General features: G+C 40.4%; 5 protein-coding genes across 10 annotated transcripts; 4 read left to right on the top strand and 1 right to left on the bottom strand.

Annotated features, from left to right (window-relative positions):
• Positions 1-1,538: 1,538 nt before the first annotated feature.
• On the bottom strand, positions 1,539-28,187 carry GANC (glucosidase alpha, neutral C). Of its 2 annotated transcripts, XM_065685404.1 has the most exons (24): positions 27,952-28,187; positions 26,839-26,901; positions 24,150-24,258; positions 22,451-22,578; positions 21,753-21,935; positions 20,841-20,886; positions 19,496-19,562; positions 18,042-18,138; positions 17,296-17,476; positions 16,801-16,954; positions 15,344-15,579; positions 14,302-14,428; positions 13,311-13,390; positions 12,289-12,432; positions 11,794-11,890; positions 11,335-11,436; positions 10,600-10,843; positions 8,923-8,987; positions 7,767-7,843; positions 6,652-6,726; positions 6,107-6,220; positions 5,469-5,581; positions 4,805-4,908; positions 1,539-3,907 (listed from the first exon to the last, which is right to left on the bottom strand). In XM_065685404.1, the coding sequence occupies exons 1-24, from the start codon at positions 27,978-27,980 to the stop codon at positions 3,798-3,800; spliced, it is 2,745 nt and encodes a 914-aa protein (XP_065541476.1). In that variant the 5' UTR covers positions 27,981-28,187; the 3' UTR covers positions 1,539-3,797. The 2 variants fall into 2 exon arrangements, with proteins under 2 accessions (XP_065541476.1, XP_065541477.1); XM_065685405.1 differs by lacking the exons at positions 1,539-3,907; positions 5,469-5,581 and having other exon boundaries at positions 4,819-4,908.
• A 65-nt stretch (positions 28,188-28,252) lies between these two features.
• On the top strand, positions 28,253-53,374 carry TMEM87A (transmembrane protein 87A). Of its 2 annotated transcripts, none has more exons than XM_065683404.1 (20): positions 28,253-28,448; positions 29,422-29,479; positions 33,128-33,225; positions 33,415-33,528; positions 34,559-34,612; positions 34,713-34,769; positions 37,547-37,694; positions 38,408-38,469; positions 40,810-40,993; positions 41,756-41,855; positions 42,096-42,189; positions 42,698-42,773; positions 44,482-44,586; positions 46,916-46,974; positions 47,227-47,330; positions 47,698-47,771; positions 48,652-48,713; positions 49,896-49,951; positions 51,164-51,194; positions 51,531-53,374. In XM_065683404.1, exons 1-20 carry the CDS (start codon positions 28,317-28,319, stop codon positions 51,570-51,572), a joined length of 1,710 nt encoding a protein of 569 aa, XP_065539476.1. In that variant the 5' UTR covers positions 28,253-28,316; the 3' UTR covers positions 51,573-53,374. The 2 variants fall into 2 exon arrangements, with proteins under 2 accessions (XP_065539476.1, XP_065539478.1); XM_065683406.1 differs by lacking the exon at positions 42,698-42,773 and adding an exon at positions 43,332-43,404 and having other exon boundaries at positions 28,254-28,448.
• A 2,415-nt stretch (positions 53,375-55,789) lies between these two features.
• On the top strand, positions 55,790-81,757 carry VPS39 (VPS39 subunit of HOPS complex). The gene is made up of 25 exons (XM_065685271.1): positions 55,790-55,985; positions 57,524-57,589; positions 58,864-58,928; positions 59,702-59,744; positions 60,802-60,896; positions 62,093-62,191; positions 62,878-62,970; positions 64,891-65,074; positions 65,609-65,729; positions 66,062-66,182; positions 66,946-67,075; positions 68,173-68,315; positions 69,119-69,262; positions 69,909-70,050; positions 70,337-70,423; positions 73,374-73,447; positions 74,368-74,466; positions 74,726-74,843; positions 75,309-75,437; positions 75,909-76,011; positions 76,359-76,404; positions 76,991-77,140; positions 77,312-77,446; positions 78,006-78,097; positions 79,278-81,757. The coding sequence occupies exons 1-25, from the start codon at positions 55,913-55,915 to the stop codon at positions 79,351-79,353; spliced, it is 2,628 nt and encodes an 875-aa protein (XP_065541343.1). The 5' UTR covers positions 55,790-55,912; the 3' UTR covers positions 79,354-81,757.
• Positions 81,758-83,652: 1,895 nt separating this feature from the next.
• Positions 83,653-105,696, top strand: PLA2G4F (phospholipase A2 group IVF). Of its 3 annotated transcripts, none has more exons than XM_065685427.1 (20): positions 83,668-84,177; positions 88,203-88,275; positions 90,150-90,286; positions 91,175-91,303; positions 92,707-92,747; positions 93,333-93,375; positions 93,826-93,880; positions 94,177-94,343; positions 95,400-95,510; positions 96,016-96,053; positions 96,957-97,089; positions 97,463-97,599; positions 98,724-98,946; positions 99,137-99,251; positions 100,395-100,532; positions 101,019-101,126; positions 101,999-102,193; positions 102,521-102,687; positions 103,213-103,399; positions 104,186-105,696. In XM_065685427.1, the coding sequence occupies exons 1-20, from the start codon at positions 84,067-84,069 to the stop codon at positions 104,389-104,391; spliced, it is 2,514 nt and encodes an 837-aa protein (XP_065541499.1). In that variant the 5' UTR covers positions 83,668-84,066; the 3' UTR covers positions 104,392-105,696. The 3 variants fall into 3 exon arrangements, with proteins under 3 accessions (XP_065541500.1, XP_065541499.1, XP_065541498.1); XM_065685426.1 differs by having other exon boundaries at positions 96,954-97,089; XM_065685428.1 differs by lacking the exon at positions 104,186-105,696 and having other exon boundaries at positions 83,653-84,177; positions 96,954-97,089; positions 102,511-102,687; positions 103,213-103,300.
• Positions 105,697-116,212: 10,516 nt separating this feature from the next.
• Positions 116,213-138,932, top strand: LOC136017746 (cytosolic phospholipase A2 epsilon-like). Of its 2 annotated transcripts, XM_065686298.1 has the most exons (20): positions 116,213-116,270; positions 120,539-120,611; positions 121,415-121,551; positions 122,816-122,947; positions 125,976-126,016; positions 126,462-126,504; positions 126,635-126,698; positions 127,262-127,428; positions 127,574-127,666; positions 128,027-128,064; positions 128,863-128,998; positions 129,677-129,813; positions 131,397-131,619; positions 132,217-132,331; positions 133,298-133,435; positions 133,943-134,050; positions 134,515-134,706; positions 135,231-135,397; positions 136,309-136,489; positions 137,603-138,932. In XM_065686298.1, exons 2-20 carry the CDS (start codon positions 120,584-120,586, stop codon positions 137,839-137,841), a joined length of 2,379 nt encoding a protein of 792 aa, XP_065542370.1. In that variant the 5' UTR covers positions 116,213-116,270; positions 120,539-120,583; the 3' UTR covers positions 137,842-138,932. The 2 variants fall into 2 exon arrangements, with proteins under 2 accessions (XP_065542370.1, XP_065542371.1); XM_065686299.1 differs by lacking the exons at positions 116,213-116,270; positions 120,539-120,611; positions 121,415-121,551; ... (1 more) ...; positions 125,976-126,016; positions 126,462-126,504 and having other exon boundaries at positions 126,674-126,703.
• The last annotated feature ends 2,244 nt before the right edge of the window (positions 138,933-141,176 follow it).

Raw genomic sequence — 141,176 nt, 5'->3', positions numbered from 1 at the left:
AGTTGTGGCTGCCCCATCCCTGGAAGTGTTCATGGCCAGGTTGGACGGGGCTTTGAGCAACCTGGTCTAGTTGGAGGTGTCCCTGCCTGTCGCAGGGGGTTTGGAACTGGGTGATCTTTATGGTCCCTTCCAACTGAAACCATTCTAGGATTATCTGAAGATAAACTCCTAATTGTGAAAAACGTAAATATTTGATGCTACTTAAGGCAGGTCAGTACCTGCCAGCTGGGCTTGGCTTCTCTAGAGAGCAGCTCACCAGCACTAAGATTCACCTAGTGATAGCTACCTCCCATGTAAAAGGCATCTTTTCATACAGGGGCACAAAAGTTTATACAGGGCCCAGTGTGGAAACTAGGCCATTTTCTGTGTGCTAAGATATCCCAATCTTAGAAGAGATGTCTCACTTTGCACATTTAATCTGTCACGCAACAGTGGGATGAGGGACAGAGTCTCAGTGAAAGAAAAATTAAACACATTGCTCTTCTCTATAACCCAGTTCTTTAAAAGGTGACATTGTTTATGTGTCAAGAAAAGCCTCCTAACAGCTTGATTTCACTTTGATTGGGAAGTTCTTCAATCACATGATGACATCAGTGTTATTTTTGCCTGATGCCACTAGTCTCTGGCTCATGTACACATTGCTGACATTCTGCCCTAGTACTATGGTATTTTCCAAAGCAGTGATTCTCTTTTCTTTCTCAGCTACTTGCTTGGCTTAGGCATTTAAAATCAAGAGCACAATGGAAAATCTCTGCAGCTCATTAAAAAAACTCCACTAGGGGAATTTATAACAATGGTGATATATTTGGCAAATTTGACTAACCTCTAGGAATCCTAATCCTCAATCTTCTAACAATGGCCTAAATCCTTTTCTTTTTATCATGAATGCAAGCCTTCTTGCACCAACAGGGCTATCAGAAGGGATGGATTCAACCGTTTGTGGAAATAAGAAAGCAATCGCTTCAGGGTGGGTTGCCCCGATGCAGGATTGATGACTTCCTCAGTACATTTAGATGCGAGGATTGCAGGTCTCATATTTGACATTACTTTGCAGAACAGCTTGGCAGAGCCATGTGTCACACTTTCCAGGATATTTCAGGAGCAATGCAAGTAGTGAGATCCAAGGACCTCTTGCTGCACAGCTTCAGAAAAAATACTCATTTTGGAGCCTGTGCATATGTTCTTTCTTTCATATTCTTCCTTCTTGCTCAATAAAAAAATTCGTCTATTACTCCTTGTACACAGAGCTCTGTTTTGGGAAGAACAGCAAAACACACCCTTTGCCCTTATGAATTAAACCACCTTTTGCAGCTAAATTTGTTGAAAGCAGAAGTATCCCAATAGCTGACCTGTTCAGACAGAGCAAAAGTGAGCAACATAGATGATAATATTTCTATTACATTTTTTGAAGTTTTATCTCCAGTTGTTTTCACCAATTGAATTAATTTATTTTTTTGGTAAAGGTATTCTATAAATGTATTTCTTGATTTATAGTATAAATATGTGGAAAAGGATATGAGTTGCTACAAATATCAATACAAATTGTATTCTTTGGAATTTATTTCCTTGGATCTCAAGACACAACTACTTGAAAGTTTCAGAACCAATTCCTATTGAAATCTATAGAAGTTGGGCATTTCATACCACTGAAAATTTGACCCACTACTTACTGTACTGCACATATCATACTGAAAGCCAGAGTATAAAAGAATAGTCATTCACTTTAATCAGATACGCTTAGAAGAATACTTAGTAGTTATTCTCAACAGTAGAGAGACATCGGGAAGGAATAAGGCATGTAACTCACTTCATTACTTTATTTCTCTTACTTTCCAATTTCAGAAATACCAGTTAAAACATTTCATTAAAATGCTAAACGTAAGAAGCAATTGTCAATTAATGCTTAGAAGCAGATAGAAAAATAGGATCTGTCACAAAAATAGGGTCTGTCTCTCTTGTTACAGATGTAAAAGATCTATTTGCTACTGGTCTACCTGGATTATTTTGTCTGCATTAAGCACAGCAGCATTTAGGCTGCCAGTTCCTGGAGCAGAGGCTCACACGGTTTGCTAGAAGGGGCTGACAAACAGAGGAACTCTGCAGAGGAACCTAAGGGTCTGGTGGGGAACAAACTGTGCTTGATAGTCAAAGCAGAGTAGTCACAGTTTGCTCTCACACTTGCTATTCCCAGAAATCTGCCCTGCAGAGGACAAACAGCAGCAGGTGGGAATGACTGACCAAGCACAGGGAGAACTCTGTAACAAGAGTAGGGAACAATGTACAAATGGACTGTCACAATACCTTTAGTTAGTAAAAATGGTGACAATCCTTTGTTTCCTAAGAGTTCATCTACTGATGTTTTCAGAACATCATTGATGTTTATCTTGTTAAAAGAATTTAAGTAAATTTTGCCCTTTTATATCCACAAAACTCAACAGATGCCTTGTTTAGGTTTGACTCAAAGCAGAAATGGGTTTAAAATAATATAGTTGACAAGTGTAGCAAATGAAAAGGGCAAACAACTTGAGCTGTGGAGCAACTGTAGCCTGCAAAAAGAGATGTCTGATATGGAAAGGACTGTGGCAATAAGCAGGATGGAAGGGATGTGGCACTTGGGATGCCTCTTACTTTTGAAAGAGAAAGCATCAGGACACACTGGTTCTGTTTACAGAGATTGTGGCAAAAGGAGGCAAGGGAACATTAGCGTGAATAAGCATGAAGTGGGATGGCTAAATGCAGAACTAATCCCATTAAAAATTTGCTTTATAAATACCAAGCTCAATTCTCAGCCAGATAATAAAAACTGACCAAGAAATTACTAAAGTAAGTGCAAAGGAAGCCAGACCTTGGCAAGAGTTGGAAGACGTGGAGAAGAGCTCTCCATAAGCACAGTTGCTTCACTGGGGTGGCTGTAACCAAAGACATAAAATCATCCAAAAATGCCAATTCTTTCCTAACAAAAGGCTTTTTTTAAGCAGTACTTGCAGAGAATGGGTAGCAATAACATGGAAAATGTTTCTGCCTGAGTCTAGCTGCTACCTTAAGTCAGTATTGCACTTGCACATACCCGTGCCTTTTCAAAATCCAAATACCAGTTTCAAAGCCAGCTCTTGGAGAGAACTCCCTGCACTTCCACATCACTGTCTTACTATCACCCAACTGACTGGTACAACCTACTCAAACCTTACCTTCAGTGATTAAACTGTTTAACTAGCCTGTTGTTTATTTTCCTGCAGAATACCTAAATTTGCATTGTCATAAGGACTGGAAAGAGGAAGTGTCTGTAATCACAGTTGGTGGCTCCTGTGCTTGTTTTCACAAGGCAGCTTGCAGGCAGAACTTTGCTGGTAACCTCTGTGTCTGGTATATCTACTGATGCTGCCTGTCAGACTGGCCCAGATCTGCTCAAACACTCCAGTCTCTGAACAATGGGATGTCTAAATATTTACATTAAACCCCATGCCAATGAGCCACAATCTCAGCCCATCTAGTTATGATTTTTTTTGGTGCAAGTGAAGGCTGAACTCAGTCTTAATGCCCAACTGAAGCTAGCCTGGAGCAGACAGTAGTTAGCTTTTTTCCCCAAAGATACAATCCTAGCGCTATAACTTTTGCTTGAATAGAAGAGCTATCCAAGTTTAAACCAGTGCTTTAAAGGAAAATTGTAGGAAATGTTAGTTTGGGCATGTTGGTGGGAAATATGGTCCTTGATTTGACTGGATTCAACTTAACATTTTAAGTCGTACTGACTTCCTCTCAACCTCTCAATGAATTCTCTGCAGAAGTTGTGTCCTCTTTCAGTTGATGCAAATCTTCCAGTCAGCAGCAACACTCAGGGCTAAATTTTCCAGTGTCAGCGCAGAGGTCTTCGTATCATATGTGAAAACCACTTCTTTTTGTTTCCCATCTGAACAGGACAACAGAATTTACTACATGATTTAAGAACCCTTCTGAAACACAGTTAGACATGACCCCCTCCAGTTTTTAATTCAGCCTGTCACTGGTGAACTCCCTGCCACTGGTGAAAAGGACTGAGTAAAAAAGAAATAGTATCTGCCCAGTATTCACATAAGAATGCAATAGACTTAGGGAAAAAGACTTCTTTTTTTCTCACCTTTCAAACTACGGCACTATTCAAGGATTTTTCTGGAGAAAAAAAAAAAAAAAAAAAGCCCTTGTTTCAGCATAGATTTTCCTCCAAGTATCCTAAAAGTCCTCGAGATTGACAAGTGGAGGAATAAAGTCCATGTCCACATAATTCCTAAAGTGAAGGCACATGCTTGGAATGCATCCAGAAATGATAAGCCATTTCTGTAGATGATTGCCTATAGACAGGGGATCCCTCACAACTTCTAGAGATTCCCACGTAGTCAGGAACCCAGACACTTTTGAATCAGCAAGAGGACAGAAAAGTAATTCTGGTTTTGTCTGCAGTTCCCTTTTCTAGACTAGGCAGGCTTACACATCAGAGCATCCTTCATTTGAAATGCTATCTCTGCTCATATTCTGTGCAGGATAAATTTATCTGAACTTGTTAATTCTGAACCACTTTTACTGATGTATCTATTGCCTTACAAAGCAACTGTTCTTCAATTCTGCATGTAATATTATTGGTGTGTAGCTGATGGCTCCTTTTACTAAATTCTGTCCTTGATATCAAAAAGGTAGCAATAAGAACTAACCAAAGATGCTCCCCATGCTGTAACACCTCCTTTATGAAGCTGTCAGCTTGCCACCTCTAGTAAATGGCAGCAGAGCAACAGTATTTGAAAATATTGTAGTAAAATAGAAGTCAGGTCATTACCCTTGGAACAGGCTGTCACGGAAGTGGGTTGCTGTCCAAGTCCCAGAACTATGACCCGTTCAACCACACATGTAGTTTGGTATTGTCCACTTTCATCTCTGCAACTGGAAAATTATTTCATACATTATTTCAAACATTAGTTACCATCCATCAGTAGAAGTTCAACATCATATAATCAAAGTACTACTTCAGTCTCACCCTGAAAGTTCCCTTACTGGTTTCCTTTCCTCTATTTACTTTTCTCCTGAAACAAAACCTGTTCAGCATCTCTTTCCTTACAAGCAGGTATGATATTTTTGGCTTTTAGGTTGTTTCGCTCAGCCTTTGTAGGTTATGTCCTCTTGTGCTTCCTTTCAAGTACTTTTCTTGCATATGCTAACACACATGGTGCATTTGTTGGTGACTTCTGGAGACTACTTGTAATGGTGTCTGTGGTTCCTACACAGAATATCTCAAGTTGGAAGAGACCAATGCTTCATGTGTTGCTGCCCTTAGACTTACACAGAGCATGGTTTACCTCTGCAGTTTTATGACAGATTCTGCATGCGCTGGGACTTTACTGAGCAATTTATGAGACCAGTATGTTTGTAAGAAGGTCTCATAGACTTGAAGAGGCATTTCCAATGACAATGTGTTGGTGGCTTTTGTCCATAATTGCTGTTACCTGGAAGAAAGAATGTTCTTGTGGAAAGTGAATTTCCGATACAGGAACTGCTTCTTGTGGAGATATTGAAATGAATGCCCATCATCTATGTAGAGCTCACCTATTGCACAAGCCTGTGAAACACACCAGATGGATTACAAATCAACAGCAACTTCTAGTGCTGGGCAACAAGACTAAAATTGTTTCAGTATGTTATGCTTCATATTGAAGCATGTGTGTTTATTTTTCTTTAGCTATTTGTATCCCCATAAGGCTCAGGGAGTCCAGCTCTGAGAGTGTTTGAAGACTTGGACATCCTGGTTTTGTAAATTGATGTGGGTGCCAGGTATCACCTCCTTTATTAGAAGAGACAGTTGTGGGAAGTTCTGTGGCCGAGGGGAAGTCTGTGGCCTGCTCATTCTCTGCTTCTTCCTCCAAGGGACTAGAGGAGGGCTGAGAAAGGTCAGAAATATGCCCTGCTTCTGCTATACTCCGATAGTCTCACTTTGAGGGAATGGTGGTGGGGAGGTGGGACCCCTCCAAGCAGAAGTGGAGGAGAACCATTTGGCATACAGAGGTATATATCATTGTGCTGATGAAACAGGCAGCAAGGACCTAAAAAGGTCACATTTTGTAAAAGGAACATCATCTCCAAGTACCTCTGTGTCCAGAGCCACACGGAGTTCATAAGAAGTATCTATCATCCATTCAGTAGATTTTCCAGCTGTGGTCTTCAGAGGTATCACAGTACCCCCCTGCTGGAATACAGGAATCTGCAAGAAACAAAGCCAGGGTAGAATGGTTCTTATTCTGTGATCATAAAATTTTAGCTTGGAACAAGGATAACTGAAGCTGGCTCTTATCAAGGCTCAGAAATGAACTTTTACCACAAGTACATAAAGAAAACTATTCGACTAACAATGGGAATAGTAGTAATCTTCCTGTATGTGTGCAAGTGAAATATCTTTGCTTGGAGAAGTCAACCTTGTATCATCTCACTTTTCTATACCACCAGGCCACATTAGTGTTCCATCTAACAACAAAGGAGATGGGACTTCTCTACAAAAGCTATTTTAGATTACATTCCTACAAGAAAACTGAAAAGGCTTCTCTGATTTTGAATGTTAGCAAAACAAAAGCCTATATGTTTGTTTTGGGTTTTTTTTCTGCTCAGTGAAAGTAGTATGTTAAAATACAAACATACATTCTCCAGTGTTACCGGGATCTTCAGAGTGCCCGGATCTTCCATTCGTTTAAATTTCCTGAAATCATACCAAATCTAGGAAAAATGAAAAAAGAATGAGCATGACATACATGGCAAGATCTGTTCCCTCTGCAGATGCAGTTACTCTTCTGCTTAACCTTACTGCCGCTATTCCTAACAACCAGAATAAGCATATGTATATTGAAGAGGAAATTAACAATAAAGTTGCTGATAACAGGTCACAAAAAGCAGCTACATCTGAAATTTCCTATGCATCACACTTGCTAGCATGTTCAACTGCTTCAAGTGTGCCAGGCAGTCAATTCCCACAGAGATCTTGATAAAAATACTTGTCTTGTTTTAGAGGGCCTAGGCTGTTCTTAAGTTGAGACTAATTCTAAGCGTCCTCTGGTGCATCAGTGGAGTCACAAGGCTCTGCATTGCTGCCGTCTTTCCTCTCATTCCTCCTTAGTCTCAGGCTTTCCCTTAGGAACTATTTTCACAAATTCTTTCCCTTCCACCTCTCAGCTGCTGCAGCCAAACTGATCTTTGTAGCAGTGGATCACAGTGCCATCCTGTGGATAAAACGCAGAGGAACTGATCTCTCTACGTGTCAAAGTCTCTGCTTTGCATGTCCCAGGATACTGAGGCTTGTATTTCCTTGTTATATTTTCCCCCGGTACACCTTCCCTCTGATTGCCTTATGACCGTTTTCCAAAGACCCCTTTTCTTGCACGTAAAAGAGAAGTTTAACCCAAGGAGAAATATGTGAAAAGAAGGAAAGTGAGAATTTACTGAAGCTGTTTTTTTGATGTTCCATGAGAAGAGGCAAGCCTTGAGGGGAGATTTAAATTATAGGAGACATAAGATTTGTGCAGCAGCTCTTAGAAAAGCAAGAAAGTAAATTTACTGTGAGCCAAGCATGCAAGGTATTGAGATGGAAGGTACTGAGATAGAAAGTACTGAGATGGAAATTGCATTGAGATGCAGGGTATTGAGATGCAAGGAAGGTGCAGAGTGACATAGAATGGCCGTCTGGCACTTGGCACAGCAGCAGTGCTCAGGAGTTATCTGATGGGGAGCTGGAAGGTTACTATACACGTATTCATCCTCACCTCCTGTGATCCTGGAAGCAGAACGCTCACTGCTTTGGCCTCTTTCTCTGTGACTGGATGCACCAACAAAGCATTTCCTGGAGAAAAATATAAACATGCTGTGAATCACAAGGCTGCATCTCATCAGAGCAGATGCTGTGGGCTCTGTTGCTGTCAGCCTCCCATAGCCATTTTAGGATCTTACTTGGGCCCACCATATGCTTAGGTTCCCTTTCTACTGGAAAAAAAGTCCTGTAGTGAGCTGATGGCTGCTTGGGTCTTGCTCTATCATGGCACTAGGATGGAGCTGCACTGTATGCCTCCAGCTTGGGGCACTTCTGAGTCCCTCATAGGCTGAGAGATGGCTGCCTGTTTGCTCTTTGGTTGAACAAAAAATACGCTTTTTTAACCAAAAGAGCGGAACACAGGAATGTCTTTGTAAAAAGCCAAAAATAACTCTGTGTAAGCTTACGGAGCTGGGGATGGTGGTTCTTTACTCCGTAACAAAACACATTAATAGACTGTGCAGTTTGAAGAACTTCTTCCCTTCTTGCCCACTGGCAATGCAAGTTGAACTCCCAGAGTCCTCTGAAATGCTCTGCTCCACCACACTTAGCTCTGCTGCCTACCTTGGTCAGACTTTTGCTTAAGAAGTGAATGTCCCTTAATTTGAAAGCCATTAAAAGGCACTCTTGAGCCCAGAGGTAACAAAGGAAACTCAAATGCACCATTCTCCTCCCATTCTCTCTTCCCCTGTAGACTGAATATGCTTCACACAAAACATACTTATCTCTGAAGTTTAATTTCTGAGAAAACTGACTTCAGCAGCCAGCCATATCAGAGTAAAAACCAACCAGCTTTGGGTGGTAGTTGTTTACTACTGTCATTTCTGAAGCAGACTGCGGTTTAGCTGCTACAGGGAACTTCCATGTTTTAGGTCAAAAACAACCATGTTTTTTTCAAAGTCACTAGTGACACTGAACTCAGTTTTTGGATCTCATATGACCCCTATTTTCAAAGGGCTGTTAAAACTGGGTCCCTTAAAGGTCTCAACTTCTATATTCAGTTACAATATAAAAGCATTGGGTGAAGATTTCAAGTCTTCTTTTCATCCTGCAACAGTCTCTCAGCTCAAAATTTAACTCAGATTCCAGAGAATCAGAAGACACCTGCTTACCCAGCATGTACTCATTTTCCACACCAAAAGTTTCTGTGTTCCCTGGAAACTCTACCCAGAGGGGCCTGTAGAAAGGAAGATAGTGGGATTCAGTTAGTTTCTCCACTCCTGCCAAACTGTTCAAGGCCTTCTGGCATTTTCAGACTCCATTTTCTCTCTCTCTTTACAAGGTACAACTATCAAGAACTGAAGATAGGGCAAGATCCTCTTTGGTGCCTTAAAGTATCCCTTTTGGGTCCCTAATGTGAGTTCCCAGTACAACATGGGTTAAGACACTCCAATGTACCTATGTACATTTCCTGTAGCCTCACTTTCTTCCTTCCTACTTTCTTCCTTCTAAACTTGCATTGCACATATCTTCCTTCTAGCAAAGGAGAGACTAATGAACCTTCTGTCAGTGTACCTGCAATGCTGACACCTGATGAGCTAGTCTCTGCAGCTCTTCCTATTCTCAGCAACTCACTGCTGCTTTGATAGCGTGTTTCCTCTTGGTCACAACTGAACAACCTGCACCAGAAGTTTGTTTTCAGTCTTTCTCAAAAAAGGTAGTGCAATAGCCACCTGCTTACAGAACAGGAGTTTTATATTTAAAGTCTGAGAGATTTAACAATAATAGCTCATTCAGAGACAGGATCTGGGTTTCCTTACACAAAAAGCCTGGCTTACTTGCTCAGTCATAAGCATCCACATGTTCACTGCAGCTCTGCTGTCCATGTGCTTGCTAATGAGACACATTTTCCATTCTCCTTCTCTCAGGGAGACAAATACCATGCTTCCTCTCTAATTCTGTACCTACTGCAGCAAATTTAACATTATTGAAGCTTACTCTAACTTTGTGGGCAGTGCAGATGTCATCATATGCTTAATTTCAAGACAGAAACCCACTGTCTTATGCCAGTACATACAACAGGGGCATCTATGCCTAGATAATATGCAGACAGATGCTCACACTATGTCTGTAATGCAAATCATCTTCAAAACTCCAACCACTCGACCTTTATGTTTTTAAAACTCAGGAGATGTATTGTATTTGCATAACGATACATAAAGGCAAACGAGTGCAAAAAGTCAGTTTTAGGACAACCTCAAAGACATAGTGATACAAGAGAGATTAAACTAGAGTTCATTTCTTGCTGAAAAGATTGTTGCATTCAGTTCCACTGAGGCACTACTTTCTTAGAGGTTAAAGAGCAGCAGAACAAAAACTTATTTTCTAATTTAATTTATGTTCTAAATTATTAGATTCTCTACTAAAAGAAAAATTCTAAGAAACACTGCAGAGGTAAACAATCAAATTATCAATATGAAATAAGCTTATATAACAGTATCAATTCAGCTGTAACAAATATTTTCATAAGGCACAAAATGGTCTTTACGTTTTTAGGTCAGCAAGTTCTGATTCCATTAAGCACTTTTTAAAGTGGGGGTTGTAATACCGTATAATGTTCTGTATCATGACAAGATGTTTGGAGTCCACATTTGGGAAAAAACCTAAACCACATCATTTTCCTCTGAGAACCTACCAGAGCTTGCAGAATGTATGAAAATAGAATTTAGTAATTTCTGTGTGTTTCTTCAGTATTTAAATAAGTAAATACACAAGTAAGAGATAGTAATTTCCCTCCACCAAGCAACTTCTTGAAGATAATCACTAAACCTCCTGACTTATGCTCTTACCTCATAACTGGTTCAGCCGCTGTGTGTGCCCGATAGAACAGTGTGTATAAGTATGGCAGAAGGACGTAGCGTGCTCTAATGGCTTCCCTGATGATCTGGGTGTTCTTCTCCCCAAAGAGCCACGGTTCTCGCCGTTTGCTCTCCATGTTAGAATGACCTCTGAAGAAGGGCTGGTAGGCTCCAGCCTGATACCAGCGAACAAGTAATTCTGGTTCTGGATCTCCAATAAACCCTCCCACATCAGCTAGATATTGTGCAGACACATAAAAATACACAGTTTGGGAAATGATTCTATTAAATTTGAAGTTCTCCTCTAACAAACATTCCAAGTGTATAAATCCATGCATTTCACAGGGTGCTTTGCAGTTCTGCTGTTGGGCAGCTGCTTGTCCAAATAAAAGTGAAAAACTGGCGTAAGAATTTATCCTTTAATGAAAATATCAAGAGAGCTTTTGGAGGCTGAGTGCCTTCCCCAGTGACAGAGGACTGATGCTACAGAACACCACCTGAAGACTGCTGCTCCAGATGGAATGCAAACACTACATAAAAGGTATTGGAGAAATGTTGGTGAGTGCCAGGTTATTGGCTTCCAAAACCAGACTAATCTGTAAAACTGCTTGAAAATGCACTGGCCTGTTGAGCTTTCCACCAACTGTGTTGAAGTCTGTCTTGGGGTACAAGCTTGGTGGGACCAGTGATTTATGCATAGTGAGCAGCTCCAGCTAAACGCCTTACCTCCACAGAATGAAATCCCTGCCATGCTGATGGTGAGAAGCATTGGAATGGATATTTTTAAGTAACTCCAATCTGCTGTGTTGTCTCCTGTCCACACTGCCCCTGGAAATATCCAATTTCAGGAAAGTTTGGTGTATGCAGTTAAGGAAAGAAGATAGGAATGGTCATGAACTGCTGGTTAACTGCTGTGGATTGCAACTTCTTTTTCTTTATACATGCATGCTCCTGAAATATGCGATAAAAGGAGGTAGTGGTTTGTCACAGGACACAGGTTGTTATTCTGCCATTAACCTGTACATAATTTGAGAGCCTTTCCTGGTTTTTTTGATTGCTTGAACTTTTATGAGCTCACCATGTCAGTATTTCTTAGACAGTTTTTGTCCTCTCTAGACTTAACTACTACACACAAAATTTATAGAACAAAGCAGCATGGAAGGGGTCCAACTAATTCTTACTTACCATACTTCTGTGATCCAGCAAAGAAAGATCGTGTGAGGACAAATGGTCTCTCTTTCCCTGAAGACCGTTTGATGAGTCCTTCTGCAGTTGCCATTTGCTGAAAATTATGAATATAAAAGTCAGGAAGACAAAGTCTATAATTAGCATATTTGCTACCCTGCCTTATTAGCCTTTCCAAGGTGGGAAAATTAGGAAGTCTGTACTCAGAAATAGCACCTATTATTAAAGCAACACTTTCATATTAGAATATACTTGAAAAAGAATAAATCTTGTGCAGTCACAGCCAATGTAATTTACATTTTTATGGCAGAAAGGCACAGATGTTGTCACATTTTCTTGTGACCAATCACAGAGTTTACTTTAAATATAGCAATATCCAATATGACTGAATTTCAGTCCTTTGTGGAGGTTACAGAACACCTACCACTGTGTAAATTACCACATTAGACATACTTCATGAAAATAACTGCTGTTTTTTGTTTCCAGATACTCTACCTGGTAGAATCCATAGAGGTTGTGTACTTCGCGATGCTCCCACTTGTTGTAGTGCACAGCATCTTTCTGCATGGTTAGTTCTGCACCTTTGAAGACTGAAGGCTCATTCATGTCATTCCATACAAAGAGGATATTAGTGGATCCCTATGACACAGGGTTGCAATTAGTACATAAAAGACTCATTGCTGTAACTTAGTATGTTTGTCTTTAGGGGGTGTCAGACCAGTCTGGGTTATAAGTAGAAACAGCAGCAGCAAAGCAAGACATGGCATTTATATTCCTGTGGTCACATGAAAGCTGCCAGTCATTCATCTCATCTCTCTTGGTAGCCCTTCTGGTCAGGATGGCAGCCTATAAGCCCACTTGATTTCTGCAGTTCTGAGAAAACTCAGTAGATGCTTGCTATTCCTGTCTTCTAGTGAGGGAAAATAGGCAGCGAAAAGAGAAGTATTAAATAGCCATGAGGAAAAAATCAAAAGCCTGAAAAGAAAAACCAAAGAGGAAAAGCAGCAAGGGAAATGTCTACTGTGCATGTCTACTAAGGGAATAGTTTCAACAACCCTACTGCAAAGCAGAACTTCAGGGCAGGACAGGTAGAACTGGAGGTGTCCAGCAGTGTTAACCCAGACACTTTCAGCACTGGGCAGGAGTGCTGGAAGGAAGGTCAGGGTGAAGTGACCATGAGCTATGAAAGAGCACTCCCACATCACTCCTGTGCTATCATGACAGCAAAAGCTGGAAATGCAGCATCTGTGTTAGATTATGAGTTGCTAAAATGCCTGCAGTGTCCATCCTGCTGCTGCAACTAAGGTAGCAGGTTCACTGGAGGCATATGGGTTCCAACTTTCTTAGGGTAGGCAAGTCCATGGTACTTCAGTGTATCAAGATATTTATATGATATATATCTATATGATAATAGAGCTACAAAAGCCAACAACTTGTTTAGCCAGCAGTTTATCTTCTTTCTTTCCCCCATTTTCAGGCATCCTGGGATATGTAGGTCATAGCAAATAAATACAAACCTTGTACGTTTTGAAGGCAAACTGATCTGCGTACCATTTTCGCACTTCAGGATTAGTGAAATCCAGGTAACAAGAGGAACCTGTGGATGTGGGAGATCCCAATTATTTACCTGACTTTCAGAGCAAGCATGAATTGTCTTTGCACCTAAATACAGCAGCCCAAGGCTAGTATGCTTTCAGTAGGCAGCGATAATGTTGCTATTGTTTCTGATACAAAAGCTCAAGAGCAAATTCCAGGCTGATTTGGAACTCAGTACAGCCCTTGCCATGTTCTGCAGACCAACACACAAATTCTGGAGGTCTGAAGCTCAGCACCATGTAAGGGTGACTGACAGCAGTTTGAAATATGTTCAGCTATGAACAAGAAACCAGAGGGAGACAGCATCCCTGGTATTTTAACCTCAAACAGGGAAGTGTTGCTGAGAAGCTGAATAACTACATCCTCCCATGCTGCTAGAAGTTGTAATATGTCCTTGATTTTTCCCATATTCATTCCTTTGCCAGGACTATGGGCTTTCTGACTGTAAAGAAGGACAACCTCCTTTGCCTCCCCACAATGAGATCTCCTCATGAAAATAACACCTCAAATCACTGTCTTATGATTGAATCAAAATCTTCAGTATCGAGGTTCACTTAATTTCATCCAGACTGCTTGAGCTGTGCTCACTGCAGCAGGCTGTGACCAGATTTCTGTTACCCAAGACAAGTAGGGAAGATAGATGGCTCCTCTGATTGACAAATGCAACTTTTTTAGTTCTAGGCACTGGGACTATCTGCAGATCCAACAGATATAATGAAGGAGGTTGCACAGCTGAGGCAATCAAAACACAATTGTACCAAAGAAACCACAAAGTGGATGAAATTATGAGCATTTATAAAAAAATGCATGGAATGTATGAATTAAATTCCACTTCCATGGGTTCCAATTACATTACTCCTCAATATTTTTCAAATAAACAGCTTGAAATGTTGAGACAGAGTGTTTTTTTACCTGGCCAACAGATGCCCTCAAAATCTTTCCCGTTTCTGTCTTTCACAAAATATCCCTTGTCTTTCGCCTGTGAATACAGGGTATACATGGGATCAACTTTAATGTGGGGATCTACAATGACGACAAGCTGCCAGAATGAGAAAATAAAATGCATGATTAGCATCAACTGTACTGAACAAACCACCAAGAGCTCACTTTTGATAAAAGGCAGATACTGATTTCATTTCAGATAAAGAAGACAGCTGTATCACTAATTTTACAAAGCATTTACCAGTTCTTATATATTCTGTACTAGACTTATGTACAATAGCTGAATTTACAATGAGGGCATGAACTCTTCTTGCCCTTCTGAAATAAGATCCCAAAATAAAATATTTTGTATAGCATAAAGCAGCAACAGAAGTTTCTGATGATTTAAACATCAATGCATTGTATTTTGCAGTTACTTTCTGCTGCCATTAACTGCCTTGCTGTAAAGCTGGGACAGTACTGTAGCTCCAACTGAGGGACTATGAAACTTGAATGCTATTTCAACAGTCCGCTGTTCATTGATTTTGGGCAATAAATTCTACAGATTTTAGGTATTAACTGTCTACATTTTAATACCTCTATAATTCCAAGGAAAATATAATTCCAAGGAATAAATTTAAGCTGTAAAAGCAGAAATAAAGACTAACTAAGCTATCAGACTGCACATCATAGCAGGACTACACCAGAAGGAAAAAATATTTAGTTTATGGTATCAACATAAAGGCCAAATCCCAGTTACTATAAGCAGAAAGTAAAAGGTATTATCAATACAAAGAAAAGCTGAAGCAAGGGTAGCAGCTGCCAATGGTGAAAGCTCACGTTAAGTGGAAAAATTTTCTACTGTGCCCATTAAGAACAGCAGTAGGCTGCTTCTGTAGATGGAGCTTCAGTTAGGTCATACTTAGCCTGATGGTCAGGGTAGAGAATAAATTATAAAATAATAAAACAGCATGAGGATCTGAATTAAACAAGACAAAAGAACTATTTTCTTTCTTCCTTCTGTATTATTTACCTTGCGTTTTTTCTTCCTGAGATGTTCTTGCATCTTTCTGGGGTTATGAAATTTCTTTTTGTCCCAAGTAAAATACCTCTTGCCATCTGTGTGCTCTATGTCCAGCCATATCACATCATAAGGAATGTCATGTTCATCAAAGCCAGCATCTACTGCCTTGACATCCTGCTCATCCTCATAATTCCACCGGCACTGATGGTAGCCCAGAGAAAAAAGAGGTGGCAGGGCTTGAGTGCCTAGAAGAGTATATGAATGAAGATAACACTGTTAACGCCCCTCAGGATTTTAACTAGAGACTCTGAAAAAGTTAACATGATTAAGATGTATCTGTCTGGAGTTACGGGACACTGGCCTAGGCTGAGTCTAGAGCACGTTCTCCATACCAAAGTGACCGAACCTGTGAAATAACAAACATGATGAGCTCAAAAGCCAGAAAGAGCAAAGGGCTGTAATGACAATACAAGAGTGAGACAGAACTTGCTGTTCTAGGACACTGAAGTGTTACCCCTGTAATCAACATAGTTCTATTCTTTTTTTTTTTTTTCATGCAAAAATGTTCTAGATTAGATTATCTGTCATTAATGCAAACAATGAAATAGACTTTTAATCAGTAAGAATGCAAATCCTGTGACTGCTTGGACTTGAGTAGTGTAAACAGGACCACAGGTGCTCCAGTACAAGGAGAACCATGGGACTGTAATTGCTGGGATTTTTTTAAATTAGGAAACATGTAGGTATGTACACATACAGCAAAAAGGAGCTGGGAAACTTCCCTGAGCATGCACATCTGCTTAGCTAGATCCTCTTGCCATCTGGCTACCTTCCTACTTCTGTGCAGCTGAACCACGTTCCGTAACGTCTGTGCAGCCGACAATCATTGCTAATAGACTAAGGAACTACCAGGGATGTTTCTCTGCTTTTAATTCTCTTTAGTTCATAAAGAATTCTGCTTTCATAAAATGTTAGTCCTCTTGCCTCCATTGTTGAGTCTATTACTGTGCCTTTTGGTTCTTTCCTTCCCCAGATCTGCATGCCATCTCTGCTCCCCTCCCTAATGGACACACTGGACAGTTACCTATCTTCTTTGCTCTCCAGGATACCCTATTTTTTAACTTCTGCCTTTCCTCATTATAAGGTGGCCTGTCTTGATAGTGACTGGCAGTTCTAGCCCCCTGTGTCTCCTCTCTTCATCTAAGGGAGCAGTTTCTGATAGCGGTGATTATGCTGACTTCTCCCTTAGGGCCAAGTTTGACTAGCTGCAAATGCTAGGGAAAACAAAGATGAAAGGCTGTCTTCACAAAACACCACCCTTTGCTCTACCAACCACAATTTGGGAACAATTTGCCTCCTGCACACAATGGGCTAGGTAAATATTAACCCACTCCTGGGTACAGCATGTTCCTCAAAGAATCTCCCAGGTAAGAAGCGTGCCTTACAGACTCCAATTATGTGAGTACCTGTCAGTTGTGCCAACTGCTTGAAGACATCAAACGCAGTGGGTCCCATCAGAAGGAAAACATCAATGATCCCGCTTTCTGACATCCAGCGCACATCAGTTAGAGGCACTGCTCTCTGCTTAGCAGTCTCTGCGGCAGATCCAGACAGCCCATGCTTTGAAGGAAACCAAGGTAAAAGTGAGTATCTTTGTATCAAAACTTTGTTCAATGAAAGAGCGAAGATGGAAACCCACTAAATTCATTGACACATCCTTGGCAGGTATTAGGAATACACACAGAACGGTTTTTACATATCCTTCACAAATCCTTTACCTTGCATACTGCTTACACAAAATAGAATAATAGTTAGCCATAGGAGGACATGAGGAAGATACTGACAATTATTCATTAGGGAGCAGAAGCTAAATCTCCAATAATAGTGTTATGTTCCTGTTGGCCCTGCCCTGGAGTGTTTTCTTTCATTATTAAATCCTGAGGAAAGTGAGCAACTCTCACCTCAGCTACTGCCTTTGTACTAATATCCACCAGCGTTTCTGAAGAATTCAGCCAGAAGATTCCTGTTGTTCTGTTAGGCTTGTGTGCTAAGAGAAGGGGCACAGAACCATAAATGCCTATTTTGTCATGTATCTTGTGGCCGAAGATATCCAAATTATAAAGCCGGTAGGCATCACCATCACTAGGACAAACAAACAGATGTGTTTGTTATATGTAAGCATCCTGCACCAGGCCAATTTTAGCTCTATTGCCATTCCACTAAACTGAGTGAACACACTGTACTAAGGTCCTTAGTTTAGCACACAGAGCTGAAATGTGGACAGCCTAGATTACTGCTTCTTTGCTTCTTTGCTTTAGCTATCTGAATCAAACATTTTTGCTGCCAGTGAGACTACTGTTCGTTTGCTCCAAGTCCTAAAATACGAATTCTGAACTCTTCTATAGAGCTTCTAAGAGTTATGCTTAAACGTGACCAATCCTGCAATTCAGAAAAAAAGAAAGAAAGCATGAAAGATGGAGAGAACAGAAAGGGTCATTCACGAAACTGCAGAGTGGGAAGGGAAAGCAGAACAACTTACTTCACATGGACAGGAGCTATGATTCAGTTTGCTGTATCATTAAACTAAAATATACACTATATACTATACATATCTCAAGCTGTTGCTTGTATTAAATTATTAAGACAATGTTACAGCTCTCCTTTACGAAAATGATAACTGCTTTCAGTAGCAATCCACTACCTTTACCTGGTGTTTTTGAGAAGAAGTCCTTCTGTGTGTTGTGGTATTCCATAGACGTGGTCATATGCATGTAAAGAGAAGTCCATCCCTACAGAACTAGGACCTATGGGAATAACATTAAAAGAGAAGACCACAGAATTCCATTCTCAGAAAGCAACAGAGCAGAACAACCTATCTAAAAAAAAAAAAATAAAAAAAAAAAAAAATCAAAAAGCAAGTTTTAATAACTAGCTCTTTCATACTTGCTTTCAACTTCACCTTCATTATTACTTCTGTAGTATAGAGGTAAAATTCTGAACAGATTTTATTGTAGTTATTCTGATTTTGATCTGCTTAAGAAGGTAAAATGGATCAATTTAATAGAAAAAAATAACTTGTAATAGGAGGTCACATCTTTATTCTGTAGTGAAACTGCTTGAAATTATCTCCTGTTTCTATCCCAGTACCTACAAGCCACGCTTTGCAGCACGGTGGTACAGCAGAGTGGACTTTAGACTCAGAGCTGCCTGTTTTCTACTGCTCTTCTCTTCAGCCTCAGCCAGGGGAGAAGCATGCACAAGAGCCTCTGCCAGTGATACCATCTTGTCACATTAGTGAATCCAGATCAACTTTTGGCAGGTGACCAGAGATCCTGAAGACTGACAAGCAGTGGCTTCAGGATCCAAACCTGACCATGTGGACTTTATTCCTCCAACACAGAAAAATAGAAAAACATGATGCTGGCCTAATACATCAGATACAGCACGAGCAATAAGGGCAACAACTTCCTGCCCCTCTATGTCTTGACTGTCAACTGAAGAAGCTCTTGTCACCATAAGGAAGCTCTTTCAGACTTCCCTCTCACTACTGCAGCTGCTGGGTAGTGCTGGTTACTGTAAAATTCTGCATAATAGTGGTAATGGACAAAGCTAACGAACTTGATTAATGTAGAATACAACTGGACAGACAGCAGATCATCATAAATTTTGGTAATTAATAATTTAAATTGTATTTGAGCTACTGACATACAAGTTTCTACAACCTTCTTATCCCTTAAGACTGTTCAGTATTTCGGTTTTGTAGTCACCACTTACAAAAGATTTTCTCTGTGACAATTACTAATGGTTAGATATCATGATTTCTGATATGTCATGAGAATAAACTACAAGAAAAAAACCCTGATATCACCCATTATATACCAGTCAGCCAATGCAGATAGGGTTATCCCGTGTCAAAAATGGTGTACAGTGAGCTGATTAAATGGGTCACATTTAATGTGTTCTTTCCTAAACAGCTATCTAATGAATATTTCCAGTATTTTTGTCAGATCTGTTACCCATCACTGATATCTGACAGGCAAAGCAAAAGGAGTGAGACGTTTATAAACATTAAGCTGCTAAACAGAAAGCAGACAGAAATACAAATGAACACAGGTATATACAAAGATGTGAAGCAGTTTTCAGAACTAGACTTATTCTTACCGTGAGCTTTGATATCTAAGAAACTGCCAAATTTCTCTTGCCAGAGACCCAGATCCTCTTGTTTCTCCTGCATAAACAGAAACAGCGAAGCCTTGCAAATGCAAATGCTCACACCATGTATTTCTAAGAAGAATATTTACTCACATGAGATTTGTACACTGTTAACTCTTTTATTTGCCAAACATGTTTAATATAAATAAATCCAAAACACAATTCAGATCCTGCTGCAGAAATTTACACTGAAGAACTGACATGCTAGTGGAGCACAAATGCACTCTGCTAGAGTATAGGAGTAACACCTGAGGTCTTGGATAGAACCATAGAACAATAGAATAGCCCAAGTTGGAAGAGACCTCAAAAGATCACCTGGCCCAACCTTTCATGGGAAAGGGAGCCCAGATGAGATTGTTTAGCACCCTGTCCAATTGCATCTTGAAAACTGCGAGTGATGGGGACTCTACCACGTCCCTGGGGACATTGTTCCAGTGAATGATTGCTCTCACTATAAAAAATGTCTTTCTTCTGGATGCTGAACACAATTATGAAACACAAAGATGGCATGGATGGAACCAAACAGGAAAACCTATGCAAACAGAAACAAACCCACTCCCTAAACAGTAAGGGTCAGATAAAAAAACCTCCCCAGACTCCCCAGAGTCCTGTGTGTGTAAATTTTTAGCTTTTTGCCCTGCCATTCACTGTCCTAGAATTTCAACTTTTTGCAGTGTCTTTCCTGGTTTTCTTTTCTACATTCATGCCGGAATAAGCAGACGTGGCCTCTTGCAGCTGTGTGACTTCCCTAGAGCAAGCACGCTCCCTGGCAGAACTCAGAGTTCAGACACAAGTATGCTGAAGGCAGCATAGCCCCTGCCATTTATAACAGGATAGTGGAGTGAGCAGCCATCTGTTCTACAGGAGGCTAAAATTATATCATGGACATAACTTAGCCTCCTGAGAATACTCATATGTGCCCGTACATACTGCCAGGCCCTGGTCTTTTTTCAGACAGAATATTACTTCTGTATTAAGCATGAATGTATGTGAAGGCATGTCTTTTGGACTGTTGAAAGGGCAAAAGAGAAAAACATTCTAAATAAGAAGGCCAGGGAAAAAAATTTTTGGGCTAGATCTACTTGACTGATGCCTTCTATAGCCCTGGTAAAATACCCAAATCTTTATTCAACTGTGAATTTGCAAAATATTTCTATATGAAATACCAGATCCTTTTTTAATTTCACTGGTAAGTGGTTAGACTGTATCTGTAAACACAGCAGCAGAAGAAATGAACATATGATTCTCCTTTCTACAAAATGTTCATGCTGGAATTGAAATAAGCATGAGTTACCTTAGAGGAATCACTTGCTGCCTCCTCATTTTCTGCTGTAGGTTTTCTAGTGAAAACAATTACAAACAATCAGGTCATTGTTAATGTAAGTAAGGATTTCAATCAGAAAATTCATTTATCATTATGCATTGCCTTAAACATTAGAGTTTTGGTGCTTGACTATTCTGAATATTGATGTCATAGTTGAGAGCTCTAACCTTCAAATCATTTTAATATGCAATGTCTTAAAATAACCTTTACTCCATATTTGAGTTAGATTGACTTCTTAGCCTTTCACATTTATTTCTATCTGCATCAGCAATTCATCTGCCCAGATCTCTGCTTCTGTGTCATTCTCTGTTATGGTTTCTCTGTTAATTACAATTTTTGAAATAATGCTCTCTAGAAGAGATGCTTGCTATGCTCTTTTTCTAGTCACAACATGTCCTGCACTGTGTTTTCTCACCTTTCTAGTGCTTTGCAGTGAGACTGACCTGTAAAATCTTCCTGCTTGTATGGCACATTATAAGTTGAACAAAACTTACTTTAAGAGCTTATATGGTGAATAAAACATACCTGAAGAGTAAGTTTAGTCATAAAAGGAGATGAAACTAATAACTCATCATGCTACCATCACTTATTCCCAAGAAAGACAAGGGGTACCAGGATACTTTAGCATTTTACAGAACTGGCCATTAAATTAGGTTAACATTTTGCACATGGCTGCTGCAAGGGATTAGAACCGTCTGGAGTGAATTGATCTGAAACGGGGAAGTTAAAACTTCAACATATTACTTAGTGGTATGAAGTAGAAAGAAAGACAAACTTCAGTGTGTAAGAGCTTCTATCACAGAAATTGCAATTCCATAGAATTGTTTGTCATAGCTACAGCACAATCAGTACATATTACAATGTGACAGACAGATACTATACCTGTCACTGGGAGGTGGTTGTAGATGCTCAAAGTATAACAACCCATTGGAATTCATGCTCAGAACAGTCTCACCCTTGAACTGTAGCTCAATCTGGAAGGGGTTTGCTGTGACTTGAAGTTTGTAGTCCTCATTAATACTTGACAGCACCAAAATACCTGCCTCATTTTGGGATATGAAGAGTCTGGCAAATGAAAAGCAATGCCAGTTTTATATGAATTATCAGCATTTGAAATGCACTGCAACTAATAATTATTTGAAAAAAAGTATGGGCTGAAAATATCTACATACATTAGAAAACACCCAAAGCTAATGTTGAGGCAAAGAACTCCACAAATACATGCTGTGTTCAGGGTTCACTGCACAGTGCAACAGGTGGCTACGGAAGTGCAGTGAAAACTACCCAGTTTGAATTCCTTTCATATTAACAGGTAATGTTTTAGGTAAAAATGATGCATCATAACAAGTAGGCTATTTTCAAGTAGTTTTGTCACATATGTAAGAAACTTGAGGCTTTCTCCTGTGTATTTAACATGAATTTTTGAAAATTTAACTACAGAAATTTTTATTTTCTCTTCCCATAATAACTTTGTATTATATAGAGACAACTGCAGTGTAGCACAGATCAAGAAGTAAAACAGTCTTGCAAATGAAGCTGTGTAAGTTACTTAGGTGCTAAATCATCTTCCCATCACTTACCTTTGGGTGGTAGGTTCCTTTATAAGAACATCACGAACTTTGTATCTTGGTCTGAGAGGAGATGCCTCATCAATTTTAAGCCTGAAAATATTGCCTTCTATTTCACAAATTTCTACTTGTAGAAGAACCTGGAAGCAAACAGATAAACTGGCAGTGATAAAAATTACCGACTTGCTTTTCAACTCAACATCACCAAACGTTTACTGTCTGGAAAAGAAAAACACATGCCGACTTTCTGATTTAGTGTTCTTTAGCACTGCTGAGCAACAATCGTCATCCATATGAATTTACACCAGCTAACTCTACTTCTCCCCTTTGAAGAAGCAATTATTTTTCAATGGACTCTTTATCTTCAAGTCTCTCTTGTCTAGCATTTTGCAGGTCTCTCCACAAGCAGCATGGAAATCAGTGGTAGTATACTCGAATCTTGAAGTCCAGACAATTTCACTACTGTGCAGCCAATGTAAGAGTGGGATATTACCGAGATGTGGGCTTTTTGCAAAATGTCAGTGCTGTGTGTTCTCTAGTAATTCACAGTGGTGCTGACACTGATGTACTATGTCAGAGTAACACAGGTGTACCTGAAGTACACCTAAAGAAAATGCATTATACTGTCCCACCCACTGTAATTTGCTATTTGCTATTTAATTGTAATTTGCTATTATTGTAATTTGTAATTTGCTATTTAGAGTGGGAAGTCACTCTGTTCTAGCTCATACAAAATCACACATTTTTCTTCCATGGAAGATCGCTACACCACAAGTCTATTTTTTTCCCGTTTTTTTCCTTTCTTAATCTCTCCTTCTGTGAGACACAAATGTGCCTGAAGAATTTTGGCATGATATGTTTTCCCTCTACCTAGAAGCCAATCAGCCCTGCTCTCTTAAAAGGCGTGAAAGTGCCATAATACTAAAGGGAGAGTAGGCAAGATAGATAGAAAAGATTCATCTGGATTTCCAGATCTTGCTTCCCAGGAAACATACCACTTTCGTATAAACCCCAGAATAGCTGAGGAAGCCACAGAGGGTTCAGCCTTTCATCTACCCTAAAATCTAGAAAAAAAAAAAAAATAGACTCCTTTTTCTGTGCTGACTGCAAAGAAGGTCAGGATTAATAAGAGAGGCTGAAAATATATTTATGCGGAGTGTCTATATAGTGTAGTGCTTCAAGCATGGAAGAGAGCTGTAGTTCCAAACTCCTGCAATCTGAGCACAGGTTAGGTTGCCTATTCTCTGAGTGAATGTGATAGCTGCTGTACTGTTAAATTAGAGAAATAGGAGACACCCCTCTTCTTGGCTGTCTTCTTAAATGCAAAGAAGACTTCTTTCCCCCCAAAAACTGCCTTTGTGCAAACACAAGAATACAAAGGCATGGTTAGGAGGTGCTGGTCTTCTTACTCCTTTACAGAATAATAATGAATTATTTTGGAATAGTGGAGAAAACACTGAATTAAGACATTTATTTTTGTTTTTCAGATAGAGTTCTATTCAGATTTTTCATGAAGTTTTTGAAGATTCCTTAAAATAGCTGTTCTCCTGACCAGTCCCAAGCTGTCAAATAAATACTGACCAGTAAGGTCATCTTTAGACTGATATTTTGCCCCACTGCAGAACCTCAAAACCTGCAAATATTACCAAAATTGTTGATAATATTCACTGCTCTTTCTGTAAGCACACTCTTATGCTGGGTGGGATCTCACCTTATTCTCCTCATGAATAATTTGGAATTTGACATTCTCATCATTCAATGTGACTGAATCCAACAATGCTCGATAAGCGGATTTTCCAGGGTGCAGAAGTTTCTGACGCCTGTCAAGACAGAAAATTATTCTGTGTCACCCTAATTCTTGTAGGTTATATCACACAGAGGGACACAATATTGTTCAAAATGTTTACTTAATAATTTTATCTTGAAATATTTCAAAAATTATTATCAGGGCTTCAAGTCAATGGAAAATTGAAGTAATATAGTTCTGAGGACACATACATGATGAGATTATGAATGAGATGTTAGAGGGGTTTGCTCACCCATCAACACTTTATATGGGTTTGTTTTAAACAGTAGTAATCTTAATTCAAGTGTCCAACAAGGTTCTCAGCTGTCCAGTTACATTCTTCTTATTTTCATGACACCAGAACTTTCAGCTGAATAACCTGTTTTTCATTTTCTGTCATAAACCCCTGCTTCACCTGCGACCCCCTGGTGAACAGCTTCTACATTCTGTGTTGATGAAGCAGTTTATGTTTGTAATTTGTAACCTCCTGAATACACCCTGAGGAAATTGGTTTTCAATAAGCTTGCCGACTACTGAGTCTTGGCCACAGTTTTTGGCCCTCATGATGTTTTTAGGACAGAGATCATAAACAGAGGTTCTTTCAGCTATTTGTAGAATGCTCCTCGCTGAGCCCAGGTCTTATGAACTATCTAAGAAAAGTATCTTGGAGGCTACCTTGAGGGGAGCCTTCTTCATTAGTAAACTGATTTTGTTTCCTTGCAAACAGATGTTGCACAAATGCAAGCAATTAGATAAAGGATTTCTTTTAAAAGCAGAGCAAAGAGGAGACCTGATGCTTCCCAATGTGTGGCAACCTCCTGCTGAGAAATCAGATGTGTTAAGTTAAAATGGTGACAGGCTAGAAAGGGCTGGCATGAAAAGAGGCTGCTCCCAGTGGCAAAATGTTATTTGGTTTCTGAACCTAATTTCCTGCAGAATAGAAATTAGTATCTGAAACTGTAACCAATTATGTCAATGACTAATTAGCAGTCATTCCTTTCACTCACATACCAATGGTTAAAATATTGCTGGGGATTTGTCAGATGAGAGGACTGACCTTTGAAATTTAACAGAACATGTTTTATAGGTAAGATTCCACCTTTTAAAATATGCTGATTATTGCATGCCAAGAGGTGAGCAGAACACTCATTTTGAAAGATTTAAAATCTTCGTTGCTGACATGGACAGTGGGATTGAGTGCGCCCTCAGCAAGTTTGCCGATGACACCAAGCTGTGTGGTCCGGTTGATATGCTGGAGGGAAGGGATGCCATCCAGAGGGACCCTGACACGCTTGTAAGGTGGGCTGATGCCAACCTTATGAAGTTCAACCATGACAAGTGCAAGGTCCTACACCTGGGTCGGAGCAATCCCAGGCACAGCTACAGATTGGGCAAAGAAGAGGTTCAGAGCGGCCCTGCAGAGAAGGACTTGGGGGTGCTGGTCGATGAGAAAATGAACATGAGCCGGCTTCAGTGTGCACTCACAGCCCAGAAAGCCAACTGTATCCTGGGCTGCATCAAAAGGAGCGTGACCAGCAGGTTGAAGGAAGTGATCTTGCCCCTCTACTCTGCTCTTGTGAGACCTCACCTGGATTATTGTGTGCAGTTCTGGTGTCCTCAACATAGAAAGGACATGGAACTGCTGGAACAAGCCCAGAGGAGGGCCACGAGGATGATCAGGGGACTGGAGCACCTCCTGTATGAAGACAGGCTGAGGAAGTTGGGGCTGTTCAGCCTGGAGAACAGAAGGCTGCATGGGGACCTAATAGCAGCCTTCCAGTATCTGAAGGGGGCCTATAGGGATGCTGGGGAGGGACTCTTCATCAGGGACTGTAGTGACAGGACAAGGGGTAACGGGTTAAAACTTAAACAGGGGAAGTTTAGATTGGATATAAGGAGGAAATTCTTTCCTGTTAGGGTGGTGAGACACTGGAATCGGTTGCCCAGGGAGGTTGTGAGTGCTCCATCCCTGGCAGTGTTCAAGGCCAGGCTGGATGAAGCCCTGTGTGGGACGGTTTAGTGTGAGGTGTCCCTGCCCATGGCAGGGGGGTTGGAACTAGATGATCTTGAGGTCCTTTCCAACCCTAACTATTCTATGATTCTATGACTTATGTGCAACTACTTCCTATATCTTTTAATACTACTGGGTTAAAAACCAAAACCAAACCCAAACCAAACATACACTGCAAGGAACATCTCCCTTATGAGGAGAGGCTGAGGGAGCTGGGTCTCTTTAGCTTGGAGAAGAGGAGACTGAGGGGTGACCTCATCAATGTTTACAAATATGTAAAGGGTAGGTGTCAGGATGATGGAGCTAGGCTTTTTTCAGTGATATCCAGTGATAGGACAAGGGACAATGGGTGTAAACTGGAGCATAGGAAGTTCCACGTTAACATCAGGAAGAACTTCTTTACTGTAAGAGTGACAGAGCACTGGAACAGGTTGCCCAGGGGGGTTGTGGAGTCTCCTACACTGGAGATATTCAAGGCCCGCCTGGACAAGTTCCTGTGTGATGTACTGTAGGTTACCCTGCTCTTGCAGGGGGGTTGGACTAGATGATCTTTTTAGGTCCCTTCCAACCCTTGGGATTCTGTGATTCTGTGATTCTCCTTACCTGTAAAAAGCAATCTGGTTGCATTTCTTAAAGGTGCTTTTGTCCACAGCCTCATCTTGGACACTGGAAAGAACAGATAAAGAAATTGTTTAAACCTGTTCACAAGATACCTGCTGAATAATCAGATGATGTGGGTCCTCCTCAAGAGGAGTAAGGATTCAACAGGGTGCAGACAACTGTGGTGACATAAAATGTCTTGGACTTTGAAGTACTGTGCGTAGATACAGGAAGAATTTCTTACGCATTTACTTCTACATTAAACCATTTCCTTTTAAACTGATAATTTTGGCAAAAAATTTTACCAGTTTACTTGAACTGACTATGAATATAAAATGTACTAATGAATTCTTGGGGCTTTGCATTTTCAGGCCAGATCTCACTCTGCAGAGTTAAATATTACATTGCAGTAATAGGAAGGGAGAAAGAGGCACGATTGATAAAAAAGGAGAAACCCTGCACCCTTCTCTTCTACCTGCAGTGGTACTTTTAATGTCCCTGCCGACAGCTCTATGTTATTGCCAGGCTTGAGGTAACTTTTAGATCTGTTAGGTAACAGTAACTCTTTTGGCTTGCCTGAAAAAATGGACTGCCAGTAATGTCTACCATGAACATACTTCCCAGAACATGCTGAGTTCAGGCACGCATGGAAGAGAGTAAGTTGTTAGCACTGGCAAAGAGATGATACTTATAAAATACTTATTAATTATGTACATTCAACATATAAAATGCAGGTGGCAGCCATGAAGACTCAGTCTCATGAACTAAATATTAACAGACCTGGATTATTATTAGAAACCCCATAGTAATCATATATTTAGGCAATTAACCCTTCCTAATTTTGCCTGAAGATACACATGCACTTTGGGGTTTCAGAACCAGGTCTGCGGGACTCTGTTGCCATATTTGACACCCTGAAACCCGACCACCCTGCAGCGGTGCAGCCTGCGCCCCAACTATCCTGCGCGTTATGAAACCTGCTCCGTGCTCCCACTCCGTGGCACCAGCACCCCGGCCCCGCACCCCCCCCCCCGACTTTGGGACCTTGCGGGGCCCGGGCCCGCCACCCCGGCAACACCGGGAGCGAGGAGAGGGCCGGCCACCGGACAGCGGTACCTGACTTCCAGCGGCGTGACCACCTCCATGGCGTAACTGCCCTGGCGGGGAGAAGGGGCGACCGCCCGCCCGGGACGGCGGCAGGGCCCACGGGGTCCCAGAGGAAGGGAAGGCCACCGGGGCAGCGCCGGTGCTCCTCCTGAGGCGGCCTCTCCTCTCAGGCAAGATGCTCTGTCACCGGGGCGGCCGGCGGGCCCTGAGCGTGGCCGGGCCGGCGATTGGCACCCAGGGGCGGTGACAGCCCGCACTCAGCCGGGGAGCGGCTCCGCCCTCAGAACCGCTTCTGCCGGCCCTCGGCAGCCGCGTACCCCTGCGCGGAGCGGAAGAGGCGCGGCTAGCACGGTGGCGGCCTCCGTGCGGCGGGGATGGCGGCGCAGCGTTTAGGGGGGCGGCGGTGGCGGCCTGAGACCGTGCTCATGCGGCTGCTGGCGGTGCTGCTGTTGGCGGGCGCGGCGGGCGCTGGGCAGCGTTCCAAATGGCGGCTGCCGGTGCTCATGGTGAGTGGCGGTAGGGCCGGCGGGCCAGCGCGCTGGGGCGGCTGTGCGAGCGTGCGTGTGCGTGGCGGGGGTAGGAGGCCGCTGGTTGTCCCTGCAGGGAGAGCAGGCGGAACGGGCCCGTGCCGTCCACTCTGCTGCTGCCCTGCCGGCGGCATCCGTGCCCGGGCCGCGCCTGTGTGGAGCCTGACCGAACCCGGGGCTCATGCGAGGGCGCCCGGCCGGGGCCCTCTGCCCGGCCTGAGCCCCTTTGGTGGTGCGGCGCTGGTGACAGACAGGGGAGGCTTCTGAGGGAAACAGGCTCGATGGCCGGCGGAGGGAGCGTGGCGCCTGCGGGGTCCGTGAGGAGCGGAGGTGGCGTCCCCGGCTGGGGCCTGTGCGGGGAGAGCCTGGGCTGGCGGCCGCCGCCGTCGGGTTGCGCTGTGGCCTTGCTTCGGGGAGCTGGGCCCCTGGAACGCTGAATCGAGGGAGATGCGGGCCTCTGGAGAGTGATTTCCTGCACTTCCGTTACACCGTCTGTGTTGGAAGTTGTGTGGAGAAAAGTTACTTTACCTCTCGATAAGCCTGCCTTTACCAGGCTGCGAAGGGGAGTACTGTATGCTCTTGAGCTTCAGGAACAAAATGTGAACGTGTCATGGTGAACACTCCTGTTGATTCTTAGAATAAGATTTAGTTTTTGTTGTTGTTGGGTAGTCCAGACCTTTTCATTAGCAAGAAAATGCTAATCATTTCAGTGTTGATGAAATTGATTCAGTTTTGCAGAACAAAAAGCCCCAAGCCTCTCAAGAGATGGCTTGATTCTGTCTGAGGGTTAGATTGAAGGGGTGGTGAAGCATAACTGGAAAGTCCAGTAGGGCTGGCTCGCAATTTGGCATTCATTTTCATTGCCGTATTGACTTAAAAGTCAGTGAAGATGTTTGCTTAAAATCAGTGATGTTAAGCCCACTGATATGTCTTCCTTTTGGTTCCCTTACAGGGGAAGAAGTTTAACTTTGGAAAGATTCTCTTCAGCAATACCACCATTTTCCTGAGATGTAAGTGGCTACGAGAGATTAACCTGCCCTGTCTGCTGTTTGACACCCCCTTGCTTTAACATTTGGGACTCAAAACACTGTGAACGGTTTGACTGCTCTGGTTGCAGTGCCAGCTAATCTAGCACTGGATGGAAGCCATAGATCTGGTATGGTCGGGTGTGTGATCTGTTTAGACTGTAGTAGGAATGAACAGTTCTGTTCAGGCCCTCTGTGGAGGGGGCAAGATAGGCAATGGGAGCACCACTTCATTTCAGGTAGTGGATAATCCGGAAGGGGATGCAGGAGGGAACCCTGCTGTGAGGTGTGCTTTCACTTTTTTAAGATCTGCTCAATTCCTCCACAGCTGGGAGATCTGGTGCTGACTGGACAGGGTTGTTTGTATTGCAGGGTGACTAATGCCAGTATGTGGGAGGCAGTGCTTTTTGAAGCCCTGATCCTTTTTAGCAGGGTGCTTCTGGGAGTGGTAAGGGAATGTCATTGCACACTACGGTAGAGCTCTTTTGAGAGCTGTTGTGTTTTCCTGGTCAGTGTGTGTGTGCTAAAGAGCAAACATGTTTGCAGCCTTCCTGTTTGCCCTTTATCTTTATTGCTCTTTGCTCATCTGGCCAGCGCTATAGATTTTAGGTAACTGCTCGAAGGAGAGTTTCTATAAAATACGCTCTTATCTGTGAACATGAGAATAATGTATAGATGGCAGCAAAGTGATCCACGTGACTTGTGGAAGTAAATAGCTGATTTAGAAAGTCTTTGAATCTTTTCCATACACTCTGAGAATTTTAAGGGGTTGTTTGCACCAGTTCTTTCCATGTGGGGGGAAGCTGTTTTATCTCCAGCTCCTAACTGGGTGGTTATACAGGTACAGTATCTGTGAATGGCCTTCTGCACTTACATCAAATGCAGAAATAAAAGTCACTTTAGAGACAATTAGTAATACCTGTGTCTGTCTCTTCAAGAGGTAGTTGGTGTTGTGATAGCACTTTTTTTAACTGACAAAATTAGCATATCATGAGGATTAGCTAGTGCTTCTTGATGAAGCTGCATCTGTTGCTATGCTGTATTATGTTTAGTAGCTACCTTATTGATTTTCAGGTTTAATTTCAGATACTTGCCCTTCCTGGGACAGTGTTTCAAAGGGAGTTTGTTAAGTGCCTCCATTAAGCCCACATGAATCTGAAATAGGAGGCTGGTATGACAGTGAAGGCCCATCATGTCAGGGTTAAGGTTTTCCGCCTTCTCAAGTGTAGCTCAGATGCTGGCTTTCACATCTTGCAGCAAGACAATTGCAAGCATGCAGCTGCAGAATCAAAGTGTGAAATCTGATGATTGGGGAAAAGGAGGGGCGTTTGAAAGGGCTTTTTGAGCTTTGATAGGTGTTAGGCTTTCTTGTCTAAATTTTAATAGAAGTAGTGTACTTGTACTAATGTGGCACCTAGGATGTGAGTCCCCACAGTGAACTGTGATATATCTGATGAGAAGTACAGTTCAAATTAACCAAGAAAAAATATTAACTAAGGCATGCAGAAAACAAAATTTATTTGCTACAGGACAGGTTTGTGGCAGATCTGGCACTAAGAATTCAATCCCCTGGCTCCTGACAACACTGTGCTGTCAGCCTTTGCACAGACATTAAGCCTTCAAAATTTTCAGTGAAGACACCTGCTTTGCATAGCAGTGTGATTAAAAGATTTACATGGATTTAGATAAGGTATTACTGAATGAGGAAGGAACAAAGGCTGAGAACTTGATTTCGGCTTCTCAGCCTAGATGATGCTTAAACTGCCTAGGATACTGGGAAGCTTCAACTTTACATATAGTTTCTTTTCTGCCCGTGTCTGTGGAAACTGGTGTCTCTTGTTTGCTCTCTCTTTCCTCTTCCATCTGCTCTGTGATGTTTGTGTGGATGATATGACTGTTCTGGCCAAACATGATTGCTCATGGGTTTTTCCTGGTTTTGGTGAGCACCTGCACCTCCTCCTCCTTCTCCTTTTTATTTCCTTTTCTTGATCTCTGATTTTGTGTGCGTGTGTGTGTGTGGTGTATTGGTGTCCTATGCTTTTTGTTTCTGACTGGGAAGACTGCCACTGGTATTTAGTGTTGTCAATAATGAATTTATCTACAACTGAAGTGCTATTCTGGAGGCATCTGGTTTCCTCTGTAGGATCATGGTAGAAATCCTGCTGTGAGTACAGAGACTGCATTTGAGTTGAATGTTGCTGGATTTTTTAAGACTAAGGAATTTAGATTCCCATGTAGCTGAGTTCAGTAAGTGCTACGGATCTCTCCTTTTTTCAATAGCACTTTTTTGAGATGTTCCTCATTTGATCAAGTTTATCAGAAGAGCCTTTCTCTTCTAAGAATTTGCCATCTACCCATGTCACTGCAGTACTTTTTACCTTTTAGTTTTTGCTGTGCCCCCTGCAACATCTAGGGCTACATGGAGAATATATGCCTTGTTTCATCTGTAAGGTGTCATAAGGAAGCTAATTTTTCAGTGACTGCGTTCCACTCTATTGTGGTTTTTATTTTTTCTTTTTTCTTAATCTTTAGTATCAGAGACTCAGTTGTTGAGTTTTTAGCTCTACAAATATACTTGCTTTAGTAGTCACGTGGTTTCTAATGGTCTTACTTAGTTAAGACTCCATAGTAGGGTCTTTCTTCTAATTGTGTTTTTTACCTGCAGTGGTCAATATGGAAGCATTCAATATGGAAGCATTCATTAAAAGTTCTATACATGTAACACATTTGTGGATACCTGGTCTGAGATGAATGTTGCCTGTAAAATTGTGGGAGCTTCTTAGCTACTAGAAACATGCTGTCAACTGGGAAGAGTTTTTCCGTATGTTAACTAGCAGAAACTGAACATAGTCATTTAAATGTGTCTTCCAAGTCCCTGAATAATCACTGCCCGTTTTGTTTACGGATGAAGGTTACCTTCTTAACATCAAATTCTCTTCATCATGCTTTGATGATTTGAAACACAAAAATCACACAGCCTTTTCTGGGAAGAAGTTTTGTGTTTTAGTTTTCGTGCATGTTTTTTCTTTAATGAATCAAAGTGGAAAGTTGTCTTACTGTTATTTTAGGTATCATTGCAGCTTTGACAGTGAGCTAATGCATAGATGGCTTGTTTATCTTTTGGGAGTGAGTTTCGTCTTTTGTGTTGACTTGCAAAATCTTACTTTTTTATTTATTTTCTTGGTGACGGTATTGGTATATTTAAATAATCTGTGCAAATTGCCCTTAGTATTAACCTCTTCTAGCTTTCTCTGCCTGCTATGTGTCCCACACCTCTTGAGAAGGGAAGTCCTTTTACATATTGTGGTCACTTGGAGTGACTGCTCTTCTCTCTTTGTTTGATATTTGTAGTTGCTGAAAAATCCCTGATGGTCTTTGAGAACAAAAAGTTTCCATGTGATCTTTATCTCTTTAATAAAACTGTGTAACATTATAATAGAAGTTTGTTTTCCACATGCTTCCTTCTGTCACTGAACAATAACAGATTACTTGAAGAAAATGTCTTTCTATTGTTTTGCTTTCAGTTTGAAACATAGTTATGGTAGTTTGGCACTGAGTGGGAGGAAAAACAATGGCAGGTAGAGGGTGTTACATGTTCTTACCTATTTTGTTTGTTTTTGGGTTTTTTTTCAGTTGAAGGGGATGAAAAAGCTTGTGATCCCTCCCAAAGTTACAATGTTACTTGGTACTTAAGATATTCTGATTGCTACAATGAAGTCTTCAACTTTGGGGTAAGAATTGTCTGGAAAAACATGGTTTGTGTTTTCTTCATCTGTCTTGATGACCTTTATCCTATTAAATTCTGTTCAAGAGTGCTTGTAGAGGGAAGTTACAGTACTCTCAAGGTCTTGCAGCTGCCTACTGATAGAAACCATTTGATATATTGGATGCTAACCTAAGTTCTATTCTATGTTTGGCAGGATGAACAGGCAGAGTACTATTTTGGGGCTACATCTGAAGAGCATCCGGGTTGGTCAGGATACTATGCCACTTCTTCTTTCTTTCCAAATTGTTCTGAGCTATTCAGGCCTCAGGTATGGATAGAAACTGTTTGCTCTGATCTTTACTAGCTGTGTTAGAATCCTATGTAAATATCACTGTAGGTTAGGAGGTGCTTGTTTTTATGTATTTACGGCAACCAAACTGCAGTGATGATTTCTTTGTGCAATATTCTGTGTTCAACCATTCCCAATTTACACAGAATTATGGATAGAGAATACTGGAAAATGTCTCATAGCTATTGACCCTAGTGTTGTTTGCTTGGGTTTTTTTTGAGACATGCCTAAAGGTGAGGTGAAAAGGGTTTTTAATACAAAAAATACTTCTAATCCCATTGATATGTGAAGATGGCTTGAAAGGTTTTTTAAAAAATACCTGTATGCTGCTTGCTTTTTATGTTCAATAATATGAGAAGTTCTACTTGGTGTAAAGAATAGATCTTGTGGGTTTAGCTGTGTAATGTGAACTTCGGCATCTTAACTGAATGTCCAGGTTGGCAAAATGGGAGTTTTCAAAGTCTTCAGGTGACTTTTCTTAGCTATTAATTTCTGAAGTTTCATAGACATTTTTGCTTTTAGGATTTCAGCTATTTTCTTGTGGTATAGCAGTTTCACTAGATTTCAGGTCACCATAGTTTGGGAGAGTTGGCAAAATCTGCATCTGTAATAGGCATCCACCCATCTAGGGACTTTTTTTGCATAGACTAAGGCAGAAATCTCCATATCCTGTTTCTTTGTAGACTTCATCTAGTAATAGAGATACACAACAGATTCATATTTGGAAAATAAAATTAGCTTCACTGCTGTGCTGTCTGTGGGTCCAGATCTAAAAATAGGCACCTCTTGTCTAAGGAGAGGAAAAGCAACTCTCAAATGACAAAATATTAATCTAAGTATTCAAGACTCTCTCCACAAATGGACAGTTGTTGATTGAATAAAATGAAAGCTCTTTAATACAGCTGTTCAGAGAATCCTTCCTTATAATCAGGTTTATTGGAAGCTGTTCTGGTAATGTCATGTTAACGTAAAGTGGCTGTAAGTGCTGTAACTTCCTTATCTTTTGCAGATTTTCTACAAAGAATTTGTTCATCCAGAGCCTCTCTCACCTGAGAAACAAGAGGTAAGTTTTGCTTTTTCTCCTTCTAACGAGAGAGTGTAGGCATGGAAGAGAGAGTTTTGGCATATTGATTTATCCATTTTTACGTGTTTTTTTCTTGAAGGGCTTGAAAGATAAGAAGGAGAGTGGAGGAAATCACACAATGGTGGCAGATAAAACTGTATGTATATTGAATACACATATGGCTCCTAACTGAGCAGTGTTAATATGTTGTGTTTTGTGTGGTGGGTTTTTTGTTTGCTTTTCCCTCTGTATGTGTGTTTATTTGTATTTCTATGTTTAAGAAATTACTGGTAGCATTTGCAGGGATGGTGCAATTCTGTTTGCTTTTTTTTTGACACCGAATTTTTATAGCTTGAAATTAGGAAGCACTGTGTGGAAAAACAGAAAACAGAGTAACGGAAACAGTAATTGCTGCTTGTACATGTGAAATATAGAACTCTTAACATTCGAACTGATGGCATAGATTAAAGAATAAATATATTTTTTCATAGTAACTTAAAGTAATTATTGGTACGATCTTTTAAATGGTGACTGATACTTAAGGATTACATTTAGTTTCATCTTTAATCAGTCCCTTAAAACATTGTACCTAACCAGTTGAGAGATTACTTTTGAATTTCAAATTTGTTGCTTTTTTTATTATGTATTATATTCAAGCCTTAACCAGAAACAATTGTCAGAGTAATCAAATTGAATGTCGTGTATGCCAATAAAGAAAATATATGTAACCCCCTGTGTACTTACAGGGCCGTTTACCTTAAAGCTAACACATGAATAGCTGTGTGTGCAATCGTGAAATCAGGAGATGGAGATATTTTAAAGGCAAAATTGGTGTATGAAAAATATATAATTTTTCTTTTAAGTTTACTGTCTTTTTTTTTTAACTAAGTCTTTTAATTTCATTCAATATTAGCATAAGTTTTTCTGATTTGCTTTTCTATTTGCTTTAGGTCTTGTAGACAGGAGGTTTTTTAAAAGAAATTCATGCTCCTAATACTGAAATTCTCTTGGGGAGGCTGTTATAAAAGGAGGCTTTGTGGTAGTTCTGCAGTAGTCATGTGAGTGGCATACATGTAGACAGTCTTAGTTTTAACCATAAAGCCGTTGGTAAATGTAGCAGTTTCTGAAATGGCTAGTATGTCTTCATTGTGGAAATAAGTTTTGTATGCTAGAGCTCAAATGAATCTCTGATTCGTTTTATGGTGCAAATATTTATCTGGGCAAGATTCCTCTGTTCTTTGGCAGGCTTTGAATCTTAGGGGTGTGAGAACTGTTTCAGGGCCAGTAGTAGTTTCCACACGAAAAGACAACTTTGGCAATTGTTTTACTTCTCGTCTGCCTTTTCTATCTTACCCTGTAAAATTCAGCCTTCATCAGGGAGCCGACTTATATATAGTTATGCTGTTGCCAAACAATTGATTTTGGGAGGAAAGAAGTGTCTCTGTGACAGTCCTAATGTTTCTAGATGAAAAGCAAGGAATAGGATACTTTGCTGTTTTCTTTGGAGCTCTTGCAGTACCTTTGAGATGACTCTTGTAGTAAGCCAGTATTAGATTTGCAAATAAGACCCAGTCACCTCCCAGGTCTTTGTGCATTCTTTTGGATTCAAGCAACTAAATTTTTGAGAATTTAGGGTCTAATGTCTAATAAATAGATTTAAAATTTACATACCATATACATATGAAAAAGTTTTAGGCCTGAGAAAGGATGAACTTTATTTGTATGTGGAAGAGACCAAAGACAGTAGGGTGCTCTGGAGCTCAAAAGTTTTTTCACTGATCCTCCAGGTCAAAGGAGAGGGCCTTGAAATGGCTAGTTGAATCCAGCAGGTTAACAAAACAGTTAGGGGGTGGTGCTGTTCCATGGGACTTCCTTTGGGAAGCCAGGTCTACTGGGGGCTGATGGGGTCTGCCTGACAAAGAAGGGGAGCAGCAGAAGGTAAGAGACTTGCCAGGCTGGTAAAGGTGGCTTTAAACTAGATTTGGGGGAGTGGGACCAATCTATCCCAGCCCTACCAGTTGGATACCAGTACCTGCAGTGAATGCTTGGAGCAATACAAAGCTGCTTCAGCTTGTTCGGAGCTTGGCTCAGATGTCTCTACACAAATGCACGTAATATAGGGAATAAACATGAGGAATTAGAGATGTGCATGCACCTACAGAGGTTGGGTATCATTAGCATCAGGGAAACATGGTGGGATGGTTTCTATGGCTGGAGTGCTGGAACGGAAGGTTCTAGGCTTTTTAGGAAATACAGGCCAGGCAGATGGTGGGAGGGTATAGCCCTTTATGTCAGTGACCAGCTGGAGTGTATGGAACTCTGGCTGGGGATGGATGATGAATCAACTGAAAGCTTGTGGGTCAAGATTAAAGGGAGAGCAGTGATAGAGGGTGCTATGCTACTGTGGGGGTCTGCTACAGGCCACCCAATCAGGAAGACCGTGTGGATGAAGCCCTCTGTAGCAGATAGGAGCAGCTGTTTAGTCTGGAGAAGAGGTAGCTGCATGGAGACCTCAGAGCAGCCTTCTAATATCAGAAGGGGACTTACAAGGATGACAGAGAGGAACTATTCATCAGGAACTGTAGCAACAGGACAAGGGTTAATGGCTTGAAACTTAAACAGGGGAGATTTAGGTTGGATATAAGGAAGAAATTCTTTACCGTGAGAGTGGTGAGGCACTGGAACAAGCTGCCCAAGGAAGCTGTGAATACGCCATGCCTAGAAGTGTTCAGACCCAGGCTGGACAGGACCTTGAGCAACCTGGTCTAGTGGGAGCTGTCCCTGGCCACGGCAAGGGTGTTGGAACCAGATGATCTTAAAGTCCTTTCCAGCCTTAACCGTTCTGTGGTATCACACATGTATGGTGAGTCTACTTCTGTCTTTCTTGTGTTTTCTTGATTATGCACTGTCTACATGTAGACGTTTTATTTTCAGGCAATGAATGCTATTATCAAAACTTGGCGAGATGGGCCATATATATTTATTGTGCAAATTGGAATTACAAATGCAAAGTATTCTACTACCAGAAATAATAAAGCAGAGAAGACAACGCCTTCCTCGTATCAAAATAAGCCCTTTACAAGTAAGATAGCTATTTATATAGTAAGATAAAAATACAGTGCCATTTTTTTAATGTATGCCAGTATAAGTATATTCTAAGGTACTTTTAATATCTACTGTAGGGTTCAATTTCATAAGACAGTATCCTTGATTTTGCATTGATGTAAATATTAGTACAGCTCTCTTAATAAGAAAATAGGTGATTGTTAGTGCCTTAAAGATCTTAAGGCTGTTTGTTTAGTTTAAAGATGGAAGTAAAGAATCCCAAGCAGCTCAATTTTGAGGCTTGGTGGTGTGTTTTCAAGAATGTGCAAACCAACCCAGTGATTTATATAAGTCATGTAGCATACAAAGATCTTAATTGTCACCTTGAAATTATAGTATATCTAACAGTGCATTGATAACCTATCCAGACTTCAAAGAAGTTTGGAAATCCCCTTAAAAAGTTAACTTACGTGTGTTTCTGAACTTTCCTGTTACACATGGTTCTTCAGCACAAACTACTTTTAAGCATTGCTATGAGTTACTTGGTAATGGAGCATGTCACTTTAATTGCATGCTTTTAGCTGAGTGTGTTATGAGTCTTAACTTTCTTTGATTAAAGTGCAAGTTAGATTTAAAAGCTTTGTGAAGATTGATAACTTCTTTGTGCTTGAGTAAAAATCAGCTAAGTACATTATCCTGGCTTCCTCCTTTTACGTCTTGTAATTTGGTTATTGAATTGTCTTTTGATAGTGACAGTAGAACTGAAGGGGCCATATGAGTACCTCTCACTTGCAGATTATCCTCTGATGATTGTAAGTAAAACAGCTTTTCTTTGACCTATTAGGGTGTCAGTTGATTTGAGTCTCAGTTAAATACTCTCCTTATACTTAGGAAACACAAAGCCAGTGTCTCAGAAAAAATAACTTAGCAGCGGCTTATGGTTTGGTGGGTTTTTGGTTTTTGTTTTGGTTTTTTTTTGGGGGGGGGGTGGTTCAGTGTGTTTTTTGTGGTGTTGTGGGCTTTTTTTTGGTGTTTTACACTAAATACGGGACAGGAAAAATAGGCATAGATTTCAGATGTTTGCATATGCCACTAATGTTGTCCTCTGGATTGTTTGACTTAAAGCCTGTCAATTTGTAGTTCCAGAAGCTACCAGTATCACTAGCTAAACTGAGCAGCTTTACTTACTGTTTTTCTTCTTAGCTCATATCTTGGAAAATCTGCTATTCTCTATGTTTTTGCTTACAGCTACCTTTTCATTTGTCACTGCTTTCTTTGTTCTTCTACAGCTTAATCTTCCTTCCTCCACCCCCATGAGGTCCTTAATACTGCCTAACAGTGAAAGCATAATTGAGCTACAAAGAACTAATCCCCTTTCTATTCAGAGGACTTTTTGACTTGGTTGCTAGTTGGTTCTGTGGAGGCTGAGAAAATGAAAGAACTTAAATATTTATGTAGTGCTGTCAAACCCCAGCTAAAGCTAAAGCCTGTCTACAAGTAAGGTCTCTAGCCTGACGGTGTTGGCAAGAGTGGCCTGTAAACAGGGAGAGCCTGACTGCATTTCTGAAATGTATGTTTTACTTCCTGCAGAAGTAAAAAGCCTCCAGCAGCAATAATGACATGTAATTCATTAGTGTGAATATCCTCACATGGCAGGTCCAGAAAAAGGTCTCTTCTAAATGTTTCTGTAGTGGAGCATCTGAATGTGAACTAGCATGCCTAGATTCTTACCACAGGAAACTGTTATTATTAGTATCTGTTGTGGTTTAAGTGCAGTCAGTAACTCAGACCCACGCAGCCCGCTCGCTCACTCCACCCCCTTCCTCCCCACCGCACTCCCAGAGGGATGGGGAGGAGAATCAAAAGAATGTAACTCCCATGGGTTGAGATGAGAACAGTCCAGTATCTAAGGTATAACACAAACCACTACTGCTACCACCAATAATAATAATGATAAGGGAAACAACAAGGGAAGAGAATACAATACCACCCGCCGATACCCAGCCTGACCGAGCAGTGAACTAGCCCTTCCGGGTAACTCTCAGTTTACATCCTGGGCATGACGTGCTGTGGTATGAAATACCCCTTTGGCTAGTCTGGGTCAGGTGTCCTGTCTCTGCTTCCTTCCGGCTTCCCCTCCTCCCTGGCAGAGCATGAGACTCAGAATGTCCTTGGTCAGACTAAACATTACTGAGCAACAACTAAAAACATCGGTGTTATCAGCGCTGTTCGCAGGCTGAAAATCAAAAACACAGTGCTGCGCAAGCTACTAAGAAAGAGAAAAAAATGACTGCTACTGCTGAACCCAGGACAGTATCCTATACTTTGGTTAAGTACTTCTTGACATTCATTTACTGTCTTCTTATCTCTCTTCTTAATCTCAGTGTCCTTTTTGAAAACTTAACTTGCTCTAGTATGGTGCTATCATTTAGAAAATTCAGTACTGAGTAGTGTTGTTAAGCTTATTATTCGCTGTAGGAGACATACCCTGAAAGTTCTTCTAGAGCAACTAACACTGGACTGGAGAAAAAATAATTGCAAAATTACAATATTTAAATGAATACCTGGGTTTCTTTTTCAATTCCAGATTTATGGCTGACCTAAAGCTTGGTAAAAACCTCTCAAAAGTTAATTTCCAGCAAACTCAGAAGTTGTCAAATTATTTGAACAGAGGGTTTACAACCATCATCAGTTGCTTATCTCTGTTCTGTGGAATGTAAAGGTGACTTGCAAGCTTATTTGCAGAGCACCTTAAATGTAGGATGAGGTTTGTAGTAGAAAAATATGGGAGAAGGGGCAGAGTTCCTGGTACTTGATGATTTGCTGAGCTCTTATCAGAGTTTTTGAAAGCTAGTAGCACTTGATATCTTCCTGAGAAAAACTGCCTGTGGATAAATAGGCTGCTCTTCAAGAGAGAAATTGCTCAGAAATTCATTTACTCTGATTCTGTTTGTTGCCAGTGAGATATTAGACTGTCACTGTAAAGAATCCAGAGAAGACAAAGGCAGCAATGCTTGTTTCTGGTCACTTTTGTATATAGAACCCCTATACTCAGGGATAAAATAGAGCTGCCTTACAGCTGTGGAATGGAAACAAGGAAATTACTTTTCTGGATCTGAGGCTCCTATTTCTTGTTTCTTTTTGCGTAATAGTTTTTCATGGTGATGTGTATTGTGTACGTATTCTTCGGGGTTCTATGGCTTGCATGGTCAGCCTGCTACTGGCGGGATCTCCTGAGGATCCAGTTCTGGATTGGTGCTGTTATATTCCTGGGAATGCTGGAGAAAGCAGTGTTCTATGCAGAGTTCCAGAATATCCGCTACACAGGAGAATCTGGTAGGTAGTAATTGCAGCTTGCATTTTAATTGCTGGGGCATAGCACTATTGGCCTCTACTAAATTGGGGTGACTGATGATATAATTACTTGAGGAAGGCAATTGGAGTTTCTGCATTTTTTATATACTTGTAGATATGATGATCTGTGTATTTCTAAAGCTAAAATGCTGTTGCTTTCTCTGACTCCTGAGTTTAAAACAGGACTTCCTAAGTGTGGCTTATAATTAACTTCTGACAACTGGTATTGGCTTTGGAAAGAGACTTTGAAACTCTTTGCACAATGTGACAGCATTGCGGGTGACTTTTGGTATTCAGCCTGTAGGCTGACAATCCATCTTAAGCACTTCTCTCCACGTAAAACTTTGGGACTCTGGTTTTAAGTTTTTAGAATGATGCATATAAATGAAACTCTGCAAGTCAAACTTCATTATAGCTTTGTTAATTTGCCATGCCCATGGCACAGGAGGTTTTGTTGGTTGACTTGTCTGGACGATCATCCAAGCTGATCTTATGGATAAACGTTTTTACGGATCATTTGCTCTCCACTTTCTATGGGTATAAAACTTTTCAGCAGCTTTTTTATGCTAAGCGACCTATCCTTTCTGAAAACTTATACCAGATGCAGGTAATGAAAAGATACATGCTTTAGTAGCCTACTTTCTGAAAATAATTGCCTGCTCTCATACTATAATTGCATGCAGTAGTTAATAGAACAGAAATTATATTTTAATAACCTAGCTTCCTCCTCTTTGCTTTTGGTAGTACAAGGAGCAGTAATACTGGCAGAACTGCTTTCTGCTGTGAAGCGCTCATTGGCTCGAACTCTGGTCATCATAGTCAGTCTGGGATATGGGATAGTCAAGTGAGTAGTTCTGTTGCAGGTTTGTTGCGTTCTATTAAAAAGCTTTTCACTGTTGGGTTTTAATAACTTAAGGCAGTATTTATCTCCCCATACTCTGCTACGTAAGAGGTAGATCTACAGTGCCTTATCACAAAGGCTTTTTATTCACAAGATTCATGTGTTACGTTAGACTCAAGTTGATGTGACTTCACTTTTTTTCCCCCCCTCACTTAATCTAAGTTTCACTTTGTTTTCCTACAGGCCTCGCCTTGGAGTTACTCTTCACAAAGTAGTTATGGCTGGAGCCCTTTATCTATTATTTTCTGGAATGGAAGGTGTTCTCAGAGTCACAGGGGTCAGTAATAACTGCTTGAATTTTCCGATATGCAACAGATGCTTACTGAGTTTTACTTACATGATAAGGGAGGATCCCAGGGCTGATAGAAGGGAACAGAAACAATGCAGTGGTTAAACTCAGACTGTGGCTATGGATTGTTGATAATTATTTGATATTTTCTCTATCAGGATGTAATTCTGTGTATTTTGAAATAATTCTTAATAGTTTTCTGATTTGTCAGGTTTCAGACACTATATTCTGCCAGGACCCTTGTGTCTAATGCTTGGGATTAGGTAGGACTAGTTGCAGACACAGTTTGGGTCACCTGGCCACGAGTCTGAAAAAAAAAAATACCAACAACCACCACCACTCCAATTTTGGAGGCTGTACCTGGGGAAGTGCATGGGGGAGGTGCTGCTATTTGCTTCATGAAGAAGTGCATCTCAGGATATGAATTTCTGTTGTTCTGTTACTTGGTATTTTTGGATAAGGTATTTAACATGTCATATATTTGGTACTTTTTCAGTTTTTCTATGACACTGTGGCTCTGATAGCAAACTTGGCCCTGTCCATGATTGATGCCTGTATTATTTTGTGGATATCCTTTTAAAAACTGCAGAATGCTGCAAGCTTATTCACAGCTTATTATTTCTCTCTTACACTTAAAAGGAATAAAAGGCGATTTGCTTGTTTCACTTGGGGCTTCAATAGCTTTTGATACACACAAAAGGCAATTTTTGCCACTTTCAGTCAAACTTGTGCTTGCCTGTGGAGCATTTGGTTTATCCCTGGATAGTGTAAAAGATTTAATTACTACCTCTCTAAAAAGCTGATGGCTATTTTACTGTAATGGAAATGGCACATTATTGCAGCAGTCGCCAGAGCAGAAGGCTCCTTTTAAGGGTGCTAGATTGACTTAATCTGAAAAACTATTTCTTGGCTTGCTGGTAGAAAACTGAGAACTGACAATGTGGTATTGTCAGTTCCCCTCTGTACACTGGGCTGAACTCTTTAGTTCAAATCCTCTGCTTCTGTAGTAAAACTCAGAAGCTTTGTGGTGCAGTATTTGTGGTTTCTCATAAAATAGACTTCCCCCCCCCCCCCTTCTGTACCTTGTTTCCTTTTCAGTTTGTTCTTACTGGCTCTCTCTTTGTCTCTAGGCCCAGAATGATCTTGCCTCCTTGGCTTTTATTCCCCTGGCTTTCCTAGATACTGCCCTGTGCTGGTGGATATCCTTCACTATTTTACTTGGTGGGGTGTTTTTTCTTTCAAATTTGGTTTTTTTTTTTTTTTGGAATCTTTTTGGCTGCACTTTTTTATTTCTTTTATTGTATTTCTTTTTTTAATCGGCTTCAGGTATATGTTCTTTCTACTTTTGGTAAAGTTAATAGAACCTCTAAATTGAGTGTTCAGTGTTTAGGTAAGCTCTGCTACAGCCAGTGCAAGGAAAACTAGGTAACCTAATTTAGATATTTGTGTTAGAGCAGCTCCTGAACATGGACTAGTTACATCTGTCAGTTATCAGTCTCTGATTATTGAAGTGTGAAATTAATTTGTTCTAGTGTAGCACTGTAACGTAGCCTTTGGAGAACAGACTCAGTTTGTATTTTGGGGAGAAGGTTACTTAGCAACATCAAAAATAAAATTCTTTCTTTAAAATTTGAACTCAGAGTAGGTGATAAAATGGGGCAGTGTTAACTTTTTGTTCTCATGACATATTGCATCCAAACAACCGTAATCTTGTGCAACTTTAGCAACAGCTGTCATATGCTGAACTCAAAGCCATGTGCAGCAAAATTCCTATAAAGTGTTTTTAATGCAAGTCAATCACAAAACTCTATTTAAAATAGAAATAGCTTGCTGCCCAGCCATGACAACCACAATTCTTTCCTACCAGGGTGTCTCTTGTAACACTTCTTTTGTCACTATGGAAATAAAATTGTGGGCAAAAGGGTGAAGGCAGTTGTATGCGCTAACTGGATTTTAACTCACTTCTAGTTCAGCCTTGATTTTCCATTTATCAGAAGTACATCTGACACTTTCCTGGAGGAATGGGCCATAGTCCAAAATAGATGCTTGGATACCATCTTATTGTGACAAATTCCAGGTGTAGATGACTAAATAGCGTAAAAGGTGTGAATCTTGCTCATTGGTACCTTTGCCATAGGATGAAATTTTCTCTTATGGAGTCTGGTCTACCTCTGTAGAGGGCAAACTGTGCAGGTGGGAGAGCTGTTTATCATAAGATCTGTGTAGTCCTGAGTCTGTGACTTGTACCTTCAGAGGCTTTCCTTGACTTTCCATACATATTCATCAGCTTAACTCAAACAATGAAACTGCTAAAACTTAGAAGGAATGTGGTGAAACTCTCTTTGTATCGGCACTTCACCAACACGCTCATCTTGGCAGTAGCAGGTAAGCATAAAATTATGTTAATCAAATAAGAGCACTTTTCATTTCTGTATGTTATTTGATCACTAAAGCAGATTTTTGTGTTTTGTGACCTTTCTGTAAATGCAGTCAAAATACTTGGTATTTCTACCACTTGACCCGTGTCTAATAGTATGTCTATGCAAGTGTTATGTTGATACTTCAGAGGCAGTGGATTATTAGTCCTGATGTTAATACGATCAGTAGTTCTGTGCAGCTCCTCTAATGGATCATCCCTTTTAAACCTGCCAGGGGCAAAAAATTATTATCCCATGCTGTTAACTTCACAAAGGTAGTTTTTGCTAAAATCACAGTATCACTGTGTACTATGGGATTTTTAAAATACTTTGGAGATCGGATATCTGAAAATTAGAGTGAATCATGGAAAAACAGTATTCTTAGTATTGTGATATAATGCCCTCTGTATTCTGGAAGAATACAGATTCAGATTCTCTTTCCATTTCCAGTAGTGATGAATTGAACTTCAAGATTAAATCCGTTAGTGCTTCCAGGTGCTCAGCTCCACATCTGTTTGGAAACACTATCCATACAACGAACAGAAAACTTCCAAGGATTGTGCTTTTTTACTTAAACAAAAAAAGCATTTCTTTTGATCAACAGCTCTGATTAAATTCCTTTAAGCATCTGGTTCAATTTGGTGTTCTTCTGTGATGGGGCTATGGAACTGATGGACAAGGGTAGTGCAGTTGACGTCATATACCTGGCCTTGTGCAAAGCGTTCGACACTGTCCTGCCTGACATCCTTGCCTCTAAATTGGAAAGATATCAGTTTGATAGATGGACCACTTGGTGGATAAAGAAATGTCTGGATGGCCACATGCAAAGAGTTGTGGTCAGTGGCTCAATGTCCAGCTGGAGATGAGTAATGAATGGTGTCCCTCAGGGATTGGGGTTGGGACCAGTCCTGTTCAACATCATTGTCGGTGACATGGACAGTGGGATTGAGTGCGCCCTCAGCAAGTTTGCCAATGACACCGAGCTGTGTGATTCAGTTGATACGCTGGAGGGAAGGAATGCCATTCAGAGGGACCTTGACATGCTTGTGAAGTGGGTTGATGCCAACCTTATGAAGTTTAACTGTGCCAAGTGCAAGGTCCTACACCTGGGTTGGAGCAACCCCAAGCACAGCTACAGGCTGTGGGCAGGGAAGAGATTCAGAGCAGCCCTGTGGAGAAGGATTTGGGGGTGTTGGTTGATGAGAAACTGATCATGAGCTGGCAGTGTGGGCTCACAGCCCAGAAAGCCAACCGTATCCTGGGCTGCATCAAAAGGAGCGTGACCAGCAGGTCGAAGGAGGTGATCCTGCCCCTCTACTCTGCTCTTGTGAGACCTCACCTGGAGCATTGTGTGCAGTTCTGGTGTCCTCAACATAAAAAGGACATGGAACTGTTGGAACAAGTCCAGAGGAGGGCCACGAGGATGATCAGGGGACTGGAGCACCTCCTGTATGAAGATAGGCTGAGAAAATTGGGGCTGTTCAGTGTGGAGAGGAGAAGGCTGCATAGAGACCCATAGAGTCCATAGGGATGGACTATTCATTAGGGACTGTAGTGATAGGACAAGGGGTAACAGGTTCAAACTTAAACAGGGGAAGTTTAGATTGTGTATAAGGAGGAAGTTCTTTAATGTAAGGGTGGTGAGGCAGTGCAATGGGTTGCCCAGGGAGGTTGTGAATGCTCCATCCCTGGCGTTGTTCAAGTCCAGGTTCGAGAGAGCCTGGTGAGATGGTTTAGTGTGAGGTGTCCCTGCCCATGGCAGGGGGTTTGGAACTAGATGATCTTAAGGTCCTTTCCAACCCTAACTATTCTATGATTCTATGATTCTTAGTCATCCTAGAATGCCTTAGTGGAGGGAAGTCTTACTTAAAATCGTGGTGAGAGTATAGTTTGGGCAGTGGAACTTCTCTAGGTCAAGATCTGAATGCAAATCTTATGGTTCATTTACTTCATGGGTATGCTTTATTTGTCATCTGATAATGAAACCATGGTTTTGAGGCTAGATGAAAGTAATTTAAGAATGGGGAATAGGGATGAGGAGTTGGGTAAATGCTTCATACTTAATTTATGCCTTGATTTTCTGAAGAACGAAGAGCAAAATATAATGGTCTATGCCTAAACTACCATATAAGGTCAGTGCAATAAATCAATCTATGGTTTTCCAGAACTAATAAATTGGATTTCAAGAATTCCCTATTTAGGTCTTTGCCCTTTGTTTAAGAAACAGTCCTGTTAGTAGTGTATTTGGATTAGCATATTTTGTACTAATAAGCAGCTTATTTGTTTTAATATTGCAGCATCTATTGTATTTATCATCTGGACCACCATGAAGTTCAGGCTGGTGGACTGTCAGTCGGTGAGTTCATATTGAATGCTTTCTGCAATTGCTGCCTCTTGATAGGTTTACATTTGGCAGTGTAAGAGGCATTCTGGAACAGATTTTTCTGTGGATTATGTCTAGAGTAATATATCATGTGGTAAAACTCTCACTATTGTGGGTAATGAGCCTCATTGTCAGATACCTGTAGTTCACCCTTAGGAAGAGCTAAGGACATGGAGCCTCTTTCTTCACAACTTTTTGTGTTTGTGCTGCTGTTTTCCTTGACAGGACTGGCAGGAGCTATGGGTGGATGATGCCATCTGGCGTTTATTGTTTTCAATGATCCTTTTTGTCATTATGATTCTTTGGAGACCATCTGCTAACAACCAAAGGTTCGGCTTTTCTTAACCTCTAAAAATACTGCGTTTTCTGGGAATGCTTATTTATCCGAAGTACTGCTGGTGGGTGATTTTAGTTGCTGTATACTGATCCATAAGATCCATAAGTATACCAAGAAGTGTGTGTGGGGGCTTGAGGAAAAGTAAGTGTAGAAAGTCACACACAAATAAAGTTCAATCTGTTCCTGGTGATGAATTTAAATAAAGAAGTGACTGAAAGTTTTGATTGTGTAGTTTAGCATAGGTCTTAAAAACTATGCATTATACAGAGCAATCAAGTCATGTGAATGTTGGGGTAATGCATCTCTTGGGTGGCCAGAGATATTGTTCTAAGATAACTTTCATTCTTTCCCCTCATAAGGTTTGCTTTCTCACCCCTGTCTGAAGAGGAGGATGATGATGAGCAGAAAGAACCAATGTTAAAGGAAAGCTTTGGTAAGAGAAACTTTTTTTTCCCCCACTGAATTTCAATGTTGAAAATGCACTTCTGTGACAGAGGTCTCTGTTCTCTTGCAAAACATTCACCACTACTGAGAAGGTGGAGTCAGTGCCTCCCTGTTGCCATTGATGTATTCAGTTGTAGAACAACTGTTGGTTTTATGTTTACTGTTTATATTGCCTGTTTAATTCTGGGGTTTTCAGACGACACTGAACACACTGCTACTGTTGTGGTTGCTTTACCATGTCCACTGGACTTTGTTTTATTAAATATGTTGAATGACAGGTTTGGGTCCAATCATGATGACAAGGATCTCTTAGATCTGTTGCTAGGCAGTGGTCTAGTTTGCTGTTCTCTTAAAATCCAGTTTAAGGATCTTCATTTATTACCTGTTCTCTGAACTCTGCAATCTTCTTCATAGGGCCTACTACAGGAACATCCAGTGTAAACATATGAATGAATATGTTTACATATTTTTGAAATTACATATAAGCAAAAGAATCCTGCTCTGTAACCCTGGATTGCATCTTTCTCTCTACTCTAAAACTCATACTATAAAACCCTCTTTTCCCTGCTTCCCATGTCCCAGCTAGGGCTATTGTAACACTACTATTTATAAGTTGTGTAAAACCTAGGGTGATGTATCTACTGCTGCTGTCTGTCCACAGATCAGTTCTGCTGGAGATTGCACAGCCACTCTGGGCAACTGTGTCTTTGAGTTTTGTGCTGCTGTTGTCTGGCTTAAATAAGAGGACTAGAAACTGATTTTTCAAAATTTGGATTTGAAGAAACATTCTGATTCAACACTCAACATTCTCAGTCTATAAACTGTTCTAGGTCAGTTAACCCTATTTTTTTTCCTTCTTTTGTCTTTAGAGGGTATGAAAATGAGGAGTACAAAGCAAGAACCAAATGGGAATGTAAAAGCAAATAAAGCTGTGAGTATGCCCTCTACCTCCAAGGATGTAGATCAACTTCTGTCTTGTTTGGCTGCCCTCCAGTAGTAGCTCACAAATAGGCAAAGTTTTCAGCCTGTAAATGTGACTTTCCTAGTTTGCTTCAGAGTGGGAGTGAGTCAAACTATCATATGTTCACAGTACTTGTGAAAAGAAAGTAAATACAGGTTTCTCATCTGATTTTCTGTGAGTACAAAGGCAGCTTTAGAATTCAGTCTGTTCTTTAGGAATGCTTGCACAATCCAGTATAGATGGAACTGTATACTACTGTGTTCTGATAATGAAGAATAATACAGTATTTTAACAAGTTTGTCAGGTGAAGAGGGAGGCTAAGCCATATTTTAAATAAATGCCTTCTAATTTTGAGATTTGTGATTCCTTATTCAAATTGGGTGATGTGTGTATTATGTAGCTACCTAAATAGTTTGGGTGGAACATTTTTAATATATCTGCATTTTTTTTTGTGTGTGGCTTCTAAGCAGAGGTTTCACATTCAGCTAGGAGATAGAAAATGGAATTCATGCAAAAATTTAAAAGTGGAAAGAACCTGAATTCACGATAATAGCAGTAATATTTGTGTTATTAACAATGTTTTTTCTTAAAGGTTGGTTGCAACTGTGTGCTATTTATAACGTGAAAATCAAACTTGAAACAACTGTGTTGTGAATTAGAGTGTTCATCAGATTAAGACTGTTGACAGGATTTCTCATGTCTAACTTACCTTTGCAAAATCTAACTTGTGCTTTTTATAACAGTTTTTCATCTCTAACACCTTCTACAGATAACTACAGATAATGTTCTTTTGTGAGAGTCTAAACTAGATTATGTAAATAACCAAAGTATCCTGAGGGCCTGTTTTTTTTTAATCACTCTTAGAATATTACAGAGTTGACAGCAAGTTATTGGAGGTTTTTTTTTTTTTTGTTTGGTTGGGTTTTTTTTTTTCCCCCATGGAATGTGTTTTCTGTAATCCAGAAATCAAATTAAAGGTATGCTTGGTTTTTCTATGTGTGTGGTTATTTTTGTTGTTTGTTTCATTTGTTTAACTGACATTATAAATATGTTAGTTTTCAAGCAGGCTGAGGAGAAAAATGCTTGCATGTGACAGCTTTTCGGGAAAAGTGACATTTGTTTTCCAAATTAATTTAATTTCTGTTCTTGTAGCAGGAGGATGACCTGAAGTGGGTAGAGGAGAATGTTCCTTCGTCAGTGACAGATGTGTGAGTATTTTTGTAGTCACAATAAAATCAAGCTCCTTGCACACAGGAACACAAATACAACACATTGTAATGTAACTTGTATGCTGTGCTTACATAAGCGGATACTTAGTTTAGCCTGGAATTGGCCTTTAACTTCTTAGCATGCTTCCACTTCGCGTAATCAGCCTGTCAAAAAGCTCATGCCACTTGAACACATGCAGACTTAAGGAACATAATCTCAGATTGTGAAACCACAGACTGGTCTGTTTACACTTCACTGAAGTTAAAACTAAATAAATAAGTCCAGAAAACAAAGAACAACCCCTCTCTGTTTAGTACTCTGAAAAGCCCTTTGAGTTCTTTTGTCGAATGTAAACCACTGAATAATGTTACTTAGTTCTCAGCTTTACTTGGAACATTTTTTTATGCTTCTGGCAATAGGCAGTCCATATCTATTCTACTTTTAATAATGTTTACATACTAAAAGTGTCTGTGTCTAAATTTTTCATACCAAAGCAGAAGTTCACAGATTAATTATGTTAACAGATCTGAACAGGTAATTCTGGCAGAGGCTCTGGTTTTAAATATACAACTCTGCTTGAAGTTAAGGACCGGAAATGAAATGGAAACTTCAAGAGGATGAAAAAGTGTACTTTCTCAATTAAATTAGTTTTTCCTAGATCTGTACTTAAAAGAATGGTAGGATTCCCTAAGAAAAAAAGCACTAGACTGGTATAATCTAGGAAAGGACACTGCTGCAGGGTTTTCTGTTTCTGAAAGTATGATCAGGGCTGTGAAAAGATGAGATCCCAACAGATGGGAGGTCTGTTGTGTTTGAAAAGGCTGTGGTACCAGTGTAAGTCATTTGATTTCTAGGATGTTTTGACAATATGGTCCCATATTGTAAATATCTTCAGTGTAGTTCAGCAGTGCTCCTGTATGAATGTTGTGACTTATTTCATGGCAACTTGGAAATTGTTCAGTTGGTAACGAGAAGCTTAGGAAAAAAAACCCCAAACTGTGAAGGTCACTGAGGGTACTTGTTTGGCTCTTCCTCTTTTGTGTCTTCTCTTATTTCTGTCTGTTTAATTGAAAGGTCTATCTTCATTATTGTTCTCCTGTGCGCTAAAAAGCTTAAGGTGCAACATAAGGCTGAAGCCAGTTGTCAGTAATACGCTCACAGTAGGTGCTCTGATTCACTTGATTATTTCTTTCTTTTTCTCCCCACTGCAGCGCTCTCCCAGCTCTTCTGGATTCAGATGAGGTCAGTAAACAAATCTTCAGTTCAAATTAGTCTTCTGACATGCCAAAGGAGTCATGAGTCAGCTGTTAAGGACTTGGCTTATTAGAACTGGACTCTGATCTTGCCAGTGCAGCAGTAAAATACTGCAAGGGGGGGAGAAGGATAATGGGAATAACAAGGATACCACTTCTTATAATGCATTCTGAAGGAAGTGATTCATCTGCTGTCTAAGTCAAATTCCTGACTTAAAATGCATACGAGTATGCATTTTTTGTGAATCTAAAGCATTCCATCTTTTTTTCTGAATAATGTAAACCTATTGGGATAAATGACAACATTTTGTATTTTATTTTTCAGGAAAGAATGATTACACACTTTGAAAGGTCCAAAATGGAATGAAGGAGTAGCTTATTGCTACTAGAAGTGGAGATGCCTCTTTTAAAGATGCTTGGTGGAGCAAGTGCATCCTGCTGATTTTGTTTCTTGATCTCAGCCTTGGAAGTTTGATGCTTTATTGTCATGAGGGCGTCTTGCTGTGGAAGAAGTTCACAAGGACATTATAAACCTTTTGGAAATTTGAATTTACAAAGTTGCTGCAAGTTTGGATTTTTAAGCAATTTAAATGTGTACTATTCCAGCACCTTCTGTAACTTTTTTCAAATATTTAATCTGTGAAGCTGAAATTCCTAATGTCTGCTTGAGGAGTTTATATTTCAGTGTTACTGTTGACACTTAGAGATGAACTGCCTGTACCTTTTCAGGGGGAGGGTGGGGACAGATAGAAATGAGCACTGAAGAAACAACAGACCCATTTTCTGATAGATAATGGCTTCTTTCTGTTGTATGTCATGTGTCCGACACAAATAAGAGGTTTTTAGAAAAAAAGCTCCTGATAATGAAGAAAATTAAGATGCCAGAAAGGAAATGTTTGGAAAAGTTACAGTGATACATGTTTTTAACAAAAGCAAGTGCAATTTTATTCATAACACTGTGTGAGAAAGATTTTTCTATTTTAAATGCCATTGACCTATAGGTAAGAGCTGCATAAAGCTAACACTTGCTGTTGTGGCACATCTCATTGCCGGCAATGTGGTGAATGCCTGGAAAAATTATTTGCCCCTACATTCTGTGTGTTGCATGGTTTAAAAAGAAAAAAGCAACAAACAACAAAACCATCACCAAACCCACTCTTGCAGTGCTTAACAACTGCTTATCTACTCATGTTAAGCAGGTACCAACTAGGCATTGTAAGCAGAACTCTTCTGTCTGTGCATGTAACATCTCCCACCAAGTCAGCACTCTTCTGTGAGAAGACGGCGTTGCTTTCTAGAGGGTGTAAGCAGTGCTCACCTTACTTGAAAGAGGCTTTAATGGGAGTCCACAGTGCTGGGACAGTTCTGTTCCCAGTGTCTGTTTAGAACTGCCTCCCATGTAAGTGATTTGATGATGGGCTTTCCTGTCCCAGTTGGTCCCTGTGGCCAAGAGGTACTCTGAGATCACTGTGTTTCAAAGTTGCAGATTTGTATTCTATGTAAATGCTTTTTTGTTTTCCTTTTCAAATGAAAATGAGCTTTTGGACAATGTTCTGGTTTTACTCTATGCTTGGCTGTAGAGGCTTTACTTGCAATGACTTACTCATGGAAACCCATCGTGGACTGTATGACAAAAGCTCTAGTTTGGGTTCATAACCTTTACCACTCATAATTACCAGGCAAGCAGCAGCACAGCTGGACTTGCGGGGAGCTGATGAGGCTGCTGCTGGAACGGCACAGGGACTCAGCTTTTCTGGTTCTTCACTCATAGCGGTGTCAGCAGAAGTGAACACGTGCCTGTACTTCATTCATTCCACTGTGAGGTCTGGTAGCTTAGTTCTAGTTCCATCTTTATCAGCAATTTATGCTGAAACACGACACTTTACAGTAGAGTAGCTGAGGCACAAGTGCATAGTCTCTTCTGCTAGCTGTGATGCGGGGCAGTAACCCCTTGGCAGATGGGCAGAGAAATAAAGCTGTGGCTGTAACACCTCAGTCTCACAGAGTTGCTGGAGCTCTTCTGCCATCCCCGTTAGGCCATGGGTAGAATCTTGAATTAGAAAACACTTATAATTTGCTATGCTTAATTGATACAGATAAAAAAATGTTACCTCCATGTCCTTTTGGGGAGAGGAAATTTTGTGAAATAAAGCTACACGAAACTCGCTATTTAATGTTTTTCTATTATTTTTATTTTCTTCAGGTCCTATTGTTTTGGGTTGTTTTGGGTTTTTTGAGACAAATAGGGAAAAATGTTCCCTACTGGAAGCACAAAAGAAGTTTGTATGTACTATTTAATAAAAGCTAGGCAAAGAGTAGAAAGGTTTACATGTGTCCTTCCACTTTCTTACTACATGTTCTCTCACATGAGAGTGTTTAACACCTTCACAAAGCTCCCTCACTCTTCCTTGCCTCTTTACTGCATGATATCTATAATGCAGTTATTCCCAGTAGCTCTCCTTTTTTCTTGTTAAGCTTGACAGTTGAGTTGAAGTCTGTCACTTGAAAAGCCAATATAGATGGGGCAAATAATACATTTGTGAACAAAAGTGAAAGATCTAAACAAAGTTCCTAACTGTGTTTACATAGTAGCAGTGTGGTGCTTGAAGCCTACAATGACAGTGGTCTTGAGCAGTTCGGTTTGCCTTCTACCCTTCCATTCCTGTAGTAACTTTATCAGTGTTTGAAGTCGTCCTGAACTCCCCAGGGGGCTTGTTGTTCCCTTAGTTAGCTGTTCTTGTTCTGCTCATTTGGCAAGGTTTCTGTATCCTTGGATGGTGCATTTGCTCTTTAGCACGCAGCAGGCGTGTGCTGTGACTTCTGTCTGCAGTCTTACAGAGAGCTTGCATCAGAGCCCAGCTGCCACAGCATCATGCAGGCTATAGCACAACTACCACTGCAATTACAATTGCGGAAGAGGTGGCTAAAAGCAGTGGGTGAAGACTGAAGTGTATGTGTGTAAAGGAGTTGCAGCAACATGGTCTCTCCCCTGACAGCATGGTCAGTCAGATGTGTTGGTTCTGCTAATGAGATCTTTGCCTGTCCTCATGCCTCGTTTTGCTCCTGAAGATGTGTGAGCTCCATGACTTGTCAGGAAAGCCATCAGCAAGCTATCCTGCTAGGATGTGTGAAACCAGGAATCCTGGAGGATTGTTACCTTTAATTATGTGGATAGATTAATTCAGATTTATACTCATTCTTTCAAAATAGGTATTGTAATTTTAAAACAAATCATACCAACTCCTCTGAAGAGTTGGTGAGCAGGAGGGAGAACACAGCCACACTGAAGTCTGAGATCTGCAGTTTTCGATGACTAGGATGGTGTGTAGAAGCTGAATTTTCTACAAGAAATTTGGCTGCTGACTTCAGATATTTTCAACGACCTCTTTCTAATTGAGAAAATGCTCTATGTGCAGGGAAAAAAATGTGTGCCAGAAATTCAAATGCAGAGGGAGCTTTTTAGGGTTCCTGGGCCCAATTAGTTCTGTTAATTTGGAAGAAGTAGCTGTGATTTTACTCATGCAATTGTTACAGCATGCGTGTGCCAAGCAGAAACTCAGACCAAATAGTGAAGAAGCTTGTGTTGTTGACAGCTTTTCATTAGGGTGACAAGATGTTCCTGCTGGAGCTTGGTAGGAGGGACTGAGTAGTAAGAGATCACATGGCACAGTAAAGAAATGCAACAGGCCTGATAGGCGCAGCGTGAGTCAGGGTCACAAGAGCTGGGGTAGAGAATGGTGTTTGTTTCACTTCACAGACGTAGGAGTGTATGAGTTTGTGGGCCTTTTTTAACTTCCTGTTCGCTTTACATGGCATTTTATGTTGTATGCTAAAGTCTGCTACCTTTTAAAACCTAAAGAGGATTCATTATTACCTGGTGATACTGAAACTTGCATTTCCTTTCGATAAATTGGTGCTATGTCCCTCCTCCTTCCATAGGAATCCTGTGTCAAGACCAGATATAAGCCGTAACTCCTCTGGCAATTTGCAGCTCCGGTTCTGTGAAGGGGATGTGACTTTGGGAAGGTTTCATTCCTGGGCAGGAAAGAAGCTGGATTGAACGGTACTGCGCTTGTTCTCCCAGTCTTGTGCTCCATCTCCCAGCACAGAGCGTCCTCACTCCCAGTTCCCTACAACAGTGGTCTCTTTTGGAGAAGATGCTAAGAGAACTTGGCACCACGTTCATTTTTAGTTTGGTTTAGTTAGTGTAGCTTCTAGGCTAGCGGCGGTGAGTGTCGCGGGAAGGCAAAATGAGTGTCTTGCACCCTGTCACATTTTAGGGCTGTACCAAGCTGCTCTAGAGCGCGAAGAGTCCCCTCTGGAACAGAGAGCGCGCCCCCCCGGCCCTCGCCGGTCCTCCTTAACGCTCAAGCCCAGAGGAGCCGGCGGGCTGTACTGCCGGGGGCACAGCGTGTGCGGTGCTGGGGAGCCGACCGCGCGGTGCCCTGTGGAGAGGCCCCGTGCTGCGCCCGCGACCGCACGGCTCCGCCCCGCCCCGGCGCACCGTGCGGACCGGGGGGGGCGGCCCAGGCCGGGGGGTGCGGCCTAGGCGCGGACGCGGCTGCCGGAAGAGGCGGGGATTTGCGGGGCGGTGGCAGCGGTGCTTCCGTGGGGCCGTCCGCCCGCGCAGCCCCAGGACCTGTCCTGCGGCCGCCGCCAGCGCGGTCAGCGGGCGCCGTGGTAGCCGGGCCCGGAGGAGCTGCCGCCATGCACGACGCGTTTGAGCATGTGCCGATCCTGGAGAAGCTGCCGCTGCAGATCGACTGCCTGGCGGCCTGGGGTGAGCTGGGGCCTCTCTCTGACGCGGGGCGGCTGGGACGCTCTGTCAGCCGTTCGTGGGGTTGCACCCTGAGGCGGCTGTGGGAGCCCCGTGTGTAGCGCCCGAGCGTCTCCCCGTACCTGGGCTCGTTGCGATGGCAGCAACGGAGGTGGCTGCAGCAGGTGCCGGGCCGAGACCCGCTGGTGGGACTGTGCCCGCCCAGCGGCAGCCCTGTGGTGGGGGAGCTGCCGTGATTCCAGCGCTGTAACCGTGGGTCGGCAGCTTTCTTGCTGGAAAGCGTTTCCTGTGTTTTGGCTAAGATTTGTCTTGGAAAGCCAGTGGTGTGTTCAGGTCTTGGGTTTAGAATCTGTTCGAGTGTCTGAGTGGTGTATAAACGTGTGTGATGGTTTTGGTCATACTTGACAGGATTTTGGTCTGGTCAGTTGTGGCTGTGGTAATGATAAGGCTCGGTCAGACTGCCTGAGCAGTTCCCATCAGGTGTACAAAACAAAATAGCACAAAACTGGCAATTAAAAACATCTCCAGACACTGTGAAATTGTGAACTTTTTGTCTTGGAACAACACTGTAGCCTGAACAGTAGTGCCGTGTTTAAACGCGAGTTGTTTATACTATAATTGTAGAGAAGATATGAAGATAGTTATTCCTGTGTTGAGGCTTTTATATTTCTTAAAACATTTATGTTGCTGAAGTAGGAAAGAGCCTAAATTCACAAGTCTGGCAGCATGGTTGTGTAAAAAGAGGTGTAATTCTGTCTCTACAACTTTTCTTCTAAATAATGGAAGAAAGGTCTTACAGGAGACAAGGCTTTATTAAAACACAAGTATCTTTGGGAGTGAGGGAGTAGTAGATGTAGAAAGGAGTATTTGCGTGTGCTTATTTCCTTTGTGATCTTCAACAAGGAATAAGAATTTCAGTCATATTTCATGACCCAGTAAAGATTCCGTGCATTTTTCTATGCTATAAATGCTGTAAATAGGAAAAGTCTGAAACTCTGCTGCAGAATTTGTATATAAAAAGGTTCTCTCTTGTAAATCTTGAATGGCTGTTGGTTGTCTATACAATTCAAATGCCACTTAAGCATAGCTGCCACTGCCCTTCCAGGCATAGCTGGCTATATCAGAGAGCTCTTTGAAAGACTTAACTATTGGAAAAAAACCCCGAACCCAAACATGGAACTCTTTGGGTTTTTTTCCTGACAGTCTTTCCCATTATGCAGCATTATTCCTGTCTGGTAGATGGTAGTTTGCCTCTTATGATTGCACGAAAGATGCAGTGGTTTGCTGCTTTACCTTTGTATCAACAAGCAGGACGCGATGTCTAGGCTGTACTCTCTGTTTAACTCCTTGATCTTTGGCCATCCTTTCCTGAGAATGAAAGCTACTTCCCCCAGAGAGGTGATAGGAGACATGCTTGTAATCACTGCAGGAAGTCGTCTTTGGTATTTGAAATGAGTTTCCAAGTGTTCTGATAAATGAAAGTTGCCTGGGAAGGGCAGTCTTTGTGGAAACTAATTAGACTCTTTTTCTCCCCTTTGTAGAGGAATGGCTCCTTGTTGGTACCAAACAAGGGCATCTTCTGCTTTACAGGATCAAGAAAGACATAGGTAAGTTGATTTTAAGAATGGCACAAAAAGTTTATTATTATTTTCATTTTCTGCACTTTAAGAGGTTGTAGTGATGTTAACAAAAGTATGTTTATTTGCTGATTTTATTTCCTACATAGTTTAATGAATATGTGGTACCTTTGGAAGTGTGCATACCATTTATCAGATGTGCAAGAAGTATCAGCTTTTTTTTTTTCTGTTTTAAAGTATGTTTTATCAGGTCACCATATGTTTGAATTTATAGTAAGTCCGTGTAATTTTTGTGAATACAGTGCACAAGCATGAGCAAAAGTAGTGCAGTGTGCTAGTTGCCAGATATTTGATGTTTGTCTTCTGTTAATGAAGGGCTGGATTGGTGAAAGAGCAGCTTTCTTCAGTGGGTCTGTAAGCATCAAGGCACGGGGAAGAGGGATCCCTCCTAACTGGTCCTGTCATGTATTTACTTTTCTCCCTGTATCTTTGACAGTCATAAGTGTTCAGTCTATTTTAGAGCTGCCACAAATAGAACTATGATATTTTTGGTCTAGTTAAAATTGATTTTCACTGAACACATTTATATTTTGCATTATCTGCTATTACGTAGAAACTGATACTTAAAACCCTGTTATGTCATGTAGTGTGGGACAGGAGAGAAAGACCCAAACATCTGTTTCCAAGTTCATTAGCTCTTGGACAGATGTTTGTAACTGCTTAGATTCTAGACACTGGATTCAGCTTGCTTTGTCTGAAACTTGTAGGCCGTCTATTCCAATCAGAACATGCTAGTCTTGAGTTGTAGTGTCTTATCTCACATGGTAAATTTCTCCCCCTTTTTTGCATCAATGCCAGGAGAGGTTATGTCATCAGAAAGTGTCTGTAAGTCTTTATCCCTAAAACTCCTTTTAAACCCTCGTGGTAGTGTTTCTTCCTTGTCTACTTTGCAGTGATGTGCTCCCTAGCAATTTAAATTGGTGGTATTTGATGGGTGTGGATAAAGTCTTTATGGGTATCTTTGTATTTTTGGGTTTCCAAATGCTTAAATGTAATTCTTGTAATCTAAAATTACAGCTGGGCAAAAATGTAAATATTGATGAGGCCCTTGGATGGATACAAGAAATGTAACTTAAGCTTTCACTTGACTATGTAGAAGATAGCACAGATAATTTAGAAGTCATTCTTCTAGGGTTAAGTGGCCAAGTTTGCTTTCATAGTTTTTTGCGATCTATTTAGTGTAAGATATAGTAATGAATTGAAGGGCAACTTCAGTTACATACTCTTTCGAATCTTTCTGGTAGGTTGCAATAGGTTTGAAGTGACGCTAGAGAAATCCAACAAGAACTTCTCAAAAAAGATTCAGCAGGTAGGAAATACCATCTTGACATGGGGACCATTTTCCGGTGTTTTCAGCCAAGAAATGAAGTACCAAAAGTACTTCTGGAATCTCTGCTAAGCTTAACAATGAGTTTCCCCAGAACTGTAGATTCTTCTGAGGTGGCACAGCCTGTTATTTTTGCCCACTTTTCCCGTAACAGGAATAACTTGGTTTGGTTCCTAAAGAAAAAAGCAAAGAATTGGAGGTTGCAGTTTTATTTTTGGCTTATGGGAATGCTGTTTGTAGTAAATCTCCAGCTGCTATGACTGAGACTAGTTTTAAAATGATGTTAATACACCAACAGACTGTAATATATAATTTGGTTCCTAGATACAATGCTATAGGAACATGAATGTAATTTCTCTTAACTGGTATTTAGAACTGAATTAGCTGATTATCTACTGCTAATGAGAATTTCACTCATTGCTTATATTGATACTCGGGAAAGCACCCCAAAGGTTATGCAGCCTCTTTCAGTAATACTCTCCATATCCTTTAGAAGTACTTTTGTACTAGTAACATGCCACTTACAGCATTTCTTTACCAGCTTAAGTTGCAAGTTCTAAGTACTAGCTTGTAAAAACTGTGTTTAAATGAAAGAGGTTGCAATAGCTGGAGGAAGGTTGTGCATAACTAGCTGTCTTGCTGCTGTCATTATTTCTGAGAGAATCTAAGATGCATGTTCGTAGGCTGTCTATTATTGAACTTTGTTCAGAAGTTTTGTTTATGAGTGGAGTCACTAATAGTGTTCTTTATTTCAGATTCATGTTGTTTCTCAATTTAAAATTCTGGTCAGTCTATTAGGTGAGTGAAGAAAACATTTGAATATTTAATGAACTCTTCTCAATGCAGTTACTTGGCTGAATGGGGCACTGTTTCCATACACCTGCATAGTAGTCTAGTTGTTAAAAAGTCGTCGTGTAGGATTTAGGCTTTTTCACTTTGCAAAGGAAGCATTATGCAGCATAGATTGAGAAGCAGCTTTGCTTGTTGTAAGCCAGCTTGGAGAACTAAGTATGAACCCTGAGTTTTGTGATTAAAAATTAAAAAATACATTGCACTACAATGTGTGTATATGTGTATATATATATAGTTTGTTTGTATTGGCATGTGTATATACACATATATACATAGGTGCATGTGTATGTATGTGTGCAGTATGATAGCAGCTAAAATGCATGCCCAGACTTGTTTGATGTATGAAACTTCCTGCTGATGTGTTACACCAAATTCAGTTTATATGCAGATGGTGGTCTTTTACCATCTTGTGGAAGATCTCAGTTTGCTTGTCTCTGCCTGTGTTTGTTTAACCTTATGATCTTCTATGTGTTTTTTTTTTTTTTTTTGCTTATGTTGCTACTCCCTTCTTTATGATCTCCCACGTCCCAGCTCTTCCACCTCCAGCATGCATGTATCTCTGCTGCCTGTGCCCTCGTGCGTACCAAACTTGACCGCAGTAGCTTCCATTTGCAATTGTGTGCTTTTCACTAATTTCAGGAGCCAGTTCAAAATGGTCTTTGTTCGTACAATCTTCCATTATGGACTTGCTCTACTCTGGCCTGCCTGCTGTTCCTTCCACTCCCACTTCCTCTGCTTGGTTAGCACTTGTTCTCAGTTCCTTCATGTTATTTTACCAAAGCTGGTGTTAGTCATCTTTTCTGTATTTATTGTTTTGTATTTGAATGTACTTTAGCACTTTTCAGCTTTTGGGAAAACATTCCTTTTCCTTTTGTGAACCTGTTAGTTTCACAAGTTGTTCTTCTTATGGAAACATAAAATATGGTAACTTAACTTGAATTAGCAGTGAGCTCTACATGTATCAAATATTGAATAATAATAGTAGGATTTTTGTTTAAACCAGAAAATAACATTTATGTCCATGACCTGTTGACATTTCAACAAATCACCACGGTTTCCAAGGCAAAAGGTGCATCTCTCTTCACTTGTGATCTTCAGGTAAGGGGAGGAACACAACAGCACATGTCTATACTCTTTGTAATAAAGATAACTTCTTTATGTTTCTTTGTTAGTTAATTTTGTGTTACATGCAAGTTGCTTGGGTGCTAGCGTTTTTTAAAATTAGTACCTACTGGATGATGCTTTGCTTAAGGCAACAATTTTTAATGTAGTCACCTTAACTTATGAAGCACAGGAAAAAAGTTATCTTCCTTTTCCTATTGTGATTATAGCATTTAACCTCCAGATACAAAACTTAAAGATATTTTTACCCTGTAGTAAGTTTAACTGACTGATTTTTTTGACAGATCCTCTTCAGTATAAAAGCCATTCCTTTCTCTTAAACCACCAGTGTACTAACTCTTACCAGTTCCATTGGCCAGGCAGTGTTTTTGTTACATTTCCATTTCTGTTAACCTGTATTGGCCCAAGGAGTCCCAGGGCAGTTGTGTTAGATTCAGGCCATAGAATGGTTCCATGAGGTATAGCAATTCTCAGTTCATATGCTGTGGTTTATTAAGTATCTAATTTCTGTCGAGGTGAGTTTCTCAGCCTATCCATGTCATAATCAGAAGAGATGCCTTAGTCTCTTCATCACTTTTTATCTCTTTGTCCCATGGGAACTTAGTTTTAAGTATTTTCTAATAAGTACTTAAGGTTTTCTGAGTGTTAAAATTAGTGATGTCTTTGTAATGATCAGATTTAAAGGTGCTTTCAAAGCACCTTGTTGTTTGTGTGGACAGGCACCTATCTTTGCCAATACTCCTTGTCAGGAAACTTTTCCAATAGGCTAGACTATTAAACAGCTATTAATATTTTTATTTGTCAGCATAACACATTCTTTGCATTGTTCCAAATCCCTTCTTGTATATTTCATAGAGTTCAAGCTGTTGATCCTAGTCTTCAGGGATGGGCTGATAGCTCTTTACTTTTCTTCTGGTTTTTGTGTGTGTGTCTTTGGTGCTCTTGTTTTTTGTTACTTGGTGTCGTAATCCCTGTCAAAGTTCATTTTTAAGTATCCCATCCACATTCTTACTGTGTGTCCTTGTTTAGGGGATGCCCTTCTCATATGGATGAACAAAGCTGCTCTTCAGCTGACATCTTTGCTTCAGTCTGAGGATTCTTTTGGCCTTGTTTTATCTTACTTGCCTCTTAGTTTATGAGTGATTATGACTTAGGTCTGTCTGTTTTCACAGCAGTCAGATACAGGGGAAGAGGTGCTGAGAATGTGTGTGGCAGTGCGGAAGAAACTACAGCTTTATTTTTGGAAGGACAGAGAGTTTCATGAACTACAGGTGAGTTGTGCTGTTTCTGTAGCCATGCCTCAACTGGGAGTGGAGTTGCTTTTTAGTGCTTGCTGTGCAGTCCTTTCTACTCAGAGGCACTGCTGACTATCAGCGCATTGACTCCGAGTGGTTCTGCAGCGATTTAGTAGTGAAGCAGCAAATAAAAGTGAAAATAATGTGGTTGAAATCACAACAGCATTAATACAGTTTCATAAATTAAATCAAAGGCTGTGCTCTGTATTTTAATGTTATGGTTGTAGTACACTTGTAGGTCAGTAAAATGCATTAGTATGCAGCTTCTATAAATGTATACCTGACAGTAACACTATGGAACTGGGTCTACTTCTACTAAAAGTTTTGTAGGTATGTTGTCACGTCAGAAGGTGGTTATTGATGACAAGCATAGGGAACTGAACTTCGAATACCACAATGGTAAAAATAACCAATAGAAATAGCTAGAGAATTTTTCAGCTGTGCTGCTTTTCTAGGAAGTTAGCAGAGTATACTTCTTTACTGTGCACAAATCTAGCCTTTTAGTTGAATACTGCTATTCCTTGACCAGCAGAAATCAGACATTTGTGGTAGGGAATACACCATCAGCAACAGTACTGTCTGTTACACTCTCTGTTGCCAGATTTGACTTTTGTTTTTCTGTTGTAACAGCAATTTTAACTCATTTTCTATGTTTTCCTCAGGGGGACTTCAGTGTACCTGATGTACCCAAGTCCATGGCCTGGTGTGAAAACTCCATCTGTGTAGGCTTTAAGAGGGACTATTACCTGATACGGGTAAGACTGGGATTTGGAATACAATATCTAAGAAGATCTGGAGAGCTGTAGACACTATCGGAGCTGCTCTTGTTCTCAGGGTTTTAGCTAACAGGCATTTATGAAAAACAGCATCTGGTACATTTGCTGTATGTAGTTTTGGGAAGGCTGTATTTTTAAACTGATGTTTTGTCAGAAAGTGATCTGTTTATTGCTGTTGAAATGAGTGTTTGAAGCTGTTGCAGAAAAATGGCATCAGAAAAGATATATTTTGGTTTGGCAGTGGTCTGTTTAATGTATTAAGAAAGAAGAGCTCTAAAAGGGCAAAAAGATACAATAATAATATTACCTGGTGAACAGTGGAGCTTAACTATTTTTTATTTTTTCATTCTCCTTTTGAACTGTAGTTGTTTCAGTTTGAAAGTCTCTAAACTTACTGTCATTAATTTAGTATTACAGTTTCCACTTAGGCTTCATTTGACAGCTATATTTGATTCTCTTTTCTTCCTTTACAATTGGCTTCTGCTGATATTATAGGAAAATGAGATGAAGATAAAGTGCACCACCCACGTGTAGATGTATGTATATGGGTGGAAGCACTGATCTGTAGTCAGCAGGAAAACTGCACAGTAATTTCTATAGTCACTTCAAACTGACACTGCTCACAAAAGTGATGCCTTTCTGCAGTGTGCTCCTAGATGTTGATGCCCACCATTCTAGTGATATGAGCTGTTGTGCAGCTGCTCAGGCAACCACAGTGGAGACTTGCTGTCCAAGTGTTGGCTTTGGTGCTTGACTTTACTCATCTTTGAATGGCTTTGTCTCACTAAATAGGGACACCCTCCCTCCCCATGTTTTTATGGTATTGCTTGCTGCTGCCTGGCTGTTGATTTGTAATGATTTGGACACTTAACTGATGTTGCTGCTGTGCTATGCATTTTATAAACCTGTATGATACATGTTCTGAACAAGACTGTCATTGGCTGCGTCAATCTCGAGCAACCAATGTTGCAACAACACAACATCAGTAGGGTAAAATGTCTAGGCGGGATTCTGACTTAGAGGCATTCAGTCATAAGTGTGATTAAAGCCCTTCCCAAATCTTTGTTCACGAAGCCAAGCCATCTTCATGCTAGCCTTTGGGCAACCATCCTAGGAGAAGGAAAACTCTGACTTCAAACCTGGGCAGATGGAGCTCGTCTAGCCTTGTAAGGCCTTCCATCTAAGAGAAGGACACTCTAACCAAACCTACAAGCTGAGGACTTTGCTGTCACCGTCCTAGCTAGCTAGGCCCTGGCAGATAAACCTCAGGTGTAAAGGGTGGAACCAGTTTGGCTCATGCTGTGCCTCACCTAAAAAATCCACTGCGCAGGCTCGAAGGGTTTACTCACACTTGCAAAGCCCTGTAGCGACAGGCATGGGATGAAATGGCAGGTGATAAGGTGCACTGGAAGCTGCAGACCCAACCCTGCATGCAGGTGGTTCAGGACATTGGTTGCACGAGATCGACCCAGGAGCTGATAGTCTTGTTTGGAAACATCCTGAATGACCAAGCAGCCCTTTTTCCAACTGGATTTGCCTATCCCACATTGCCCCTTTTAGTCATCATTGTGCTTGTAGTAAGCATGGGTAAAGCCCTTCCCAAATCTTCGTTTGCGAAGCCAAGCCATCAATCAATGATACATGTGCTCAGCTATGCTTATAGTAAAAGGAATACATCATCTCAGATGCAAAAGTAGTAATTCTTTATTTCCAAATGATGTATAAGCCAGGTAATAATATGCTGAAAATTTTATTGCTACTCTTTAAAATTGCACTTGTCCTGTTAGTGAGTTGTCTGGGTTGTAAATTCCCTTTGGGGGTTTTTGGCTTTCGTCTTACACGGCTTTGAAATAAAGGTTATTTTGAAGCACAGCCTTTTTGTTTTCTTTATCATCCTAGGTGGATGGAAAAGGATCCATCAAAGAACTGTTTCCCACAGGGAAGCAGCTGGAACCATTGGTAGCTCCTGTAGCAGATGGCAAAGTTGCAGTTGGCCAAGATGATCTAACAGTTGTGCTCAATGAAGAAGGGGTCTGTACTCAGAAATGTGCCTTGAATTGGACAGATATTCCTATAGCCATGGGTGAGAATTAGCAGAGAATTTTGATATTAGAGAATTTTGCTTCCTTACTCTTTTGTATATGACGGAATTGTTACATCCCCAGTATTTAGGAACTATCTGGTTTTGGAGTCTTGAGAGTTTCTAAAGTATTTCAAGTTGTACTCTATAGAGGGTCTTGTGTTATTTTTGTTTTTTCCCCTTCTTTGCTTTTAGTCTGTATGCCTGTCTCCTCAGAAAACAAGCATATTGCATGCCTTTTATAAAGGGCCAAGATATGAAATGAAAGGTAACATGTTAAAGCATTGTGGTTCTCCTGGGCACCTGAGTGCCGCAGAAATTCCTGATGTTGAAAGATGAGTAGTATTCTGTTAGCAAATTTCTGTCAGTGTTGGGCATTGATTTTTGTTCATAATAAGCAAAAAAAAGGGATATGTTTCTAGGGGGAAGGAAAGAAAAAAAAAAAAAAGGACAAGCCTTGCTCTTACTTTAAGGCATGGCTTATTTCAAGGAATGCTTGAGAACACAACTTACATTTTTCATTCTTTTCATTAACAGAACACCAGCCTCCCTACATCATTGCTGTTTTGCCGAGGTATGTGGAGATCCGTACTTTTGAGCCCCGGCTGCTGGTACAGAGTATTGAGCTGCAGAGACCCCGCTTCATCACCTCTGGAGGGTATTGAGTGTAACTGATTATTACTTTTGTTGCGCTGTTTGAGTGTTTGGTAGCACTCTGAAAAACTGAGACGGGAAGAGCTTTTCTGACTCCTTTAGCTCTTCAAGTGGAGGCCATACTTTGAGGAGTGAAGGACAGAGTTGAGTGTCTTGGGAATTTTTGATCACTGGAGATACGTTCTTCTTTCTGCTTTGCAATATTGCTCAAGTTACCCTTGTAACTTGATTGTGTGTGGCTGTGTGTGTATTGACCAGGATTGTTTTTTCCAGATAGGGTATTGCTTTTTTCTTAGTGCTGGAAGTTAGTAATCGACCCTTTTGTTTTGTTTACAGCACAAATATTATATATGTGGCAAGTAATCACTTCGTTTGGCGGCTTATTCCAGTGTCCATAGCCACACAGATCCAGCAGCTTCTGCAAGACAAGCAATTTGAGTTGGCTTTGCAGTTGGCAGTGAGTACTTGCACTTGCAGAAAAGCACACAGAAGGATGTTTGCCTTCTGCTTGACTGTAGCTAGTCCAGAGAGTTTAATCTTCTTACTGTCCACTTTGTACAAACTGGTAAACTCTGGTTTTTGTCTGAAGTTTTGGTTTTGTACTGCCATTCTTCATGTTCATCTACTATGGTTTAGATTTTGAGATAGTCTTGTATGTGGAAGATTATCTCTCATATCTGTTTAATTGGTTACCTTCTTTTAGACTTTGAAGTCTAGCTGACTTTGGGCTGCTTGTAAGCTGTTTTGCTTGGAGTTGTCTGTTTTGTTTTGTCAAATGATCATTGTTTTGTAATGGCCCTCCATATTACTCCTTGAAAATAACAATTTCTTAGAGATGCTGAAGCAGATTTAATTATATTGCTCTTGCTATTTTAAGTTTTTCTGGTTTCCGGGAACTTTCCTGGAACGACATAAAATGACTTAATTGCATTTTGTATTGCTAACTTGAAAAAATATTTGAAAAATCAAATGGGTGAAGTGACAGTCGCTGTGGTAGAGTGAGTGTGGAAGATAACCAGAAATAGCTTTCAAACTTTCAAGATTATCATTGTGACACAGTAAGCATAAGATCTGAGAATCACCATCAGAGGTGTTCACTTTGGAAGATTATCTTTTTTCTTACTCTCTCTAAAGCATAATACTCATGTTATTTCTACAGAGTTCATTCTCATTTACGAGGCTCAAGAGTTTTTAATGTTTGTTAATTTGTATGTGTGTAGGAAATGAAAGATGATTCAGATAGTGAGAAGCGACAACAAATTCACCACATAAAGAACCTCTTTGCCTTCAACCTTTTCTGCCAGAAGCGCTTTGACGAATCCATGCAAGTTTTTGCCAAGCTTGGTACAGGTGAATGTTTGGGTTGGCATTGAGATACCTAGGTTAGGAGAAAAGAAATGAAGCTTGCAGACTGTTGTGTTGGTGGGGGTTTTGTATTTGTTTTCTGTTTTGCTTTAAGGCAGTGGTGCCTTGTGCAGACCAGTCCCCTGTGAATGGCAAATAGCCTAGGCAACTATTCAGCTTTTGTTTTTTTGTGAAACTGGTTATAGTACTTAATCAACTTCAGTCAATGAGTTAAATCATGAATTTTCTCTTTGTGTAGAATGCTATTACACTGTGCACAACATGTACACAGACCCTTGAAGCTGAGAGCTTCAGCAGCTGCCAAAAAGCCTATGTGTAGCTTGGAATGAAAAATAAGGAACATTTGAATATTTGATATTCAAATTGGACTTGACCAAACTGAGGACCCTTAACCCTGTTTGCTGTTTAATGGACTAATTTCCGAAGCCAGGAAACTTTTCTGTGGTTTTGGAAGTCAAAATAGTGTCTGCTGCTATTCCTTTGGTTCAGGCATTCTTCTGATAATGAGGTATGAAAGCTGGAATATACCATAGCATAGTGCTTTAGACTGAGATTCTTTTATTGGTGACAGTACATCCCTTGTGCATTTAAACCTTGAACTTCTAGTTGGTTTGATGACACTTAATTTCGTATTTACTTTGGGAAGCTACAATGAAGTAAAAGGACTGAGAATTCAAAATACTTTGAATTTAAGACAGAGGGCAGTAATTTTGAATTTGCTTGAACTGTGAAAATGGGTGCTCATTAGTTACAGATGGTGCTATTCAATTCTTGTTTCAAAAGCACAGTAAGTCTTAAACATTACCTCTTCCTAAAAATCCTGTCCTACTGTCAGAGTTGGTAATGTTGAGATTCTGCAAGAATTCTGCCAGCACACAGCTTGGAACTTGTGCTTGGACACTGAATCAGTCCTTCTCTTCCTGGATTTACTTTTTTTTAACTTCTTTTCTGTAATAAGCAAATTTGTTAGGTGGACAAACAGCACTGTTAAAAAGCTAAGCTTGCTCAAAGGTTACATACATTTAAGGAGTTTGCAAAATAATGTCATGAATGGTTACTAATACTAGTTATTTTTTGCTTAGATCCCACTCATGTGATGGGTCTGTATCCTGACCTCCTGCCCACAGATTACAGGAAACAGCTACAGTATCCCAACCCGCTGCCAGGGCTCTCTGGGGCAGAACTGGAGAAGGCGCATTTAGCTCTGATAGACTACCTAACTCAAGTGAGTGCTCCTGTATCTGTTTTAAGAGCAGGGTTATTTAGTTTTAGCATACTTTGTGCAGGCGGCAGTATGCCTACACCAGCTCTGTCATGTTAGCCTTAATGGGCTGTCTTCATGGTTGGAGGCTATGGCAGCAGCTCCTGGGAAAGCAGGGGAAATGGAAAACACGAGGTACCCCACAGCTATGTGGGAGACATCGTGTGGGACTTTCATGAAGATTTACGGACCAGATGTGAACGAGCCCAGTAGTTTATTTCCAGTACTCTTCTGAAGAGGACTTGAGATCTTGATCTTCAGGTTTTGTTTGATGACTTTTGAGAGAGCACGCTATCCTGGAGACAGGTCTAAAGCTTAAGAGGTAAAAAAAAGAGGTAAAAATTAAAAGGTGAAACAGGAGGTAGTGGATACTGTAACTTCCTGTACCCATTATTTTGTTGTAACTGGAATCTGAGTTGTTCTGTTGTCATTCTTACTAGACTAAAAGGAAGCTTGTGGCTGAAGGAAGATACTTTTTGTGCCTAGTAGTTCAAAACCTCAAGTATTTTCCAAATGTTTTAAATGTCTCTTGACTTCTCTAAAATGTCTCTATTCAGGTTAAGAGTTTCATTCTGACTGTTTTCTCAAGACTCTGAACATCTTGCAGAACTACAGATTCGCAAAACAAATTTATACACTTGAATATGATTGGAAAGTTACTAAATTGGTTTAATTTAACATTTTTACTTGGTGGGTTATATTTGCTGAGGTGGGATGGAGAAATCTTGTGGCTTTTTCCTGCTAAAATTTCATTTGATGTCCTGCAGAAGAGAAGTCAGCTGGTAAAGAAGCTAAATGATTCTGACCATCAGTCTAGTACCTCACCCCTCATGGAAGGAACACCCACTATCAAATCCAAAAAGAAGCTGTTACAGATCATTGATACCACCCTGTTAAAGTGTTACCTCCATGTAAGTTTCTGACTGACCTAGAGGCCTTTCCTTTACTGTGCAGAGTCTTACGGAATTTCAGGTCAAAACACTTAAGAATAGGGATAATGAGCTACTTCAGAAATTCTCACACAACCACCTGTCTTTGGTCTAAAAATGATCTGTGAAACTTTGATGTCAGTTAGTTTGCTTACTGGTCAGGAAGTAGTTTCATGGAATAAAGCAGATGTGTCTGTTTCTGGTCACTGCCTCTGTCAAAAGAATATGGCCAGGCCTGAGTATTTCGACAATCTTTGCTGTTAGCAGCTTTATTTAAGGCTGATCTCTGTTCTTGAAGGGCAATAGCTCTGACGCATTGGTTTTTTTGTGTCCCAACAAATTATGGAAATGAAGATGGGCCTTGCTTCAAGATCATAGAATCATAGGATGGTTGGTAGGGACCTTAAAGATCATCTAGTTCTAACTTCTCTCCTATGGACAGGGACACCTTCCAGTAGACCAGATTGATCAAAGACCCGTCCAGCCTGACCCTGACAGATGTTAAACTCCTGCTTTTCTATTTTTCCTTCCACCCCTGCCTACCCCTTACAAGTCATGTTTTGTACTTTAAGCATAAGAAGTGTGTTTACTTTGAAAGTATGTTTAAGCACTCCCTTTTTGCTTGCAGACAAATGTAGCACTAGTGGCACCACTGCTACGTCTGGAAAACAATCACTGCCATATTGAAGAGAGTGAGCATGTACTAAAGAAGGCACACAAATATAGTGAGCTGATAATACTGTACGAGAAGAAAGGTCTGCATGAGAAAGGTAGGTATGAGGTTGGGGTGAGGAGAAGAAAAGGGATAGGAGCATGTATTCCTAGTACTGAGTTTTATCTTCAGTGAGCTAGCAATATTCTGAAGAGGCTTTGTTTCTTTGTCTGTCCTGTGATTAAATCACTCTTTGTTCCTATTACCTGTTTGGTATGTGTGATTAAAACAGAAGTTTGTTTTGTCTCTGGTAGCAGAACAGGAAGAATGCTCATTTTTTGTGTTTCAGTTTGGAATAATACTTATAGCTGCAAAGGAATTAATGTGTTTTTTTGTTCTAAAAGCATTACAGGTACTGGTGGATCAATCAAAGAAAGCCAACTCACCTTTGAAAGGTCACGAGAGGACAGTGCAATATCTGCAGCATTTGGGTGAGTATGAAGGAGAGCATTGTTTTTGTGAAGGTGTTACTCTTGTTGGGCTCAGCGGTTATGTTACTGTTCAGCAGCTTTCTAGAGGCTGTCAAGCTAAAGGGTATCGTTGTCATCTTGTCTGATTTCTTGTATAATGCAGCTTCAAGGATAAGTTTATGAGCATCTTGTTAAAACTTGATTATCTTACTTGAAAACATTCCTTTTTTCTGATAAAAATTTCCATTGCTAGATGACGTGCTGCAGTATTTTCAGTTTTCTTCCAGTGATGATTTACCATCACTGACAAAAGGAAAGTCTGACTTCTGGGTCTTAACTCCCAGTTGCTGGGGCTTGTAGTATCTTTCCGGAGACGAAGAATCCCATATGAAGTTTTTGTTTTCTGTGTTTAGATTGATCTAGATAATGATCTAATACTTCACACTGTAGGGTTTCCTCAGGCTTTTCCCTCTCCCCTGTCCTTTAGTGAGGCTTTTGTTGGTATGAACTTCTAATCTAAGTAATAATTGATTTTTAGAAAAATTATCTTTGTAATTTAGTTATGCAAGATGTATTTTGAGTTACTTTCTCAGTCTGAATGAAGTAGAAACTCTCTTCTTTAGTCATCTCTTGTCTTTAGGTTTATAGGCATTTAATGAAATGTTCTTAAATAGTTCTCAGGTAATTAGAGGAAAATTCCCCCAGGCTTGTAGCTGTGGTCTTTTAAGTCATCAAGTATGTATTACTGATTTGGATTTGATACTTGCCATATGTCAACAGAGTCAGTGCTTACTGTTTATTGCATCAAAGCAAATATTAATTGTTAATTCTGTGATTGGCCATGTCCAACAAAAATACACTTTATCTGGGCACAGCAGAATTATATATTTGATTGAGTAGTGGATAATTTTCTGTATTATACCATTCTTTGTCTGTTCAAATATGCAGCACTTTTGCCTCTTATAACTCAAATAAGGATTTGTTGCTAGGAATGTTTAGAAATTCAGTGTCTTCTTTAATTCTAGCAGCACAAAACATTTTTGCCTCTGACCTGCAGTGTGATTCCCATACAGCTGAACGTTATGTACTGAGGGAGCCTGTTTTGTTTTGTGGTGGGATGCTGTGTTGGTCTTTTAGTATTCTGATCTATAAGCTTTGGTAGCTACTTGAGGAGTTCCTCTTCTCCTGCCATCTTGAGTGTTTTAAGTAGATTGTAACTTTGTGTTTGGTTTGGTTACGATTTTAGCAAAGACAATTTGATCAGTGCTTTGGAAAGGAGCTATTTTAATTAATCTCACACTTGTTTATAAGGAGTTAGACTTTGTCTGTTCTACATAAGAACTTACTCCCATGACTTGTCCTGTCCTGTATTTAAATTTTCTCAGGCTAGCAAACCCATTACCATACAATTCCTTATTAATTCAAAAAAGTTAATTAAAGTTTACCAAAATTCAGGCCTATGACCTTGGTGCCATTTGCCAAGTCACTGTTTTGTTTCTGAAACTTTTCAATTGGCTCTACTGTAAGGGTGGTTAAGCACTAGAGTAGGTGGCCCAGGCACATTGTGAATGCTCCATCCCTGACAGTGTTCAAGGCCAGGTTGGACGAAGCCTTAGGTGAGATGGTTTAGTGTGAGGTGTCCCTGCTCATGGCAGGGGGGTTGGAACTAGATGATCTTGAGGTCCTTTCCAACCCTAACTATTCTATGATTGTATGATTCTTCTGCGGGTTAGTTTAGTTGTTTTTACTTCATAGTGCTCATCTTCTGGTTTTTAAAATACTGCTACTATGAAGATGCTGCTTGTTTTAAACATTAAAAAATAACTTACTCTCGATGATATTTTGGGATGAAGGAAGGCAAACAATGGCTGCCTTTTTATAGGGTTGGTGTAACTTTCTGTTTCTTGCGTAGTTGTGTTGCTGCATTGTTCAGGCAGTGTTTCAGTATTTGTGATCAGGAGGGTAAGGAGAAACTCGTGCTTTCCTAACATGTTTTATAAACTTTGTGAAGCAAATGGTCCAAATGAAAGTTCTTTTAAAGAAGCAGGTCCTAAGTTTTCTTAAAAGCTGAGAAGTTACTACCTACCATGTACTTTCTATGCTAGTTACTTCAGTACTAGGATGCTTCTTTACTACTGGTATGAAGTATTTGGCCATTTGCTATAGAAGTCATTAGACTGGCAGGCTGGAAATGGACTGAAGGAAATCACATAAGTGAAAAGAACAGTGCTTTTTCTACCCTAATAAAAACATTGTAAGGGAAGACAACTGAGCTTGGGTTTGGTCTGAATTGTTTATATTTGGTGATGCTCAGTATATTAGCTAATTCTTGTTTCTGCTTGAAATCATGTTTGCAAAATAATGAAATTGTGGCTATAGCCTGGAATGTGTGATTTGCCGGAGTTGAGTGGAGATTCTGTAAACTATATTTTGCTGACTCTGAAAGCATCTGCTTGTGTTGTGAATAGAATCATATAATGGTTTAGGTTGGAAAGGACCTTAAGATCATCTAGTTCCACCCCCCCTGCTGTGGGCAGGGACACCTCACACTAAACCATGTCACCCAAGGCTCTCTCCAACCTGGCCTTGAACACCACCAGGGATGGAGCATTCACAACTTCCTTGGACAACCCATTGCATTGCCTCACCACCCTTACAGTAAAGAACTTCCTCCTTATGTCCAATCTAAACTTCCCCTGTTTAAGTTTGAACACATTACCCCTTGTCCTGTCACTACAGTCCCTAATGAATAGTCTCTCCCCAGCATCCTTATAGGCCTCCTTCAGATACTGGAAGGCTGCTATGAGGTTTCCACGCAGCCTTCTCTTCTCCAGGCTTAACAGCCCTAACTTTCTTAGCCTATCTTCATATGGGAGGTGCTCCAGTCCCCTGATCACCCTTGTGGCCCTCCTCTGGACTAGGTAGATCTTTAGGATTTTAACATTCAGCACTGCTCCTTTTTGTATTCCAGGCACAGAGAACTTGCACTTGGTATTTTCCTACTCTGTCTGGGTGCTAAGAGATTTTCCTGAAGATGGACTGAAAGTAAGTGTGGTTGAAACAGGCACCTTGCTATTAAGATACTTAATGCATTGTATGGAATTGGAGTACCCAGTGTAAGAAGCCATGTATTAATGCTAAATCCAATCACAGAATCACTGAATGGTTTGGGTTGGAGAGGCCCTTAAGATCATTTAGTTCCAACCCCCCTGCCATGAGCAGGGATGCCTCTTACTAGGCTGTGTTGCCCAAGGCTCTGTTCACCCTGGCCTTGAACACTGCCTGGGATGGAGCATTTACCACTTCTTTGGGCAACCTGTTCCAGTGCCTCACCACCTGCTAAGCAAAGAACTTCTTCCTTATATCTAACCTGAACTTCTCCTGTTTAAGTTTAAACCCATTCTCCCGTGTCCTATCGCTACAGTCACTGATGAAGAGTCTCTCTGGCATAAGTATATATGAGTATATAATTCATGTTTTCTATGTTCAGTAATGTGGTAGGATTAGCACTAGATAGAGCCAGACAGCCTTTCAATTTTTCTTATGCTTTTCTCTTTTTGGAATACTGTTTTGTAGTGAATAGCTATTTTGCTACAACATTTAATGTTCTTGATGTCCCACTTTTTGCACAAATGCCTGATTGAATGTTTGAAAGTCAAATGTTAATTTCCCTTTCTTATTTTCCTTTTCCTCTTTGACGTAGAATTGACTCCTTGTATTTGGGAGGTATTGGGCACTGTAAAAGGAGTGTTAACTTAGGCGGAAGGGGGGATGTTTGTTAATTCTTTCAGATGTGAGATAGCTTCTGAGTGCCTGAACTTTTTGTACTTCCTGTGCTTACTCTTTGGACATGGGTGATGATATGCTGGGTTTCAGTGCCTCAGAGAAAATACACTGTGGTACTTAATTTAAAACAAGCAAAACAAAAAAAATCACCATTCCGTGAATGAAATTTTGTTTAACAGATATTTACAGAAGACCTCCCTGAAGTGGAAGCTTTGCCACGAGACAAAGTGCTCAGTTTCTTGATAGAAAATTTCAAAAGCCTGGCTATTCCTTATCTGGTAAGAACTCAATCTCTACTAGTGCACTTCATTCAATACAACATGTTACATGTAAGGCTTTAGCTCTGCAGGTGTTGGAGGCTGATGCATTTCTCAGCAACTGCTAGCTTTGCCATAAGTTGTGCAAGGAGAAAATACTTAAAGTATATGAAATCCTGAAGTCAAGCTTGGTAAAGGCTAGCATGGAACTGTTACTTGCTTATAATAAATTACTTCCCATAGGAAGAAACTATAACTGAACCTGAACATGCATTTACAGGAGCACATCATTCATGTCTGGGAAGAAACTGGTGCAGACTTTCATGACTGTCTGATACAGCTGTACTGTGAAAAAGTGCAGGCCTTGATGAAAGAATATCTAAATTCTTTCCCTCCAGGTATGTTTAGATTTTTCTGGTGGGAAGACAGGGGCATGGAACAGCACAGGGGAGCCTTCACAGTGTTTTGCTGTAAGCCTTCCCTGTTAACACCCAGAAGATATTCTAAGTGATGAGGGAAATGGAACAACAAAATTTGTGGGTTTATAGGGAAGTCTAATTTATTGCCTACCTAGAGGGAGCAAGTGACGCTTGGTTCATGATTTAGTGGAATGGTGGCTAATGCTCCCTGAGTTTTGCATGTTAAGGGTAGGGAAGGGTCTTGAATAAGTGAGTCTATTGTTTAACTGGCCATTCAATGTGTTATAAGGAGCTGAAGTAATTTGGCAGGTGCACCGGAATCCCAGCCCATCTAACAGCTTCATCAGCTTTTGGTTGCTTGTAATGATTTGTTTGTCATCTTCTGTGTGCTAGTGCTGTGAAACGGTTGTAATACTGCAGCTTATGTTGCTTTCTTCCATATAGATAAAACTCCAGTGCCTGCTGGGGAGGAAGGAGGAGACTTGGGGGATTACCGTAAAAAGCTTCTACTTTTTCTGGAGAAGTCTAGCTGGTATGAGCCAAGCCGACTAATCAGTGACTTCCCCTTTGATGGTGAGTTCAGTTTCCATAGGTTAAATAAACCCTATTTGCATTGTACGATGAAACCTCCTCACTTACGGTAACTAGAAACAGAGATGTCTGTATCTGTAGTTGTAGGCTGTTAGTATGAATATTAACTCTTTTTGCTGGCAAAGTTGCGTTTGTCAGTCTCTGTAGGGTTCCTGTAGCGGGAACTCTGTAGGGTTGGCCTAAGACCTTGTGGCATCTCCCATCACTTAAATATTTAACTTAACTTTTTGATAAGCCTGAATTACTCAACAAGTGTGAAGTCTGATGTTTCTTAAGCTTACGTGAAAATTCATAAAATGTTACTGAGACTGGTGCGAAATACAAATACAGTCTTGCTGTAACTTTAACCTGTGCTCAGACTACAGTTTTATAGTTCCTGATGTTAGTCTGGTCACTAGTAGAGCTTATGTTATCACTTCTCCGTGTAGGTATTGACTAATCCTTTATCATTAGGTCTCCTAGAAGAACGTGCTCTGCTCTTGGGTCGTATGGGGAAGCATGAGCAAGCTCTGTTTATTTATGTTCATATTTTGAAGGACACCAGCATGGCTGAAAAGTAAGGGTTTCCTGTTTTGTTTGTTTCTTTGTCCTTAGATTGTGAACTTGTGTGTGGTGTTTTGCTTCCTTTCTGTTTCAAGAGGCATTAAATTTAGATTCTGTATTAAAGCTTTTTAAGCTGACAGAAAGTGGGAGACTTGCACAAAACCTCCCTTTTCTCAGCATTGTAATGAAGAGTAAATGGCATCATTTTGTTGTGCAACTTGATTAATTAATCGGAATTGCATATATAGTCAGCTAAGTTGGATGGCTTTAGTAATCAAACCAAATAAATCGTAATTTATGTGGACTGATTCTCTGGCTTCCAAAACTCCCTGCATTTCATCTGATTCTTTTCTGTTCTAGCTACTGCCATAAACATTATGACAGAAACAAAGATGGCAACAAAGATGTAAGTAGCTGTGTCCTTGCAGTCTTCCTTTTTATTACGAATGTATTAGGCCATTCCTACCATGTTTTGGGACCTTAAATTTTTTGCTCTGTATTGACTTTTTCGGGGTTTGTGAGGGTGAATGAGAAACTATGTATAACGTCTTAGAATTCAGGAATTATTAGATGATTGTGTTTGCTTTGTTTCTTTTGTTCTTTTAATTTTTTTTCTTTGTTGAGAATGTTGCTGTTATCGCTGGAGTGTGTACTGTAGCTAAAGTTCTGATGGAATTCAGAAGATAAAATGCTGTATGCATATTCCACATGCATCTACAGAAAAGTTAATGATAAAGAGCAATGCAGTGTTGGTTTCTGAAAGCTATAAATGAATTGGGTAAGATAAATGAGAAAGGTGTAATTAAAACTGCTTTTGTAGAAAATCTTTACTGAAGAATGCAGTTAAAAGGCCTTGAACATCATTGGAACTTTTCAGTTTTTGTTGTTTCAAGAATTTTGAATAGCATGAGTACAACTTACCATTGCTGGGTTCCACCAGCACTGTCACTTTTGGTGCAGTGGTTTCAGAACTCTCCTTTCGTGTTCAACAGGTCTACCTGTCATTGCTCCGGATGTACCTCTCCCCACCTAGTGTTCACTGCCTGGGACCAATCAAGATGGAAGTGCTAGAACCTCAAGCCAATCTGCAGGCTGCTCTGCAGGTTTTGGAGCTGCATCACAGCAAACTGGATACCACCAAGGTACGAAACACTTGTCAGTACTCAGTTTGTCCTGTTAGCAAAAGGTGGAAGAAAGTACTTGAGTAAGCAAGTGAACAGAATGTAGTGGTGTGAAGCTAAATGTGTCAATTTCTGTTCTATTTTGTTCTCTATTCCTCTTAATTTTTCCTAACTAAATGTATTTTGCTCCAGGCAATAAACCTGCTCCCAGCAAATACACAGATAAGTGAGATTCGAATCTTTTTAGAGAAAGTCCTTGAAGAAAACGCTCAGAAGAAAAGATTTAATCAAGTACTCAAGAATCTTCTCCATGCAGAGTTTCTGAGGGTATGTACCTACCGCCTATCATGTTCGGTATGAACTCTTCCTTATACAGAATATCGTCCTGTAGATGGGGCTGTAGTGCACCTGAAATGCATGGATGTGCATCAAGTAGGTTGAATGTCCCTTTTCAACAGTGGTGAGTACATTGGTTTTACTTTGGATGATGATGGTGTCTTTGCTGTGAGTTTTTGGACTCCCTGTGCTCTGGTGTGTGTGTATGTGGGTATATAGTTATTTTTTGTACTTTTTTCAAATAAACTAAAGCAGGTGATGCAGTTCTGTAGTTCATCTGAACACTCGTTAGTGGTTAGAATGCCTTGGTCTGTGAACCAGGCTAGATGAAAGTAAAATCCTACAATTCATATAGCTTGGGTGTTGGTTAATACCACCTGCTTTGTTCTACAGACCTCTCACTTTTGTGCTATACAACTTATTAAAGTAGACATAGGCACTGATATTTAAACCTTACAACAGTTTTCAGTTTAACTGGACTAGAAGGGAGCTGTGGTGTGGCATTATATTTTGAGGAATGTCTTTTAATTTGTTATTTATTTTTCTGTAGGTCCAGGAGGAGAGGATCTTGCATCAGCAAGTGAAGTGCATTATTACTGAGGAGAAGGTGTGCACTGTATGTAAAAAGAAGATAGGTAACAGGTGAGAGAGTGTATACCTTAAAGCTTGGGAAACTGAGTCACATATGAAACTGGTACACTTAAATTTGTTGCAGAACTCAGAATGTGTATATACATGGAGAAAACAGCAGTATGAGGGAGACACTTCAGAAGTGTTTGAATTACAAATTACATAGCTCAGCTGGGTGGCTGGGAAAACATCAGAGCTTTAGTCAGTGAAGTTTACTGCAAGAGTTTAATCCTGTTTTCAGTAAAGGAGAAAAAATTCACTTTAGAAACTCGTAAGACTTCTTACTTCAGCACTCTGCAAGGTGGAAAATCACTCTTATTCTCCACTGAATTTGGAAAATTTTCTACAAACACTGCCTACTACCTGCTTCTTAACTAGAATTAAGAAGGATGATACAAAGAATCTCAAATGAAGAAATATGTGTAATGGTTTTCTGTATCTGATGTCTCTGTGGTTTCCTGGCTGATTTACAAATTGTAGCCTAGTTATCTTAGACATCTATTAGTAGAACTAATTCACCTGATACCTACTACTTCTAGTAGGTTATTATGGGTTAGTATAGAAAGCAGATTTAATTTGCCCTCTTTCCTCTTTGAACTCCAGTGAAATGCCACACGACTTATTTATTGTTTATCTACTTGATGTGAACCCTCTGTCATATCAGTAGCATTCACAATGATAGGAAAAAGTTCTTTTTCCAGGACATTTTAATGAACATAAGTCTAATTATATTTATTGCTGTGTATATTCTTTTTTTTTGCTGTTAGTATATAGCATGTAGCATTGAATTTTAAATTTGCATATACAGTGTTGTTTTTGGTTGTCTAGCATTTTTCTAATGCTGTTAAGTTCAACAAGATTTTTGAAGGGAGAGCATGTTGGCATGTCATGCATGTTATGTTTAACTTTACATGTCACATTTAACTTGTTACCAGTGACTTTCAAGTAAAGTGTGCCTTCAGAAATTAAGATAGATAACATTGGGGCTTTTTTAAATGAAACTCTTAAAACAGTCCATAGAAATATTTTGTCTGGCTTTCTCAGGAGTGTATTTGGGCTGTAATTCAAACAAGAAAGTGTCACTTCCGTGTAAGCATCTAGTTCTGATTCTGTACAACTTGGATGCTTTTGTTTGAATATGGAAAACTTTGTGTTTATTGACAATTAATTTTTGTGTTCTGTCTCTTTACAGTGCATTTGCTCGATACCCTAATGCAAAAGTTGTGCATTATTTCTGCTCCAAAGAAGTCAACACATTGGATACCTGACCTTGTTGTGGTCCCAACATTCATATGAAGCTCAGAACTGATGACTTCAGAAATTGATGCCTCTTGAGATTTTTTTTGAGGCTTGTTGCTAGGTTCTTTTACACTGGGTAGAAGTCATTTGTATCTGTGAACTGACTGTACCAGCTGGCAATATTGATTTACTAGAAAATGACTTTAACCATGTTATTATAGTGCTGGCAACAACAGTGAACCTCTCAGTACTCAGATGAAGAATAGAAACTGATTTTTGTAGTGAGTTTTGTATTGCACTCCAACCTTGTGGATGAATTGTTAGACAACTGTTGGGCATTCAGCACAAGTCAAGTTTTACTACAAAACTTACTTCCTTAGGGTGACAGTGTTGTGATTTGGCCTTGAATGTAAATAGTTCTTCAAAAACAGGAAATCCCTTTAAAGTCTTTGCAGCTGTATCAGTGTTGCATGGAGATCACAAGGAGTTTGGCATAGAGGAGACTTCTTTGCCTATGTCAAGACCTAGAAAATAAAATTTTACTTTCATCTCAGTAATGGAAATGTTAAAGTGCTTGCCAAAGGAATCTTTTTATTGATACTCAGTGTTAACACATGACCTTCTGATAAGAAGACGTTTCACAGGAGATAGACAGTAGGTACCACTAGTAAGCATTTTTTTCTTTCTCCTTCAATTTGAGAGCTGTAAATTGAATTAACTTGTATGTTGTTTGCACTAAATTTGTTTACTCTTAGCATGAGTGGAAGCTCAGAGACTATTCTAAGTAGGTCATATCTGCACTTACAGCAAAAATCAAAGACCACCCTGTAAAGCAACTTCTGAAGGGAGTGAACTATAGGTATTGCTTGAGCTTCTAGACTACAAGTGAGATGTGTGTATATAAGTTCTTTGTTCTCTGGTTCACTTTCCGGCATTGAAGTCAACTCAAGACTATTTCAACATCTGTCTGTTATAAATGCTCTAGAACTGTGTTCTGCTGAGGCTGGTACTATTCCTAAGTTACTCTTGGGTCAGAAGTCTTAACTACAAGAGCTAGATTGTACCATACTCCTTGCAGGCTGCAATATTTTTGTCTAACTTATTTTTCCACAAACTTTAATCTATAGCAGATTGGTATGAGGGATATTAAAATGTTTGGTGCAGAAAGAATCTGTATAGTGATAATGAAAAGGCAGCAGTAGCAAATAGTTCTAATAGAGTGACTATTTGACTCCCAACGTCCCTGGTCTAGCAATACTTGTAATTATTAAATAGTATGGAGCATGGCATGTCACTACCAGATACCACTTCTCAATGAATAAGCAGATAAATAAAGCCTGTCTGCCTAAAAGTGTAATTGGATCTCAGTTAACATTACAGGTTTACTTATGTGAGTGGTTTCTAGGAACAGATCTGCTGTAGGCTGGCAAGAGTCCTAATTCATTTTCATTTGACAGTGTTGATAGTTTCCTGTGGTGACTGTTGTTTTTACCCTTTCCAGATGTGTTTGTATTTATTGTACATATTCCATACATTCTTGTGGATTTCTTGGTCCAGTGTTTTGCTACTTCTGTCCTTGGATGTCTTGGGTGGTACTGCTGCTGATGTCTTTCTGCAGAGGCTGGGTAGAAGGAATTTGTGGTGTTAATGTTTTTAACCTTGTATTTCTTCTATTTGAAGAAGAGAACCTAAAAATACTTATTGGATTTGCACATTCTGTATAGATCTTTATATATAGTAGTTCAGGTACAGAGGGAAGATGGTTTGGGAGAGTTGTGTTTACAGGTCATCAAGAATGCAAGAAGGGTATTTAAAAACACCCTGTATTCTTTGCATACAGATATAACAATATTGCTCCAATTTTTACCTATCTTATGTTTAGTACTGTTAGTCTGATTTACCTTCATTGTCTGCTATCAGGGGAGCTGTATTCACATCAGAGGATCTTCATTGTGCTCTTATGTATGCGGTTAAGGTTGTGCCTCTGTTCACTGCATACCTTTTTCAGACATGTGGTCTGTGCTGTAATTTCTTTTTTGTTGGTTCTCACAACATGGTTGGGGTTTACTAACCATGCAGCAGGTTTATCTAAAGCAATAGATTGTAATAAATGTTGTGAACCAGTGTGCGTTTCAGTCATTGTGCAGTTAAGCTTCTCTGGGCTGCTGTAGATTTCTTTTTATCAGTCCTCCATTTCTCATGGAATTCAGACCCAATGCAGGGCCTCCCAGTATCACTCCTGCTTTAATATTTGTCAATTAAATGAGGCCATGTCATATGAAGACTGTCATCACTTCTCAACTTTGGTTTTTAAATTTGCAAGTTTATAGTATGCTTGTGAATATTCTCAAAATCCTACTAAAACCACTTTTGTATTCTTGCTTTGAATAATGTTTTTGAAAATCTTATGCCATTAAATATGTACTTATTGGAGACACTGTAATTACTGACAATTTTTTTTGAGTGGTGGTATGCTGTTTTGGGGTGGGAGGGATGTTGAGCTCTGTGGTTAAATCGAGAAATGTTTCAATTCACAGGTTTTTCAGTTGCTTGAATTGTAGGTGATAGAATAGTGTTGGTAGTAGAATATAGATCTTCAGTTTTCCCATTTATAGAAGCGGGAGATTCCAGCACTGAAGAAGAGTCTTTTGTCTTCATGTTGAACAGTTGAGTATATTGGTATTTCTGGAGAAAACCAACCCACCAAGTCCCATCTGCTTCCCAGTTGAAACCTTGATAGCGTCATTTTGAATCTTAATGTCTTCTAATTTTGCACTGCGTCTTGGCTCTCAGTGCTGCTAATGGGAGCAAAAGGAGTCCCTTGTGATATCTATGCACCTTTTAAGTACTGTATAGCATAGTTAGTGATGGTGTCATTTGTTTATGATGCTGACAAAAAAATAACTGAATGAAATACAGATGTACATCTACCTTTACTACTGTGGGGATGCTAATCCAAGCGGAAGTAAAGTTACCAGGAGTGAAACCATCTTTGTTGCCTCACAAACATCATATTTTGATGCCAGTCTGCTTGCTTATTTTCTTAGTCTGATGGAAAATGACAAAACAAAGTATCTTCTCTAGTTATTGTCTGTCAACAGTGTCTAGGTAGATAACACTGCACACAAACACTGTTTGCTAACAGATGATATGTTGACTATGAAACAATTCTTAAGCATATGTTCTAAAGAGCTTTCAGTTTTTTCTTGAGAGAGAAATTCAAGAGCAATTCTGTAAACACGAGATCTCTGTGCTGAGATTTAAGCGGGAGAAAACTTCAGGAAAAGGCAGGTAAGTCTGATTTTAAATGCAATTGGACACACACTGTATAAAATGCAGACTTTCTATGCTGCCGGTAATAAACTGTTCAGAATAAGTGTGATTTCTCCATGTTAGTTTACTGTGTGAAGCTGTCTTAATTTTCCTGTGCTATGTATCAAGCTGTATATTAGATTAAATAAATCCAGCCTATGGTTCTGAATTTTTCAAGGATAAATAAAACCTAATATGACAGTCCTTCACTTCCAATGCAGTGGTATGTAGAAATGCAAAGAACTTGCCTTTTCAGTCCGTTGTCTACCATACTGCTTACTACTACGTAAGAGCTTTACAGCAGTTGCTGGCTGTTCTGCAATGGTATTATGTGTGCTTTTTGCCTGCGCATTAGCTCTTAAGTCTGTGAATTGACTAACTAGTACTGACTTGTTTGCGTTGCAAATGCCAGTGCCTATGCTTTTACTGATTTGCTTAAATCCTGATCTAGTGACTGACAGTAATGACAGGAAATGATTAATGAATGGGACCTTGCTGAGAATGTGTCACATTCTCATGTTTGTGTGGGGCTGGTGACGTGCTGCATCACTGGCTTTCGTACATTCTCTGCCACTTTGTAATTGTTGAAAAACCTGAGTTTGTTTTTCAGTCTGCTCCCTCAGTTTAAGCTCTTTAATGAAAAGCTTCAGACAAGCCAACTGTGAGCAACTGTTAATAAACTGATCACTTCCAATAAAACAAATTCCTTTACTACTTATTTTTAAGGCCCAGGAAGGCTCATACAGAATCTTCCCTCTCTGTCTTACAGGTTTTCAAGAACCTTTGTTGGAAGAATCAAGACTGTGCTACATGGAAATGAGAATAAAGGGGGGACTTGTGCAGGCTGCTCACATAGTGAGAAGTTAAACACGGTGGTGAATCAATATTCTCTGAAGCATCCTAAGACAGCCCAAATTGTTTTGTCTCCTCCCCAGGCCTTTCTGAAACTTCTCTGAATAGCTACACTCGATGAGGAGTTTGGCTTTGCTTCAGGCTTGTAAGATGGGAATCTCTTTCTGTTTAAAAATACTCTTTTTAGGGTATGCTGAAACTCTGAAAGGGTTTAAAATGGCCGAAGTCTAAGATGAGGTTGCTGGAACTCTCAAACTAAATCTGGACTGGGGGTTTTGAGGTTGTGGCTTGATCACGGAGCAGTGCTTCCTCCTACCGAAGGCTTACCAGTTGGGTGCTGCTTTGCTGCCCTTATCTTTTACCTGTATTTGGAAAACCTGGCAGTGAGGTTTTAAAGTGGGTTGTTTGGCAAGTGCAGGCCACACCTCTGCTTCCCACAGCTGGAGCACAGCCTAGTCCTGCCCAAGACTTCAGACTGAGCCTGTTGCGAGCCCTTCGAAGCTGCGTGTCGGTGGACTCTTCATTCTCTGCACTTCCCTGTCTCAGCTTTTCTGTGTCGACGACCGGACACATTTCCCATGTTCCATGAGGTGCTGCGGGGCACGATTCCACCCAGAGTCCTGCCTTTTCTGGCAGCTGTGCTTTTCCAAAGGAAGGAGAGGAAAGAGACTGGGTTTTACCACAGGCGGGTAAGACAGCATTCCTCAGCTGATGTGTCCGGCAGTGACTTCTGCTACTGCACGTGTGGAAAACTGATCCTGCATTTCTGCAGTACTTGATCAAAAAGTTTAGGGGAGAATTTTGGGTGAGAATAATGCTAATGGAGATCTCATTTTTTATTAAATTCAGAATCTGTGTGAGGCAGAGCAGGTCTCTTGTTTCCTTGGCTTTTTGGGGAACAGATTTAAGCTGATGCCAACTAATTTTTTTTTTTTTTTTGGGGGGGTGGGGGGATGGGCAGGGGGGGAGAGTCCAAAATACTGCACTTTTTATCAGCAGAGACAAAATAGTGTTTGTTTTCTTGCAAGATATCCTGGATTACCATTCCACTTCCTTTCTGCTTTCTACCTTATCCCACGGAGCTTAATGATCTAAAATAGGCAAAGATTAATAATGATGTCACCCCCTGTTCATAATGCTGACCAACCACATTAGATAAATGTGACAAAAACCACTGTGTTTGCCTTTTAACTGGTAATTATTCCTTTGTATAAGATGGTGTGGCCAATAACCTCGGGTTTGAATTACACCAAGTGTTTGTGAAGGTGTCTCTGCCTAGGAGATCAGACCTGTTATCTGATTACCTGTTCTCTCCCACCTGCCCAAAATCTACAGTTTATAATTGGGGTTACCATTAAATGCCACAGTTAAATGTCCTCTCTACAGTTTTTCCTGCTGTGTGATAAAGATCATCTTACTGACTTTCGTTTAAATGTTGTTTTGTAGTTGGGAAATTTGGGCTGCAAGAGACTCATGTTAGCCTGATGTGATTTCCATTAACCCATAAACCACTGAATGTGATATTTCCCCTTACGTGCTCACTATGGAAATAAATAGAAATTCAATATGGCTTAGCATAGTTGTGCTGTCTGGTAGGGAGAGATTTTGTATTGAGTGAGGCATGGGGCAGCAGATCACCCTTTTGTCTTTGTAGGTGAATTCAGTGTAATCAGATCTCTTTAATTTCTGAAGTTCGGTCTTAGTTTCACACACTAAAGACAAACAACAATAAACCAGGAGCAAGCTCAGTGTTTGCCACTGCTGTTGTGATACTGAGCTGTTAGCACTGTGAAGATCACCTGACTGATTCTAAACCTAGCCCTCCATAAGATCATGGTTCTTAGGGCTGGGTCTGTCGTCTCCTCTCATGTCTATGGGTGCATATTTCTGGGGAAGAAGGGGAAGTGCGAGTGGTGCATAAGAAAGCCAAGAGTTTGCTTTGGGGTTTAAAAGCAAACGTGAGACTTTAGTCACAAGGAAGGGAATTGTGGGCAGCAATGTTTACTTGGGAGCAGGAACATGCTGGGAAGAAAGTGCTCCCTTGATAAACCGGGCATTTCTTTGAGCTACCTGATTTGGTTGGTAGCTGTGAACATGAAGGAAAATATGGCTTAGAAGTTACATTTTTATTTGCTGTTGACGTTTCTGTAATGAAACTGGTATGCTTATGATGAGTCCTCCGCATCCACTGAGAGATGTGGAGTGGACCCTAGCACTTGCATCCCACTCTAAGGGCAGTTGCTTGCTGCTGCGTTAACACCTTCAGTTTAGATGAAAGATACAGTTAGCAGGGTTGAGTATGTGAATATTCAGTCTTGTACCCTCATTTAAAGAACTTGAGGTTTTGGGGTTTTTTTTTGCCTCAAATGCCCTCTCCTGAGCTCTGGAGAAGGGGCAATTCTGAAAAATCATTAAACTGCTAAGTAGGAATTGGTTGCTTGCACTGTTGCATGCATTGGTATGTTGCCATGTGCACTGGTATAGGCAGATCTGTTTATTATTTGTTGCTCATTTCCCACACAGATTTGCCTGCCTTTTCTTTGGTGGGTTCATATAGAGCATATCTGATACTTTCCTGCTTCATTAGTCTGCGAGGTTCACCTTGGAACATGTTATGACCTTGCTGTGCCATGGCTAAAAGGAAATAGGAGAGGCACATAAGAAGGTTCTGGCTTGACTGATTGCACAGACTTGGGAGCACAGTGAAATATCTGTTGTGTTATATGCCCTTACATTTTCCACACCCTCATCATAATTTGTCCTCATCTGTGTAATGACTGACTGCAAATCAAAGGTTGTTAGAGACCTTTGGAAAACTTTCTTTTGAACATGTGACTATATGTTGACAGATGCCGTGTTGTAAAAGGATATGCTATCTTCAGGGTGTTCTATGTTTCCTCTGCTAATAGTGCCTGAGTTCCAGGCAATAGTCAGGCTACATGAGTGAAGATTGCTTTGACAGCAGTGGGGGTGTGATGTGGCTTCGTTTCTCAACAATCTAAAGAGTTGCAGCACCTTTAGGAAGTTGCTGAGATTAATATATGCAATCTTGAATTTCTGTCTGTAGTCCATTGCCCAACTCAATGAGGTAGAAAGGAGGTCAGGCTTTGCCTGAGAAACTAGTAACAGTGACTGAACAAAATACGGGTGATTAGGAATGATTAAAAAAGAAGAAAAAACTAGAGTCTGAAGGATAGAGCTAATGGTGCAACATCTGATTCCTAGAAGCAAGTGGGTGGAAAATGTATATTCAACATGTTGATGTTGCCCTTTAAGAGTAATAGTAGTATAACTGGAGTTTATTTGCACAATTTAATTTGGCACCTATGTATGAGGCATCTTTGACAATGCATGTAATTTTTACCCTTTGCTTGTTGGTTAGGGTGGGTGGTACTCAGTACACCGATGTTCAGTGTACTATGTATGTAATGGTTTTATTGTGTTGTTCAAACCCTGTTTTGCAAAAGCTGGCAAGTATACTTAAGTGATAGGGAAAATTCCACGAGTATGTCACTGCATAACAAACATAGTATGCTTCCATTCATCAGATAAAGAATACTGAAAAGAGTTTGACAGTCCAGGGTTCATTTGTTTCATTGAGATCCTAGCTAGTGATATGTAGGGCCTGTGTTTTTATGTAATGTTTGGCACTCTGCAGCATTTTGTTGTAAGTGAAAATCCTCTTGAATTCGGTTGCAGGTGAATACTAAGTGTATCTGAAATCAGACTCTGGTCTCAAGCCAACCATTTAGAAAATAATGAAAGTGAAGTAGCAACCACTTATGAAAAGCATTTTGAAATGGGGGTTAAGAATACAAGAAATTTTTAGCTGGCCAGGATTTTGTCATAGATGATGGAAATGACACAGAATCCCATTCAGCTCATAAGCTTTAAACAATTACTTCTGTGCAGTCTCAGCACTAAATCCCTTCAAGCTGTTTACTCTTGGCTTCCGCTGCCCTCCGGCAGCTTGTCCTTCATGATATTCTAGGATTCTCTCAGACTATTTTTCTTTCCTCTTCACATCTGTGCATCTAAATACAACTATTACTTTCCAAAAACAGCTTCCCGGAAGCTTTCAAGAGCAAGGATTGCGTTTTGATGTATACTGGATAAAGTGGTGTGCATATTTAGAGTGCTGATACCAGCAACAGTCCAGAATGAAAAGGAATTTAAGGTTTGCCTTTTGCTCAAACTGCCAGGAAGTATGTGTTCTTACAAGAAAGTGGGTTTTTCCTCACTGTAAACAGCATGTGCTTTCTATGTCTTTAGACCATGCTGTTAATACTCTTGCCATGTCTGCTATTACTCAAGCATGCATGTGCCCTTGGCAAGTAGTCTGAAACTAGCCAAGGCATGATTAAAATTATTTGAGCAGCTTCAGTATCTGTTTAACCTTCAGCAGGAATGAATTAGTGAAGCCAAATTAATCTATAATTACAGGAAACCCTAAGTAAGGGACTTATTTTCTAAGGTCTGTGAGGAGTTACCCTAAGACATCACTCATGCTGAAAGGGAATTCAATTTCCTTCTGGACTCCTTTAGTCTTCCTCCAGGATGCCATAAGTGCTGCCTATGTTCCCAGACTGACTCATGAATAGCTCATTTTTGGTTGGCTGATGTGATCCATTTCTCTGGACTGATACTAGTACAGTTATAGAGCAGGTATTGTAGTTTGGTTACATGATGACCTTGCTCTTTTTTTTTTTTTCAGTGGGAGAAGCACCCTTTCTACAACCTAACGGTAAAAGTTCTCCGAGCCAGAAACATCAAGGGTACAGATCTGTGTAAGTATTTAGTAAAGATATTATGAAAACTGGTGGTTTGTTCAGTGCGTACCTGTGACACAGGTAGCATTGTTACAGGAACTTCTTATGTGTATATAGTGTACTTCTTTAATGTCCGAATAAAGGCTTCTCTTGTAAAGCATTATATATGTATTAATAGTTTGATGTGACACCAAGCTACAGATTAACTCTGCTACTTTGCAGAACAATATCAGGTAAGTCCTGCTGATGTTTTCCTTCCCTCTCCTTTACATGTCCTACTATGGCCTGCTCTATGTTCCTTTGTCTGGATTCAGCCCTCCAGTCATGGCAAATTTCACCCTTGCTCCCACTGAACAGTCTTCATGCACCTGGAAGTAGCAGTCTTCAGTTCTAGCTTCCAAATGCTTATTTTCTCAGTTGGATTAGCGCTTTCTTTCATGTGCTTGCTCTTCTGTTTATGTCATTGAAGCTTTTCGGGAGGTACGTGGTTGATTCAAAGAGAAACTGCTTTTTACGTGTTGCTGATTTTGGTAGCATGGTATATATTCCTTTCCTCTTACTCACCTGTGCTGAGTAAGCCTCCAAGGCACTTGGATCTTTAAAACTCATTTGAGATTTAATTCCTTCAGATTTAATATAGTAAGGTAGTCTGCCTGCCTAAACTTTGTCTGGATTCCAACACTAAACTACAAGAATACCAAATGACTGCTCAAAGAATGGAAAACCCTCTTGAAAGGTTGAGGGCTAGAATCACACTGTAAAGAGAAGTTCTTTTTATGGCCTTTCTCTTCAGCTGAAGTAATGGATGGTTCCCATACATGCATTGTTAAGCAGCCTTAACTGGAAGAAGGACAGACACTGAGACAATCCTTTGTTTTCAGGAAATGGAAACAGAAAGCTCAGCTCTTGGCCAGCATGGAGGAGGGTATAGCAGTGGTGCATACTGTGTATTTGGACTTTTGTAAGGCTTACACTGTCTCCTATAAGATTCTCATAGAGAAGCTGATGAAGTATGGACTGGAGGAGCAGACAGGGAGAAAAACTGTCCGAATGACAGAGTTCTGAGAGTGGTGATCAGCTGGAATCCAGTAACTAGTGGCATCATCTAAGGGTCAATTCTGGGTCCCCCATTGTTCAATGTCTTCATTAATGATCTGGATGATGGAGCAAAATGTACCTCAGTTTTGCAGAAAAGGACCTGAGGGTCTTGCTGGACAGCAAGCTTACCATAAGCCAGCAATGTGCCCTTCCTGGAAGGAAGGCTAACAGTATCCTGGGTGCATTAGGAACAGCATTGCCAACAGGACAAGCAAAGTGATCCCCTCTACTCAGTACTTGTGCAGCACTGGTGAGGCTGCATCTGGAGCAGGGTGTCTACTCCAGTAGTTCAGGGCTTTCCACTAGTGAGAGGTACTGAAGCTACCGAAGAGAGTCTTGTGAAGGGCCAGTAAGATTGTAAACAGGCTGGAGCATCTCTCATGAGGAAAGGCTGCAGAGCAAAAGGCTCAGGGAATCTTGTTGATCAAGTATCTGAAAGGAGGGTGTTAAGAAGATGAAGCCAGACTTTTCAGTGATGCCTGGTGACAGAACAAGAGGCAATGGTCCTGATACCGGCAGTAACCTTTTGAAAAGTTGATCTTCCTCCTTTTGAATAGTGGCCTCTTTTATGAAGGGCTTTATGGTTTGGATGAACCAAAAAGGTACATAGGTACCCAGTGTTCAATTTGCTGCTTTTTAAGGACGAGTATGTCATTAAAGGTTTTTGCTTTATAAGTCCAGCCTTAAATTTGTACATTTCTATAATGCAATGAGATCTAGAAAATGAGAAACTTATAGGAAAGTATGTTTGATTGCAGTTGTTCTGATGTCTGTCTCCACACTCTCTGCTCTAGTGTCCAAGGCAGACTGCTATGTGGAACTAAAGCTGCCCACCGCATCTCCTACAGTTTTCCGAACTCAGGTTGTTGACAACTCTGATAACCCAGAATGGAATGAAACTTTCCAGTATCGAATCCATACGGCTGTCAAGGTAAGAAGTATGCTTTGTGGAGCTGGTTGGTCTATCTGCACTTGTGCACTGGCTTACTTTTTATACTTCATTCAAAACCAAGGGATCTTTATTGACCTCAAACCCAGTGTTGCTCGTAAGGTGTCAATCATCTTCAGTGGTACAAAAAGCTGCACTATGCATGTCCAGTGATAACCACAGGAGTTTGTAACTGCACTCTCATGTAAATTGTAGCTAGAATTTTCATAAATGTCCTTGCGATGCAACTCAGGAAAGGGAGGTTATGGCACTACCTGGTAGTTTAAGGAAATACCTTGATAAAGCAAGTCTCTATCTACTTTCACAGAGCGGCTATTGCCTTCTTGTAGTTCTACCCACCTTACACCGCCAAGTGTAAGCCAAGCCTCAAAAAATCTTTTAGCTTAACACTGTCAACTAGGAGCTTTTTGCTGAACTATGCTGCAAGCCCTGCTGGAAATAGCAAATGCTGTTCAGGAGTGGAAAAGGGGAATGGTATTGATTAATGCTTGTAGTGACAGGACAAGGGGGAATGAGGTTTAAACTTCAACAGGGGAAGTTTAGGTTAGATATAAGGAAGTTTTTTACTGTGAGGGTGGTGAGGCACTGGAACCCCAGTTGCCCAAGGAAGTTCTGAATGCTCCATCCCTGGCAGTGTTCAAGGCTAAGTTGTATGGAGTCTTGGGTGACATGGGCTAGTGTGTAGTGTCCTTGCCCATGGCAGGGGGTTGGGAACTAAATGACCTTAAGGTCCTTTCCAACCCTAACTATTCTATGATTCTATGATTCCATGATTCCAATGCAGAAAATGTCTACTGCATGCAGCTGCTCAGTGTCGTGGAAGTGTTTCAGTCTTTTCATCTGAGGCTGTTTGGTTCTCTTTGGTTTTAGAACATTCTGGAATTGACACTTTATGATAAGGATGTCCTTGTCAGTGATGAGCTTACATCTATTGTCTTCGATGTAGCTGGCATGAAGCTGGGTCAGCCTCTGCTGCGCACTTTCAAGTTGAACCCTGAGGTTAGTCCCTGGCCTCTTCCCAGGTCAGCTGTAAATAGCTGCAGCTCATCATTCCAGAAATCCTGCAGTACATGCTGATTGATTTATCTGTGTTGTAGAAGCCAGAAGGGGAAAAAGCATCAGGAGGTGATGACTCTGATGCATTTATGTTTTGTATGGTTTTACATTTTGTGTGTGTGTGTGTGTGTTTGTGTGTGTTCCACAGTCTTTGGGATACCCAGCTAAATGAAACTGCTGTCTTTCAGGAGATATGAAAACACCTTTAAAGGGAATTGATTTTTCAGGAGACTATGGGGGCATAAACTGGGCTTAAAATAAAAGGTACCTTCAGTCAGCATTAATTGTGTGGACTGCAGACTGTCTTCTACAGTTCATTGTCAATTTGCAATGAAGTTTGTTGCTGCAAATGTTACCTCTATATTTAACAAGTGCAATGCCTAAGAAAAGCTTATTTTCCCTGAGTTATGTTCAGTTACCTTCAACTTCTGCTTCATGTATGTTACATTGGTGCATGAGCTGCTGTCAGTCCTTGTGCACTTGTTTATGGACTTGAGACAAGACAACTTGGTTTACATAGCTAAAGCCACATCACTGGTCTGATCTGCTTTTGTAACTCCCTCAAACACATTGCTACAATAGGTCTGGAGCAAAGGTGAGCTAATGATGTGTTTTCTTGAGAAACTGGGCTTCAGTGCTGTTGGTGTAGACAAAAGCAGACTAACTGGTATGCAGTTAGCAGGAAGGTGTTGATCAGCATCACAGGCAAAATGATTTGTGTTCATGGAAAGAGGCTTAGTAACTCACCTGTTCCCAGTAACTCCATCTTGATTGCTGAATGCTTAAGCCATCTTGATCAGTAATTATGGAACTGGAAACTTCAGTAAAGAGAATCACCCAAATTGGCTTCTAATTTACTAAGAGCTGCATCAGGTGTGGTATCAGGAATTTACTGTAAGTTATGGTAGAGGAAAAGATGGGTGGATCAGTGTCTGTACAAGACAAAGACAGCAATAAGCTAAGAGCAATGTGCTGAAATAACAAATGGGGGGCAGCACAAAGCCTCATGTAGAAGCTGTTTGCAGTGTTGGTGCTGCAGTAGTACTTAAGCCAGAGGAAACTATTTTTTTTCTCATTAGCAGAGCAATGGATCTGAGACCCAGCTCTCACTGTGTGCACTTGTGTCCTCAAACATAGATGTTGTCCGGTTGTATAGGGAGGAGAGGAATCTTTGAAGAACAACAGCAAAAGGCATAAATTTTAACCTTCCAAAATTTAACTGGAGCTTTTGTCAAAGCAATAAAAATAGTTACTATAGTTTATTATGGGAAGAAAGCTTAATCTATTAGAAAAACTTCTTATATTCAAAATCAAGGGTCACCTGTATTCAACTTCTATTTTCAAAGGCTAATGAAGAGCTGGATGTAGAGTTTTACTTGGAGAAATGGTGAGTCTTACCTGAAGAGCTGAATGAACTCGTACTCTGCAGATTTCTTGTTTTAGTTTCTCTTTCTCTGCAGGGACAGTCTTGCCTATAAAAAGGCAAGACAGTTCTCTGTGGTTTTCGAGTTGATTCACCAGTGGCTGATCACAAATATCCTTAAAAATCCAGTTGCCCAAATTTTTGGGGTGTCAACAAAGAAATAAAATTTTGCTGGACATCATGGGAATGACAGCACTGCAAAGGAAATTAAGATTTTGTGGATGGCTTACTTAAGAGTGGAAAGCTTTCAGAGTTAACCTTGCAGTGTAAACGAATGCTTTATCTTTCTGGTAGTCTATCTGAGCTCAGCTTTTCTCTAGGTTATCCAAATAACTGAGGTGTGGAGACCTTATAGCACACACTTATAGTTGCGGACAAATTTTCTTCAGCATTTTCCCCCCATTGTTCTTTGTAGGGAAATATTCTTGTTACTGGTCTCACATGCTGAGGGCCTTTCTTTCCCATGCTTATCCCGGCATTTAGTTTATGAAGTAGGATGAAACAAATTTTAAACAATCCTAATGCACAGTAAATCTCTTCCTTTCACAGCTCAGATGCCCCTACAAAGGTACTGACCAATGGAGTCCTTGTGGTGAGTACATGGAAGTCAATTACATATATGTTGGGATTGACTCCTTCAGAAAGTTTTCAGTACTGAGAGGACAAGAATTGTTGACATTTCTACTCGTGCTTCCAAATTGTTCCTTTTCTCTCCAGCTTCTGCCTCTCTGGCAGGTTCTGAAGAGGTACTCAAACATGCATGAAAAAAGGTAAACCAGCAGAAAAACCCCAGTTGTTGAGACCTTGTAGCTGTGAAGAGCTGGTTGTAAAATACCACAGTTACTGGAATGGGAATGGTGGTTTTGATTTTGGAACAAGAGCAAATAATGAAAGTAAACTTGTTCTTTATTTGAAAGATCAAAATAACCCTCCATGAGTTTTTGGCAGCTGTATGCCTACACCTAGTGTAGTAGGTGGATTAAGCTTCAACAAAGAAGTGAGCTAAAATGTCATAATTGGAGTTAGTTTCTTCTTTTCATAGGTTCATCCTTGCTTGTCTCTGCAAGGCACTGTCAACAAAGAAGAAGAACAGCAAGGTAAGGCTACCTGCAGGGTTTGTCAGATCTACTTTTCAGCGTATTTATTCCATGAGCAAGAAGGGAGACTTGATTATTTATACACTGAATTTTTATTTACTGACTACAACACTTATTTCTTAAGTTAATTTTGCCTTTATTTTGATACTAAATGAAGCTGGGTCACTTCCAGTGGTTACCAGTCAGGAGAGTTTTTGCTTGTGTTTTTATAGTCTTAGCTGCACTTAACATTTATCTGATTCTCAACATTTATTTGAATGTCTCTCAGAGTCTAAACTTCTTATTCTAATGCACAGGGAGCTGTGAGGTCAAGGTATCTGTTCCAGGGGCATATCAGAAGCATTTGCATATTCCTCTGGGACCAGACAACAAGGATTATGGGACTTCATTTGTCTTTCATGTGGATAAAGAAATTTGTCCGGAGCTGCAAGTAGAGCTGGAGCAAACCATGTCTGTTCTACAGGTAATTATCTGTGCTGACTGCTACAAAGTTTACAGCCCACTTTTGAATAAATCCAGCCTGAACCCAGTGCCTTTTGTTCCATGAAGATGTTGTTAACCATAAATTGGGCAGCCTTAATTGGATTATAAGAAGCCCAGGGGCTTCTTCAGGTATTCAGGGGTGTCAGTATATTGTGTAGGTACCTGTGGATGTCAAAAGCGTGCATTGGAAGCAAGTTTCCTGTGGAATACTATGTGTATGTGGTGCTATGGACCATCTGCTCTGAAGGCTACTAATCGCTTCCAGATGTGCCTTTTTGTTCCAGCTTAACTCATTGAAGTTGTAACTGCTCAGATCAGAATTTTCTAGGCTGAAGGAATGTGTTGTTTTTCTGGCTACGCATTAGGAATGTAAGGGCAGAGATATATTTTTCTTTTCCACTATCACTGCTTTTTACACAGTACTGTTTTTTATTTAAAAAATGAATAAAAATGTCAGACTTTGCATTGGATATTTGATGTTGGGTAAAGAAGTGAACTCTTCTTAGAAGCATACCCTCCCCAACACTTAAAAGTCTGCTCAGATTTGGGATTAAAAAAAACTTTAATCTGCACATGCTTGCTACATGAACACATCTGTACTTTCACTGTTGAGATCCCGTATATCAGGTCTTTTCTATTAGGAACTTGTAGAGGACTTGTCACTTGCAAAGGTTTCTTTAGCTTTGCCTGTCACTTCAGTTTCTACATGTACTCATGCAGTGTGTGTATCTCATAGGAGCAACTGAATATTCATTGTGATGACTGCTTCCAGTATGGCCTGTGAGAGTTTTTGCTTGTGGCAGACAACTATATTAAAGAAACCAAACCACCAACAACAAAAAGAAGCTATTTGAATGACAGAAATAATCCCAGTAAAGATCTGTCAAGAAGGGAGCAGGATGATCTTGAAAAGTCTTAGACTTTTGGGAAAGGTTTAGTTATAATGATTTTAAAGATTATTTGCTGTTTTAACATATGAAATACAGATCTTCAATTTTTATCTGGAGAGCTCAAATAACATTTTGTTTTTTAATAGGATGGTATGAATGATATTGAAAAGCATACTACAGTTCTGGGATTGGGGACTGTACCAGTTAATTCCCTTCCTATTGGACAAAAAGTTGATAGAATCATTTCTCTGGGAGAGGTAATGTCAACATTTCAAAACTGTTTTAACATGCTTGGGATAACTTTCCCCCCTTTTGCCTTCAGGCATTTGAAAAGTTAAGCTTCACATGATTATTAGGAGTGCTGTTTCCTTGGATATCTAGAATGAAACACTGAGATTACTCAGTGCAATTCTTCTAAAAATGTTTTCATGGTTGGGTCTTGCAGAATGAGTGACGAAGAGAGTTCAGGGCTTTCCAAAGCAAAAAGTCTGTTAGGGTGTGAAAGAAAAATATCAGAAGAGGAAAAACCCAAGAAGCTTGCAGAAAAAAATATTTTCTTTCACTCTGCTCTTTTACTTTCTGTGAAGACTATGGACTATGTCTAAAATTGGTGCAGCAGGAAGTGTTCTAGATATGTAGTTTTGTGGGTGAAACTGCTGTTTTGGTTAGTATCAAGTGACCCTGCTCATGTCATAACCTCTAGTTAGTAATTGCACCTGTGTAGTTACTGTCGATTACAAGATGTGTTCTCTCTTTTCACAGGGACAAAGTTTGAATATGAGTTTTAAAGCTGAAGAGAGGTGAGTGGGAACCTCAGACCTCTAAAAATAAGGATAGGGCTTTATTCTCATAGCAAAGGAGCTGAGTAATTCTCCCACTGTTCTGGGGAGTTCTGTTGCTTGCGTTACTCTCTTGGGATAGATTCAGGAAAAATACATTGTTATTTTTTTTTCTGAAGGCTGTGGCTCTTCACTAGGCAGATGTCAACTGGATTGGTGTCAACCTTGCTGAAATCTAAACATATTTTGTGTTCCTAATGTAGAACAGCTGATGGTGTAAATATTGAGTAGCTTTATTAGGTACAGATTGTTTTGAGAGTATGTGCAGTGCTGTAGGAAAGGACATCTCAGTGTGTGAAGAGTTGGAACTATGAAATAGAGGAAGTTATAAGGAAAGAATAAGGCACAAAACCAAGCAGTTGGCTAGTAAATTGACAGGGTCATTTGGTACTTAGTCATTAACTGAAGATCCTGCTTCCCTCTTACATACTCAAAGCATGCTTATTGGCATCAAGTTGTCCCCTTCTGCCTCTAAAGTTCAGAAACTCTAATCACTCTTCCTCTCATTTCTCCATTCATGTACATACAGTGATCTCAGTTGTGCTTCATACAATTTTCTTCACCCACTAAGAATCTTTTCTTCCTTTGTGAAGTTCCTTGAAGCTTAATTGGAATACTGTTTGACACAAACTTTTCATTTCAACATTAAGGGAGAAATACAACAGGGAGAAGTTTCATTTTTAATTCTAAAAATCTGTTGTTACAAAAGAGCTGGTCTACCCTAAAATTTGCATGAAGACTTGGATCCAGTGATTCAGATCAGCACCTAGATTGTGTGTTCACGGAAATCATTTTTCCCTGGTAATTACAAATGCTCCAAAACTTTGTTTTTTTTTTTTTTTGTCTTTATTTCTGTTTCAGCAGTTGGGATCTTGATATACGCCTGGGTTTTGACCTCTGTAAAGAGGAGAGAGAATTTTTGGAAAAAAGGAAGAAAATAGTTTGTGAAGCTCTGAGGAAGACTCTTCACTTAAAAGAATCCCCTTCAAAAGATGAGGTATTAGTTGCTTATTTGAGGACACTGTTACATCTGGTTAGCCTGGTACCTTGCTCTGATTTTTTTTTGGATGCTCTTGTAGGGGTGATTGCCTTTTTTGTTCTTATGTGTATATTGTATGGTATACGAGTAAATGTGTAGTAACAGATATGCATAACAATTTCAGTAAGTGACTGTCCCTGAGATGACACTGATATCGTTTCTGTTTTCATATTTTTATTTCAAAGTAGAGAAAGAAGCTCTGAAATTACTTGAAATATAAACAGGAATAGATATTTTTCTCTCTTATTTTTGTAAAAGTGAGACTTAAATGGGATTATTTCTGTTATTTGTTGGCAATTCAAAAGTCTGTGGTTGTAACTACTATCTGCAGGTTCCAGTTGTAGCAGTGGTGGGGTCTGGAGGTGGCATGAGAGCACTGACATCGTTCTATGGAAGTCTTGCTGGGCTTCAGCAGCTGGGCCTTTTGGATATTGCAATATATCTGTGTGGGATTTCTGGCTCTACTTGGTAAGTGTTGATTCCAGAAGCTTGTAAGTGAATATGGTAGTATTGATATAAAATAAGGCCAAAATTGCATTTGTGCCATCCATAAACAGAGAACGCAGTCAAATATTTTATTAGTTCTCACCTGTGAGTCCTAACAGGGATCCTAAAGTGTCTAAGAGATTCATTATCAGTCCTAACCCATACAGCTTCTGACTGAATTTATGAATCTGCTGCTTTTGTAAGCTTGGAAGTTGAGTATTAAAGTGTATTGCCTGAATAAAACTTCTGTGTGTTCCCTCAGAGCCCTAACTTCAAAAATTTTCCCCATTTCCCTGCTCTTGCCAAGAAGACATCTGAGGTGGTGCAAATCAGTGGAAGCATGTCCACATGGACCACTGTGTCACCACCTTCCAAAATGTTGTATATGACTGAATAGAGGAATAACACTGGCTTGCCTTTGGATTGGAGAAATGTGCTGGAGTTAGACATGGCTAGAATTTTTCAGTAGCTCGGTTCCTGGGTTTTGAGATGAAATCATCCCTCACAATAAGCACACATTGCTTTCATGAAATGATTTAACTGAGGAGTTGTGCAACCTGATAGTATAATCCTCCCTTCCAGAGCTTTGTGTGTTAAATTAACTCCTGTGCACTTAGCATTCTTCCACTAACTTTGTGATTTGGCCTGCCCCTTTTGATTCAGAGACACACTTTCAAACAAATGTGGGCATCTGTTTATGTGGATAGCCAATAGCCCAAACTAGTTTCTCCTTTGAGTAGACCTGTGTTCTACTGCTGTATGTAGTAGCGCCCTTACTGTCAGCCGGTCTCTCAGGCTTGCTAGAGCTTGGAGTTAACTCACCTTTATGAACTAGTTCATGTGTGCTAGCATATTGATGCTTGGAACATCCTATAAAGGTAGGTAAGCAATCAGGATGAAGTTGTTCTGAAGATGTCAGGGTTTTCAGCAGCTTTTAGAGTTCCAAGATCCATTATTATAGTCTTGTCTTTTTTAATGATGTTTTGCCTTTTAGCTAGACTTCTTCATCTTTTTGTTCAATCTCTGCAGTGCTAATTGTAACTAGCTAAAACTGTTGTTTACACTAGGGTCATTGTTACTGATGACATTAATATATGCATTTTCAGGTGTTTATCGACACTGTATCAAGACCCTGAATGGTCACAGAAAAACCTTCAAGATGCAATCAGGAGAGCGCAGGCTATGGTGTCCGGCAGCAAAGCAGGGGCATTTTCCCCAGAACGACTGAAATACTATTTCCAGGAGCTAAAAGCAATGGAGATCAGTGGACGGAAAGTTTCCTTTACAGATTTGTGGGGTCTTATTGTGGAATATTTCCTGCAACAGAAGGTAAGAGAGTTCAGGCTTGGATGTGTATTGCTGTTTGTTTTCCAGGAGGCCCAATTGTAGAAGGCCATCAAATTTGTCAGGCACGGTTTGCCCTTAGTGAAGCCATGTAAGCAACAGCTTCAATCAATCAAAGTATGGGTACAGAATTTATCTGACTAAAGTCTGCTTCTCTGTCATTGCTCATGACCAGGAAGATCCATCAAAGCTCTCTGATCAGCAAGAAGCAGTGAAATGGGCCCAGAACCCCTATCCTATCTATGCAGCTGTCAATGTGAGACCCAATATTAGCGGTGGTGACTTTGCAGGTATGAACATGGTAAATTTATTTCTGTTGGCTAATATCCATAAATTCCTTTCACCTATCCTGTTCCTTGGCTAGTGAGTAGCTGGCAACAGGAAATGTGCCTCAAGCAGAGTTGCTGGTGCAAGAGGCAACAAGATTCTGCTTGGCAGAGTGCTACCATCCTGATCACAAATGTCTTCATCATGGCTTTAACAGAGAAATGAGATTCTGGCCGCTCCAGCAGAGTTGAATCTCATGTTTGCTTAGACAGTGCCTGAAATTTTCAGGACCTGAGAGTGGAGATTCTTAAAATACACAAGTCTGCGTCTCAATCAGTGAATTGAAGTAATTAGGTGACCTACTTTCTTTTATAGTATCAGATAATCAGTTTGTGTAGGATCCATGTAAAATGATGGATTTGCCACCTTGTACCACGCATCATTAAAATTGGTATTTAGCAGCCTGCATTCTTACTGGTTATACAATTATAGTAAAAAATGAGGGTGAGTTCTATTCCAGGTCACTTGAAACTTTAAATATGATGCAACAAGTAAAGACAGATATAATGAGACAGGAACACAAACACTTGTGTTCATCTGTGTACCGTTGTGGGACCTTTTTGTTTTGTTCTGGAGGAGTCTGTGTTTATGATGATGAATTTGATTTGTAAGTATTTGTGGAAAGCTTTCGAGCATGAGGGGGCACTTTGATAAGCAGACAATGAAGTCTGACACAGTGGGTCAATTGAGTTTTCAAGGCAGAATTGTAGTAGTTTCTGAGAGATGGCAAGTAGTTTGAAGAAGGCTAAGGCAAGTGAAGCAGCTTCCATTTGTGATGGAATAGGGAACGATCAGAATGGTTTGAAGTGGAAGTAAAATAGGTTATTTCTGCAATAACAAAGTCAAGATGGAGCAAGATGCGACATCCTTCCACTCCCTGAAGCCAGAAAGAAAGGAGGTTGTATTTAGTCTGTGATAGCCTATACAAGAGTGTTTATTAATCCTGTGTGAGATAGAGTTTCACCGAGAGGAGTGGCAGGGAAATCCATAGTGAAGGTGAAAAGTGGAGGGAAAACTCCTTTCTGTCTCTCTTCTCTGAGCAGAAATCAAATGAGTATTTTTACCTGTGTTTGAGATCAGTAAATACCTGGTTGGCTTGTTCTTAGAATGGTGTGAGTTCACTCCCTATGAAGTTGGGTTTCGCAAATATGGAGCTTTTGTCCGAACAGAGGACTTTGACAGTGAGTTCTTCATGGGACGGCTCATCCAGAAACGTCCAGAACCTAGGATTTGCTTTCTACAAGGTATGATCTTACAATAACGAATAAAATGGGGAGATGGAAAGGAGGTACTCTGCTTTTGGGACACATCAACTTAAACCCATGCATTTTCATCCGTTCCCAAAGAATTTGAAGAAGGGAAAAATGTCAGATCTTTCTCCAAAGGTTTAGGTGTAGGTTTGTAGTTTTGCAGTCTGATGCCCTGAGTCTGCAAGATGATTCCATGATGAGCTGCCTGTCAAAAACTTCTGCTTTAGGTCTTCTGATTTTCTTGCCACCTTTACCCTGAGGGTAGAAGAGCTTTCCTCTTGGAGAAAGTTTTGCATTATACTATTACATCAGAATTTGTCACATGATTGACTCAAACGTTTAAACTCAAACATCGCATCTTAGAGTAGTGGGGGTCAAATGAGAAGCCTTTCCCATACAAATGGCAGGCAAATTACAGGGCTTTTGGTTACACTGTGAAAAGCATTTTGAATATTAAATTCTTCTACATTTCTCCTACAGGAATGTGGGGCAGTGCCTTTGCTGCAAGCCTAGATGATATCTGCCTGAAGGTAGTTGGTATAGGACTGGGCTTTCTAGATTCTTTCAAAGATGTTATCAAAGTTGTAGGTAAGAACATATATTAAAATAGTAGTTTTTTTCAGAAGATTCCTAGTTTTAGAATGATCACATAAATAATATGACTCAAAAATGTGCTGTGTGTAGTTTTCAAGATTGGCGTTAAAAGACGGTTTTGGGCAAATCTCCTGTGTATCCTTCCTTTTCATTTATAGCAAAGAGAGTAGTTACAGTTTTTCAGTACACATTCTCTTTTAAATTCTGTATCTGACTTTGACTGTAAATTTGGGCTAGTTCTGGAAGCTGTCTTAAGCACAATCATGAGAAGAGGAAGACTAGAGGCTGGACTGCTAAGCCGAAGGTGGAAAATAGGTTTTCAGTGCCCTCCTTGGCCTGATTTTTGTAATCTTGGTTAAGATGGTTGTATGTTTGTGCATAGTTCTCCATTTGTGCAATGCTTCCCTAGCAGTGAAAAGGAAGCTTATTAAAAGCCAAGAGTTGCTCAGGTGCTTGTTATAGCCTTATAGTAGGTAGTAAGGGGAGAGGTTTTTTCTTCTCTGCTTTTGCAGCCCTAGTTTTTTTCCCCCCACATTTTTGTTACTACTATAAAAGCTGCTGTGAATATACGGCTGTTGTCTTATGAGACAGAAGTGGTTGTCACTTGGTAACAAGGGTTTCTTTGTGGGGGTTTGAAATTAGTATGAGCAATGAGTTATGAATAATCCTATTCCCTTTAAACAGGAAAGGTAAATTATCCATCTATAGGATATGCAGCTCATATAAATTTCATTACAATACTCTTATTAGAGGAAAAATTCAGCCTTGGGACACCTGGTTAAATATTGTAGAGAAAAGTCTTATTGAAATGTTGGAGCTAGGCAAGTACTTTGTATGTGTTCTGCATCCTTCTGTGTCTTCTGCAGATGACTGCCGAAGATTCCATTTCCGTGATCCAACACGACTGAAGACTCGCTTGGTTATACCTGGGGGCCCCTTGTTACAAATCTTAGAAGATTTCTTCAAGTCCCGGGTCACATGTGGAGAAACCTTCAACTTCATGCAGGGATTGTATCTTCATAAAGATTATGTTAACGTCAAGAAATTTGTGGCTTGGAGAGGTAAAAGAGTCTGCATGTATCTGGGATATAAAATAGTGTGTTATGATTCTGGAACAGTTGATGTTACAGAACAGAAGTGAGCTTTGTTCTACTGAAGTCAGGGAATTTACCTCTTCTTACACTGTAGCGAAGAATTTGATCCACTATGTGTGCTCTCTCATATAAGGCAAGCTCATCATCAGACTTTACAGGTGGGACTCAAATGAATATGCATGTAGGAATGTCTTTTTTTTTCTTCTTACAGCCCCAACATAGACTTTGTTGCTTGTACCTAGAGGTGTGTAATGAATCATTATAGTTACTTGTGTTACTTGGAGTGTCTTTCAGGCACTCATCTGGATGCATTTCCGAACCAGCTGACCCCAATGGAAGAGAGCTTGTATTTAGTAGATGGTGGCTTTTCTATCAACTCTCCCTTTCCTTTGGTACTTCAGCCAGAGAGGGATGTGGATGTTATCTTATCATTCAATTACTCCTGGGAAGCTCCATTTGAGGTGAGAGATGTAGCTGAGCATTATTGCATGAAAATGAAAGCACAGAATCATATTCACAGCGGCAGCAGATGAGCTGATGCTGAATACAAATAGTAATGAAAGAATGTATTAAAATAAATCTATGGTTTTGACTGTGAACTTCATGAGGAGATGGAAAGCAGCAACTGTAGTAAGATTCAGAGCTTTTCAGAAGCCTAAATAAATTGTTACATAAATAGAGAGTATTTGTTTAGATTGTATAATACTTGTTACTTAGATGTATACTTCTAATGGAAAAGTGGCTATCGTTGATTTTCTTCATGCAAACAATTTCCCGTATGTACAAGTGTTTAAGTGCAGAAAAGTCAAGGTGAGCATATTCAGAGTAACAAAACAGAAAAAGTTTTGCTTGAAAACTGCTCATGTTTGGTAGCAGGTCTCAGTTCTGTTCATTATTTTATTTATTTATTTTTTAAAATCAAAAGGCTCTTTTCCTTTGGAGATTGCTGGTATTGTATCAAAATCATTTTAGTTCTTTGACAACAGGTTTTAGAATTGACTCAGAAATACTGTGAGGAGCGGGAAATTCCTTTTCCAAAAATTAAATGGAGTGAGGAAGATGAAAAGCAGCCAAAAGAGTGTTACATGTTTGTGGATGATGATAATCCAAAGGCTCCAATTGTGCTCCATTTCCCACTGGTGAATGACACCTTCCAGAAATACAAATCTCCAGGTAAGGGAGCTGTACATTAAAGAGTTTTATTACAGTCCTTTGGGCGTACTGATGGGGGAGAATTCAGTGGGCTCAGTGTTTCTCCTTTCTTTCTTGTTTGTATTACCCTGTAATTACTAAATTATTACTTTAAGGCAGAATCACCCAGTGCTCGGCTTGATTATGTCTCAAGACTACTGTTCCTATAATAGCAATAAGCAAAAGTGTTTTTAGCAATTTATTTCATGCTCATCTTTCAAGACTGGTATTTAAATGTAAGTGGCAGGGTGCTGAAAACAGGAGTTATATTTTGAAGGGTATATACCGTCCTCCACAGGTCACTTATAAACTCACAGTGTTTAGTGTCTTTTATTTTAGTGTAGAACAGTACTTCCAGGAAGAATTGAGTTTTGTATTTCGTGTTTTGAGCGTGATATTCATGAATGCACTAAACAATTTATCACGATGAAAATATATTTTAGTCCTGTATTTTGTAGTCTGGTTGAAGTAGAAAGTGTCATAATACTCTACCTTCAGTTTCCAAGCATTTTGGATCCTGAAGGAACAGGAATCTCCGAGGAGGAGCTTTGGGGAAAAAAGTTCAGGCTCACCAGAGTTATCTGTGCTATTCTCCTTGCAGAATCCAAGTAGAATGAGTCTACCACTGCTGGCTTTTGGGGGGGTTGTTTTTTTTGTTTGTTTTTGTGGGATTTTTGTTTGGGGTTTTCTTTTTTGTGTGTGGTTTCTTTGTTTTCTTTCTGTTTATTTATTTATTTATTTATTTATTTATTTATTTTCTTGCTGCAGGAGTTGAGCGTGAGTCAGAAGAAGAGAAATCCTTTGGTGACTTCGTTATTGAGTCAAAAGATTCTCCTTACCGTACACTAAATTTCACCTTTGAGCCACATCATTTCAACAGATTAGTGGAAGTGAATCGCTACAATGTTCTGAACAGCAAGGACACTCTCTTCAAAGCCCTAAACCTGGCTCTGAGAAGGAGAAAGTTGAAGTAAGTCATCAATACGTCAAATACGTGAGCAGCTTCCGTAGCTGAGGATACAGAAGGGCTGCAGTGTATGAAAGCTGTGTGGTTCAAGACAGAATATGGAAAACTAATAGCTGGAAACTGTCTTTTTGTGAATGGAGTGGCACATGCGACGCTGAAAATTCAGTCCAGATAACAGATACTTCTATGAAAACCCAAACGGATGTACAATACAATGTGGATGTTGCTTTGTTACGTGGTGAAAAGCAGGGAATTGCCTAGTCCAGTACTTCGTTTTACAGTGCCTTATGTCAGATGACTGGAGAGGTCTATTCAGATGGTTCAAGCATATGGATAATGATCTTCCAAACTCCACTGAGTGGAGAACCTCTTTCTGTCAAAGATGTGGCAGTGTTTGAGGAAACACTTTCTTCTGCATCTTTACCTCACTTGCTCTTTCAACCTTACTCCATGAATGTTTACAATTTACATCATCTGGCAAGGAACTCCACAGATTGTATCTATGTACTGGGAGATGAAATGTGTCCTTTTGCCTCCAACCTGCTACTGGCTGATGCCCATGTACTTTCAAGACTGCAGAGTCATTAACTGCTTTCCATTATTGCTCTTCATGCTTTCAAAGAGTTCTGTGGTATTTCCTTTATACCTTTCTCTAGGATTACAATGGTTTTTAGACTCCCAGAAGTTCTGTATAGAGTGCCTTACTTCAGTAACTGTTTGTTTTGAGGAATTAATAGTTCCCTTTTAAATATTTAACAATTAAAGGCACATCATGGGATTGTGTTGCTTCTTCCTACTGTTTGCTCATCACATTTAATGAAACTTGCTGTCTCATCTCTTTCTAAGAGGACCAAAGGCTCTTTTGAAGAGTCTGAATTAGGTATTTTTTCAGTATACTGGGCATGCAATCCAGCCAGACCTTTGTTCAAGGAATCTCTGTGTGTGTGTGTGTGTGTGTGTGTGTATTTTAGAAACATCAATATTCAAGGTAAGCACACCTTATGAATGTGAATGAGTAAAATAATGTCAGATGCTGCTGTGCTGTGGGATGGAGTTCACCTCACTTGGCAGAAAGCTCAGAGAAAAATACTGAATTATGCAGTTGAAAAATATCCAATATATAAAAGGGAAGCAAACAAACACTGTTTATTTTTGTGGCTTTTATATTGAGCTGAATGTATTGATTCTGTATTTGAAAACTTGAGGCAGGAAATTTGTCTTTTCTAAAATGATATAAAGGCTTACAAATAGGCATGATTCTTGATCTTTTTTTTTATATGTTTCTCTTTCAATAAATAATAGGTTTTGCTAACGTGCTTGTCAAGATTTTTCTTATGGACACTTGATATATTTTTCCTTATTATAATAAAAAGTAAGCAAAAAAGTCAGTGTAATACTCTATCGCATAGTTTCTTTTATAACATCAGGGTACCTGGCAGTGGGATTTTCCAAGTCCCACCGTCAGGTTGGTGTTGCACAGCAGTAGATAGATTTCTCAATGAAGAGGTGACTATGAGAAAGCATGTCTCAAAACTGATTTTTTAGATGCATTTCAAACAGTGATTTCATCTTGGTGATTAAACTTGATATCTGGGAGGAGGTAATCTTTATGTCCTTAGCACTTATTTACTTAAGCTGAAATAAGAGGAATAACAACTTAATGTTATCAATTTTCTTACTAATTGGTGCCACACATCTACCTGCTTTGTAGGATTTGGCCATCTGTCATGTTTACTGAGTGACTTAGTATATTTTTCCACATGAGATATTCATGTATTCTTGTCTCAGCCACCCTTCACCCTGCCACCATGCCAAGCCTTTGACTGTTTGTAGTATGATGGGAGTTTCCTTTGTCCCTCCTGGGTGGTTCCTTTTTATTTTTTCTGATGTGAATGACTTGAATTGCATTCAATTTTGGTTTTTTGATTGGTTTACTTATTTCTTGGTTTTGAGGTCCTCTCCTAATTGGTGATGCTTGGGCACTGTGGAGATACAGGTATGTGGTTACCAGCATATAGGTGGGAAGTTGGAATGTTTTTTGCCAAAACCTGTATCTATTCAGATTTTATAGACATGTACAATAGAATCTTTAAAGACACAGCTTCTCCCTAAGCTCTTCCATGTTTGTAGGGCTTCTTTATTAGAACAAGACATGGGCCCTTAATAGCTAATTTTTATTTCCTTAACTGGTGTGTAAGCAGCCACCTCATTTGAAACTCTTTGTTATGGCAGTAGAGTTGTTCACAAGTCTATACTCTCACTGTATGGCATAGGTCCTTCAGACTTGTTAAATGCTTTTTGACATATGGGAGGAATGTGTTTCTTGTCCTGGCATTTAAATTCAAGCCTAGTTCTTAAGGAGAAATCAGCCTGGCATCCCAAGTCAAAGGAACATTCAGAAGTGGGAAGCAGATAAGGGAGCAGGATCTTGTGAAAAGGGGCAGTGGAGAGGGCAGACTGCTGGAAGCCTGCCATTGTGTTTAAGCTCTGTGAAGCAGAAGTGTTAGTAAAGAGCTCAGTGTCCTGGGTAACCTTTACCTGGAAAATGCTGAAATGGGGAAGAAAAAGTGCTGTTCTCTGAAGGGTGCTGTGTTTTGGAGCAGGATGGTTGAAGATATTTTTGCGTTTTTCTGGAGAATATATTTACAAGCCAAATTATGTTTATGTTGAATTTTACCTCTTTAAAGTGCTGTGCAAAATCTTTGCAGTATTGTTAACTCTAATAGATGAAAAATGTGTCTGGAATCACACCCAGTAAATCTTGAACTGAGGCAGAAATGGTACCATCTTTATTGCTTTTGACATGCCAAATATTACCTCAGACCAGACTTTTAATCACTCATCTGTGCTCAGTTGCCAGGTGAGACACTTTATTCAACATCTCTAAAGGGACAAAGACAAATACAGGAAGTGATGTCTAACCAGAACATGATATTGCTGTGACATGGTTTTAAAAAAGGCAATGAGATCAGGAGGTGTTGGAGGTTGAAACACTTCTAGTGGGAAGAGGGAAATACTAGTAATGTTGAACAAAGTTCTGGTAAATCCTCACGTAGAGCAGTGCATGCTGACTGGCCACCCTTTGAGGAAAAGTAACACGTATCAGATGCATGGATGAGGAAGTATGGGAAAGGGAAAACCTGCCATTTGAGAGGACTCCAGATGGCTCTAGGTTAATTTGCTTGTCAAAGCAACAATTGAGAATGGACCTGTGTTCCTTATGAAAGCAATCTAGAGCACGGAGGTAAAGCTTGAAGGCAAGGGTTGGTGTGACAACAAAAAAGTGAAGGAATAAGCTTAGGCTGAGCAGGAAAAGAATGCTTCGGAGTTTTGTGGCATCTATGAAAGACTTGACAATGGTAGGCTAACTTACTGGTGGACATCTAAAGCAGAAGTTGATAAAATGATAAATGATTTAAACAAAGGTATGGCAATGTTATTAAGTGTTCTGTTGTTGCACATAGTCGGTATTTGTGGCAAGAGCTCAATGGCTGGTGGGAAGAGAAATGCTATTATCTCCTATGAGTCTATGTAAGAAAAGGGAGCCCGTATTGTTTTCTCCTTAAAATAAAAACTACTACAGGAGCTGAAGTAAGACATAATTGCCCAACAAGAATTTTCAGGGGAAAATTACTTCTATGGCTGTAAAAATGAAATGAAATGCCATGTTTAGTGGCTACAGATGTCCAGGGTCTTAATAGGATGAGATATTACCCAGATCAGTAAGCAAGATGTTTAATCACACCAGTTTCTTTGTAGACTTCCCTCTCAGCAGAGGGGTTTTGGCTTCCACTGGGAGAGGTGGGATGTGAAATGAAATCAGTGGAAGCCTGAGTGTTGACTCGGGCATCTGCAGCTACCAGTGGCCTTTAGACACAAATCCCTCACACTGGGTGTGATAATGATGTTTTACCTTAGGACAAGTCTCTGCTTACTGCAGGGCTTGATCACGGATTCAGATAAGTATTTATTTCACTACTTCAGCTGTGCTGTAACACAGTTCAGCAACCTTGTTTTTCGTCCTTCATTTGGCTACATGCTGCTATGGCAAGCAGGACACTACAACCCTTCTGGCAGCTTGGGGACAGTATTTGCTCTCCCTCCAGTCTCCTTCAGCTTAGTCCTATTTAGGAATCATAGCCATGATCATTTAGTATGCATACTTGTCCTGCAGCACAGGACTAGCGTATATATTTCTCACAGCCCTGAGAGAACCCATGCTGCGTGTGAAACACTAGGTGATGGTAACCGCAGGAGTTCTGCCTTTACAGATTGGCTGAGTGTGTTTTTTTTTTTTTGGTGAAAGCATTATGTTCTAAATGAAGGTGAGGAAACAGACTGCAGCCTTTTCACCTAGTGATACACTAGGGCAGTTCCATTTACCTTCCTACTCCTTCTCTTGGAGATAAGATACTGTTGATGGCAGCAGGTTGAGACGTGATGGGAACCAAGATGCAAATGTAAGTCAGATGACATCTGTGTCAGAAGTGCTCACCAACAGATGGCCAGACCCAGTATAAAGACATGTTTGAACACTTACTGTCAGTCCCTGAGGTTATGAACTGTATATTGAGGTGACCTATGTATGTCTGTGAAGGGAAGAAATGTAAGAGTTGCATGTGGATTTTTTTCTTGGGAGAAAGGTGAGGAGCGTGTCGAGTGCTGTTATTGTAGATTTATTTATCACCTAATTTTTTGCAATTCATGTTGGTGCTGCTAAGCTTGCTTGCTATCCAAAGGAATGTGATCATGCATATCCTTGTGTTGCATCCTCCTGAGCCTAGAGATATAATTAAAGCACTGCTATTAAGCATTCTGGTTCTTGTTGTCTAACAAGCAGGTTAGCACACCACAAGTATCTCTTTACCTATTCCAATATTTATGTAGAATGTATTTAATAATTCTTCCTCCACTTCTGACTCTCCTGGGTGAAACAGTGGCAGAACGCAGTGAAGTTATGCAAAAGCATGAGATTACTCCTCTCAAAAGAGCGAAAATATTCTTTCATTGCATGAAGGAATATTGATAACTCTGTGAGGCTATAGTTTTAGGCTATAGTTTTAGGCTGTAGTTTTTGACTATAGTTTTTGACTGCGAACTTCCCAAGTATCAAACTGTGAGGATGGGAAAAAACACGTCAATAGTATCAAATCTCACTTCTATTGACCCTTCATTTTCGCAGCACAGATGGCCCCCACTCAGGCCATCACCACCTGTGTTTGGGTGGTAATGAGTGAAACTTTGTGCTGAAACTGGATACACTGTGCTGTCGCACTTTTCTGGGAGTTGTTTTGGGGTTTTTTTGTATGTGTGTGAGAACTGGCTGTTGGGTGGCTGACCATCACAGTTAAGTCGGCTCAGGTCTGCTAAGAGTTGTATAATGCCCTACAAACCAGGAATTGTGATGGGAATTCCACAGAGACTGTGATTCATGTCAAGGGTGTTGATGTAAATATCTGGTTTGAGTTTACCTTAAGGGTAAACACGTAGAGCTGCAAAGCTTGATTACCTAGGTGTGATAACTTGGAGGCGAATAAAAGGTGCCCAGAAAATTACAGAGGAAAATTCAAATCCTTCTTTCCTCTTTAAGAGAAATGTCCTGCAATACAGGTAAATCAATTTTACCTGTGACCTTTAGCTTTAAAACACACAAAAAATATCATTACATATACCAAATGGTGGGGAAAAGTTATCTTTATAAAAGGCTAATTATGGTTACTGGCCCTGCCAAACCTGACCAACACTGCTTTGTAGCAAGTGGAAATAAAAGTATTTTTCTGCAACATTGCTGTTAGCTTAACCAGTCTCTCTACCTTTGCAATACGTCCTTTTCCATCTTCGGTGCCGAGTGTTCCTATTGCAAAGTGGCTATATGCATCTAAACTTAAGTTGCAATCCATCCATTGTACAACTCTAGTGTTGTTATGCCCTCATCAGAGTTAGTCTCATTGCAAGCACCCGTGATTTAAATGTAGGGTGTGGGGATATTTTTCCTTTAGCATTCCACCACCCAGGCTGTCACTAACACCGTGGAGCAATAGAGCTCCCCTGCTCTCATTTTCCAGCTCACCAGGGATTTATTTATCTTTTAATTGTTCTGCTGCTGGCAAATCAGGGCAGTTGAAAAGCAGAGCTGAAAATGGCAGAGCTTGGCAGGGGTGTAGCTTCAGAGTGGATGGGACTGTGCTTTAAAGTGCTTTGTCTTCAGAAGTTAGTCTGTGTTTTGTAATGAGGTGTTCTGGCAAATGACATCTGGACAGCTGCATTCATTACTCCATTGTGAAACACAGCAAGTTTAAGCATGTTTTATCTGTGATTTTCACCTTGGCTTTTACTGTAGATCCATTACTGGAATCTGCATAATGACGCTTATTATGCTTTAAGGAAAATATTACACCATAGGTTCATTTAAATTTTGTCAACATCATTAGGGCAGTGAGTTGGGAAGAAATGAGGAAAAACAGATAAAAGAAAATGTACTCTGTTTGAACCGATGCCAGATAACACATGCCTGGGTTTACATGCAGAGGTCCCTGTCCTGTAGAGTTCACAGTACACATCAGGAAGTGGAAGTCAGCTCCATTCAGATGGCAGCTAATTCAGGTTTTCTCTGTTTGCTGTCCATTTTCTATCTGACTGTCACTGGCCATTTATTCTTTGGTCAGGTGTTTGTGGCAAAATCCCCTACCTCTATATTTAACTGTCAGAGAACCAAGTATCTGCTGCTGATTGAAACGTAATTATTCTGGAGGCATAATTGTGTTTAGTTTTCATAGATGTATTGACTTCAAGGGGTGTGTTTTTAATGACAGGAGGACTGCTTTAGTGTTTTGATTTTTGTATCTGCTTGAATCAGTACTCATTTAGGAGAAGCAGTGGGAAGTTCAAGAAACCTTTAAAAGATGCATTCTTTAGCAAGTCATGCAATTTTTAAGATATTTCTTATGATGCTGGAGAGACATGGAAATGCCAGGGCAATGACTGTAGAAATAGCAATAACAGCTGTAGTTTTTGTTTCCTACATTACTGTCTTACTGGAAATATGCACAAGCAGAGTAAGAAGTCAAAAATATATATGGATGCTGATCTTTTCTGAGTGGCACGGAAGTGCATCTATCAGTCAATTGTATACCTGCCCTCTGCCCTTAACCTTAATATCTCTTTTTTTTGCCCCTTGCTTTACTGGCTGGGCAGAGAACAGACTGAAAGCAGCCCTGAAAAAAGGGACATGTGGGGTGTTGGTTGATGGGAAGCTCAACATGAGCCGGCAGTGCGCACTTGAGCCCAGAAAGCCAAACATATCCTCACTTCATCAAAAGAAGCGTGACCAGCAGGACGAAGGAGGTGATTCTTTTCCTCTACTCCACTCTCGTGAGACACCCCCCCCACCCCACAGTCCTTTCAGCTCTGGGGTCCCCAACACGAGGGATATGCATCTGTTGGAGCAAGTCCAGAGGAGGCCACAAAGGTGCTCAGAGGGCTGGAGCACCTCTCCTGTGAAGACAATCTCAGTTTGTTCAGTCTGGAAAAGAAGGCTCAGGGGAGGGCTTAGAGAGCTTCCAGTACCTAAAGGGGGCTTACAAGGAATCTGTAGAGGGACTTTTTACAAGGGCAATGTTGTGATACCAACTGAATTTGACTTATTATCAAAGACAAACCCTTTGAAGTCTGTGTTAACGGATAGCTCTTTAGCATATCTTTGCAGTGTTCTGAAGTACTGGTGAATCCACTGATTTTTATTTTTTTCAGTCCAATGTTCATGAAATCACTTCATGATACAAGTAATTCTAAGGCCCAAGCAAATGCTTGTTTCTGTGTTCTTTTCCTATAGTCAGCCCTTAGGTGGCACTATTTCAGAGGAAGTTACAGCATTTGTGCGTCTGCATCTGAGCTTCACTCTCAACACGGTCCCAGAGATTCTGCTTTCTGTTCGGAGATCTGACACTTCTGCTTGTCCATTAGCATCTAATTCAGATGCTCCTCCTGTGAGCACTTACTCTCCTTCAGTTCCATAAAGCTGAAGTATTTTGGAATCTAAAAGTGGAGGTTTACATCTCCCAAGAATTCTTTAGAAGTAAATAAAAGAACTGGTGAGATCTCGCGCTGTGACTTCATTAAGCAAATTCTGGTTGAGCTGGGGCTGAAGTGTGATGATACTTTAACAAATGAAGAAAACGGGCACTTTTGAAATCGGAGGAGTTTATTAGTCTAACGTACCACTCTAAATTACATAGAAAAGGCAAAATGTTGTTACCTGTTATGCCTGAGTTTAGCTGTTTTCTGCAGTCAACTCACCACGTTTTATTGCAGCTATGTATCCTTTACTTCATTTACGTTTTGAGGTCTTTGCTGCTCTTGTTTAGGAGCAGGATAAACTCCATTGTCCGGAGTCTGTTAACCCACATGCACAGTTGCATGCTTGACTGGTGGTGTAGATCCCATTTTAGAGCATCTAGCATGGGGCCACCTTGTCTCCTATGAGTTAGTGATAAATAGGTGATATCTTCTGGTCTGAGCTGAAGGGGCAGCTGTGAATTGTCCTTCCCTCAGCATTAAATGGGGTGACTCCAGTAAGTGCTGTTTGAGAGGAAGGTGCTCTTGAGTAATTCAGCCCTTGGGTGCTGTCTACTCAGCAATAACACAAAGCAGCTTGTGCACTGGTTGCCATTGTCACCTGTGTCAACTCACCTCAGATTGTGTTGAAGTTCTTATGGATAAAACCTGAGAAAATTGACACAACTAATTTGTAAATGAGACTTAGATTGGCAATGTGAGTATTGTTTTCCTGGCCATACTGAATAACATATTAGAACAATACGCTAATTCTAACAGGCTATGAACACAATTGTGCAACTTACATGCAACAAACAATAGTAAGTCAAACAAGTTATTTGTTATTGTCTCATGAGCAACATGTTTGCTGTGGTCTTCTGTGTATTATCAAAGCATGAAGTACAGCTTAATGTCTTGTTCTTCATCTTACCCAAATCTTTGGAAGAGATGCTCTGAAACTTGCGTGAAGACTTTTAATTCCTTACAGATTTCACCATCACTTCAGTTTTTGTCACAATGTAAGTCAAAAAGGGATTATGAGTGATTCAGTTTTGGGATGTTTTTTCTGGGTCATGTAAATGAAGTCCGATATTTAGAAGTGATATCAGAAGCTTTTGCTTAGGGGGTTATGAAGAACAAAATCACTAGTAATTTCAGAAATAAAGTTGGACCCTGTGGCTGGGCTAGTTTATCAGAGCTCGGATCAAGACGTGGCTTTGGTTCTTTATCACAGCATATCTCTATCTGAAGTTGGCAGTCTTGCCATGCCTTTCCCCCCTTTGCCTTATGTTTGCTAATTGTAGAAACCCTGTGAGAATCTGGGGGTGTCACTGATTATAAATCTCAATTTTCTGTAAGATGAAAGTGACTCTGAGTCTGATCCAAAATTAATCTGGAATTTTGGTGGCAAATGGAATTCTCTTGCTCTCAATGGAGAATTCACCTTTCCAAGGGGTTGCAGAGCCTGCGCTGATGCTGCTGCAAGCAGTCTGCTCCTCTGCCATCCCAGGAACCTGTGTTCCAAGTTACTTGGATCAGTTTCAGTGTCTGTGTGACTCCAGACCTCACATCTCCATGCAATCAGTACTGCCAAAGGTTTCTGTTGTTATAAGGGTATTGGTGAAATACTATCTTAGCTTCTGGTCTGTGGCTTCCTGACTTCTGACTCACCGTTCATGATGCAAAGTATCACATTATCAAGTAGCCTCCTACCATTGCTGGGCTATGTCCAGTTTTGCATGGGAGAGCTTTTAGCTGGATTTCTTTTGTCTTACGATGTGCAGATGCACAAAAGCCACAAATGTGGACACTGTGGAAAGGGTGGGAGTTGAGTGGGGAGCATGGCATACTGTCTAACTGGATGGGTAACCTGTGGTTTTGAAGAGCTGGAGAGAATCCACTATCGTCAAACCGAGCCATAAAATGACTTCAGAGCTGGAGCTAAATGATGCAATGGCTGTTGTGTTCAGCCTCTTGTAACCACACGAGCTGAACCTCTTCTTTCAAATCAGGGAGTGTTTCTTCAAAAGTGTTATCATATAATCAAGCTGAAGTAGATTTCTATTGTAAAAACACTGCTCCACAACATAAAAAAGCAAACTGACAGAAAGCCCGTAGCTGGGAACTCATCCCACTTTTCTGCACAAAGGGTAGTACAACCTACAGCAAGAACTTTTATGTATTCAATGTCTGGGTCTGTGGAAGACCAGACTAATTATGATGATCATTTGAAACTTTATTTAAGGCAATTTTCCTCTACAGTACAGTTTGAGTAGTCAGATACTTTCATTAGAAATGAACATCAGATTTATTTATCTACATCTTTATTTTCCATAAGAAGTCCTGCTCCTTCAAAAAGGGTTTTTCTGCCTGACATAGAAACTTGGGGAATCTAAAGAGTAAAAAACAGTTTTAAAAGAACTTCAACTGAAATTTCTCACTATTCAATAACAGTTGGGTTTAGTGATTTTTAAAATGTTTAATGCAATAGCTGGCTTCTGTCATATTTTAATTGGTTTAATGCACTAGGTACTTTTGTTATTATGTGTGGAGTGCTATTACAGAAAAATAATGTGGAATTATTCTAAAATGAAAAAGAAATTGGACTTGATGATATTAACATGAATGTTAAGGTATTTTGGAAAAAGAAATCATATATTTTAAAGTTTATATGAGTTTCTAATTTAATTGAAAGCAACACATTTAGCAAAAATCGTTTCATTACAGATAACTCCACTCACCCCTTAACATCCCTATGTTACAGAAAGAAGGGAGAAGAAAAACTACAAACTGTTTTCTTTAACTACTTGCACTGCCCATGAGAGCCAACCTCCACACTGCAGATGTAATTCATAGTGAACTTGGTGAAAACCCTTGCTGTTGTGCATCTGGCTGGAGGAGCTGGTGGGAGCTGGAATGGATGCCAGTTTGGATGTTCAGATCACTCCACTTGATGCTGCCAAAATGCAGGAATGGATTTTAGGAGTAGAGAAAGTAATATCAGATGTTGGTAGTTACAACATTTTGTTAGGTCTGCTGTAGTTTGTGAGGGATGCAGCTTCCCCAGGATATCCCTCTGAGTGTGGTTCTTCGAAACTTACTACTAGTGGATAACTACTTTACTTTGGGAATAGCTTGTGATAAAACATCTGACCTATCTCCTGCTTTTGCCTAAATCATTGTGGTGTTAAAAAAACCCACCACCTTTGTGGTACAGGATGAGCACATAATTTGTACTTTTGACATCAGTGGGAGGTGGAGCTATGAGTCAAACTATACAACTCTTATTCCCTACCTCAGTTGGCTGGAAAATAGTGTAGTCCAGGAGCAACTGCCAGCTGTAAGACATACAGACTGGACCAGTATAAGTGTTGCCTTTTATGAAACAGAGATACTAATGGGATCATCAGCCTATTCACCTTTGGTAAGAGAAAATCAGCGGTAGGGCAGGAGGATTGGTTTGACTATCTTGGTTGAGATTCACCAAAAAGCAAATGCTTGGGGAATTTTGATCCTTAAATGTCAAACAAATCTTCAGGGTACAGATAAGAGCAGCTTGATAAGTGTACAGTGTACAGTAAGAGCAGCTGACAGATGTTCTTGTTGAGATGGACATTTGTTCCATCATGAGGAAGAGAAATGGTAGGGCCCCTCAGTATTGCCATAGCAAATCTGGGTATAAACTGAAAACTAGGAATTGTTGATTGCTGTATTTCATCACTGGTGTCTCTCTTGGCTCCTTGTCCCCAGGACTGCTTCGTCCGAGCAAACCCACACAGGAAGATTGAAATCAAGAGGAGGAATCATCAAAGACTGCAAAGCACTGAAGATGAGGTACTGTATAGAGAGCAGTTTCTGAATTGGAGGGAGAGGGCTATAGGGTATGAACAATGGCTGTGCTGCATGTGGTCTTCCACCAGCCTTTCCTATCTCTCCCTAAGCTAAACTGGTATTATGAGAGCTGGTATGTTGTAACAGTTAGTTAAAGAAATATTTGTTTCTTCTGTGAGCGTGCATTTCAGAGCGGAAAATATTCACTATGACTTAGGGGCTGGGAAGGTGAGGAAGGTGATGAAATTGTGGACTAGATGCTGGGCAAAGAACTGGGAGAGCTGGATTTTAATCTTGATTTTACTGCGACATCATTATATGATGGTAGCTGTACCTCATAACACCCAAGGCTCAGTCTTCAAAATTTTTTCCTGTCTTTTGGATTGTTCAGTTTGTGCCACTTAAAAGAATTCTGAACACTAATTTTTATGAAACTGAACTGGAAAAGGGTGTTGGAAGGAAGAATAGTTGGGTTTATGCCTTCATATTTGCTTAGTACTTCAGCCATTTCATGGATAAGTTTTCTCTAAACGCCTGGAAGGGAGATATGGATGGGACTAAAGCTGAAGATGAAAATCAGCCTCCTGTAGGTGGGATGGAAAGTTGAGCTTCCAGCAATTTGAGCCACCTACTCCTGTCTTTATCACCAGAAACACTGCTGCCAGAAATTCTGCTGAGGTTGATGGGTTTCTTTCAAACCTGTCGGTTTTGGTCAAATGACGCTTTCTAGGAGAAAACTATCAGGTTGAGAATTTTTCCAGTGGGCTGTAAATAGCATCTAGTCTGGTGAAGCACTGCTTCTGAGATGATTAATGTGCTCCTGTCAGGACACTGGTGTATCAAAATTAGAGGTACACAAGGAGGTCCTAAGGACAAAGTTTTTCAGAAATTGTGGTGCTGTGAAGATTTAATTGCTCCTTTCATTTTAATTAATGGAACTACTGCTTCTGTATGTAGTGTTTTACTTCTGGTGTTCATCAAGATTGTCTTGTTTTTCCTGTAACCAAGTATAGGGTTGTGTGTAGGTGTGATGGGGAGTGGAAGGAGAAAACAAAAAATGGAGAGGGTTGTGGAGCCTTCAAGCTATTCCCTTACAGAGCCCTACGTTATGGAATGTCAATTTATTGCTGTACTTCAGTGCTTCTCCTTGGTAAATCAATCAGGTCAGCCTAGGTTTTTCTATGTGAACATACTTCAATTTATTGTGCAAAAGTCCTGCATAAGCCAGGGCATTCTGAACCTGATTTTGCTTACGTGCATTCATATGCAATTATAACTTTTATTATTGCTCTTTTGTGTTGCATAATCTAACACACTGGCAATTTTACTCTCATCCTACCAAACGTTTAATTCGATTTGCGTTTGCAGCTTTTCAGTTTATGACATTTTTGAGATTTTGTGATTTATGCTGTCTTCAATTCTGGTTTTCCTCCAGCTCTTGCGTTATGTACATCTATCAGTTCTGTATGTTGTGGTAACGTGGGTTCCTTGTGATTCATGTAGACCTTATCTGTGGAAGACAGGTTATGTTTATTCAGCATCACAGAGAGCTTCCCCTCCCATCCCCCCCCCCCCCAAAAAAAAGGCAAAACAAGAAACCAAAAAAACAAAAAAACACATAAAAAAACAAAACCCAAACCCACCTTGTTCTGCCTATGTCATGTCAAATTTGCAATGAAATGCTAAAGCTGCATTATAGGTAGTGGGACCTACATGTGAAATGGAAGGATGCTCACCCCAAGTCTCTGATTTCAGCCTTCCTTCTGCTGGTGTAACTGAAAAGCTCTGGAGTCCCACAATGGGATGCTCACTTCATGAACCATTATCCCCCTGTTTTAGTTATTTATTTCTTTTTAAGGGTCAGGTGTTTTGGTATAGTGCAGGATGTTATGGCATTACATATCCCACAGCCAGACTGGCCAGTAACAGCGGTATCTTGATTGGGGCACTATAAAATGCAGGGTATCTGCCCTGTTCTGCAGTAATCATACAATCATAGAATAGTTAGGGTTGGAAAGGACCTCAAGATCACCCAGTTCCAAACCACCCTGCCATGGGCAGGGACACCTCACACTAAACCATCCCACCCAAGACTTCGTCCAACCCGGCTTTGAACACTGCTGGGGCAGAGCATTCACAACCTCCATGGGCAACCCATTCCAGTGCCTCACCACCCTAACAGGAAAGAATTTCCTCCTTATATCCAATCTAAACTTCCCCTGTTTAAGTTTTAACCCGTTACCCCTTGTCCTGTCACTACAATTCCTGATGAAGAGTCCCTCCCCAGAATCCCTATAGCTCCCCTTCAGATACTGGAAGGCTGCTATGAGGTCTCCCCTGATCCTTCTCTTCTTCAGGCTGAACAGCCCCAACTGTCTCAGCCTGTCTTCATACGGGAGGTGCTCCAGTCCCCTGATCATCCTCGTGGCCTCCTCTGGACTTGTTCCAACAGTTCCATGTCCTTTTTATGTTGAGGACACCAGAACTGCACACAATGCTCCAGGTGAGGTCTCACAAGAGCAGAGTAGAGGGACAGGATCACCTCCTTCGACCTGTTGGTCACGCTCCTTTTGATGCAGCCCAGGATACGGTTGGCTTTCTGGGCTGCAAGCGCACACTGAAGGTGGCTCATGTTCATTTTCTCATCGACCAGCACCCCCAAGTCCTTCTCCGCAGGGCCGCTCTGAATCTCTTCTTTGCCCAGTCTGTAGCTGTGCCTGGGATTGCTCCGACCCAGGTGTAGGACCCTGCACTTGTCATGGTTGAACTTCATGAGGTTGGCATCAGCCCACCTCACAAGCATGTCGAGGTCCCTCTGGATGGCATCCCTTCCCTCCAGCATATCAACCGAACCACACAGCTTGGTGTCATCAGCAAACTTGCTGAGGGCGCACTCAATCCCACTGTCCGTGTCACCATGTAATCATCTCCTTCAACCTGTTGGCCATGCTTCTTGTGATGCAGCCCGGGATACAGTTGGCTCTCTGGGCTGTGTGCTCACACTGCCGGTTCATGTTCAGCTTCTCATCAACCAACACCCTCAAGTCATTTTCTTAGGGCTGCTCTCAATCCAGTGTCTGCCCAGCCAGTAGTTGTGCTTGGCATTGCTCCTATCCAGATGAAAGAACTTGCCCTTTCCCTTATTGAACTTTATGAGGTTCACGCAGGCCCACCTCTCTTCAGCCTGTCTGGGTCCCTCTGAATTGCATCCCTTCCCTCCAGTGTGTCGACTGCAGCACACACTTTGGTGTCACTGGCAAACTTGCTGAGGGTGCACTCGATCCCACTGTCTATGTCACTGACTGATGTTAAACAGTGCTGGTCCCAGTGCCAACCCCTGATAAAACACCACTTGTCACTGGTCTCCACTTGGACATTGAGCTGTTGATTGCAACTACCTAGCCGTTTCCCTACCCACCCAGTGGTCTGTTGATCACATCCATGCCTCTCCAGTTTAGAGACAAGGGTGTCATGTGGGACAGTGTCAAATACTTTGCAGAAGTCAAGGTAGATAATGCCAGTAGCTTTTCCCTTACCCACCAACACTGTACCCCCTTTGTAGAAAGCTACCAGATTTGTCAGGCACCATTTGTCCTTAGTGAAGCCATGTTTGCTGTCACTAAACACCTCCTTATTTCCCATGTGCCGTAGCATAGGTTCCACAGGAGGATCTGCTCCATGATCCTGCTGGGCACTGAGGTGTGACTGCCTGGCCTGTAGTTCCCCGGGTCTGCCTTTGTTTCCTTTTTAAAAATGGGAGTTGTTTTTTCCCTTTTCCAGTCAGCAGGAACTTCACCAGACAGCCGCCATTTCTCAAATATGATGGATGGTGACATAGCAACTTCATCCCCCACATCCCTCAGGAACTGCAAATACATCTTATTAGGTCCCATGGACTTGTGCACCTGCAGGTACACCGATGTACCTAAAAAAGCTTTTCTAGTTGCCCTTGGCAACCCTACCAGATTCTATCAGAGCTTTAGCTTTCCTAACCTGACCCCTGGATGCTTGGACAATTTCTGTGTATTCCTCCCAAGCCACCTGTCCTTGCTTCCACCCTCTGTGGGCTTCCCTTTTGTGTTTGAGTTTGTCCAGGAGCATCTTCTGTCAAATTACAAGATATATAGAATTTATCTCCAGAAATTGTCTCAAATAATGAATAGAACATATTCACTGCATTAAGAAGAGAATTGCCTTTGCTATAAGATAGGCTTTGTTAGTTATATGAGTTATTTGCTAATAATGAAGGTATTTTTCTCACTGTTCTGCAGCCAGAAGTGCCTCGGTTGTGCTGGCTTACTGTAAAAATTATAGGCATGAGAAACCTCCGCAAAGCAGATGTGTGTAAGTATCACTCATGGCATGTTTCTAGGTTAGCAAGAAAATCACTGTCACCATAATTTAATACTCCTGTGCACTTGTTGATTGGATGATAGTAATGTCTCAGGTTTTTTTGGCTGAAGAAGTTGTATGTTTTCATTTTCATTTAGACTTGATTAGAATAATTTAAAAACCACGTAACACTAGAAATTAAATAGAACAGAAATTCTATGTCAGAAAGGAAGCAATCCTTCCTTCACAGCTGCTCCATGGTATTTCCGTTTCCCTTAACTCTGTAGTCCCCCTTTACCAGAGGCTGCCCATTTCTCATCTGAAAGGAGCACCTCAGGAGAAATCCGTAGCTGTGTTGGGTGCTGCTGTGTTTGTCTCTTCATTGCTATATCACTGTGGATGACTTGTGCACCACAACTAAACCTAGGTCACAAAATCCTCAGAACTAAATTCTTCAGTGCTTGAAAAAGTGAAGCTTCAGGAAATGAAGTTGTATGTGAATTTTTCTGGAGCCTGGCAAATACATCAAAATAGAAGTAAATATCTGAAGAGCTGGAATGTTTCATAGTAGTACTGTTGAAATTATATATTTTTGTTTTTTTTATTAAATACAGTCCGTGGTTCAAAATTGGCTTTTGTTTGGAATGGATATAAGTGTAGATATAAAAGTTAAATAACTCTAACCCCAGAATGTTTTCCTATGGGTCTAATGAGATATTCAGGACTCCTCAGATGTTAAACTTTTTCCCTCTGACTGAGCAAAAGAAACGATGAGTAAGTAGTGCTGTACTAATTGTGCATCTTTTTCTTCACAGTGAGCCAGACTGACTGCTATGTCAAGCTGTGGCTGCCAACAGCTTCGTGCCAGGAAGCCCGAACAAGAACTGTATGCAACAGCAGAAACCCTGTCTGGAATGAAACTTTCTTCTTCATGATACAGAGTGAAGTAAAGGTAGGACCTGCACTTGTGATAGTGAGCAGACACTTTCTAAAGGGCACATCTGCATTTGCTGCATGCAGGGTTTTTAAGAGAGCCTCGAGGCTCACACAGAGGCCTGAACTCAATTATACTGAGGAATAGTATGATAACAGAAAGATACAGAAGGCATCTGAGACAGTATGAGACACTGTTTCCCATCAGAAAGTAAATACGCAGGCCTTGGTATGGATTCTCAGTTGCCCTGAGTGGACTCTGTCATCTTCTAAACAGAGAACCCCATAAATTGAATGGGAGGTTTTATAAACTCTTTAGAGGATTAGGTATATTTTCTTGTATGCGCTATGAAGACATTTTTGCTGTGCTTTGCCATTAGTCTGTAGTAACTTGCTTTACACAGTAATAGTGGCGCTGTTTGTTAATTGTAAGAGGTACCATAACTTAATGCTGTGTTTTTCCAAAATTCCAAGTATCTTTAAGTACTAACTATTCCCACATTAAACAAGCATATTTTCAAAAGCCTTATAAGATACAAGAAATCAAACTATACATGTGATTTACAAACTTAGAAGAAAACCATGCGTATCCCATGCTTTGAATGACTGTAAACTCAGAGATTATGGATCATTTAGAATAAGGTTGAGTGCTTCTTTTTGTCCCAGAGTAGCTGTAAAAAACCTGTTAAAATGTTTGTAGACTTAGTAGAAACAGATTGTCAGTCAGAGTGAGATTAAAACAAGCTCTAGACATGGAGCCAGCTCCCTATGGCTTAACAGTGCTGCATCTTCTCATGCTGCTAGGGGTAGTGTAAGCCCTTAGGAATTGCAAGGGGAGTCACTACAATGTAAATCTTGTTAGAAGAGTTTGCTAATGTGCTTTACCTTTCATTTTAAAGGGCTGAGAGTTTCCCCTCTCTTATGGCTTCCTGCTGATCTGGCCAGAATTTCTCAAATTATTCGAACTATGAATTCACAAAGGGTATGATGAATAAAGAGCATATATAATCTCTACTCTGTCCAGTGCATATCACCAGCATGAATGTCATTTATGCTGCCTTTCTTTTGAGCTCTTGTTCATTGCAAAGTCAGGGACTAACCTAGAAGAGGTAAATCGTCAGATTCGGCAGTCTGAGCCAAGGGTCAATGAACTCCATGCTGTCACAGCAGCCTGTCTACATTGAGCAATGCAAGGGTTGCATGCTGACTCTCGCTAGACCTTCCTTTTGGGCTCATTAGGTCTGGAATGTGGCATTTACATCCTCCTCTGCCTCTCTCCTCAGAACATCCTGGAGCTGTCAGTCTGTGATGAGGATGCTTTAACACCCGATGACCAGCTTTTGACTGTTCGCTTTGATGTAGCTAAAGTCCAACCTGGAGAAAAAGTCCACCTGAATTTTGAGTTAGATCCAGAGGTAAGATCAGTGACATTAAGCAGATAGATAAAATAATACTCTTGATAGGAATTTGTCCCAAGTTACTACCTATATTAAACATTAGAGCTGTTCTCACACACAAAGACTTTGTTAAAAGGATGTTATTAAAACACAGAGTTAAATGTTCAGGGTTTAGGAGGGATCAGAAACAGTCACCCCTCTGTTGTTATTGCAATTAGATGCAAAACATCTTTTTTTTTTTCTTTTTTTCTTTTTTCTTTTGAGATTTCAAAAATGTCTTTTGAATAAAACAGAGAGATCAAGATCCAAAAGCGAAGCAGCTGATGGTCAGCGGTCTCAATGCTGTTGTAAGAGACTGACAGAGCAGGGATGGGAGCAAACCTGGCCTCCTTCCCGTGCCGCTGCCCTGACCCTTTGGCCAGTAGCTCCCTAGGGGTAGCTCCTCTCAGCTTCACCAGGGCTTTTGTCCTGTGCTTTCAGACAATATGCTTGGTAAATGATTATATATTCTCATGAAAATCTCTAATTTTTTTTCCTCCTTCTGACATCCAACAGTTTAGGGTTTTTTTAATTTTTAAATTCTCAGCAATTTTGTTTATGATATTGCTATAGGGTTTCAGGTTTCTTTTAGGGGGCCTGAGCCAGCACAGAATAGGTATGGCTTGGTAAATCTGTGTCTCCTCAGTATTTTATTCTTTTCTTCTAGATCAGATGGTGTGACCTAATAGTTTTATTATATTATTTGTATTATTATTATATCATTATATGTCTCCAAGGATATTGTGTTTGCTTGTATTAAAGAGAGAAAAAAGTTTCTTACGAAATGTTTGGTGGGTGAAGTTGTTGAGAGGGCGAGTGGAGAAATCACACCCATCTTTTAAGACAGCAAAATATGTACTAAGATTACTTTCTGCAAATATAACGCCTTCTCTGCTTGGAGGCTGTGTAGTAACAAGACTTTAGGGCTTTTTCAACCTTCTGGCGGGGGCTTGAGTTTACATTTCTCAGGAACTGCGTGTGCTCTGTTCATTTCTAAACCACTACATCAGGTAGGCTGTCAAGGGAACCCTCCTGCCTGTTTTTTATATTACTGTTGCTTTGGAAAGAGTTTATTAACTACTCTTCCAGTAAGCTTAATCTTCCTAAGGATTGCAATATACCTGCCCCAGCTGGGCACAGCCTTCCTTAGAAAAAGGCTCATGTGACTTTTGAGATCATTTGAGGTGTGATTCAAGCTGTGAGTTTGCTCTGAGGCTTGTGCAGAGTTGCCTTAACCCATTGGTTTAGCAAGGTGGAAGTTGGGGAGATAAGACAAGGTGAGCTGGGTCTCAGGAATGCCTTGGTCAAGTTGTCCTTACTCAGATCATGACTTCTGCTCAGGCGCCCATGAGGCATCACATATTATGGTCTGTACATGGATTTTTTAAACCATGTAGGCTTGCCTTTTTGTTTTAGTGGCTTAGTAATGGACTATGCAGGGCAACCTTAATGATTGGTGTAATTGTAATTGCCGCCTCTGCCCAAATGACTTCGTTATTCTGCCAGGATATCTCAAAAGAAGGGCTGAGGCGGCTGGATGGGTAACATCAGAGCATCAGGGTTGCCTCCTGTGGTGCCTCTTGCTCACTGTGTTATCCAGCAAGCCTTTCTATTGTGATGCTCCAGGTTTTTCACCCACAAAAATATGAAAGGGACTTAATAGAAATACAACTTGTATGTGTGTGTACAACAGCATAGAAAGGATGGGAACATAAGGCAGGCATAATCATATGTTAGGTGCCAGGATCTCATGAACATTGTTTATTCTGTTCTTTGGACACAGCTGGAATAGAGAGTGAGTTTGGATAGTACAAACTGGTCACAACCTGATGCTTGATAAGGTTTGTCTTGCATCTCTGTAAGGTGACTGCTTTCTAAAATCCGTCCCTTATCCTTCTATTACGAACTGTTTCAATCGCCCTAATTTTCATGAAATGCAGACTTTGAGAGAAATAAGTGAATGGAGCCACCCACTGCTGGGTTATGTGCCAGAGATCCAGCTCTCAGAGAAGCAACCTGAGATGTCCCATTTGCTGACATGAGCTACTAAATACAAAAAAAAATCACTTTTCACCTCTAGTATAGTGATGATTTTACCTCTGCAGTTACATTATCAGACTTGGCACAGTTTTCACAGTCTGTTCACAACGCTGAAGTATGCTGCGCAGCCAGACAGAGGGGGTATTTGGCAGTGAAGTTTAGTTTGTATGAATGTGAATGAAAAAAATTTACCATCACTTGTCAGAAAGAGATTTATATCTTCCAACAATTAGTGTTTTCCTCCCTGTGGGTGATAAAGAATACCTTTGATATACGTTTGTGTGGTATGTCCTGGATTGGCCGTCCCCCGTACAGGCTGACTGAGCAAATGGCTTCAGTAAAGTAATGCAGTTACTCAGTTGCTCTCATGTTGTTGATGTGTTACTCTTCTATCACTGTTCCCTGCTCTTACACTTCCCCTTTTTCACCTTGATTTGGCCCTGTGAGCTCTTTTCCTCATTCCCTTTCGCAGCTTCAGTCTTCCCTCTTCTCTCTTCTTCCCTTCATGCTGGCAATTTTAATTTTCCAAGCTGGACTCTTTTCACACCTTTTTGTATTTGTTTAGTCACTCTACATATTATTCTGTTTTAACACAGACATACTCACCACATATATCCATTTATCCTCAAGTATGTTCTCTTCCGTCATTCACCTGTTATACCTCCCTGCCTCAGCATTGACTGACCATGTCTCATCCCACCAATAAATGAATAATGGGATCTTTCACCCCCTATTCCATGATAATCTCCTCTTTTCCTTGGGGGACAGTTGGTTTGTAAACAGTAGAGCGGTGGAGACACATGAAATGAAAGGGCGGCCAAAGAAAACTCCATCCAATTACGTTATAATACAGAGGGTGTGGAAATAGCAAAATCTTGCAAGGGAGGTTTGTACAAAACCATCAGAGCTCTAACAAAGGAAAAAGTTTGTTCTTTCATTTTCCTTAAATGAAAAATCTTATTTTCAGAATCGGGAAGAACTGGAAGTGGAATTTCTACTGGATAACATGTGAGTAAAGCCTAAATGTTACAGAATTTGTCATCAGAATACTATGTTTTAGAGGGAGTAGTAATGCAGTATTAGGAATTTGGCTCCATCTACCTGTGCTCAGATATCCCATCTCAGCATCTTTCTCATGGTTGCTTTTATCTCCTAAATGTGGTGAAATCCCTTCCTGAGTGATAGTCTCACTTCACTTACTATTTATAGCTGAGGATGAGTGTTTATTCTGTAATTCAGCCTAAGGAAAGATGATGCTGATTGGGGGAGATAAGGGAGAGCAGTGTCCCTAGGAGCTATGGGACTGACCCAGCGGAGAACACAAGATAGACCTGAAAGACAGAAGTGTTAGAAGGCAGCTAGAAAAACTGTGAGCTCAAAGAACTACTTGTATTGAAGAGATCATTGCTCATATACCCACTCTTAAATAAAACATTTCCTTTCTGCTTTTCAGTCCAGGTGTATCTGAAAACATCATCACTAATGGCGTACTAGTGGTAACAGTTTTATTTATTTTTCATCTTATGTTCTTATGGGAGGGCAGAACTGAAGGATGTAGTTGGAGAACTATGCCTTTAAGCCTGAACTGTTTCTGTGACCAGTGATTTTATTACTTATCTCTTCTAGTCTCGTGAAGTTTCCTGCTTGGGAGTACATGTGAATGAAAGGAAAACTAAGAGCCCTTACACAAGTGAGGTTATTGATTTAAACTGCTTGTCACTACTTTCTGTGCTATGGGAGGTGCAGCTGAATGTAGACAAATATTTGACCTGTTTTGGTCTCTGGGCTGCTTGGGGATTGACGTTTTCCCATATTACCTACTTGCTAACGGTATGAATCTTCTGGAGACGGTGTGGCTGTGTAGCTTAAGGGAAACTGAAAGTGTCTGGGAGACTCAGAAACATCACTGCATTGTGGTGGAACTGAAATATTGTGATGAGAACAAAAAGTAAAAGAGGGGAGACACAACTGTGAGGAGTGGAAATTCAGGGGTATGAATGCTGCTAATGGCATCCACCGGTCTAACACGTGCCATCTGTTGCTTGCCAGGGGAGAGGTTGCAATGCTGCACCGGCCTTTCACTCCTTATTCAGTCAGGCCTTTGTTCACACTGATTAGGAGGGAGGAAAAACTTTGCGGCCCAGATTAATGTTGACTGCATGAAGGCTGAAACTTTACTTGGGGCATTTTTATTTGAAATTATTCAAGGCTAGACGCAATTAACATTTCTATGCTGTTGCTGCTTGTTTTTAGGGAGAGATTTCACTTTTACGATGAAAGGATCCTATGAAGAAACCCAGGATGTTTCCATCGGTCCTTGCTGCAGATGGGGAACCAGGGAAACCACCATGTTCCACTACATGAAGCACAGCCAACCCAGACTGCACATGAAACTGCCAAAGGAGCATTTTTTCTGTGGTGTATGTTTTGCTTGTAGATGGTAATAACAGCTAAAGTAATTTTTGGGAGAAGCATGGTAAATTAGACCTTCTCTGTTAGAATTATACCTATGGGTTGTAAATGATTCTCTCTTTATAACAGTTTTTTTCCCCAACTTTAATTCAGTGTGGCTCGGCTAGGAAGGAAATCAATGCAAATCATTCCCTGGCTGTGCCTCTCCATTCTCTGGACTTGGGAAAGAAAGTGACAGTGGTGAAAGTGAGTAAACTTCAGCAGCATTTGGAATTATTTAAATGGGTGTAAGCTATAACTGTGTGATACCTGGTCCATTATTAATTTTGTTATTACAAAAGTACTATCTGAGTTGTACGCAGGCTCAGCTCTGCATGTACTTGAAAGTGTAATTCAGGGAAAAAGTAGCATGTTCAGAACTTGTGGTTGCTTTAGAAGTAGTTTAAAAGCAGGATCCAGGTGATGATTGTATGCAGAAGGCCTGAGAAGAGACTGAAGACTTACTGTTAGACTATATATTGGAATAAATACTAATACTGTAAAACTTGCTTTTGCAAACTTTCAATTCTATTTAAAAGTTATGGTGTTTTCATTCTTTATTCTCAGAGTGAATCTTATGAGGTGTCTGTGAAGGAAGAAGAGAGGTAAGTCTTTCATTTCTTTCAGATGATTACTTAGGTCACCTCCTATCCTTTCATAGTATCGTCCTTAGATGAAAGGAAGTCACAGCTTAAACTAGCTCATTTAGAAACAAGGAATGAAGATTGTAATTAGTTAAAGACTAAAGTGTAGGAAAGGGTTAATAAAATGATACATATTTTTAAATTGGTTGGTAGGTAGTCATGGGGTATAACCAGTCGTAATGCTTTTCTTAGTGTCGATGCTTCCCAATTTTGATATTTAAGAATTATTCTGTCCTGTAACCTGTACCTATAATGCATACATATTTATGTGTAGCACATTTCTAACATGTTTCTAACAGTGTTATGCATTCACCAGTCCTCTGCAGGTCATTTTTCAGTGAAACAAGAGGACAGTAATTAATTTATTGACTGATATGCAGTGATTTTCTGAAGGGCAATATTACCCCCTAGTGACTCATTTCCTACATTGCAAGCACTCATGGCAGACATGATAAATCAGAGGTTTATACTAAATATTAATTATAAGTCACAGAAGGGAAAAAAAATGGCCTTTTGGTTGAAACCCAAATGTGAAATAGCTGAGGACATGATTCTGGTCTAAAATCTCCACACAAAGGAAGAAATACAAGTCCTGTGATATCTATATACCCACTTCCATTTGCAAGGGAGAACCCTTACGTATATGGAAGTAGCCTTTCTTTAAAGTGGTTTATTGTTGCTGGTTTTGCTTGATTCCTTGAGCAGTAGCTCTAAAAATGGCTTACAGGTAATGTGTCTTGTTCCATTCTTATGCTCTAGTTGCAAGAATTTAGATTTGCGGTTGGGGTTTGATCTATGTGCAGAGGAGCAGGACTTCATCCGTAAAAGAAAGAAGGTGGTCGCTGCTGCTCTAAAAAATGTTCTTCACCTAGATGAAGACCTGCAGGAGGATGAGGTATGTGGAGGCAGCATCTTAGGAACTTACAGTCCCACTTTGAATGAATTAGATGTGATGTACTTCCATGACTACCGTCAGAATGTCAGTTACAGCTCCTTTACCCTCGGCCAACCTCTATCCTCACTCAGGAGCACCTAAAGAATGTATTCGTTGAGATCAACGTATATATGAACAGGTTTGGTGAAATGTTATTGCTTGGACTGAGACCATTTCTCCTTAGTTTGGCTCCTTCATCCTTCCCTGCTGTTGCACAGCAGAGAAGCTTACAGGGGAAAGCTGCAGCTGCCCCTTAGCACACTGGTAGGAGTGGGTTTGCTTTTGCTTTTGCTCTGCTCCTCTGTTATACTCAGGATCTTAGAATGTGTTTTGAGGGAAAAACATGAGAAATGAAAAGCATTGGAAGAGACTCTACAAATCTGAAAATAGATTGTGCCGTACAAAAGCCATGCTTACAGCTTCTGATTTACCAAGGCATTGCGATCAGAAAGATGCTTTCAGCATATGCTATGTCCCACCAAAGTTTGCACAACTCAAACACACTTAAGAGCTATTGTGAAGAGGGTGAATTGAATCCAAACCTACCTGAATCAGGGAGTTGATATTACTTTTTCTGCATGCCCATCACTGCTCTATTTCATCTGTTGATGAATGACTGTGACTTTGTGCGTTGATCAGGTGCCGGTGGTTGCAGTCATGACCACAGCAGGGGGAGTGCGGTCCATGACGGCTATGTTTGGCAGTCTTCTGGCTCTCCAGGACTTAGGTGTTTTGGACTGTGTCTCATACATCAGCGGTTTATCTGCCACCACGTGGTAAGAAGAGTGAGGCTTGTGCTGCTGTTTGTATTAGCAGAGTGATAACATGGTGAAGTGTATTGCCTTGCAGATGAATTTTACTCAGCATCATGTTGGGACTTCCATGACATTCATGGCACCACTCAGTGCTGTAGCTCTTATTTCTTCTAGCTACAAGAAGCCAACTGAGTGAGAACTACTGTATTTCTATAATGGTACTGACGAGTAAACAAAAACTAGAAGAAAAGAGCTCAAGCCAGGATGGTTTACCTGTATCTCCCTGCAGTTCAGTGTAGGTGACAAACCAACCCACAGCTGTCCTGTGACTTGGATATGTGCCTTTCTGCCATGTCATGCATTACGACTTCTCCTGGGGGCTGGACTTGTTTCTGTCCTAAACTTGGTGCCTGATGCAGAGAATGTGTGGGAAACATGGTTATTTTTTGATCTCCATTTCTCATTTCTTGGTTACCTGGCAGAAAAGGCTCCTATGCTAAGATGGGGAGTAGAGGTGCCTTGGTGTTCCAGTTTAAATAATAAGTGGTTATTTATGGCCATCAACAATAGACTGAATAGGAACTGGTAGACCAAAAAGCTGGCATTTTCTTGGGAATGAAAGAAATGGTGTCACTTCCTGGGGGAGGAATAAACCTTTTGATTGCCAGTGAAGGTAAATCAGACGTTCATCATGAGTCAGAGAAGATGCTGCAGATGTGCAAGAGAAGCAATGAAGCTGAAACCAAGGGAATTTGAATCTCTGAAAGGGCACAAACCTAATCCCCAAGCATGCTTGAGAGCAATGAGAAAATGAAAGCAGGGAAATGCTGTTTTCCCTCTCTTTGTGTAAGCCTTGGGTTATCTAGTTGCATGTAACACTTCAGGAATCTTGTTATATTTGCCTGGCACAACTCTTACACAGCTCTGAAAAGGAGAATTTAAAAGAAAAGCCCCGAGAAACACTGAGTGTCATGCACATGATGTTGACCGCCTTTCACAACTCACAGGGTTCTAGGGCTTTAAAACAGTTTGCCTCTGGAGAGCTGCTCTAAAAAGATATGTGAGACAGAACTAGAACAAATAGGGTGGGGATGAGAGGAGATGGCCAGAGTCTGCCCGAACTGGGAGCTGAAACCTCAAGCAGACTGGCCTTATGTGTGCCAAGAGTCTGAAATGACCTGCCTGCTGCATGGCCAAGGAAGGGGAACTCCTGTAATTCTCTAGGGCAATGTTTGCTGCTAAAATCCTGCTTAACATTTCACACAGTGTCTGGGACGTCTGAGGGACTGGCTTCAAACAGAAGTTGTAGCTGAACCTAGACAATCAAAGGATAATTCTAGTGAAAGTTTGTGTTAAGTTATGGGTGTTGCTTTATTACTCTTGATTCTGAGAAGAAACAAGCTAGGATGATTTTTAATGTATGCTTGAAGCATAAATATTGTTGTATAGTCTAAATTCTGCCTGAGCTTTGAACTGTTCTTCCAAGGTAAAAAGTTGGAGGGTAAGAGCATTTTGTAATTGTGAAACAAAACACCTTTGTGTGGTATAAGCCCGTGAATTGTCAGGTACCCCATGATGAATCACAGTATGTTTCTTTTTACCAGGACCATGGCGAAGTTGTATGAAGATGCAAATTGGTCACAGAAGGATCTCAGAGGGCCAATTGGTGATATCAAGGAACATGTGATCAAGAGCAAGATGCACTGTTTCTCACTGGATCATATGAAATACTATGAAAAGGAGCTTTGTGAAAGAAAGCAAGAGGGGCACAAGCTATCCTTTACAGATTTATGGGGACTCTTCATTGATTGTATGCTACATCATCAGGTATTATATATCCATCACTTATTCCAGAGGATTTCTGACTTTTCCTGTTTAAAGTTCTGTATTCTGTAATAGGAAAAGCTCTCAAAAACTCTGAGGAGTCTTTGGCTTTTTAGAAGAAAAATAGCACAGTAAGCTTAAAATGTAAGCATCTAGGGTAAACGTCTGAGCATGTAAAAAGTCAAGGTGTTAATGAAACTGATTTTCCATCTTTAATTTCAGACACAGAGGAGAGGTGGCTCTGACAGAGCTAAGTTCAGGCATAACAATATATAGCCATACCAGAAAAAAAGCTTCATTGAAAGAAATGGGCTCTGGTTGACTTATCTGCAGCACCTCCAAGGTAGCTAAGTAGCTTTATCTTTCCTTAAAGCAAATCAGACAACTTTCTCACATTTTCACTCTGTCAAAATTTCAGGAAGCATCAGTGATAAAGGTTGATGATGTATAATGCATGAACACATTTGTGTGGTTAAACAACTGAAGTACACAGAACAAAATCTACTGGGATTTAGGAGACAGTTCATTGGTAGTCCATGCTTAGATACCATCCATATGTCATATTTATCTTTTACAACAACTTCTGTTCTTTATAAACAGGGAAGTACTCAGAAACTCTCTGATCAGCAGTTGGCAGTAAATCAGGGACAGAATCCGCTGCCCATATACCTGTCCCTCAATGTCAAGGATGACTTTAGCACTTTGGATTTTAAAGGTAATTATTATACACACTTCTATAAATCTGAGGAGTTTCCTCTTACTGTAAGTCCAATCTAATAAATCTTTTAAATAATTTCTTTTTCCCCTGTCTTCATGTCTGGGTTCTGACTTGGGTGAAAAACATGTATGCTGATACTGTGGTACGGAGGTACCTGTGAGGGGCAGAGATGCTATTTGCTGGGAGCCTTGAGAGCCACCACTGTTGCTCTTTCTTTCTTTTCCCCACCTCACACCCTCTTTCAGCTGCTGGTGTTCCTGCAAAGGCAGCAGTGTCCAAGAGAGATGCGAGGACCTGGGGGAAGAGGGCAAGGAAGGGGTGAGAAAAGAAGATGTGGAAGGGGTGAGAGTGGGAGGCAGCTTCAAGCAGCCAGAGAATGATCTGAGGAGGAGCAGCACTCTGTGCACTGAGCAGTGTTGCTCTTCACTAGCCATTTCCACAGCATTTTCTATCACAAACAAAGCAGGTGGTCCTGAAACTGAACCTGATCATTTACTTCTGCGTGCAGTCTGCAGTCCCGCAGTGTGCAGTCCCGGAGTGTTCAGCCAAGGTTTGGGTGGGTTTTAGTCAGTGTTGTTTTAGCTTCACAAGCTGGTGACTATGGGAGTCTAAGAATGGATGGTAGCTTATATCATTGCTGACTCAATAACACCTTGTGCAACCTTAGGAATTGGTTGACTAAGCCCCAATTTCTGAACCTATTACAGAAATGGACCTGAACCCCTAAGCTGAATGGATTTTCACAGTGTTAGTGGCAGAGGTGAATTTAGCTTTTGAGTTCACCAATCTAACATGCAATATATTGAAGGGCACCTGTTTGTTTCAAAACATTGCGGTTTGAACTGTCCATCACCAACACACTGAAGCTAAAGGCCTTGTTGTTTCAGCTTTTGATTCTCTATGCTGTTGTTTTTACATGTATTCAGTGGTTATAATGAGTCCTTCTTGATGACTTATTTGCAGAGTGGGTGGAGTTCACACCTTATGAGGTGGGTTTCCTAAAATACGGGGCCTTTGTTCGTTCGGAGGATTTTGGTAGCGAGTTCTATATGGGTCACCTGATGAAGAAGATCCCTGAGTCCCGCATCTGCTTCTTGGAAGGTGATTTACTACCTGGGAAAAACACCACTTTTACAAACCATGTAGTTGGCTACACAGAGCTGGAATCTCGTAACTGCTGGTCTGCAAGTAGCAATAGTAGTACACTAGATAATGCGTCTGATGTGATTTAAATCTTGCATGAACCAGCCAAAAGTGACAAAAAATGAAACATATTCTTGAGACAGATACAATTAATATCCTGAACTTCTTAAGCTAGACCAAAACAGAACACACGCATTGGAACTGATCTTTAAAAGTATTTTTAATCACAGTTACTTTTAGAAATAGCCAAGTCTCTAAAATGGCCTAGCTAAAAGCCAGATGTTCTGTGTAATGACATGGCATTTGAAAGTGCTATTAAAATTAATAATTTTCCATAACTAAAACAATGCTGATTTACACAGCCACAGAGACTGAATCCAAGTAGGTTGTCATAGCTGTGCTCTAAAAATCCAAAGCAGTATTAAGTATGGCTTTTTTCTTTTTTTTTTTTTTATAACTTTCAAGGCACATGGAGTAATATATTTTCCCAGAATTTTATGGATGCTGTCTACCTCTCGGGTCATTCAGAGGACTTCTGGCATAGATGGACCAGAGATACTGAGTATGACATTGGTTGGTTATTTGGATTACTTTTCACTTGCATTTGCATTGTCTTCATGCCTCTCCAAAATTTAAACCCTGACATTTGGTAAAGGGTTTGGTTTTGTCTTATTTCTGGCATAGCAAACACCAAACCTTTAGGAATGAAGTTAAAAAAGGAAAGAAACAGTTGTGATGCAAAACAGGAAAAAACATTGCACTGCTCTGTGCAGCATCCCTGGGGAGTTTTGTTAGTCACAAGAGGGTTACCAAGATTCCTTTGGGGCAGGAGAGGCCAGACAGGGAAACAACAAGGTTGTGTTGTGGCGCTGAAACCCATCTCTGCCCTGAGCAGTCTGTATGTTGATGCATGCGCTTCATCACACATGGGGCTGTGGTGGTTTGACTGCCCAGCTCCTCTTTCTTTGTTGTTATTAATACCAGAGAAACGCACTAAACAAATGCAAATAGATACCCTCTTCTCATTCTTCCTACAGAAGAAGACCCTTCTCTGTCCAAGAAGCCTCATGAACAGGCAACTTGCTTATCCATTCCCAAAGGTTGCCTTTCCAGTACACTTCGAGAAATGATGACTGGACGGCCAGTGGTTTCCACTTACCACAATTTCCTCAAAGGCTTGCAGCTACATAACAAGTATTTGGAGAATGAGAGATTTTGCATGTGGAAAGGTAATAGTAAATTTTTCAAAATGCATCTTTGAAAGTGAATTGAGTGCTAATACTTGCTGAGGACAAATATTTGATGAGTTTTAGCATAAAGGCAAATTTTGATCAATATTATTTCATTAATATGTCTGTAGAATTGGTTTTCCTGAGCCCCAGATGATTGAGCACTGGTCTCGTTACTGTCTTGGAAAAGCCACAGCTTGCTTGTATATTGCTCTTCCTAGGGAAAGCTGCAGAAGAATGACTTTCAGCTTCTACTGAAGCCAAATAGCCACAAATTTACACCATTTGAAAAAGCAGCTTAAATGTAACACTCTGGATGAAACCAAATCTCAGGCCTGTTTCCTCTCAATGTCTGCAGAGTTGAGCTATAGATGCTAAAATTGTGCGAAGAAAAATGTTTAGCTGTAGTTGCTTTGTTCAAAGGGCTGTCTTTTCATTCTTTCATTGCTATGCTGATTTTGGAGGAAAAAAAATGGACTTGGTCTTGCAGTAATTAATTGATAATATAAGTTTTTGACTTTCAGACACAGTGCTGGATTCTTCTCCCAACCAGCTGAATGAAAGGGATGACTACCTCAAGCTGGTAGATACAGCTTTCTTCATCAACACCAGCTGCCCACCCATTCTGAGGCCAGAGAGGAAAGCGGATGTCATTTTGCACTTAAATTACAGCGGAGGATCACAGACTCTGGTGATGTTTTGTAGTAGTGAACCTTTATTTCAATCACTCCAACACCTGAATTACAATTTTTCAGTTCTCAATTCTCTCCCTTTTGTTTTTTGGTTTGCCATTTTTTTTAAATTTCTTTCTTCTTTCCAGAAAATGGTCTGTTTTTTATTAAATTAAATTATCATATCAGTGACGCTATTCAACACTGTAACCATAATGTCTCTGTCTTTATCAGGACTATTTTCACTAGCTTTCTGGAACTCACTTATGGACACAGACAAGTAGCAAAATACCTATTCCGAGTATCTGTGCAGATTTGTCCTTGTGTCACTAAGTTCCTCAATAGTTAGTTACATAACTTTAAAAACATAATTAGCTAGTACATAATTTTGCTGGTTTTGAATGAAAAGTTGGAATTTTTCTTTTATGTTTGATCCCCGGTGTTCCCATAAGTTTCGGTCAGGTTTTTGGCGGTTTTTTTTTTTATTTATTTTTTTATTTTTGTGTATGAAGAAACATTGAGGGCCATAGATGACGAAATAATGTAATTTATTTGTAGGAGCACATGAAGACACTGATTGTTAGAAGCGGTGAATGCAAACACTCAAGAACCTCTAATCTCAGATACCATGTGTAATCAAAATTTCCTGACCCAAATCCTCTACTAAATCACAAAAATGAATGTCATATGAATTTCAGAAAACAGTAATCTTCCTTTAAAAATGTCTGGTGTTAGCAAGACAAACAAATTTCTATTACTGAGGATATATCAAAATCAAGAGTGTATGTTTATTCCAGAACATAGTTAGTCCTATATGTAAGCAAATAAATCAATCACAGATGATTGCCTAATGCAGAAATATATCAGCTATGGGGCTTAGTCACTTTATTTCAATCTCTCTTTGTGTTGCAACTCTCCTCTGTTGAACCAGCCACTGGACCTATTCTCAGAGTACTGTTTAGAGCATGGGATCCCATTCCCCAGCACAGAGCTGAGCCACGAAGACCGCGAATGCCTGAAGGAGTGCTATGTGTTTGAGGACAGCTTAGAGGCACCAGTCTTGGCCTATTTCCCACTGGTGTGTGATACCTTCCAAAAATACAAGGCACCGAGTAAGTTAACAGCATTTATCAACCATTTTTTTTAGGCTCTCACATCCATTTTATCCTCGTTCTTCTTCCAAGAGGCTGGTAAACTTCTTACTTGGCTAAGTTATCACATTCCCAGTCCTGTTGTGATGGACTACTAATCCATCACAAAAGGCCAATTAATCAGGGATTGAATTGAAGAGTTCCAAAATTAAAAGCATGAATAGCTGTAGCTTGAGGCAAACCTCCTCATCTGGCATCTGGAACACTTCGCATTCCCTCGATGATAAAGGCCAGAGACAGCTACCAAGTTACACCCACTGGTATCTAACACTGTTACTTAAGAGTCTTGTAAGGAGATGCTATGTTTACTCTGCTAACAAAGCTAGAATCTTCTCCTTTTATTATGTGAAAAGAAATTGATAATACAAAGTGCTGGAAAGAGCCAATGATGCAAAGGATTTGCCAGGGTAACAAACTGCTTTAATATCTGTCATTTTTGAAAAGCTACTGGATTATTTTCTTTAGTTTAGCAATACAATAAATGGTGATTTTTTTTTTGTTTCACCAGAAAAACTACTTGGCAAATTCAGTTTCAGTTTACAGATACTTTTGCAAGCGTCAACTCAAATTTCCTTGTTGCTAATTTGGTATGATCCAGGAAACTTTCATCAAAAACTGAACAGAAATCCATGTACCAGTTTATTGGAAAAGAAGTCATGTAATTCTTCATCTTATTTGTCCTGCTGTAGGTGCTTAAAATGTCAGCTTCCTGAGAGGGAGACCCAGTTGGTAGATAATGAGCTGTCATATCACTACTCAGTGGAAAAGTTAAAAATACAAAATTCCAGATCTGCAATAGTGAAATATTCTGATGAAAATTTCACTTTAGTGAGGAAAGAGTTTCACATGGAAAAGTTGTACTGACAGTCAGTTCTGGATCAGCTGTGTAATCAAGCTGTGAAGCAGTGGATTTCAAGAGTGCAGCAGATGTAGTCTCTATGCAGTAATTAAATACTGAATAGTTTCCTGAGACAATTAATCTTCTTGTGGCTGTTACCGTGTATTTTGCATTGCCTGGTAAGAGTCTTCCTCAGTGACACTGCTGTGTTGAGCTTTGCTGTGTTCTTGCTTCAGATGTAGAGCGCAATCCCTCAGAGATGGAGGAAGGAAGAGTAGATGTGTCCAACTGCATTGCTCCCTATGGCACTGGTCTGCTGACATACAGTGAAGAGAATTTCAACAAGTTGCTGAACCTGTGCAGCTACAATATCCTGAATAATAAGCATTTACTTCTTCAGGCTTTGCAAACTGCTGTGGAACGAAAGAAGCGTTTAAAAAACTGTTCGTCACCTCAGTCGTCTAAACTCTCTTAAAGTATATTTTGACTAATTCTGTCAGAAAGAGATATATGCAAATATGTTGGTAGAAAGAGATGTATACAAATATTTTGGTAACAGACTAATAAATATTCATGAGATATAAATCCATGCAGAATGACCATCCATGTTAGCTTGCTAAAAGGAATTATTATGTATTTTATTTAGTACTGTGTGTGGGGACTGATGTTTGTTCTGCCAATGACTTGGCAAGTCATGATTACTTTAAAAAAATTCTTGACTGTTTTAGGGAAATGGAAAGGCAGTTGTAGAGCTATAGGGTCCTGTTTGGATATACAGCCAAATATGAATGAGGTTTCCACTTCACAAAAATCTGTGCCAGGTTTGGATGCAAATCTTGGTGGTATGTGGTTTATGAACTAGAGCCCAAAGCAAAGATCAAGCAGAGCTTGCCTTGTGCACAGATCCCTGCATGTGACACTAAGGAGTAAACCTGATTCCAGGAAAAGGAAGGCTGAGAATTGAAGAATGGAACTGCAAATGATGTTTTCTATTTTCTCAGTATCTATCTGTTAGGCAGAAGCCTAACCTTCAGTGAATTTACCTGCTTGGCTGTCGTTGCAACGACTCTGCTTTTCTGAGGGACTACTCTGGAGTGATCAGCATGTAACAGCCTGATTTTTTTGCCAACTGCCTGACAAGAATCATCTGACTGCATTCATTATTGCTCAACTTCTCTCTATTACCTACCAAGTAGATTTTGAAGCTGAGGGTAGCAGTTAAGGTCAAAACCTACACCCAGTGGGTTTGGTAAAAACAGTTTTAACGGACTTTGGCCATAAACATGTCTTCATTTTTAATCTGCTGCTGGCTCACAGATGTTTTTGATTGCTTGTGATACTCCTTCGACTTCTGCAATCTTATGGTGGTCAGTGTTATTCCTACTACTATTTAAAACAGATGGGGGAGTGCTCGTGAGATTTTTCATACTTATTTTAGATAAGTGCTTATTTAAGAAAATATATCTGTCATTCTTAAATCTTATTTTATCTTGTATATACCAATATACATAGTGTGTAACACTAAATACTAAGTACCCATGTGTAATCTTATTAAAAATAAGAATCTTCCAGCTGCAATCATTGAAGTACATTTTTTTTTTATTAAGCTCGATGGACTTAGTTGAGCTAGTGAGTTGACCTGAGGAAAAATACTTCTTGCTTCTGATACCAAGAAAACAAGTGTTGAAGTAACAAAGGCCTCCATGAGCTTTTCTAATGACCTTTGAGGAAGAATGAAAGAAAAGGTCCCACTTTAGCAGTGGGAGATGGAAAATGGAAGGAAACTCTGCTTCTAAGTGTGCAGATGACTGCGATGATAATGAGAGGTTTACAAAACCAAGTACTGTTCTTTGCAAACATTAAGGTATTTATTTAGTAACACAGACTGCTGCACTTGGCAGGGGGCTGGGACTAGATGATCTTAAGCTCCTTTTCAACCCTAACTATTCTATGATTCTATGTGTCCATGTTTTTATTGGTCTTTTCCGTTCCCCTTTGCAGTCATCTCATTCATGACACTGGTGTGACTACAAAAAAAAAAGTGCATCAACCTGTATGCTGACCTGCAATACCTAGCAGCTATCCCATCAGTCTTTCCTGCAATATGAATCAAATCAATAAAGTTTCCCTCCATGAGAGAAACTATTGACAGTAACCTTTGCATCTCCTTTTCACAGATCTAAGGTGCTGAAGTCCAGCAAACGTTTTCTTTTTCTCAGTTACTGGTAAACCTTTCATTTTCTCTGCCCTCTTAACCAGGAAGCCAGTTTTCCATCTTCTTTTCTTGTCCTTTATTAGGTTAATCTGGTGTTACGTCTCACCAGTAAGACAGCAATAGTCTTCTGTGAGCAAAGAGGAACAGGAAGATGTCATTGTGACAGCTCAGAAGTGTTCATAAGTTTATTTTTAAAGAATAATTATAGAACAGTTTCTGTTGGAAGAGACCTTAACGCTCATCCAGTTCCAACCTCCAGCCATGGGCAGGGACACCCTCCACTAGACCATGTCACTCAAAGCCCTATCCTACCTGGCCTTGAGCACTGCCAGGGATGGGGCATTCACAGATTCTCTGGGCATCCTGTGCTAGGGCCTCATCATCCTCACAGTAAAGAACTTCGTCCTAATGTCTGATCTGAATCTAACCTCTTCTAGTTTAAAACATTATCCCCTGCCTTATTGCTACAGACCCTGATTGAAAAGTCTGTCCCCATCTTTCTTACAAGCTCACTTTAGATACTTGAAGGCTACAATAAAGTCTCTCTGGAACCTTCCGTTCTCCAGGCTGAACTTCCCCTACTCAGCCTGTCTTCATAGCAGAGGTGCCCCAGCCTTCTGATATCTTTGTGGCCTCCTCTGGACTCACTCCAACACGTCCACACCTCTCTTGTATTGGAGGCCCCAGAGCTGAATGCAAGACTGCAAGTGGGGTCTCATGAGGGTAGAGTAGAGGCGGAGAATCGCATCCCTCAACCTGCAAGAGATGCTTCTTTCGATGCAATGAAATGGGGTTTTAAAAATGTGATTAAATATTTTTGTTAAGTATCTTTTAAGTATTTCCAGGACTTTTCAAGATTCATTTTAACAGGTCCAGGAAGATGTAATAGAGGTAGAGCACTTCATGCCTCATGTATTCCACTGACTGTTTTTTGGTGGTTGCAACACTTGTCACTGGGCTTTCAGCTTTACTTGCCCAAGGTGTGGTGATGATGAGTGTTTTTGGCAGCAGATCCAGAAAATGAGGATGGCTTAGAGTACGCTGAGGAAGGGGAGTCCATTTTAAGAACTCTGAGCCTGTTGAGCAAGCCACTGAAACATTTTAGTCTGCCCTAAGTTTCCAGATTAGCAGCTTGATATTCTGATTTAAAGGAAAGTCAGGATGTTTGAGTGTGATGTTGGAGTTGCCACCTGGCTCTGAAGCTCTAATACTGAATGGGGCTAACACGTTCCCTGGGCTGGCCAAGCTCAGTGGTTATACTTTATTGACTTGTGAGTTTGCTCCACAATTTAGTTTCTTGTCTGGGGAAGAAAAGGCTTCTTCTTCTGTTCTATTTAGATTTGATCATATTCAGATTGCAGCAATACTTCCGAATCCTGCCTTTGATGTGGCAGTGAAATGCAGTGTAAAAGGACAGGGGAGGAGATGTTTGTTGAAGTGGATCACCAGCTATTAACCAAAATAACAAAGGAGAGATGTTCAGTATTACTGATGCTACTTTTAAGAAAGAAGCTGAGGCTCAGTGACATATCAGATTGATTTTTCACAGTGATTCAGCATTGGCATAATTGTTCTATTATGTTCTAAAATTCAGG

This window comes from Lathamus discolor, chromosome 6 (genome assembly GCF_037157495.1).
Source record: "Lathamus discolor isolate bLatDis1 chromosome 6, bLatDis1.hap1, whole genome shotgun sequence".
Lineage (NCBI taxonomy): Eukaryota > Metazoa > Chordata > Aves > Psittaciformes > Psittacidae > Lathamus > Lathamus discolor.
Note: the sequence above shows the minus strand (reverse complement) of the source record. Positions and strands in the feature narration are given on the sequence as shown.

Coding starts and splice junctions, on each gene's coding strand:
- GANC (XM_065685404.1), bottom strand. CDS start 27,980: ATGGAGGTGGTCACGCCGCTGGAAGTCAG. Junction 12,433..13,310: donor TTGCCTTCAAAACGTACAAG/GTTTGTATTTAT, acceptor CCTGTGTCATAG/GGATCCACTAATATCCTCTT. Junction 11,437..11,793: donor TGCTGGATCACAGAAGTATG/GTAAGTAAGAAT, acceptor GGATATTTCCAG/GGGCAGTGTGGACAGGAGAC.
- TMEM87A (XM_065683404.1), top strand. CDS start 28,317: ATGGCGGCGCAGCGTTTAGGGGGGCGGCGGTGGCGGCCTGAGACCGTG. Junction 40,994..41,755: donor CCGCTACACAGGAGAATCTG/GTAGGTAGTAAT, acceptor TGCTTTTGGTAG/TACAAGGAGCAGTAATACTG. Junction 47,331..47,697: donor CCATCTGCTAACAACCAAAG/GTTCGGCTTTTC, acceptor TCCCCTCATAAG/GTTTGCTTTCTCACCCCTGT.
- VPS39 (XM_065685271.1), top strand. CDS start 55,913: ATGCACGACGCGTTTGAGCATGTGCCGATCCTGGAGAAGCTGCCGCTG. Junction 55,986..57,523: donor CGACTGCCTGGCGGCCTGGG/GTGAGCTGGGGC, acceptor TCCCCTTTGTAG/AGGAATGGCTCCTTGTTGGT. Junction 70,424..73,373: donor GCAATATCTGCAGCATTTGG/GTGAGTATGAAG, acceptor TTTGTATTCCAG/GCACAGAGAACTTGCACTTG.
- PLA2G4F (XM_065685426.1), top strand. CDS start 84,067: ATGTTCCATGAGGTGCTGCGGGGCACGATTCCACCCAGAGTCCTGCCT. Junction 92,748..93,332: donor GAGTTTTACTTGGAGAAATG/GTGAGTCTTACC, acceptor TTCCTTTCACAG/CTCAGATGCCCCTACAAAGG. Junction 102,688..103,212: donor CCTGGGAAGCTCCATTTGAG/GTGAGAGATGTA, acceptor CTTTGACAACAG/GTTTTAGAATTGACTCAGAA.
- LOC136017746 (XM_065686298.1), top strand. CDS start 120,584: ATGAGAAACCTCCGCAAAGCAGATGTGT. Junction 122,948..125,975: donor ATTTTGAGTTAGATCCAGAG/GTAAGATCAGTG, acceptor TCTTATTTTCAG/AATCGGGAAGAACTGGAAGT. Junction 133,436..133,942: donor CCGCATCTGCTTCTTGGAAG/GTGATTTACTAC, acceptor ATAACTTTCAAG/GCACATGGAGTAATATATTT.